The sequence below is a fragment of the Mixophyes fleayi genome, chromosome 6 (assembly GCF_038048845.1).
Source record: "Mixophyes fleayi isolate aMixFle1 chromosome 6, aMixFle1.hap1, whole genome shotgun sequence".
Classification (NCBI taxonomy): Eukaryota; Metazoa; Chordata; class Amphibia; order Anura; family Limnodynastidae; genus Mixophyes; species Mixophyes fleayi.
The window spans coordinates 50,689,309-50,811,204 of NC_134407.1; the positions used below are offsets into that span (position 1 = coordinate 50,689,309).

Below are 121,896 nucleotides of genomic sequence, written 5' to 3' on the forward strand. Positions count from 1 at the left end.
CTATTATTCAGTCTCCCAGCTGCTTCCAGTCTCTATACTTCCCTACTTGGCACAGAAGATAATTTCTTACTAATCTGAGCTTAAGTCCAGGGGAATGAGAATATCATTCTTTATGGGTAAGACGGCTATAGGGGAAGACTGCCCATGTACCATGTTCTAAGAATTTATCTGGTGTCCAATGGCAGCCGCCACAGAGGGTCTCTGTCCCTAAAAGTTAATTTTGTTCAGACATTATTCACTTCACATATGTGGGATCGAGTGTCCCCCTGCTTTCTTCAGACAACTAACCAAATCTGAATTTGTTCCTTTTCCTTATCTATCTGGGGAGGAGCGAAAGAACCACAGGGTGGACAACCATGCCACAGATGCATGAGCTGGAGACACCAGTGGCGTGTAAGGTGCATGACCCAGTGATTCTGCCTGAAACATTGGGAGTTATAACTTAGGTGTGAAGTAAAGGGCTGTGTTCCCCACTTCTTGTATCACCCCATGAAGATAGTAAGGTAGTTATTGCTATAGTAAAGTATTGCTTTCTGTAGTTATGACCAAGAACTGTCATGATCAGCAACCGCTGTGCGCCGTGAGTAAACACACTCCCCCCAACAAATCACTGTATTATTACTTACCAAAACTCCAAAACACTGAGTTTCCCTGTTGTAGTGTGATCCATCCTGTGAAGCCTTGTTATCACTTTATCAGGGGGATCCCACACTCGTTGTCCCCTGTAACACTTGTATACTGTGCAGTAAAGAGTAATAAATATGGAGTACTAGATTAGCGCTGGCCGGCCGGTGGTGCGGAGTCTAACGAACCCCCTGGTGTTCACCAAGAACCGCCGCAAGGCGGGATGGGCTTTGCTGCGAGGAACGCAGGTCGCGGTCCACTGGTCTGTCTCTAGAGGTAAGGATGTGGGAGATATAGCCGTGGTCAGCAAGCCGGGGTCTGATACACTGGAGCAGAGAAAAGACGTGGTCAGCAAGCCGTGGTCTGGTACAGTTGGAGCAGAGATAAGATGTGGTCAGTAAGCTGGGGTCTGGTACACTTGGAGCAAAGAGGTAATGAGGTCAAAACAAGCCGGGGTCTGGTACACTGGAGCAGAGTCTGGAGATCAAGCAAAAGTCTTCCTTGAGAAAGTCTGCTAAGACGAAACACGTTGGGACTCCGCCCCCATCCATCTATTAGCCAATAGCAACTTACCAGAAGTGACCTCAGGCGCGGAAGTCAGGACCGGAAGCGTGTCGCACGCCTCATGTGGACCGCTTATCCATCCTTACAGTAGCGGGATTGATCACCCGCTGCTGTTTGTATCATCTGGACACTCCATTCTGTACTCCGCAATCCATCAGCGGGACCGCTACGAGTGACTGACACCACTATCCAAGGTTCACATAAATCGCAAGTATCAATCCCACCAGTGTGTGGGATACTTATGGACCAAGTACAACTTCTCCATTAGGTATATTATCTATATTATACCTCCTGTTATCGTTATACTACTTTACCATCAGGACGTGACTATTCACGTCTATCCCAAATGTAGGATCCATTCGAGACATCATGCAATTGTGATTAAACTGTGGGCAATCCTTCTGTCAAATAGGAATACGTTTTAACATCCGAAGATCCACCCATTGGACTTTTAGACTGTATCTGAAATACGAATCTTGTATCCATTTGGTTGCACCACAAACAATAATCTTGGCATTGGACTCTTTTTAGCTCATTCAAGTATATGTATTCTTAATCTTTAGAATTATTTTATTGTCTCGTTTTCTCTGACCTTGGTCTACCCAGGGCAGCATAAGTACATGTATTCATATGTTTTAGAACTTATTCCATTGTCTTTTATCCTTTTTCAGCTTACAATGTATAGGGATTAATAAATAAGATATTTTACGCCATAGAGTATTGTTCAATTAGTAGAGGTTACCCACTACCATACATCTGGTACACCATACAATACATATTATTACAATCATTTAGTCAGTGAGCGCACAGGAAAACTTTTGCTTGTTAGTGTATTACTAGGGAGGGATCCCTGTTCCTGCTTGCAGCTCCTGCAACCACCAGGAGGTGAGCGCATAATCTTCACCCTTTTTTCCAAGAGTCTGGAGATCAGCAAGATTCACTGAGGAGCACAGGAACTGGAGGAAGTTGCTCTGACGCTGCCCAGGCATCAGAGCAGAGTTCTTATAGAGCATCTTTGAATTCCCCGCCTGCCGTGTCATGTGACCGCCTGGCCGGAACCCGGAAGCAGCAGAGACCGCGGCGCTGGAACGGGGACAGGTAAGTGTGTAACATCCTCCTGCTTCAGTGGGTACCAAACCCAAGCTGTCGCACTAGTGCTGGTTATAGATTAGAGGTTTTTTTGAATTATTAATTATGTATTAACACTGTATAGATAGTGCTGGTCTTGTCATCATTCACACATATATTTACACCAGCTCTTGGGACACTCTAAAATATGCCTCCTAAGATGCATATCCACTTGCATGCCCTTGCTATACTGAACTTGCTTGCGAAAGCCTCTGAACCACCACTCCAAGGTGCCCTAAGTGAGGTGTGACTGTGGGTGTATATTTTGGCGCATGTTCAGGGTATCAGAACACATGAGAACTTTATGCAAATGGACTTACTGTAACCACCTATAAACATACTTGCCAACTTTTTTGACCTGTTCTCTGGGAAATCCCAGAGGACAGGTCATGTGACAGGGGGTAGAGGGGTCGTGGTGATGATAAGTCACCATAGCGAGCTCTCTATTATAAAATGCCGAAATTCACAGCATTGATTAGCAGGGGCGGGTCTTAATGGCCTACTCTCCTGGGAGTCCAAGAAATTCCGGGAGTGTAGGCAATTATGCCTGTAAATCAGGCCCTCTTTATAAATAGTAAGTAGAAAGATAACACAGAACATATTTTGGGGGTTGATTTGATCAAAATTCTTTTATCCTTTTACAAGATGCTGTACATCCATGAGTGAGCAAAGCATATAATGATAGTGAGGAAATACTGTCTGTCATATTTGAAATTGCAAGTTGCAAAAGTGACAAATTAACAAATAAATTAATTAATATATGGTAATACCCAAACATGACTTAAGTCACAGGCTTTATCATTTTAACAGCTAGGCATTATTTTAAAAAATTACTTCTTACAAATCCATAAACTAAAAGCTAAGAAATACTCTGAGACATCTTGCACAGCAGAAAGTTATCTATGTACAAATCTAGGTCTTGTAATTATCTATTTTCAATTCTTAACAATTGCAGCCCATTGACAGACTTATGAGATGAATTCTACAGTACTTATTGTAAGCAGTGTAGAAAAGTTTTGCACAAACTTGTAAAGTATGGAACACCTTCCATTTTTCCCATTCGTTAAACCTCTCGTAGCACATTTAAATACAGTATCTCAAGCTCACATACAAATTCTTGTTTATGCAATTTTAGTCTGCACCTGGCACACAGTTGCAACAAGATCACTGTGTATCCAGAACACCCTGATCCACCCATCATCCATATCCACAGATATTGGATGTAATTATGACTCACAAATCCCTGCTCAATGGTTCAGAGCCAGAAGCTTTTTTGCTTTGCTGCACAAATGACCGACATAGTTTTGAAATTAGTTATAACTCCACTTTAAGATCAAATCCTTCTCCTTTGCTTATTTGTGGTGTAGAAAAAGACATCCTCAACTTAAATTATATGTACCCAAAGGTGTACCTGAGAAAGACTCAGGGATATGTAGTCTTTAAGTTTAACCCACAATAACAGTTTTCTGTATCAGTAAATACAATATATATCATCATCATTTACTTATATAGCACCACTAATTTTGCAGCGCTGTACAGAGAACGCACTCACATCATTCCCTGCTGCAATAGAGCTTCCAGTCTAAATTCCCTAACACACACACACAGAAAGACTAAGGTCAATTTAATAGCAGCCAATTAACCCAATAGTATATTTTTGGATTGTAGGAGGAAACCGGAGCGCTCAGAGGAAACCCACGCAAACACGGGGAGAACATACAAACTCCACAGAGAAAGGCCATGGTCGGGAATCAAACTCATGACCCCAGTGTTGTGAGGCAGAAGTGCTTAGCACTAAGCCACCGTGCTTAGTGGGCAGCACTACAGAAATTCAGAGTATACTCATTATACATTTAAACAAATACTTGGTTACTTGGTAAACATATAAGGACACAGGAGAAACTTTATAAACATTTACAGAGATTACATGATAAAAACTCTAGTAAAAATAACCACTGTCGGCGCTCCACAAACAACCAATGCAGCCGAATATCTTAGGAATTAGTGTACACAATTCTAATAAAGGATAAATACAATGAAAGTTTCTAAGAATTCTGGCGCTATATAGCGCCAGAGATTACGTGGCACTTTGTAGAGAAAAGGTTTTGAAACCCTGATCTGTAACATGAAGTTATAACCATATTGACATCAACACATTTTAAATTCTCTAACTGTTCATGCTAGTAGCTGTAGTTGGGGTTTACCAGTTCACAATATGACAAACATTTGTTTGTAAGCAGTGTCACTGATAATTTAAAGCATTGGTTGACAGGTTTCTTTAGCACAGATAAATCATGATATAGAATCTAGACAAGGGGTTGTAATATTAGCATGGTGAATTTGTTGCATTACAGGACAGGAGCTACAAGTAAAAGGTGAAACTATTGAAGTGAGGGATATGTTGCCTTTATCTAAGCAGGTGGGAGATTTACAAACATAAGCTACACTGATACAATTGTATAATCCTTTACATCCCTTTTAAAGGACAGAAAGAATGGCAATAGAAACTACATGCACCAATCAGCCACAACATTAAAACCACCTGCCTAATATTGTGTAGGTCCCCCTCATACTGCCAAATCAGCTCTGACCCATCGAGGCATAGACTCCACAAGACCTCTGAAGGTGTCCTGTGGTATCTGGCACAAATACATTAGCAGCAGATCCGCCCATTACCCTATCTCCAGGTTCACCCGTGGTAGGTACTACCCAATGCATACTGGGAACAGCCCACAAGACCTGCCGTTTTGGAGATGCCCTGACCCAATTGTCTAGCCAACACAATTTGGCCCTTGTCAAAGTTGCTCAGATCTTTACGCTTGCCTGTTATGCTTCCAACACATCAACTTCAAGAACTAACTTTTCACTTGCTGCCTAGTGTATCCCAGCCCTTGATGGGTGCCATTGTAACGAGATAATCAATCTTATTCCCTTCACTTGTCAGTGGTTTTAATGTTGTGGCTGATCGCTATATATGAAGTGCTCTTTTTTCTGTGCACCCATCCTCACACACTTCCTCCCAATAACTTCATGTACTGTAAAGTCTCTAACTACAAATATTAAGTAAAGTTTATTTTGACTTTGCTTAAGGAAAATGTAAGTTGTAATTTACAGGGAATAGAGGTAAATAATATTCCAAATCTTAGTAGGGATAGTAGTGAACAGTGTCGGACTGGGGCATGAAGGGCCCACCTGGGGACTGCAATGCTAGGGGCCCACCAGAGGGGGTGTGGCCAACCATCACAGAGGCGAGACCAGACACTAGAGGGGGAGTGGTCAGGGCACAGAGGACAGCTAGCACCATACTGTAGTATATAAAGAATGCAGTGTGTGTATAAAGAGTACACAGTCCTGACCTGCACCTTAGATTGGGCAGAACAGTCACCAAAAATCGGAATTATCCCACTAGACCAGGCTTGGCTAACCTGTGGCACTGTGAAACTACAAGCCTCAGCATGCTTTGCCAATATATAGCAGTTTATTGCTGGAAGGGTATGCTGGGACTTTTAGTATCACAAAACCTGGAGTGCCACAGGTTAGCCAAGCCTGCACTAGACTCAGAACATTTGACAGACTGTCCTACCTGTTCTTGTCACTTTTACCACCTGTGGCTGCTGGTTTCTTTAGTAGCGGCTTGTCTGGATCCTGTGATGTTGAGGGCCCTATTTGTAAAAAATAATGGGTACATTTACAAAATTTCAACCAGCCCTGGCATTAAATCAATAGGACTCACAATTAATACTTAGGCCTTCCTCCAGCCCCAACATAAAACTGATAGTATTCCCATTTAATAAACCTATTTCCCTCCCTCCAGACATCCCCTGCAATAAATTAATCACATTTACGTATAATAAATATACCTATTTCCAGGAACCGTCACTGCCATTAAATAATTCATATTCACATTTAATAAATAGACCTCATGCTCCTCAAACTCAGCCCCGCATTCAATTAATAGCGTCCAAACCACCCCATCTTAAATTAATAGTCCCCACTATAAAATTAAATTGCCCCATCTTTACCCTAGAAAGAAAATAGCACCCATTATTTAGCCACCACCTACCACACATACATTACATTGCCACAAGCCCGTTGTGCCATCACACACACATTACTGCGCCCCTTCATCACCATGCTGTGCCTCCTTATGATCATACTGTGCCTTCCATGATGCTTTTGCTCCCCCTTTCTCCTGGCCCCCCTTCATCACCCTGTGCCTTGCTGCTTTTGCTCCCCCCTTCTCCTGGCCCCCGTTCAAACTCTGCCATGCTGTCTGTGCTCCCCCTTCACTCTGTCATGCGCCCCCTTCACTTTGCCATGCTCCCCCTTCTCTCTGCCATGCTCCCCCTTCTCTCTGCCATGCACCCCATTCTCTGTGCCATGCGCCCCCTTCTCTGTGCCATGTGCCCTCTTCTCTGTGCCATGCTCCCCCTTCTCTGCCATGCTCCCCCTTCTGTGCCATGCTCCCCCTTCTCTGTGCCATGCGCCCCCTTCTCTGCCATGCTCCTCCTTCTGTGCCATGCATCCCCTTCTCTGTGCCATGCGCCCCCTTCTCTGTGCCATGCTCCTCCTTCTGTGCCATGCTCCCCCTTCTCTGTGCCATGCTCCCCCTTCTCTGTGCCATGCTCCCCCTTCTCTGCCATGCCCCTCCTTTTGTGCCATGCTCCCCCTTCTCTGTGTCATGCTCCCTCTTCTCTGTGTCATGCTCCCCCTTCTCTGTGCCATGCTCCCCTTCTCTGCCATGCTCCCCCTTCTCTGCCATGCTCCCCCCTTCACTCTGCCACTTACCTTTTCTATCTGCTTCTTCCTTTTCTTGTCTTCTGTCTTGCTGCCGCTCCTCACTGAACGTCGGGTGTGATGACGTCACGCCCGACATTCAGTGCGAACGTGAGTTGTTTGTTTTTTTTTTAAAGTTTCTCGCTCCCCCCACCAACGAAGAGGGGAGCGATTCAGGGTCGGGGCCTACCGGTGGATAGCCCGGTCCCCCGGTGGGCCAGTCCGACCCTGGTAGTGAAGCCAGGAAATTATCTATGGTTTGTGTTTTGTAGAACTGTCAAGAGTTAAGGAATAAGTAGGTTGGTGCCCATTGTCTCAAAAAGTTTTGGGTAATTTGACAAAATATATGATAAAATATATGATCTGACATTATTGTTGGTTTTTTTTTTCATTTGTCTTCAATAGATATCAAGCTAAATAGGATTCCTTGAGCTATCATTTGCTTACCATCTTTTTGGGTCATCAGTCTCTAGGCGGACCAGCATTACAAGAGGCAACTACATCATCTGCACACCATCTCCATGGTATATGTTTTCCTTATTAATATGTTATAACCATATATAATGCTATATTGATAGCGGTTATTTCAAAGGAATCTATTGTAAAATATTGTGCCTGTCTTTCTACACTATTGGTAGTATAGATCCACATTTTAATTAGCATAAGTTAATATTTTATACATGCCTTTCTTTATATGTATCTATAGCTCGCTTCTCATAGTACTACAAATAATTGCTAGTTGAATCAAACATCAATAAAAATGTACAGGGTATTTCATCATGTGGCACATAGCCGATGTAGAGAAAGAAAGGGGGAGAAAATAGGACTTTTACTACAACTGCATGTCGGAATTCCATATTTTTCACTGTGCCTTATTGTGGTAAAAATGGATGAAACATTAAAAGTGTGTTAATAATAGATGTCATAGTCTGTTAGTCATTCACACAAAAATAGCCAGACGTTGTGTTTTCACTAAAGATTACCATAAACATTAAGTTTGAATTGTTGGATATGCTGCTTACAATCTGACCATTTTCTTCCCATAGAATATCATGTGAAGTGGGACCTAAATATTTTTTGAGTTATAGTTGTCCCAGTACTTATTGTACTGGGGACCTCTGCTGGAGAACCAAAGTAGGGATCTGAAACATTCAAATGAACATTAAAGCTGTAATTTGAGTATATCAGATCTCGTCTTCTTTGGCTCTCCAGCAACAGGCCCAGTGTCTCTCCAGCAGACATACCCAGAAGAAGAGAGTATTAGTGACAGCTGCGAAAATGACAGATGTCCCCAAGGGAGCTACCCCCACCAATGTTTTCTGTCTGGGGCAAAGGTGTAGTGGCCATTCATCCCCCAAATTACAAAATGATTGTCTACAGCTATAGTGGGTGATGATACTAATGCAGTTGTTTGGGTTTGACCATTACTCTTTTATCCACCAGTTTGGCCGATTGGCACGTACCTTATGTGCCTAATTTTAAATCTGGCCCTAAGCAATTACAAATTATATGCCAAGTAATATTTGTTTTTTGTATTTAGGGTCAGGAAATTTCTCATCAAAATGAAGCTAGAGATGAGTGAGTTTTTCCTTAATTTATTTACCAATAACACATGTTCCCTGTGGGGCCAGAGCATGACATTTTCTCACTATTCTAAAACATTCCATTACTATATTAATGCTTAATATTTAGAAGTGAAGTATCTCTTTGTGTTAAAAATTCATATATGTACCAGATATTTTGACCATGCCTAATGAACACTGTTGTGTTTCACAGATTTTTGTTTACAAAACATATTAAGGTACTTTCTCATGGGCACTTGACCACCTGTGCTCTGTCGGTCTATGAGTATGGTGAAAGGAGCACCAGCTGATACCTATGTAAAATGTAAAGTACATACTCATTATTTTTAAGTAACTGCATAATGGATTATGGAACATTCATGACCTGCTGAAAGACCTGTGAGAATGTACCTTGACTTGTACATAATGATCAATGATACCCGTCATGATCTTTGTGTGTACTGTTTACCATGTTGTGGATAGAGCACTAGCACAACATACCTGCAGTGGAAATCTAGGACCTGTGTATATCTGCATATACTGTAGGTGCTACACTATATTCTTCCAGCTTCTGTCTTTCAATACTTTTCTTTTTCTTCAGTTCAGTATTTCAAAATCATTTAAACATATGTATTAAAGGATATTTATGTCTATGCTAAAAATTCTTCCTACATTTCTTATGCCTTCAAAGCATTTTCCTCAATGGAACCACTACCTTACAACTGTGCTTTTCAGTTTTCCGCTATGTGTTGGTCATTTACCCAATTCAGTCACAGAATACAAACTCCCATATGCACCAAAGTTTGCTGGAGTGGGTGGTTTCACTTGACAATGAGGGTAAGCAATCTAAATACTTATAATATTATCGTTCATTTGTAAGGTGCCACAGTACTCGCAGTGACGTAAAGTGGAAGAAACAGGGCATATATAAAACAGGGACATAAAAGGTAGCCAAAATAAAAGCAGACATGAAAACATGAAAACAAATGGTAGGAAGGGCTCACATTCTAACTGGAAGAGGACACAGCTGAAATAAGGGGAATGTGCCTCAGAGAGGTTTAGCATGGGTAGTATAGGTTGTAGTAGGGTAAGCTCTAAGAAAGTGATGTTTTCATAGGGTGTTTAAAGATTTGAAGGGTATGAGGGTATCTGATAAGGTGTAGTAGGGAATTTCATAAGTGTGTAGTAGCATACTAAGAGGCACTTTCAATTAGCTTGGCAGTCCACAATTACGCCGCCGCTGAGCTTTACTCAAAGTAACACGGTACCGCAATACCGCAAATTGTCCTTCGCAACCCTATGGGGTGCGAAGGAAATTCCTCCTCATTGCAGTACCGCATTATTATGCCCCTAGACGTCTTTTAGGTGGGTGTGAGAGGTGGTTACCAGAGAAGAGGTGAGGCGCAGATTAGAATTAGATCTAGAAGGGCGGGAGGGAGAGAGATATGAAGTTTGAGACCTTTGAAGTGGAGTTGTTGACGGCTTTGAAAGTAAAGTTAAGGAATTTGAATTGGCATTGCAGTGTGATGCAACAAATGTGGAGAGATGAGAGAGTAAGATCAGTCTTATTCTGGCAATATTGCTGAGATAGAGGTGACCAGACTGGGTGAGGGATTGGGGGGGAGGGGGGGTAAATGTATCAAAGAATTGCACTTTGATACATTTACCCCTGAATGTGAAAAATAAGAGAGGGCAGAGTCAATTGTGAATCCAAAGCAGCGAGCTTGAGAGATTGAAGAAATTGGGGCGTCGTTAACGGTAGGGGAGATTTGAAGAGAGGTGCTGACTCTTAGAAGAGTGAAGATGATAAGCTCTGTTTTCGACATGTTGAGCTGTAGTTAGCATTGGGACATTCATGTCAAGATAGCAGTAAGACAGTTTGTTACACAATAGGGGAGGAGAGGTAGATTTGAGTGTCTTTAGAGTAGAGGTAGTACTGGAGGCCGAATGAGTGAAGTAGTTACCCAAGAGAAGAAGTGTACAATAAGAAAAGCAGAAGGCTGTGGACACCATCAGATAATAGGAGTGGAGGAAAGAATGTGCCAGAAGATGAGTTAGAGACACTAATAGGAGCATTTCCAAAGGTAGGACGTGAACCAGGAAATATTACTTGGGAAATATTATAGCTAATGTCAGGTAGCTGTACCTTTTAAGTCATATGAATGAAGTAGGTAGTTGTATAGAAGATAATGTCTGTCATTGCTTGTTAAAAGTGGCAATATTTTTAAGCCCTCTCATGGTCCAGTTTAAGTGACCACTAATCCTAAAATAAAAGTTGCTTAATATAAAAGAGTTACTATGACTGTTGCTGTTGAAGGATGATGTAGGAAGCTTTTCTGAGCATGAAATAGATGATAAAATAGTGTGATAGATAAGTTACATGGTGTTATATACCTTTGGTAAGTCTATGACAATCTATACTGGCAGATTATGGTCAAAGGTCCACCAGAATATCTGCTTACCATGGTCATTATCTTGTCTATATTGGTCAGATATTGATTGGGAATAATGTTCTTACTGGCCAATTTTTGGATAATTTGACTGAAAATTGACTATCCAAATCACTACATGGAAGGGAAGCTTGGCATAGATATTTGTAACTGTTATAAGATACTTTTTGACTCAGATGCTGGTTGAACTTGTGGGAGAGCTTACACTATGTAGACAGTTTGGATGACTCATCAGGAATTTGATCTCCAGTTTGTCTTCTCTTACTCACTTAATACAGTCCATGCATGACCTTTTACCTCAACTAGCTCTCACAATAAAAATCTAGAGTCATCTACATATATCTATATCTATATTATATATATTGTAACAAAGGGAGGCATTTATCTGACAAGATGCAAAGAAAGCATACAAGCAGAATAAAACATTAGCGCAGTTATGCACCTAGATTGAGGTTAAACCAGGTAAAAACTTATGTGTAGTTTAAAGTTTGGTTAACTTACATGATTTGAAAGCTCCTTCCTCTCAGCAAACAGACAGGTTGTGTCTGCTAGTGCAAACAGAGCCAGTGATGGGCGTTTCCTCTTAAAGAGATGGTGGGTGGGTCACCTGCCCATCAAGCTAAGGCTTAATAACAATTTTATTGTGCTTTGATTGATTGTAAAGTTGTTGGTATTTTGGTGGGGTTTTAGAAGGGTACATTATTAAAATGAATTAAAGAGAACCGAAAATGTAATTATTTTGAGAGAGTGCTAATTTTGTAGCTATGTAGCTTTAAGTTACCTGGAAGGTGGACGTTTCATTTAAAGGCAGGCATTTAAGTAATTATCTTTTATAATGTAATGTTATTTATTAAATTTCAAAAGCATAATGCATAAGAGTGCACAGCAGGGCTTGGTTAAGGGTTCACGCCACCCTAGGCTAAAACGATCTTAGCACCCCCTCGCCTTCCACTCTAGGATTATACATGCAGTGACTGAACTACCATTGGTGCAGTAGGTGCAGTGCACCTTGGAGCCCATGGGTCCATGGAGGTAATGGGGCCCACTGCATGGGGAACTAGAGAGCTGTGGGCCCCGGTTCCCTCCTCCCCACTTCCCTGCACTGGGGCCCACAGTTTGCATATTCCACATCTGAATACACGGTAGGTAAGAACAAAGTCATCCTTCATTTAAAATCCGGCTTCCTTCACTCTAATCCACCAATGTTTATATTCCCGTGTTTTCAAAACTCAGCTCCAGTTGGCTTTTTAAAGGGGTCACAGCAATATTTTTGGTAAAAATATTACGTTTTGTTTAGTCTAGAGCACAAACTAGAGGAGAGAGTGAGTATAAGCAATTTTCGATTTTTAAAAGATGAACTCAAAATTTAAATCCTGAATATGCTCATCTCATATGTGTAAATTAACCTTTAGTCGGTCATCTTTGACATTTTTCATATAAGTTAAAACTCGTCTTCATTAAGTGAAGTGAAATGTAATCGATACTCTGAATATATTAATTTTAAATTATCTTGATCAATCCTTCTTAAGGTTATAGCAAAAAAAATTCCGCACCAGACATGTCTCTTCTGTAAAGACTTTCTACTGGTATTTTATCCCAAAACTATTGATGGGTTGCTCTCCCAGAACAATTGATAATATATTGCCCAAAAGAAACAAGGACGTTTTGATACTGGAGGCACTATAATTAATTACCAGTACTAAGTAAATTAATCTGTTTTTATTAAATATTTATAAGTAAATAAATGTTTATTCTTTTAATTGCTTAATATAGTATTGAATTGGTCCATGTGAAATATAAGATTAAAATTTATAAGTGATCAGAGATTTACAAACTTAATGGGAAATAGACTGAAACAAAAGGATGAGAAAAGAGAAATCTCCCTGTATGCCCTAGTTGTTCTCTCAATTTTATTTAAATACTTCTTGAAGACACAGGGGTAGGAAAATAAACTTCAATCAACTGAAAAGAAGATATACATAGCCTTAAATTATTAATTCAAAGGCAAATAAGGACTTGATGGAACAGGAGAATATTTGAGGGATATCTGAAACAATCAATGACTTCTCAAGATCTAAGGCCAAGCATATGAACAACAAACTGAAGAAGTAAAACCAGAATAGGAAAAATTCCTTTTAAAATGTTCAAAGGAATTAATAGAAATTCTGGTTAAAAATGACAACTTACTTCTGGATCAGTATAGTAAGAAAATTTACGTTGTATGTGTAAAACTGCAGGAATATGAAAGTCTAGTGGATTTGCAAGACAATTTTTTATATAAAAAAATAAAAATAGTTAAATGATTTTGAAAAAACAGTGATTGAATATTGGGGTAAAAAAAGACTAAATATCATGAAAAATCTTTAAATGGAATACTGGAACATGTAATAGAAAACCTGATAGTAGAGAAAATGCCTCCCTAAGCCACATTGAAAAATCAGAAGCTGATTCTTCAGAAAGTGATACAAATAGCTCAAGGAAGGAAAGTGGAAGAACACAGCGTAACAGGATTTTTTTTAGAGGATACTCTGAATATCAGGAGGAAAAAAAGACAAAAAAATAAAAATTTGGAGTCAGAAATAAACTTAAGAAGTAGAGATCAAAGGGAGAGAAAAGACTATCATAAATATCAGAAGCGATTTCACAAATGCAAGTAACTAGGGAGTCATCCCTGAAACTAATTAATCTCTCAGACAAAATTCTTACTTTTACTCATATTATAACCTGAGTATGTTGTTAACTTTATTCCCATCAAAAAGTTTTGACCGTTTCTCTTGGGTAAAAGGCCTATAATTATTTGCAAGGAAATTAGCTCTTGCCAAATACCATGCTCAAAAAGATACCCCGAAGTCTACTTTAAACACTACCTCTGAAACAGAATATGAAAATGATCCTGGCAATTTGTTTTCAAAAGAAGATTTAAAAGCACTAGAAATGATGGATGAACGACTTATTGAAGGACATCTAAATTTTTGTTTCCAAATTAAATTAACTGGCAACAAATTAAAACTTTTGTCACTATGGTATCAAAAGATCTAGACCAATTGAAAATGAACTCAGATAAAAGGATAAAAAAAGAATGGAAGTAAAACTAATACAAGAAGTATACGAATTGAACAATCATCATCATTTATTTATTTGTAAAGTGCCACTAATTCCACAGCGCTGTACAGAGCACTCACTCACATCAGTCCTTGACTGGTAGGAGCTTACAGTCTATATTCCCTAACACACATGCAGACTAGGATAAATGATAGCAGTCAGTTGACCTACTAGTTTATTTTTGGATTGTGGGAGGAAACCCACGGAAACACGGGGAGAACATACAAACTTCACACAGATAAGGCCACGGTCGGAAATGGAACTCATGACCGCAGTGTGGTGAGGCAGAAGTGCTAGCCACTAAGCCACTGTGCTGTCCATATGATGTGCAGAAGAGTACAAACATGAAGCCTTTAGGCTTAGAGATTAAAACTGTTATAAACGGTTAATCCTGAATCATATCAGCAACTTTAAATAACTACTTAAAAGAATAATTGCAAAACCTGAAAAAACCTTACTTCATGCACTCATCATCTCCCGCATCGACTATTGCAATTCCCTCCTTACTAATCTTCCCAAAATCAGACTTGAACCCCTACATTCTATTTTGTATGCAGCAGCTAGATTGATTTTCCTTGCAAACCATTCTTCCTCTGCTGAGCCACTCTGTCAGTCTCTACATTGGTTTCCTGTTTTTCAACGAATCCAATATAAAATTCTTCTACTAACATACAAGGCCATCAACAAAATTACACTGACATACATCTCCTTACTTGTCTCAAAATATCTCCCAACTCAGCACCTCCATTCTGCACAAGATCTGTGTCTCTCTTCCACTCTCATCACATCCTCCCATTCCCAGTTACAGGACTTTTTTCGGGCTGCACCCAGTTTGTGGAATTCCCTCCCGCGCACAATAAGATTTTCCTCTAGTCTTCAAACCTTTAAGCGTACTCTGAAAACCCACCTCATTAGACAAGCTTATGATATTCCTCAACCAGCATCTTAATCTCCCTAGGTTACCCTAATACCAACCTCTGCATACCTAACACAAGACAACAACCCTCTGACCAACATTGCTGATCACACAGCCCACTCAATACCTTTTACCTTTGCATTATAGCTGGACCAATATGCAATATGAAGTAGCACGTATCCTTGTGTTTCAAACTCCCATTGTCCCATAGATTGTAAACTTGCGAGCAGGGTCCTCCTACTTTTCTGTCTGTTTGTATTACCCAGTATTGTTTAATTAATGTTTGTTCCCAATTGTAAAGTGCTACAGAATTTGCTGGCGCTATATAAATGAATGTTGATGATGATGATTGGAGAAGCCTTTAAAATAGGAACCGTAGTACAGTGAGAATATCATTTCCTAAACGTTGATGACCAGAAAATACCAACTTTTTATATGCTGCATAAAATTGATAAAAATAGCAAAACACCATTGGGAAGACCATTTATATCAGATATAGAAGGCCAATTACAGCAGGCAAGTGTATTTATAGATACACATTTAAGAGAATATGTTACCAGTCTACCTTCCTTCTGTCAGGATTCACTAGGATGAGTGTGATTCTTCTGTTCTGCCTGGGATTGATGGTACTTCACCCAGAGGTGCGGAATCTAACAGAGTGGAAGGTTTTCACCAGAAGTTCCCGCAAGGGAATTTGGGCTTGGCAGCTTCCACCCTGCAGGTCGCGGCCCTCTAGGGGAGTTCCCAGTGAGCGGTGATAGAGAACCTAGTATAGAGAAGAATGTAGGCACTAGATAGCCACAAATGAGTAGGATTACTGAGTGATGCCTAGTGATTGCCCACAGAGAGATAGTAGGTGATTTGCAGCAGAACACTTGGAGAGATGATAGCGATGATCTGCAGTAGTTACCACTAACGAGTGGAGCAGGTAATAGGTGAGTTGCAGCAATACACTTGGAGAGATGGTAGCGATGATCTGCAGTAGTTACCACTAACGAGTGGAGCAGGTAATAGGTGAGTTGCAGCAATACACTTAGAGAGATGGTAGCGATGATTTTCAGTAGTTACTGCTAACGAGTGGAGCAGGTAATAGGTGAGTTGCAGCAATACACTTAGAGAGATGTGTGAAGATACCAGGTTTATCTGGCCCAATGCTACCCACTTCATGCTGGCGGGCCACCCACGGGTGCCTTCCTATGCCAGGGAAGTCTACCCAGTACCTTCTAGGATTCTTATAGTGACTCAGTCAAATGCAGTTAGAAAAATACAACAGTATATTTATTGTCATACAAACAACACTAGAATATTATGTACACACAGTAAATAAATGCCAGGCAGTTTTACCACATCATCTGTCCCTTACCCCACTAGCTTAAGAAGTTATAGTCACCTGGCTGTCCAATTATCTATCAGTAAGGCATTTCTATCAGTTTTTTTTATTATACATAATATACATATTTACACTGAGCTACAATGTCCCCTTAGCCATATGTAATTAGACAATGCAGTTGTAGTTTGGTGAGCTGGGGAACAAAAGCAAGGGCTATAAAAAGTACTTATCTATAATCCACATTATGTGAATAACGAGTAACAGAATGGTTAGTGTTATCACATTCGTTTTGTCACAAGATGGTAGCGATGATCTGCAGTAGTTACCACTAACGAGTAGAACAGGTTATAGATGATTGCAGCAGCACAGTGCATGAGCTGATTCCAGGCCAAGAGTCTGATGAGAAGAACCAGCACTGGGAGCTGGGAGGAGCCTTATAAATGAGAGGTAACCAATGGATGAGTGGGACAGGTGAGATAATTACCTTCGCATGTGCAGAGCTGATTGCTGACCTGACAGCCAGGGAAGAAGCAGGGAAAAGATACCTAGTTATCAAAACAAGTAGGTGGGGAGTCTCACACAGCTTGGCTGAACCATTAAACTGTTTATTAGCAGCCCATGTAAGGTTCATTAAAGTAGCTGCTCCATTCTTGACTTAAGTCCGTTATGCAGACGGTGATTTCATATCAGTGTGCACGCAATTAAATCCCAAGTATGACACTTGGAGGACTTAAGAATAGTGTGCAGGTTGCAGCTGAAGTCTGGTCAGGAGCTGGCTGGCAAATTTTGGCCCTGGAGGTGAGGTGCAGCTCAAACAGCCTATTAGCAACATTTTAAAAGAAAAAAAATGCAAGTAGCCCGGTGACCCAACCCAAGGTAGGCCACAATTTGGAAACTGCCTGGGGGGCAGATGCCCAGCCAACCCCTGGGTATGGAGCAAATTAAAAACTTAAGTGGCATCCAAGGTCATAGCTGAAATCTGGATTAAACAAGTATACATTGAATGAGCAGTAGTCAGAGTTCGAAACCTGAATTGAAAATACAGACAATAAATAAGCAATAATGGACCCACAAGCAGGATCTGGCATTTCTATAATGAAAACACACAGCCGGTCTTTTATTGTGAATAAGTGTGAATAAGCAATAGTCACAGTATAATGCCAAGGTCTGATACTCAGGAGACACAGCACAAGTTACACTTTCAGGATAGTCTGGTACTTCAAGCAAATAATTAGACTCATGGCTGATATCTAGTTCACAGGTAGGAATAAGCAGCGGTCAAAACGCAAATCAAGGCAATCAGCAGTCAAATTCACAGCCAATGTTTGATTCACATATAGCCAGTGTTTGAAGTGGAAATTTAGAAGTGGTGGTATGGAAAAGTGTGTTTTGAAAACACAAGAACAAAAATATTGGTGGGAAGGGGGTGAAGGAAGATGGATCTTAAATTAAGGACATTGGGCCTGATTCATTAAGGATCTTAAATGAAGAGGATCCTTATTTCAGTCTCCTGGACAAAACTATGTTACAATGGAAGGGGTGCAAATGAGTTTTCTGTTTTGGACATAAGTTAAATACTGACTGTTTTTTCATGTAACACACACATATCAACTTTGAATTTCAGTGTACAAATAAGCTATCAAGTATTTGTGTGTTACATGAAAAAACAGTCAGTATTTAACATATGTGCAAAACAGAACACTCATTTGCACCCCTTCCATTGTAACATGGTTTTGTCCAGGAGACTGAAATAAGAATCCTCTTCATTTAAGATCCTTAATGAATCAGGCCCATTGTTTTTACCTACCGCATATTAGCATGAAGTGGAAGGCGAGAAGTGAGGCAAGGAGCTAAGAGTTTATTAGCCTAGGGTAGCCTAAACCCTTAATAAGGTCCTGCATGGGATACAATAAACATTTGTTATTTTCACAGCCAATGTCTGGTACACAGTTGTAGAGAAACACTAGATACTGACTCAAAAATATGGCAAGTTGTGTTTGCAGTTTCCGGATACTTATAGACTCAAGTGAAAGTCCAGCACTCTTCATTAGGACACTCTCTGTTAACCTGTCCCAACCTGGAAACTAGTGCAGGAAGTATGATTTTTACCTCTTTGACAGCTCTCTATACAGACTAGTCTTAACAACAGAAGTAGTCCTATTTGTCATACACTCACATGGGCTATTACTGCCATGGTTTGTGACAGTTTTATAAAAGTAAAGCAGTATTTATATTTGTATAGTAGCAAAAGCCAAACTTTACTATTATTATAGGACAACTGTGGAAAATACATTTCGGAATGCTCTTGAATCATTGTGTGAATCAAAGTCTGATTTTAGCACTATACGCTATCCCATCTTCCTCAATAATCTGGGCATTAGGTGATCCAGAAGCTCAGACTATATTTAGATCATTAGTAAATACTGATAACATGACACTAACAGCCGACTGTTTATACAGAGGACAGGTTGGTATCAGAGACATTATTCTGAAAAACGTGTGCACATAAATAGAATTTCGTTCTTTCTAATTTTACTAACTAAATTAGAGAATACAAATTATGTTGTCATGATATCAATGGATGCAGATTTGAGAGTTTATATTTGGTAGTTTTATGTGGTTGAAGGCAAAAAAAGATTTACAGTAGTATACAAAATGCATGCCTTTGCCATGTCAAATAGTTTTTTTTTAATAAATCAAAATTAGGGAAGGGGCACTAAAAACAAGACATGTCCAGAGTAAAAAAAAAAAGAAAAAAATCCTAATATGCAATGATAACTGCTTGCTAAGAGCTGAATGACATTGTCCTCATTCTCACGCTAGCTATTGACTCCCGATTGATTGAGGACAAGATCAATCCAGCAATAAGTGCTCCCGGCAAGTTATTAGGGTTGTTTAGTTTATTCCCTCTGGACTATGTCATGGAAGAATATTACCGTTGGACTATACCATTGAAAAATATATTTATTTTCATTAATGTTGTAAAAAGTGCCAAAAAGAACCCCAGGGCTTTTTAATGAGGGGTTAATAGTCACTTGAAGGTTGGCAACACTGTTTTTTGTGTGTGTTTTTTGTGGTTAAAATGGAATGGCGATACCCCCATGGAGTCCTGAACAAGGTTGCTACCTAAGATATCTGCCCATGCAAGCAATTGGGAACAGTCGTCCTAGGCATCTGAGACCAAGCACCATAGAAACTGTTTGGAAGATTGGCTAGCATGCCCAGAACAGCTCCACCTCCACCAGGTGAATTTTAAACTAATATGTAATTATACTTGTATATAAAAGCAAAATACTCCATGTGAGCCCTCCTTTTAATAATATTAAGCATTCAAATGAATGAAAAACTTTTCATATTCATACTAAAACAAAAAAATTTAATCACCAAATAATTCTAAATCCCTTAAATACAAAAAATTTAAAATTTAATTCAACCTCCTAATTTCGTTGTCACATTGTGTTGTCTGTTTGACTGGAAGTTATACCCAGTGTATATAAATTCTCTACCCCTTGCATAAATTTTGAAGATCTCTTGGGTGAAGATCTGGGAGACTTCGTTGAAGTGGATTTGCTTGGAGAAGCGATCCACTACCACAAGGATGGTGGTGTTACCTTGGGAACTGGGGACATTGTTGATGAAATTAATTGAGACTTTGTTTCATGACCTCTGTGGTATAGGCGAGTGCATTAGGAGCCTGGAGGACAGCGATTGTTGCACCTTAGTGTATGTGCAAGAAGTGCAGGATTGGATGAATGAGATGACATACTTCTAAACAGTCAGTCACCAGAATTCTGGTAGGATCAAATTGATTGTTTTCTGATACCACAATGCCCTGCCAAACGTGAATTATCCCATATTGCAGGACCTCCAGCTGACATCTAGGAGGAAAGAACCTCATGCCTTCAGGCACCTTGGTGAGAGCAGCTGTTTTCACTTAGATCCTATCGAGCACTCCAAATAAATGCTTACTTCCAAAATCAAACCTGGATGTATAATGGCTTTGCCCTCCATGGTTGATTGTTTGGAAGATAAATACCTTGACATTACTGGATCCAGGCTAATATGCTATGATGAAGTCAACCCTGGTTAAAAATAGCGCCCACCATTCTGCCGAGAGCCCAACCTCTTTGCCCCCTGAAAATACTGAAATTTCTTGTGGTCGGTGAGATTAGAAAGAAGAAATCTGGACTCCTTTAGAAGGAGCCTCAACTCAGTGAGCATCATGGTGATGGTCATCATCTCCTGGTTTCCTACATCATAGTTGTCACAAATGAGTAAGAGATGAAGCTATCTGCTGGTATTATCGTAACTGTACAAGGAGGCGTGGAGTCTAATGTGCCCCTGGTGTTCACCAGGAATTCCAGCAAAGAGGTATGGTCTTGGCTGCAAGGAAAGCGCAGGGCGCAGTTCTCAAAGACATTCACCAGCGAGATAGAGGTGAACAACAAATAGACAGTCCGAGGTGAAAACCAGACAGGCAATGAGGTGCCAAATTGTGAGACAGAAGAATGGTCAGAGTAGCCAAATCAGGATCCAGAGCAAGAGGTCAATCAACAAGCCAAATCAGAACCAGGGAATCCAAGCAGAATGAGCAGGTATTGCTGTGGAATAGGAACGCTGGAGTAAGGTATGAGCCTAATACTCTGGCACCCTAATGGTGTCAGAGACAGGTTTAAATAAAGGCAGGTGGATCCTGATAGGTGCCCCGTGGCGGTCAGTGATGTCACTGACCTCCAACAGCTGTTTGGAGAAGCCCTTCCACTGCTATGCAACAGGAACACAGCTAGTGCACATGCGCACTAACAGAAGAGCTGGTCGAATAGGAACCGTTACAAAGCAATGGTACGTTTTTTTCAGAAAATACAGGCAGCTGTCCCTGGGCAGCAGAGGAAATGCAGGGGACGGCACCTGACAATAGTTGATCTTGGTGGAGGTGGACCTCTTTCAAATGAAGATGCAGTAGTGAAGGATGTCCTTGTCATCGGTCTGGAAAAGCATGGCATCTGATCCACTCTTGGATGCATCAAGTGTATAGGCCCAGATTGGGTGGGGATACCAGAAGATGGATGCTGACATGAAAAGTCTTATCATTGTGCAAAAGCCTTTTGTGCCTGGGAATTTGATGTGTCCTTAGGAGTTCCCTGTTTGGTCAAAGAGGTTATAGGATAGTAGTTGTTGCTAAACCTCATGAACCACTGGATTCCCATTTTCCATGTGGGCATTGGGCAATAGAGTACAGAGCAGAGCTTCTGTGGCTTCATTTCTGTGACCTGTGCTGTTATGATATGCCCCAGGAACCTCACTATGGACAGGCTGATGGAACACTTCTCCATCTTGGCAAATACTATATTATACAGAAGTCTCTGAGCCTTCGTGCTATTCGCGACAGCTCTCTAAAGTATTCGTCCCAGCTGTTGCTAAGCAGCCCAATGGAGCATTTTTATTGTTCCCCACTAGTTTAAAAGGCAGGAAGGGCTTAGCTTCCCTGCAGGTTATAGTGTCCTTGCCCTGCAATTGCATGAAGCCTGCTGTGTTGCTGTATCCTCTACCTATTGATTGTCTACCTGTTACCTGACCTTTCTTGTTCCTGAAATCTCCTTGTCTGCTGCCCGTCTCGATCCTTTGGCTTTGTTATTGGACCATTCTTGCTCGCTGCTCGTCCTGACACTCTGGCTTGACCCTTGATAGTCCTGTTTTTTGCATCCGATTTTGTTATCCTGTGTATACTGTCTGACGTACTCCCAGCCTCCATTTCCAATCACTACCTGGTTACTAAGATAAGCTTTTACTACTCTGAGTACAAGACCTTTGGCTTCTGAATACCTGTGAGCATATCACGCTTTACAGGAACGACGGCTTGGTGTAGGTAAAGAGCTCTATCTGCCTTGTTCTAAGAGCTTATCTAGTTTCCAGCGGGAGCCCTAACACTCTGCAATGCCTCTCACACATGGTTGTGATGTTCCTCAAGCATGCTGGAGAAAATGAGGATGTGTGTGTATGTTAGGGAATTTAGACTGTAAGCTCCAATGTGGGAGCGACTGATGTGATAGACTTCTCTGTACAGCGCTGCGGAATTAGTGGCGCTATATAAATAAATAGATGATGATGATGATGATTCCAGTAAGTCCCTATGGAGGAATTCATATATGCTTGGGAGACAGCTGGCATTCCAGAAGCCCAACAGCATGACCGGGACAAAGAAAAGGTTGATGCATTGGAGAATGTAGACTCTTGAGAGACAAAGCCTTATTCTATAAGCAAGCAAACATAACAGTGAAAAAGTTCCAAAATTTTGCTTATGCAAAGGGCATTATAAAGGTTGCATATAAGTGAGGTCTCTTAGTCATCATTACAATTTTAAGTGCACTGCCACTTGTTATTGCCACAGAAAGTCACATGTTGCAGTTGGCAGTGTTGGCAGTGCACTGCCACCTGTTGTCAGTAGCTGCTATTGTGGCTGATCCTCGCATTTGTGTTACATTTCCAAATGAGTTTAAACCTCTTTAAATTAATATTACCACAAAAATTTAATACCTTAGCATTTTTAGTAATTTCCATTCATGAAGGTTCTTTCTCAGTGTAAGTTAAATTTAACTCCTTCTCTACGCACACTAATATGTAACACTCAATATACGTATCGAATGTGAAATGTTATTTTATATATTCAACTAACATTAAACTAATACTATTATTTTTATTATATTTTACTAATATAGCTCTGATCATGTTACGCAGTGCTGTATAAAGAATATGAAACTATTCAATATGTAATATTAATTTCAATGCCCACTGGAATTTGAGAATGTTTCACACACTTCACATAAATAATAATTAGGCATTAGTAATTAAGCACTATTTATTAATGTTTTATTCGTACCTTTTATCCTTTTTCAGGGTATGACCTAATTGTGCTACAAATATAAATAGCTTTTGAATACTTAATCATGCATACCAGATTAAACTATTGCAAAGCGCAGGTTTCAATACTCATCATAGCCAATATTTTACAGTCACCTGGAGCCTTCTACCGGTCTGGGTTAGCGCTGACCTTTCTAAGTTGCGGAGTTTAATGAACCCCCCGGTCTTCACCAAGAACCAGTGCAAGGCAGGATGGGTTTTGCTGCTGGAGGCTCGCAGGTCGCGACCCCTAGTTGACCCCTTGATGTGGTAGAGGAGTGATGGACGGTATAGGCAACAGAACCGAAATAGAACCAGGAATGCTAGTCGGAATGTATGTTGGTCTGAAACACTAGAAGTAACGAGGTATATAGGAGGATCTGTAGCAGTAGTCAGTAAGGAAGAGACAGGTCTGGTACAAAGCAGAGGTCGCGGTACACAAGGAGATCCAAAGCCGTAGTAGAAAAGGATGTCAGGTCTGCTACACAGGAGAAGCGCAGCACAAAAGGGAAATTTAGAAAACTTAGTCAGAAGGATATGCCAGATCTGGTACACAGAGGACTAGCAGCACAAAGAATAACCAGAAGCATAGTCAGACTAAGCCAAGGTCATACACAGGGAGACAGAATGCATGCATCACAGGAGACACAGGGAGCCAGAAACTGAGGCTGTGAACCTGGTCCTCTGACACAGGCAGTGTGTCAGAGTGATACTGATATAGGAGAGGGGAATTCTAATTCCCCGCTCCAGTGTCACATGACCGCAGCCACCCGCTGTCCTACCCAGATGTAGACAGAGTGGGCAACTGAGATCGGTTGCTGGAGCATGGATCAGGTAAGTCACTTACACAATATCGCATAGTTGGCCTAATATTGCAGCATGTGTGGCCTACCACAATGCCCAAAAATAACCCAATGAAAATAAATTATATCATTTTGGTACATGTTGGTAAATGCGTTTGAAGATAACTGCTATCGACCTTTGAGCACAGTCCTCTTCAAACCTCATTAACAGGCCACAGAGCTCATGTTGAAAGTGAAAACGTCCAATTTGGTTGCAAATACGGTTGGTGAGACTCTGATTCTTGTGCTTGTGCTTGTGCTGCGTAGCAGGATAAGAATGTGTGTGGTCTGCTTAAGTGTCTGCACAGAGCATGTGTATTGTACATTATTGCACAGAGCAACATATTTGCAATTGCATGGAGCAATAAAGTTAAAATTATTGGAAAGTACAGATTTCTGTCACCTTCAATGGGGTGAAAGTTCCCTGTCAATTTGTATTGCTAAAAAGTCATTTGGCACCCAACAGTAATAAGAGCGCATTATAAGAACACCAGATCATTTAAATATCTTGTCCTGCAAAACAAAAATCTGATATATATGAAACTGGTGCATTTCACTTCTTTGTGTCTATCACGCAGAGGTGATAAATTCCTCCATATTTACTGTGCAAAATCTGGTCACTCTGAGTTTATCTCTGCAAATCCATGCACTTACTGAAAGGCACTTGTGGGCTCTTGCAATACACTCTGGTTGGAAAATGTCTCTTTTGGTAAGGAAGTTGTATGTAATGAAATATGAATACAGTACACTATACATTCTTACACACACTACTATATAGATGAAGACAGACCCCTCCTCTGATTCTTATGTATCACTTTTTCCCCTGCGTATGTCAACATGCATCATGGAGGTAAAATCTCAACAGCAATAAATGCCAGTCAAACATAATCTGTTGGTTACATGGGGACCTTACCATTTAAGTTGCACATCCTTTGATCCTTGGATATCTAATATCTTGTGAGGACATTGCAGTTACTTACTGACACTAATTAGTACACATGGAAGGCTACAGCTTTCAATATTATAATCAGTCATATCCCATATCATTGAGTTTTCATGCATGTCAGTGTGGATGTCACTGGGTTCTTAACAGTCTGCATACATTTTTTCTTTTACATGCACCTTTGTTACTTCTGACCAATGTTTCTTGGAATATTTTATAGTAATAGTCAAGAAATTGTCTGCTTCTTACATGTGCAATTACATATGTTGGTAACCATATTAAAGAGCAAGTAAAGCCACTATTTGACAGTAGTATATATCATACTTGCTGACTTTCTTAAGTCATTATCTGGGAGCTGCCTGGGGGTGGGGCTATGCATATCACACCATTTTGGCCCCATCCCCATGAAGTAATGAAACAGAAGCGTAATTTTACAGCGGGGCGGGGCCAAATGCCGTGATTCACTAAACAGCTATACTTAGTAAATGGAGCACTAGATATGGTTTGGCAAATTAATCCTGTCACCTAATATGGCTCTGCATATTTTACCTAGCACTAGGTAGTTAAAATTTGTATAGTTGGAAATAGATATGGCTCAGCATTGTGAACTTGGACCAGGCATTGCTCACTGTATCATATTATGCTCCAGATTTGGTTTATCTTTTACATAATTAGACCAGATATAGCTCAGGTTATTATTTCTGGCAACACTTATGACCATGTTTGGATTAGTTTAGCATACTAACCAAGAGATGGGGCTCAGCTTTGCACAGTAATTGATTGAGACTGTATTGTATGCTAGCTGCCATACTCAACTCATCTTTGTATACCGTTCACCAGATTGGTTTTACCTTTATATAAAGTTTGTAGCAGAGCACATGGGTCTTGTCACACGCCGGTCTCCCACGGCTGCCTCCCGGGAGCCGGCGCTCCTACCCGTCTCCTGATTCCCCGCTCTCCTCTCGCTGTCATGTCAGCGGCGGCTCTGCGCATGCGCAGAGTCTGTCTCACCTTTCTTACCTTTCCTGCTCTCCCATTGGCTATCTGTTATTGGCAGTCTTTTATAAGATTCCTCCTCTCACCTCTCTTTGCTGGTTCTTCTCGTCAAACTCCCGGCCTGGAAGCAGCTCCTGTGTCTCCCTCTGGATCGCTATCTCTCCAGTGTACTGCCTCAGATCATCGCTCACCTGATCCACTCCTTAGTGGTAACTGCCGCAAATCATCGCTCGCTAGCTCTCCAGTGTACTGCCGCAGATCATCACTCACCTGATCCACTCCTTAGTGGTAACTGCCACAGGTCATCGCTCACTATCTCTCCAGTGTACTGCCTCAGATCATCGCTCACCTGATCCACTCCTTAGTGGTAACTGCCGCAAATCATCGCTCGCTAGCTCTCCAGTGTACTGCCTCAGATCATCACTCACCTGATCCACTCCTTAGTGGTAACTGCCACAGGTCATCGCTCACTATCTCTCCAGTGTACTGCCACAGATCATCACTCACTATATCCACTCCTTAGTGGTAACTGCCACAGGTCATCGCTCACCTGATCCACTCCTTAGTGGTAACTGCCGCAGATCATCGCTCTCTATCTCTCCAGTGTACTGCCTCAGATCATCACTCACTATATCCACTCCTTAGTGGTAACTGCCACAGGTCATCGCTCGCTATCTCTCCAGTGTACTGCCACAGATCATCACTCACCTGATCCACTCCTTAGTGGTAACTGCCACAGGTCATCGCTCGCTATCTCTCCAGTGTACTGCCGCAGATCATCGCTCACCTGATCCACTCCTTAGTGGTAACTGCCACAGGTCATCGCTCACTATCTCTCCAGTGTACTGCCGCAGATCATCGCTCACTATATCCGCTCCTTAGTGGTAACTGCCACAGGTCATCGCTCGCTATCTCTCCAGTGTACTGCCACAGATCATCACTCACCTGATCCGCTCCTTAGTGGTAACTGCCACAGGTCATCGCTCGCTATCTCTCCAGTGTACTGCCACAGATCATCACTCACCTGATCCACTCCTTAGTGGTAACTGCCACAGGTCATCGCTCGCTATCTCTCCAGTGTACTGCCTCAGATCATCACTCACTATATCCACTCCTTAGTGGTAACTGCCACAGGTCATCGCTCGCTATCTCTCCAGTGTACTGCCTCAGATCATCGCTCACCTGATCCACTCCTTAGTGGTAACTGCCACAGGTCATCGCTCACTATCTCTCCAGTGTACTGCCGCAGATCATCACTCACCTGATCCACTCCTTAGTGGTAACTGCCACAGGTCATCACTCACCTGATCCACTCCTTAGTGGTAACTGCCACAGGTCATCGCTCACTATCTCTCCAGTGTACTGCCTCAGATCATCACTCACCTGATCCACTCCTTAGTGGTAACTGCCGCAAATCATCGCTCGCTATCTCTCCAGTGTACTGCCACAGATCATCACTCACTATATCCACTCCTTAGTGGTAACTGCCACAGGTCATCGCTCTCTATCTCTCCAGTGTACTGCCGCAGATCATCACTCACCTGATCCACTCCTTAGTGGTAACTGCCGCAAATCATCGCTCGCTATCTCTCCAGTGTACTGCCACAGATCATCACTCACCTGATCCACTCCTTAGTGGTAGCTGCCGCAAATCATCGCTCGCTATCTCTCCAGTGTACTGCCGCAGATCATCGCTCACCTGATCCACTCCTTAGTGGTAACTGCCACAGGTCATCGCTCGCTATCTCTCCAGTGTACTGCCTCAGATCATCACTCCCTATATCCACTCCTTAGTGGTAACTGCCACAGGTCATCGCTCACTATCTCTCCAGTGTACTGCCACAGATCATCGCTCACTATATCCGCTCCTTAGTGGTAACTGCCACAGGTCATCGCTCGCTATCTCTCCAGTGTACTGCCACAGATCATCACTCACCTGATCCACTCCTTAGTGGTAGCTGCCACAGGTCATCGCTCGCTATCTCTCCAGTGTACTGCCGCAGATCATCACTCACTATATCCACTGCTTAGTGGTAACTGCCACAGGTCATCGCTCACTATCTCTCCAGTGTACTGCCGCAGATCATCGCTCACTATATCCGCTCCTTAGTGGTAACTGCCACAGGTCATCGCTCGCTATCTCTCCAGTGTACTGCCACAGATCATCACTCACCTGATCCACTCCTTAGTGGTAACTGCCACAGGTCATCGCTCGCTATCTCTCCAGTGTACTGCCGCAGATCATCGCTCACCTGATCCACTCCTTAGTGGTAACTGCCACAGGTCATCGCTCACTATCTCTCCAGTGTACTGCCGCAGATCATCGCTCACCTGATCCACTCCTTAGTGGTAACTGCCGCAAATCATCGCTCGCTATCTCTCCAGTGTACTGCCGCAGATCATCACTCACTATATCCGCTCCTTAGTGGTAACTGCCGCAGATCATCGCTCTCTATCTCTCCAGTGTACTGCCGCAGATCATCACTCACCTGATCCACTCCTTAGTGGTAACTGCCACAGGTCATCGCTCGCTATCTCTCCAGTGTACTACCGCAGATCATCGCTCACTATATCCGCTCCTTAGTGGTAACTGCCACAGGTCATCGCTCGCTATCTCTCCAGTGTACTGCCGCAGATCATCACTCACCTGATCCACTCCTTAGTGGTAACTGCCACAGGTCATCGCTCACTATCTCTCCAGTGTACTGCCGCAGATCATCGCTCACTATATCCGCTCCTTAGTGGTAACTGCCACAGGTCATCGCTCGCTATCTCTCCAGTGTACTGCCTCAGATCATCGCTCACCTGATCCACTCCTTAGTGGTAACTGCCACAGGTCATCGCTCGCTATCTCTCCAGTGTACTGCCGCAGATCATCGCTCACTATATCCGCTCCTTAGTGGTAACTGCCACAGGTCATCGCTCGCTATCTCTCCAGTGTACTGCCACAGATCATCACTCACTATATCCACTCCTTAGTGGTAACTGCCACAGGTCATCGCTCGCTATCTCTCCAGTGTACTGCCGCAGATCATCGCTCACCTGATCCACTCCTTAGTGGTAACTGCCACAGGTCATCGCTCACTATCTCTCCAGTGTACTGCCGCAGATCATCGCTCACTATATCCGCTCCTTAGTGGTAACTGCCACAGGTCATCGCTCACTATCTCTCCAGTGTACTGCCGCAGATCATCGCTCACTATATCCGCTCCTTAGTGGTAACTGCCACAGGTCATCGCTCGCTATCTCTCCAGTGTACTGCCGCAGATCATCACTCACCTGATCCACTCCTTAGTGGTAACTGCCACAGGTCATCGCTCGCTATCTCTCCAGTGTACTGCCGCAGATCATCGCTCACCTGATCCACTCCTTAGTGGTAACTGCCACAGGTCATCGCTCACTATCTCTCCAGTGTACTGCCGCAGATCATCGCTCACTATATCCGCTCCTTAGTGGTAACTGCCACAGGTCATCGCTCGCTATCTCTCCAGTGTACTGCCACAGATCATCACTCACCTGATCCACTCCTTAGTGGTAACTGCCACAGGTCATCGCTCACTAGCTCTCCAGTGTACTGCCTCAGATCATCACTCACCTGATCCGCTCCTTAGTGGTAACTGCCACAGGTCATCGCTCGCTATCTCTCCAGTGTACTGCCGCAGATCATCGCTCACCTGATCCACTCCTTAGTGGTAACTGCCACAGGTCATCGCTCACTATCTCTCCAGTGTACTGCCGCAGATCATCGCTCACTATATCCGCTCCTTAGTGGTAACTGCCACAGGTCATCGCTCACTATCTCTCCAGTGTACTGCCGCAGATCATCACTCACTATATCCACTCCTTAGTGGTAACTGCCGCAAATCATCGCTCGCTAGCTCTCCAGTGTACTGCCGCAGATCATCGCTCACCTGATCCACTCCTTAGTGGTAACTGCCGCAAATCATCGCTCGCTATCTCTCCAGTGTACTGCCGCAGATCATCACTCACCTGATCCACTCCTTAGTGGTAACTGCCACAGGTCATCGCTCACTATCTCTCCAGTGTATTGCCTCAGATCATCACTCACCTGATCCACTCCTTAGTGGTAACTGCCACAGGTCATCGCTCACTAGCTCTCCAGTGTACTGCCACAGATCATCACTCACTATATCCGCTCCTTAGTGGTAACTGCCACAGGTCATCGCTCACTATCTCTCCAGTGTATTGCCTCAGATCATCACTCACCTGATCCACTCCTTAGTGGTAACTGCCACAGGTCATCGCTCACTATCTCTCCAGTGTACTGCCTCAGATCATCACTCACCTGATCCACTCCTTAGTGGTAACTGCCACAGGTCATCGCTCACTAGCTCTCCAGTGTACTGCCTCAGATCATCACTCACTATATCCGCTCCTTAGTGGTAACTATTGCAGATCATCGCTCTCTATCTCTCCAAGGGTACTGGCGCAGATCATCTCCATACACACTCCTTAGCGGTCATCAGGTGCCTACCTTCACTACCTGGTGCTCGGTTCTTTCACATCTCTCACTGGGAACTTCCCTAGAGGGCCGCGACCTGTAGGGTGGAAGCCGCAAAGCCCAAATTCCCTTGCGGGAATCCCTGACGAACACCTTCCACTCTGTTAGACTCTGCGCCTCTGGGAGAAGTACTGCCAATCCCAGCTGATAACCAGAAGGATCCCACTCATCCTAGTAGGCCTCCATCTATGCAACTGTATTCATACTGTTTCTGGATTTTTGCTAAACAGAGCTCAGTGTTTATATGCTCAATACCACTAAAATAATTGTTGGAAACTAAGTTAAAAATACTAGATTCAGAACTTTGGGGCCTTGAAAAAATTATTTTATTTTGTTTTGATCCAAGTGTCAAAATTAGATGGTAAGCCTAATTGGACATGGAAACTGCCTGAAATGTTGCACCTTGCTGCTGCAGTATTATCTCTGCCCTCAACATTTCACTTATTTTACTGCATAAAACAGTAGTTCTTTTGCTGGTGCTGCCACTTGGTGAACTTCTGGTAGCCAGATTGAAAGGGGCACATAATGCCACTCATTCATTATCTTCATTGTCACCGTTGGCACCCACACATTGAACTCTGTCCACTAACATGAGTGGGCAATGACCGGTAGCTTCTTGCCTGTGAAGCTGTTGTCTGCTGTTCTTCCATGTTTTTTAATGGTTTAGGGTATAATGCTTTGCTATGATTTCATGTATCTGCCCAAATATCACCACATTCATATTTATTTCATTCAAATTACGTTTAAAATAAAAACTTTTTACAAAAACAAATTAGTCAATCCCATTAAAATATTCTGAACCAGAGAAAACCCTGATCTGTGGAACCCATCTGGAGCTAGGAACCATGTTCAAATGCCTACTTTGCCCAACCTTAAAACTAGCTCTGTTTTCTTACTTTGATTAAAGCTTAATATGAGTTCATTAGTCCACCTGTTCTTGTCTCTTATGCCTCATGTATCTTCACAGAATGGAAGCCCATCAGATTTTCTACAGCTTCTCACCCCGTCACACATTAAAGTAACCGGAGTGCTTGTTCCTCCTTCACTATATCAGTTTCTTTATTTCAGACCTTGTTGACCTGAGAACACTAAACCTTCAACATAGACACTAATAAGTCACTTATTTGAGTGTGCGGTCTTCTTCCATGCTCTCACCTGAATGTCTACTTCCCTGTGCTCAGTCTTTCCCATCCCATACATTTAATCACCTGAGAGCCTGCTTTTTGAACTTTTGAGCCTATTAATGGGTGATATACATTTATATTTCACTGGATAGTTGCAAAGTATGGCTCGTTGTGCCACTGGATGTGCATTGTCAGAAGCAAAACTTGCTGGTATGCTTAGCTGGGGCTGTGATCAATAAAACTGTACTTTGCCAACCCCCTTTGAAACTTGAGTACATTCCAGCTCTATGGCAGACAGGGCCCTTCTGGCAGTCAGCAGGATTCTAGAGTACCATTACCTAGATTCATGCTGAACTTATCAGGCATTATTGTTTCTCACAGTTCTTGAAGAGTTGAAGTGCACTCTCATTCTTGTAGATAGTGGCTATTGTTTTATGTATTTCTTCTAGGTAGATATTTTTTACAAGATAGTGGAGAAGTATGCCTTGATGAGCCACTGTATGTGCACTGTCAGAAACAGAAGTAGCATTGAGCTTCTCCAACCCTCTTAGACACTTGAGTACATTTCAGCAGGCAGTGAACGTCTGGCAGATAGCAGGATTCTAGAATACCATTACCTGGATTTAGCTTCCTCATGGGGAAATCCTAAAAGGTGTGGGTGTCTCACTCATATATCTCTTGTGGGAAATTGCCTAAGCAGCTGCTTCATACACTCTCATTCCTTTGGATAGGAGCTATAATGTTCTGTATCTCTAGGTAGAAGAGAAGTATGGCACGTTGAGCCTCTGGGTACGCACTGTCAAACACTAATGCTGCCAGTGTTCTTGGCTAGATTATATCTTAGATTCTCTCCACATGCCTTAGTAATGATAGACTCTGATTCAGTTTCTGAACATGGGCGATGATCAAGACAAGGGGCTAGATTTACTAAGCTGCGGGTTTGAAAAAGAGGGGATGTTGCCTATAGCAACCAATCAGATTCTAGCTTTCATTTATTTAGTGCTTTCTACAAAATGACAGCTAGAATCTGATTGGTTGCTATAGGCAACATCCCCACTTTTTCAAACCCGCAGCTTAGTAAATCTAGCCCAAGGTGTTTTAATATTTCCTTAATCCAAACCTTTTCATTGCATTAGGATACAACCACTTCTCTATGAAGCATGACCAGTTCCAAAATGACATTCTCAGAAAGGTCATATCGGAAAGTGGTGATATGTGTGATGCAAAAATGCTATAAATGCAAAACACACCAAGCTATACAGTGACTATAAAAGGTAAACTGGACAGATCTTACCACTATCTCTGCATTAAAAGCCTATTAAAATTCCTACCTCATCACAAATATTAAACTGTTCCCAAAGCTGTTTACTGCACACATTCAAATCCACAACTAGCTAGAAGTGCACTCTGTGCAGCGTCTGTGCCTGAGCGGAGAGTCAGGTATGGGAACGAAATTAAGCTGAATAGCATATTTTTTGCACAGTTAAATGGACATCAGATTTCATAGTTGTCCCCTTGTGGAATCATAATGAAATACAATCTTGCTACTTTATTATATGGACTGATATACAGCAGCTATAAAAAAAGAGAAAAAGTAAAATAAATCTATTAAGCTTTTTCTTACAAATAAAAAACAAAATAATAGATTGTGTATATAATAGCTTTTGCTCAGATGCACTGAAATAAATCATGATACAATCAGTTGTTTTTTTTTATCAGAGGTCACATATTTCATTGAGTGGTGAGCCACCTATAGTATATTCCTTAACATAAAGACTGAACCTAGGAACAAATATGCGCATTATCAAAACTCTGTGATCAATATATGTGAGAAATACACAATATCCAGAGCTGGATCATGGCTTTGGGGCCCTACGGTCTAAAATTAAGAGCATAATGTCATCATTCAACAGAGAGCGCGAGTTACAAGTAGGTGGCAAATATTAAAGGGGCAGTGAGACCAATTACATCATAAAATTAATATTTATTTAACATATGCAAATATAATAGTGCAAAAGTACATTTTTTTAGATTATTTATTTATATACATATATTTTTACACAGTGCCATGAAAAAGTATTCCCTAATTTCCTCTGTTATTGCACTTTTGTAACATTGGATGATTTTGATCTTTAGGCTAAATGAAATAATAAATTAAGAGAACCCGATTGAGCAAATAACACTTTTTCTTATTATCATTATTATCGTTTATATTTAGCAGATCATATTACACAGGATTGTACAGAGAATATGTAGTCATTAACACCAGTCCCTGCCCCATTTTAGCTTACATGCTGAAAGACAGCTTTAGAGTTTTCCATCCAAATCCAGAGAATCTATTTTTGATGGTGTGGAGATTGAGCAGTGACTGGCAATGATTGAAGTACTTCTACAGGAGAATGCTTCCATCCCATATTACAGGGATTAGAAAACATTTATATAGTGGTGCAGGTCCAAGTTAACCAATGCACCGGATCCTAGCATAACTCAGATTCAAGAAGGTTTGTCAAAAAGCCTTGCCCTTAGTACATTTAAGGTGCAGGTGTCGGCACTCAGTGTATTTCTGGGTAAAAGATTAATATCATATGATCCAATCAAGAAGCTCATTCAAGCAGTTAGAAAAATGCTGTTGCATTCCCAAAGGCATTAAATGCCCTTGAAATCCCAAGTTGCCCTTTTTTGGCAACTTGGGATTTCAAACTTGTTTTAGAGGAGCTAACATTAGAACCATCTGAACCCCTACAGAAAGCATCACTCAAATGGCTCACACCCAAAGTTATATTTTTGATACCCATCACATCTGCTAAAAGAGTGGGAGAACTTCAGGCTCTGAAGTACAAAGAACCATTTCTGAACATACACTCAGATAAAGTGGTGCTGCATTATGGCCTAAAGTAGTTTCCAAGTTTCATGTTAACAAAGAAATTATTCTTCTGACTTTGTATCCAGAGACAGATAATAAGGAAGAAAACATTTTGCATTCGATCTGATCAGAGCAATATCTGTGTACCTCTAGAGAACAAAGGATGAGACAGATCATCCCTTTGTACTTCCTGAATGTCTACAGCAATTCCAAAAATACTCTTGCAAGATGGACTAGAAAGGTAGTTTCACAGGCTTACAAGAGGAAAGGACATGAGGTGCCTAAAATATTTGAGAGCACATTCCAAAAGAGCAATGGCGATCTCTTGGGCTCACAGGTCACTGGCATTTGCAGAGGATCTTTGCAAAGCAGAAAGATGGTTGTCACTTCATATACTCTACAGACACTACCTACTAGGTGTCATGACTTCTAAGGACACTCAGTTTGGATGAAAAATTCTTCAAGCAGTTGATCAATAAAATCTCTTTTAGGTGTATGAATTGATCAGTGTTTTTTTTATTTCTCCCCCATATTTAATTGCTTGAGTTCACACAATCGTGTGAGCTGCCATGGAGTCTGAAAAGGAAATAAATAACCTATTTTTACCTGATAATTTTATTTCCTTTCCATGGCTTCTCCAATATTTCCCTCCCATGTTTCTGTGGATATATATTTTAGAGACAGCTTAGGAAATCATTTGAAGACAAGGAAGGACACCTTTCCGGGGGTGTCAACCTTTGTCCTGTCTCTACTCAGCTGTCTAAGGATTAACCCATTCATGTTGGCTGCCATGGAGTCCCTCAAGGAAATGAACTTATCAGGTAAACATAATTTTTTTATTTCATTTTCATTTTTTTTCTTGTCTCTTTACTGCTCTTTACAACAGTAGTCTGCTGTTGTAAAGAGCAGTAACTCTACCCATATTACTACTTTAATTTGTTAATTAGGCTTTAGTTAGTATGCACTATATCTAGAGTACCGTATTTCTAAGTTCTTATTTCAAAGTGTAGCACTACAGCCAGGGCCGGATTAAGGAAATGGAGGTCCCCGGGCTAAGGGTACTGTGAGGCCCCTCACGGGCTAAGGGTACTGTGAGGCCCCTCACGGGCTAAGGCTACTGTGAGGCCCCTCACGGGCTAAGGGTTCTGTGAGACTCCTCACAGGCTAAGGGTACTGTTAGCCCGTGAGGGTCTTAAGGGTACCGTCAGGCCACCCCAGGCTAAGGGTACTGTGCCCCCCCCCCGGCTAAGGGTACTGTGAGGCTCCCCCGGCTAAAGATACTGTGAGCCCCCTCCCCATATATATAGTACAGCATAATATAATAGCTCTGCTCCGTTCCTTCTGTACAAACCCCCCCTCCGCCCGAGCACTTGCCTCTTATTCCTTGTGGTCAAGATCCGTCCTTTCTTCACTGCAGGCTGCAGCAGGCGTTCTTTGGTCATTCCCTGTAGTGCTTCCACTGTGCGCAGTAAGCTCATTACTGAGGAGATCTCATGAGGGTGAGACTATGAATCAGTCTCACTCTTGCGAGATCTCCTCAGTAAGGAGATTACTGCGCACCATGAAAGCACTACAGTGACAGCAGCAAGCTAACAGCATAACATTTGCTGTTAGCTGCCTGTCATTCTCAATGACCTGACATCCCTGACCCGATGAATGTCGGCGGTACACAGATATACAAAAAAAATCAAGTTAAAATAGTTTCAAGGGCCCCCCCACATGCCTGAGGCCCAGCCCAGAAAGCCCCCGGATTAATCCGGCCCTGTCTACAGCTAGACATGGCTGCATTTGCGGAAGATCAAAACTTTGCAAGGTAAAGAGGAGGAGATGATTGGAGTAAATTTACAGGGGTGATCCTCGCCTAGCACACCCATTCCGACTGCACAAAGTTGAATTTTGCACCAGCTGAAAGCTGGTGTAGATCATGTTAAGTCCTATACCTTTAATGGTATTTTGGGGGTGTTTGTATTGCCTCAGCTCCATAGTCATCCTAAACCCTCACTGTATCACTCACTGTATATTATTAAACATATATACTGCATCAAGAATGTAATGTTTAATATCAGTTGCATATGAAATAATCTGCATTTAGTGTGATATTGTCATTATACACTACAGTAGTTCTGTAGCAGGGGAGGGCTGGCAAATTTTAGCCCGGGGGGCAAGACTCGACAAAGCAGCATATTAAGAACATTTTAAAGGACATAAACTGCAGGTGGCCCAGTGACCAGCCCAAGATAGCCCACAATGGGACCGGCCCCAGGGGGCAGTTGCCCCCCTGCCCCCATTGGCAATGTATGTTTGTATCTGAAAGAATAAACACATTATTTTAGTAGATTTCCATTAATTAAACTATGAATGTATCTAAACCACTTTGAGTGGCCAAACTTTATATATTAATCCTACATCCTTTTTAAAGCAAATTTATATTTTTTGACCAACCAGCAATACAACACATAAGTCCTGTAAGTGTATAGAAATGTCATGAAAGGTGTGTTTGCACAAATACTGAATTATACTTTTTTTTTTTAAATCATCCTTTCATGTTAGCCACCATAGATAACAAGATAATAATGTATGGGTCTTATAAAACACCCTTGGGGCCCGCCACTTTGGAGTCATGAACAAGTTGCAGTTCTTTTAGTCGTAGCCGCTGCTGGTACATATAAATAGTGTTCATAATTCCATATGTCATATTGATAGGTTTCATGTAAGTCTAATGTGGAGGATTTAAAAGGACCGGATCCAGTCCATAATCTTGTTTTATGTCAGATAACAGTTCACCAGTGTCAATAGTTTCCAGGAAATATGAGTTGAAGAGAATTGTCTCTTCTGGCTCAACCTGGGGTGAGTCATCAATATTTTCTCTGGATAGGAAGTCCCAATATGTAGATCCTGAAAGATGTATGTACATTGTAGGCAGGGCCGCCGAGAGGGGGGGGCGGTACTAATTACCCGGGCCCGGGCATGTCAGGGGGCCCGACCCGGGCCCTAGCGCCGACGATTTTTTTTTTTAGATTCTCTTTTTTTAAAAAAAAAAAAAAAAAAAAATTTCTTTTCTTTTTCTTGTCTTTTTTTTTTTGCGGCGGGGGGGGGCTCGGTCGTTGGTGGGGGAGCAGGGTAGTTAAGAAACATACAAACCATACTTACGTGATCTGTGCTCCATTGCTCCAGACTGACTGACTGACTGACTGTCATCATGTCACGCCCAGCATTCAGTCAGTATGGAGCAATGGAGCACAGAGGAGCAGAGAAGACCAAGAAAGAAGAGAGAAGAAAAGGTAAGTGAAGTAAGGAAAACAGAGGGGGGGGGAGCAGAGGGGTTAAAAAACGAGGGGGGGCACAGAGGGGTTAAAAAATGAGGGGGGCACAGAGGGGTTAAAAAATGAGGGGGCACAGAGGGGTTAAAAAATGAGGGACAAGCAGCATGGCACAGGGGGTTAAAGAAAAGATGGACAAGCAGCATGGCACTGGGGGTTAAAGAAAAGAGGGACAAGCAGCATGGCACAGGGGGTTAAAGAAAAGAAGGACAAGCAGTATGGCACAGGGGGTTAAAGAAAAGAGGGACAAGCAGCATGGCACGAGGGTTAAAGAAAAGAGGGACAAGCAGCATGGCACAGGGGGATGAAGAAAAGAGGGACAAAGACAGCATGGCACAGTGGGATGATGAAAGGAGGGGGCAAAGGCAGCATGGCACAGGGGGATGAAGAAAGGGGCAAAGGCAGCATGGAGGGCACAGTGTGATCATAAGGGGGCATAGCGTGGTGATGATAAAGGGGCACAGTAATGTGTGTGTGATGGCACAGGGAGCTTTTGGCAATGTAGTGTGTGTGAGGTAGATGGTGGCTAATTAATGGCTGCTATTTTGTTTGCGGGGTAATGGGAATACTATTTTAATGTTGGGGCTGGAGGAAGGCCTAATTATTAATCATGGATGCTATTGATTTAACGGTGGGGCTGGCTGTAATTTTCTAAATGTAGCCATTTTTTTTTCCAAATAGGTCCTCCAACATTCCAGGATCCAGACAAGCCGCAACTAAAGAAACCAGCAGCCACATGTGGTAAAAGTGAGAAGAACAGGTAGGACAGAGCAGCATAGTGTGTGAAATGTTGTGATTCTAGTAGGGACAATGCCAATGTTTGGTGAGCCCAGTGGGCGCAGGCCAAGACTGAACTCTTTCTGTACACACTGCATTCTTCCTATACTACACAAGGGTGCTAGATGTCCTGAAAGTCAGTAGTGCTTGGACAAATGTAACGCTCCGGGGAATTCAGGACCTAGTGATTTTGTTGTGCTAGCTACGCCCCAATGGCGCATTGCCACGCCCCCAAATGTATGACCATAGGCCTGAATTTTTTTTTGCTTACTCAACTATAAGGGGGGGCCCCATCAATTTGTTGTACCGGGGCCCTGAATTCCTTTTGGCAGCCCTGATTGTAGGATTCAATCAAACCTTAAACTGGACCATGAGAAATAAACAGAGGCTCTACCCCTTCTCAATCTGAGGTGAATGTTGCAAAATCAGCACCTATGTAGCTGAGAGTTGGACAACCAAAATATTGTTTGTAGCAAAATTGACCTCACAGACCATAAACAATAATATAATAATGGATCAGAATGAAGACAGCTGGAGAAATTAAATAACATTGAAACAAAGCAAAGAGGCATATATTACACATGTCCTTGTATAAACTAAATATTCAAAAATGCATTGAAAATAATACTTATGACCAAAAATATATAGGGGGGTATTCAATTGTTGCTTTTAAAGTGCTAAAACAAAAAAAAAACGAGTGCTCAAAAAATATTACAGTTTATACGGTAATATGCGCGTAAATACCGTTAATACGGTAGTTTACTCGCTGAATTTCAAGGGAGCTGCGAGATGAAATTCAGCGAGTAATTACCGTATTAACGCTAATATTTTTAGAGCGCTCGTTTGAGAGCGTTAACGGCAACAATTGAATACCCCCCATAGAATCCTAAAAATAAAAAAATCCTCAGATCAGGATTTTTTTTCCCAAATCCAAGAAAAAAACAGATGGGAGATGTGTGCTGCTAACGGGTACCCCTTCCATGCTGTGCATAGCAGCTGCAGATGTGCACTGCACTGAAGGGATGTTTTTAGGGCAAGAGCTAGGGGCACACAATCAAAAACATGGCTTACCCCAATGTGACATGGCCACACCCCAGGTAGCATAACCACGTCCCCTTCTACTGTGCACACCCAATTACAAAAACCTAACATTTGAGCGACTGTGTGGTTAGGAGCTCAAATGTAGTCTCACTTTAATCATGTGTATGTCTACCTGTTTGTGCATTATCATTTTAATGTAGGTGGAATTGTGCATATATAGACGCACATCATTGTATATATTGTGTTTGACATAAATGACCCCCAGTAACATGTATTATATCTAAATGAGTAAATTGTACTTTTCAAATGAAATTAGGAAGTGTAGAATAAATTAAGATCTGCAGTCTTATATAAAGTGATAATAATTTTTCCAGTTCATTTAGAAATTATATATGCACCTGGGGAGTATTCACTTGGATTTACCATGCAAATTACACAGAACACCCATCTTCTTGCAGAATTACACTCCTATGTATAGCTTACAACAATGAGAAGACAATTAAGAGAAAACCATTTTAATTAGATGTGTCCAGTATCTATATGATTTTGCAGAAATAACAGTCCTCTTTCCCAATACACATTTATTTATTCTTGGTAATTAATAAAGCTTCATATATGAAGCGTTGAAACGTAACCATCATGAACATTGAGTCCTGTTCTCTGTTTTCTACACATAAGATCACTTATCTAATTATGTACAGTCCCTTAAGCAGCTACATAATTTCTTACAGAAACAAGTACCAATGTTATTATCACATAGTCTGACTTTTAAGGCCTATTATTTCCACAGAGGAAATAGAATAGACACATCTAATGGAGACCGGAATCCCCCCAAATTGTAACTTCTTTTAATGCTATCTTTATAGACAAAGTTGACTCACAGCGCTGGGGCCTTGGGTTAGATTCCAATCAATCACTATCATGAATTATCTTGTCTACCCATGTTCCCCAGTTCAAAAACATACTTGTAGGTTAACTGAAAATTTGGACAGTATGCGCGCCTGTTTTGTTTGCATTGGTTTAGAAAATTAAATTGTAAGTTCCACTTGGGCAGGAACCTATGTTAGTGAATAAACATTCTCTTGTGCTTTATAAGTAATAAAGGATAACAATAATATAGTGCACAACCATGGCTGCACTTTAAATTACAGATTCAAATATTCACCACTGTATGACTGATCTATAGGGCATAATGGAGGTAATGAATTTGTTTACTTGTGGAGGAAATTATTTAGGAAATGAAGTAGACAGACAGTGTATTTCCCAACTAAAACAAGCTATTGCAGGAATGATGAGCACTTGCCTGAAGTTTTTCTGTCCAATGAGGTGAATTGCTTTGTAGGCACATGGTGTGGAGTGCTCAAAATAACACAGGACCTGCCACTGACAAATGCTGCTTCTTCAGTGGTGACAGGTTGACTCAGCTTCATACAATCATTTTCCTGAAATTTCAGGATAACACATCCAGGATTGTCCTCTTGGATAAGCGCCTCTCGTTTTAATCAGGATTATTTCATTTCAACTTCTTTTCCCCTTGGACAATATCCATTAAGTGGAGAGAGTCAGGACTGGACACTCACACAGATTTCTAGGTAATTATTGAAAAGAAAATACTTGTGAACCTTAACTGCAGCTTCTTGGGGAGGTTTTTGAGGAAAAATGTAATAAAACTGTATACAAGATGCTTCTGCAATGCTTGTCATGATCACTTAACTGAAATGCAAGTAGTACTGTAAGTTTACTAAGAAACACTCTTTATAAATACACTGTAATATGTTGGAGCTTTTCCCTGGCAGACTGTGCTGTGAATTAACCCTATCATCAGTGCTCCATTTGCTGCTGGTTAGTAACGCTATTTAATGTCATTATCAATTAAAATAGACCCTGGCGTCTTTTTTTATTTTAATAAAGACTTACTTTATACTGGGCTGTGTAAAATGACCCTGCTGATTATATTTAGCCCAATGTGATTTGCACTGTAGATTAGAGTACACAACAGCTGCAGTGGTCGTATAGGAAAGGGCAGAGCTCCTGGGGACTCAGTCCCCTTCCATCTCCGGCAGACCCATGATTAACAGCAGCAGATGTTTAGGCTAGGTAATGCAACCCTCATTAAAATAGCAGCACTCCTATCATCGCACAAGAGTGTGCAAGAAAGTGGTTCAAACGCACCTCCACATCATGCATAATGGGCCATTTTCATCCTGTGTGTAAAATATGTGTATATTTGTCAACACAGCTATCTATGTGTAAATGAGGTAGACATTATTAATCAAGTCCTTTAAAAGCTAGCCGCTGTGGTTCCAATCTGACCTGACTTGTAATATGAGCATTTATGAAGTACCCCCTCCCCAGAAATGTAATTTATTGACCCTTTTTTTTATAGCACCATGAATATCTTGGGCAGAAGTGCATGGAAATAATTATTTGAGAACAGCATAAAGGAAGCAAGTATAGGGCGCAAGTGGGTTATGGGTATAGAGCGTTCACACTTGTACAATTTATGCATTATTTAATATTGGCATTGCCTGCATTTGCCAAGAGAAAGTTACCGTTGATAAAATTACAGATGCATCCAGGGGCGCACGCAGGATTCCCCCCCCCCCAATAAAAAAAAAAAAAAGCGAGAGCTCAGTTTCGGCAGCACTGTACTATCCAGCAGCCGCGGCGCTGTCAAAGAAGCGTCCGCGGCGCTGCTGTATACAATACAGATTTAAGGAAACATATTGCATCAAGTGTGTTTCCCAAAGCATAGTATTGAAATGCCCTGCAATACAATTTTCTACTTTAGGAAAACAATCTTACTACACATCAGATGATTAAAAAAATTACTAATTATGCACCCAGCTTAATTAATCAATTGGCAACATGTGTGGTCAGAGATGAGGACACTGTCACTCAATTGCAGCAAAAACACATACGCAGCTGAATAACTAAGGGATTGTCAGTTACCTCCACTCAGAGAACAGATGCTAAACTGTGCAATAGCAAAAAATAATTTAAAAAATGTGCTAGTCAGGCTGCTCAGTGCAGTGTTTTGCCTCTATGAGTAGGGAGTCTGCAAAACAGCAGTGCCCCTCCTTCCAGAGGCTACCAACCTTGCATTGAAAATCACTATGACTCTTCCTGATCCCCTGGATGAGAGTCTATGATAACTATAAAGATTAGGACCACTGCAATTTTGTTACGTCCTTGTTCACAGTATAGTTATTTTGTTTTTGTAATCAAACAGACAGGATTTTAAAATAAAGTTCAATTGAATAAAACACTCCTAAATCCCTTTTTCATATTTCATAAAATAAATACATTTTCTTATTGCTTGATCCATTGTAGTCCAGGTGGGGGGAAAAATAAGTAAAATCCCTGAAAATCTCCATTAAATTATTTTATATTTAATGAAATGCTGAATGTTTTGGGGTAGTCTATTATTTAATCAAACTTTTTTAAAATCTGGCTTTTTTTGACTGTTTTGTTTTAATGGTTAGGTGTCACAGGGACCCCTCTCTATTATACTGCATGACAGACTACTGTTTATGGCCCTCTGCCTCTAGGAGTAACAGTCAGGGGCTGGCTGGGCTGGGCAGCATCTGCCCCCCTGGGATGTTCCTAGTGGGCTACTTTGGGCTGGGTCACTGGGCCACCTGCATTTTTCTTTCCATTAAAATGTTCCTAATAAGCTGCCAAATCAAGTCTTGCCCTCTGGGCTAAAATTCGCCAGCCCTCCCATGGTAACGGTCCTGCAGTGTCTTGGTTTTCATCTTAGCAGGGGGACCACATTGTAGTTGCCTACCTGTTAGAGTAAAAAAACAGGTTCAGAAACCCTGAAGACGCTTGATGATTGGGAGGGTTAGAACACAATGTCACATCTGTACTGTGGTCTGATTGGAGGGAACTGACAATCACTTGGAATTCCCCACTATTGGTCTGTGTTTGTTTTTCAGCAAGTGACTGATAGTTACCTCAGCTCAGACCACAGATGCTGCCATTTCTTTGTAATTATTTATTATCAGCAGCATCTGTCATTCAGATTAAATTATAGATCTCACTGCAACCTAATTTATTTATTCAACAGTACACCATGAGGTTAACCATGGTATTTCACGTAAAACTAATCAATGGTTTCATGGTTAACGTTAACATTCATGGAGAAAACATACTACATGGGCTACGGAATGGCAGCAGATTTACCCTGCATTAAAAGACAATTTGACAAATGCTTTATCTGTGCCTGTTGTGTGAGCAATGTGTGCAATGTTTTTAATGAAAACTAAATGGTCTAATACTGTAAGTTCACTCGACTTCAAGGTCAGTGGCAGAACTGGCTGAATGATATCCTATAGAATTTATAGAACTTTCAGTTTTTACACTGATAAACACTTAATAGCAGTGACATTTCTTTACTTAAGAATTGCTATATTTAAAAACAGTACCTCTTTTTAATTTGAATATTACTAGAAACTTAATGTGCTTTTGCCTTTGATAAAATATTGCGTAAAGATATATGGAACGTAGTTATGGTGAGGCAAATTAATGTTGATTAGTAGTCATAGGTCATTGCATATCATGTAAAGTACTGTCTAGGATGAGACATGTGTCTCATAACTATATCCTCACAGGATGAATTGTACTGAAAAAAAATGCATATGTCATACTTCCATCAACCTGTTTGAGGCTGTTGGAAACAGGGTCCCACATGTTCATTTCTTTTGGACAAGACTGCCTTTTAGATCATATATATAAGCAAACAAACTTCATTATATATATATATATATATATATATATATATAAGACATATATATGTGACTATATATATATATATATATATATATATATATATATATATATATATATTACATAGTTATTTAGTATTGAAAAAGTAACTTATTAGACCTCATAGCGTCAATGCGACAAGTATTGAAAACATCATTTTTTGGTTGTAAGCAATTTTTCGACTGCTGGAAGGATACCTCGCCACAACATGACATAACAACAACGTGACACAGCAAAAAATCTTATTTGCTAAATTAAATTTTTGGGTCTGTTTTCCAAATAATTTGCTAATATATAAAAACTGCTACACATTACAAATCGGACCAGCGCAACGCCAGGTGACCCTGCTAGTAATTTTATAAAACAAACCAATTCCCAGAAGGCCTAATATGATTTCTCTTCCTTTATATTAGTGTATGCATGTACTACATGGGTGAATCATCATCAACATCATGTTACTGGTGCAGGAATTACTTGTTTTTCTGTTAAATAAATTTCTTGTGTATGATTTAATATGTAGCCAAGATACAGCTCATATATCATCATCAGCTATTTATATAGCGTCACTAATTCTACAGCGCTGTACATCACTACCTGCCATTAGAGCTTACAGTCTAAATTACCTAACATACAAACAGACCGAGAGAGACTAAGGTCAATTTGATAGTAGCCAATTAACCTACTAGTATGTTTTTTTGGAGTGTGGGAGGAAACCGGAGCACCCAGAGGAAACACACGCAAACACGGGGAGAACGTATAAACTCCACACAAACAAGGCCATGCTCGGGAATCGAACTTATGACCCCAGTGTGAGGCAGATGTGCTAACCACTAAGCCATCGTGTTGCCCAATATACAGCAACACTGTAGTTTGTTCCCAGTTGCATATTGTTCATAAAAAGTATCATATAAAATTCTTACAGTGAAAAAGACTTCAAATCTCACTGCCTGTAAAGAGGAGAAAGTTCTTCTTCTACACAGTGCATGTAATTTTTACATATAATAGAATCTCTGATGAAAATGTATAAGGGCACAGAACTCAGTGATCTTCAATATCCGTAAAATTTACAGTATCTCTAAAATGATTGATGTCAGTGGACATAGTTCATTTCTATATAGAATATTCATATAATCGTCGTCTTCTGACATCAAAATATATTGATTATACTCAAAAGATGTCACATGATTTATCCAGGAGCAAATTTGTACCCTTTAACTGTATTTATTATTCTGTACGTTACCCCTAAAAAGAGGGCCACAGAACGCAACAAGACGAACAATCATTATTTGAGCAAAATATAAGCCAAAAGTATGTAGAATCTATGAGCCGATTACATGCGTTTAGAAGTCAGAACTGTTATAATTTCTTCAATGTTCATTCACCCTAAGACCATACCAACTTTGAGACAAGGTAAGTGCATATTCAGAGAGGCAACAGATACAGCATTATGTCACCGATTTATAGGCTTTTAGTTCATACCTCTTATAAGTAAGTGATTCCAATGGTGATGAACAAAGACAGTTTGAGTTTTACTTGTTCTATATTAGATTTACTTTAGAAATGTAGGCCCCACGTGCATGGCAGTTTTTGTTGTAGCTTATTTAATTGAAAACTATCAATATACCAATTTTAAATATGTTGTATAAAATCAAATATAATTGAACTTTGATTCATTCCACTGGAAACATCATGTATATTTTTCACTATATTTGTTTTTCGTTCAGATGCCTCTCTTCTCTAGTGCTTACTTGTCAACTCTCCTGGAATGTCCGGGAGACTCACAAATTCCGGGTAAGCCTCTCGGGAGAGCCGTCAATTCTCCAGCATCTGCCCACTTCCTGCTCAAGTTGTTGAGCCTTCATGATGTGAGTGTCTGGGAATCGCATAATTTTGGCCTGCTCCCCCATGGTAAAATGACACGTTTACGTCTTTATGCCACGGGGGTGGGGCCAAAATGACGCGTTTCTCCAAACACCCCCCCTCGAGACTCCTGGTTGCCAACCTGGAAACTATACTCTAGTGACTAAACTACTTAATTGAAAATAGCAAATATATTGACACCTTCATGTCATAAAACAGACAAATACTGAGGGTAAGAACATCAAAGCAAATACATATAATAAATCACATATTTTCTTATAATGAAAGATGTCACAGTCGTAGTTAATTTTGCACAACATATGAAAACAACATTTTGGTAACATGCTTCGTTTAAAGCTGCACTATCATCTACTGAAAAAATCCTGATGTGTTCTTTCCCTTAGCTGGAGTGCTATGTGCTGCTTCATACAGGCAGTCATTCTTTTCAGGGCTCTGTCGTTCTCCACACAGCTATGAGAGCTGAGGTGGGTGTGAAGTGGAGAACCAAACACAAGCTGCCATCAAGAGATTGTGAATTGCGATTGGTCTCCTGCTCACACACACACACACACAACCCCCTCTGCCGCATTTTTCAGGTGGCGTATTTTTCCTGGTACTTCAGCTAGGATGATGAGCACGTTGGTAAATTTTACAGTAGGTGGCAGTGGAGTGTTAAATGCAAAACTACACAAATTATGTCTGTGCTTTCTTAGGCTAAGAAATTGTTGTGGTGATGTCACAGGACTGGCCTTAAACAATACAAAATAGTTCAGAGTTTGTGAGTGTTGTGTGACCGAATCCGAATGCCTGTTACCAAATTGCCAAATGTGGATCCTATTGCTGACTCTAGACTCTTAAACTGTCATAGATCCAGTGATGGCGGACATGTGGTGGAATACCTTGGCAACCACAGTAGTTATGCCACTGAGGTGGTAGCCACACTGAGTAACGATAGGTTTCCATCTCGCATCATTCACCCAATCTTAAGAACACTGGAGGATATACTTGGGAGCAATTGACAGGGTGTATCCTTACAGAGATTATTTAATCATTCATATCATTTCCTGACCCAGTGGCACTTACAAACTATATTCACTACCACATGGACACAAACACAAGGGTTAGTGTCTACCAGTAAGTCTTTGGAGTGTGGGAGGAAGCCCACACGAGAACGGGGAGAACATGCAAATACTACACATAATAATAATCTGTAGTAAAGCAACAAAATAACGCTACAGCATCTGGCCACAGGTTTCTCTAAAATATGGTAGTATTCTCTAACTAAAGTTCCAAACATAAATATGTTTTTCCACAATAGTTCAGGTGAGGTCTTGGTGATATGTTCTGTTCTCTTAATTGGCCTGCTGCAAGCTACTTATCACAATCAGCTGATTAGTGATAATTTAGCTATTTGTTGTTTTACATCACACTGAAAGGTTGCAAGCCATTTACACAGATACGTTTGTCTACTGAAACTTTTCTATAACTTTTCAGATCTCTGTTTTTGTGAAGTACATATAACCAAACAATGATTATCTAGAATAAAGCATAGAAGGAACATGAAAAATTTTACTTCTGCAACTTGGGGCTTAGTGCGGTATTTGTCAAGACATAGTTCTGGTGGAAGAGCTGACTGCAAGAACTTACTGGTATCTATGGCCCAGTCAGTATGGCCAAGTTAGTAGGTAAAGGGGGCAAAACTTTTTTTTGGTATATAAGTGAAATAAGAAAAACAAAAGGAGGAATAATAAGACTAAAGACAGAGATTGAGAGTCTTGTTGAGGGAGACAAGGTAATAGCAGATCATCTTAATAAATGTTGCTCAGTGTTCACTACAGAAAGAGCGGGGAAGGGACCACAGTTAAGTTGCAAGTATACTCATAAAAATGAGGTAGATACAAGTACATTTACAGAGGAGAAGGTCCTAACAGAGCTCTCAAAACTGAAAGTGGATAAATCAATGGGGCCAGATGGGATACATCCAAGGCTACTAAAAGAACTTAAAAGGGGTGTTGGTAACACCATTAGCAGAATTATTCCATCAGTCACTAGCTACAGGAGCAATTCCAGAGGACTGGAAGAGAGAGAATGTAGTCCCACTACACAAAACTGGAAGCAAGGAAGGGGCATGGAAATACTGACCAGTGAGCCTTACATCAGTAGTAGGGAAATTTATGAAAACACTCTTAAAAGAAAGAGTTATAGAATATCTCAAATCCAGTAACTTACAGGATCACAAACAGCATGGATTTACTGGGAGGAGATCATGTCAAACAAATCTTTTGGACTTTTTTGACAGGGTGACTAAAGTAATAAATCACGGAGGGGCTGTAGATATAGCTTATCTAGATTTTAGTAAGGCTTTTGACACTGTTCCACATAGCAGACTGTTAAATAAACTTGAAAGCTTGGGATTTGATTCAAAGATGGTGGAAAGAATAAGATCTTGGTTGCTGGATAGAAAACAGAGAGTTTTAGTAAATGGAGTACATTCACAGGAGGGAAAGGTTACCAGTGGAGTACCCCAAGAATCTGTACTTGGACCAGTGCTTTTTAATACAGTTAAGTCCATAAATATTGGGACATCTACACAATTCTCATATTTTGGGCTCTATACACCACCACAATGGATTTGAAATAAAACAAACAAGATGTGATTTAACTGCAGACTTTCAGCTTTAATTTGAGGGTATTTACATCCAAATCAGGTGAACAGTGTAGGAATTACAACGGTTTCTATATGTGCCTCCCACTTTTTAAGGGACCAAAAGTAATGGGACAAACTAAACAATCCTACATCAAACTTTCACTTTTCAATACTTTGTTGCAAATCCTTTGCAGTCAATTACAGCCTGAAATCTGGAACGCATAGACATCACCAGATGCTGGGTTTCATCCCTGGTGATGCTCTGCCAGGCCTCTACTGCAAATGTCTTCAGTTCCTGCTTGTTCTTGGGGCATTTTTCCTTCAGTTTTGTCCTTATCAAATGAAATGCATACAATCGGATTCAGGTCAGGTGATTGACTTGGCCATTGCATAACATTCCACTTGTTAGCCTTAAAAAACTCTTTGGTTGCTTTTGCAGTATGCTTCGGGTCATTGTCCATCTGCACTGTGAAGCGCCGTCCAATGAGTTCTGAAGCATTTGACTGAATATGAGCAGATAATATTGCCCGAAACACTACAGAATTCATCCTGCTGCTTTTGTCAGCAGTCACATCATCAATAAATACAATGGAACCAGTTCCATTGGCAGCCATACATGCCCACGCCATGACACTACCAACACCATGCTTCACTGATGAGGTGGTATGTTTTGGATCATGAGCAGTTCCTTTCCTTCTCCATACTCTTCTCTTCCCATCACTCTAGTACAAGTTGATCTTTGTCTCATCTGTCCATAGGATGTTGTTCCAGAACTGTAATGGCTTTTTTAGATGTTTGCCAAACTCTAATCTGGTCTTCCTGTTTTTTTGGCTCACAAATGGTTTACATCTTTTGGTGAACCCTTTATATTCACTCTGGTGAAGTCTTCTCTTGATTGTTGACTTTGACAAATATACATCTACCTCCTGGAGAGTGTTCTTGATTTGGCCAACTGTTGTGAAGGAGTTTTTCTTCACCAGGAAAAAATTCTTCTGTCATCCACCACAGTTGTTTTCCGTGGTCTTCCCCGGTCTTTTGGTGTTGCTGAGCTCTCCGGTGCGTTCTTTCTTTTTAAGAATGTTCCAAATAGTTGATTTGGCCACACCTAATGTTTTTGCTATCTCTCTGATGGGTTTGTTTTGATTTTTCAGACTAATGATGGCTTGCTTCACTGATAGTGACAGCTCTTTGGATCTCATATTGAGAGTCGACAGCAACATATTCCAAATGCAAATGTCACACCTAGAATCAACTCCAGACCTTTTACCTGCTTAATTGATAATGAAATAACGAGGGAATAGCCAACACATGTCCATGAAATAGCTTTTGAGTCGACTGTCCCATTACTTTTGGTCCCTTAAAAAGTGGGAGGCACATATAGAAACCGTTGTAATTCCTACACTGTTCACCTGATTTGGATGTAAATACATTCAAATTAAAGCTGAAAGTCTGCAGTTAAAGCACATCTTGTTTGTTTCATTTTAAATCCATTGTGGTGGTGTATAGAGCCCAAAATGTGAGAATTGTGTCGATGTCCCAATATTTATGGACTTGACTGTATTTTTATTGGAGACATTGCAAATGGTATTGAAGGGTATGCCTTTTTTGCAGATGACACAAAGATATGCAACAGGGTAGACACACCGGGAGGGGTAAAACAAATGATTGATGATCTAGGTAGACTAGAGGAATGGTCAAGAGAGTGGCAACTACAGTTTAATGCCCAAAAATCCAAAATCATGCACTTGGGTCTCAAAAACCCAAAGGTTAAATATTGTATTAATGGCATTATAATAGAAAATACTGAGGAGAAAAGGGATCTAGGAGTCACTATTTCAGGTGACTTACAGCAAGGTAAGCAATGCAACAAAGCAATGAGGAAGGCAAGTCAGATGCTTGGTTGCATAGGGAGAGGAATCAGTAGCAGAAAGAAAGAAGTAATAATGCTATGTATAGGTCATTGGTACGGTCTCAACTAGAATACTGTGTTCAGTTCTGGAGGCCATATCTCCAGAAGGATATAAATACATTATAAACTGTACAAAAAAGGGCAACTAAAATGGTGCATGGCCTGCAGCACAAAACTTACCCGGAAAGACTGAAATAACTTAATATGTATAGTTTGGAGCAGAGAAGGGAAAGGGGGACATGATAGAAACTTATATCAAGGGTTTGAACAAGGTACATATGGGAAACATTCTTCAAAGGAAGAGAAGTACTAGAACAGGAGGACATGCACTGAAACTGCAGGGAAGTAGGTTCAGAGGTAATTTGAGGAAAAACTACTTCACAGAAAGGGTAGTGGATAAGTGGAATAGCCTCCCATCAGATGTGGTAGAGGCTAATACAGTAGAGCAGTTTAAACATGCTTCAGATAGACATAAGAATATCCTTATATAAGAATAAGGGATCAAATAAGGTTTAAGGTTACCATAGGTTAATAAAACAATGGGCAGACTAGATGGGTCAATTGGTTCCTATCTGCCGTCAAATTCTATGTTTCTATGTTTTTATCTATATCATGTATATTTAGATTTCCAGAATGGGCCACAACTAACACCATCAGCATTGTACCCTGGTACTTCTGTTCATGCTTCTTGCCAAATTGGTTATTAACAGTCTGACCAGGTAGGGGGGCCCAGTACCATCTTCTGGGGTACATGGTGTTTACAGCAGCAGAGATATTTCACACAAGTCCAAAGGTGTTGAGCAACTGCCTTCAGCCAGTTTTATTCAATAAGAAAACAAAATAAACTCCAAAATAAACACCTTGCCGTCCAGGTCTAGCTAAACACTGATCACTCCTGACTTATAAATTGAAAGAAAAGCAAAAATAAGTTTTATCACAGTAACTTAAAGACAGATATCAGGCACTCTCTGAAATAGACTTTGCAGCCCCTGTCCACAGGCAGTGAGAGAGACTGACTGAGCTTAGCAGCAGCCGTTTACTAGCACCACTCAGGCTCAACTCCTGATTACCAGCAGGATCACTGGTAACTTGGAAGAGTCAGTTCATGGGCCTAATGGATGGAGCCTGCCCTCTCTCTCCATCCATAAACCCCAGGTCCCTTTTCTGGCTTTTTAACAGACCTATAGCCCTTCAGCAGCTCACAGACAATGACATTTTCCTGGGGTTTTAAAACAAGTAGGTTAGAAACCTAGGTGAAATATACTTGCCATCATACACTAACCCAATGACTTTGTCAAATCAATCTAAGGGGGCAATTCAATTGGCCGTGTTACTACCGAAAGTAACGCAATCTGCGTACTATTGCCGTTCTTACGATAATAGTGTGCATAATTAATGTTAATACAGTAATCTTTAACGCTGCTTTTTGCTTGTGGCTAAGGGAGCCGTGAGCAGAAATCCAGGCTAAATTTACCGTATTAACGGTAATACGTTTAACGCTGCATTATTCCGGGCAAGGGTTCCAGAGCAGTCTCTGCAGCAGTGTTGAACTCCATTGAAGAGGTAAGTTGATGCCATCCTGAGATGGAGCAAGTTTTCATTCGCTAGCTTTTTGACGCTTGTTAAAATAGGACAGATTGCATTCCCCATAGAGGTCTATGGGGACTGCGGTAACCAGCAGAAAATAAGTTAAGGCAGGAGAAACCTCTGATTTCTCCTGCTTCAGAGAAAACAGCTTCATAGATAGACCCCATAGCAAGAAAAATAAGAGTCAGAACTATCTGATTCATAGTATATCTATTTTCTTCTTGGCTAAAGTACAGATGTTATGTTATTGTGTTCACTTATCGTAGTCTTTATTCTAACTCAATTGAAAATAAACAATTGTAAAAAAAAGTGCATGTGTACATACTAAACAAAATAAACCCTACATTAGCAAGCAGACATATGCTTTTAGAAAGGCTGCTGGGGAGAAAAGCTACATGGATTACTACTAAAAATAAATTTATTTGAACAATAAAACAATAAAATGTAGACTTATGTCCACAACTATAATATAGAATGTTAAGCATAGACATAGGTGACAGTTTGTGATGCTAGTATGAGGTGACGCATTTTTCTGGTTTGCAAAGAGTGTTGGAGCAGGAAAACTGATGGAAACCTCATTCTTCATGCTCATACCCACTCCAGATCTCTTGCACACTCGATAATACTTTTGTCCTGAAATAATTTTAAACATTGTTCAAGAGTTATGGAGTGTCTACAGGTGTTAATGATGCAGTGGTGAGGAAATACGAATTTTAGGTTTACACTAAATCCAGGTTTACACTATTAGTACAGTCATTCAGAGGAAGGGGAGGAATTAGTGCAGTGTATTCTGGACCACATCCTTACCCTCCTTCCTATGCGGGCTTGGCTGGGCAGGTAAGTGTGGGGAAGTGGAGGGAGAACTGAGTAGGTCTGTGGGGAGATATGAGGAGGTCTCTGGGGAGATGTGCAGAAGTCCGTAAGGAGATCTGAATAGCATGTGAGGAGGTCTGAGTGGCATTTGGGGGGTTTCAGAATACTACTGGGGACATTTTTTGACAAGTGGTGGTCTGAGAGTATGTGGCAACATGCAGCCCTTGACGTATATCGGGTTGCCCTTCACTGGTGTAGACCACCTCAAGTGCTGTATTAATACAACTGCTCTGCTAAAATCCTGAACTGCATACGTTCTGGGGCAAGAGCTAAAGGAGCGAGAGAGAAGGTGAAAATAGAGTAAAAGTTATAGGAGGAAGAGAGGCTGAGAAGACCGGGACAGCTCTGATATAAACAATAGCATGCTATATTGTGGATATTATTTACCACAAGCATTTTATAATTTTGTTTTAAATTGTATTTCTTTGTTGTAAATGCTTGTTAAATCATGAATATTGGAAAGATACCTTTTAGTATAGTATTGGAATAAATGTTTTGTATTTTAAAAAAGCAATTATCAGAAATATTTGACCAAACATTACTGTAACATGTATTACAGATGTTGGTTAAAGGAACAGGGGTCAAAAAGTGCTAAAACAGCTGTCCCAAATGCAATACATTGGCCCTATTTTTACCATGTATGGTGAAAGCTGACTAGGATGGAATATAATGATGTCAATGGATCTGTGTGTCAGGGAGTGAACGGTGTACCATTGGGCAGAACCTTGCTGCTTTCCAGAAGGCGAGCCAGGTTCTAAATGCTCTATGTATCTCTACAAGCAAAGGTTCCAAACAGTCACTTATATTTTTTTACAATACTAGGCTACGTGATACTACCATACGTTTAAATAAAATGTACAAATGACTAATAGTTTCCCTTTAATAGACAGCGACATGATGCCTGGAAGCTGCTGTCATTTCAAATATGTTGCTGTTCCTACCATTATCAGTGCCAGGACTGCAAATGTCATTGAGTGACAGTAACAAAAGAGAGATGGCACCTGTTATATGTGAACTAATTAAAGATTTTGTGTTGGAAGGAAAGACGTTGGATAGCTTGGGCTTGGTGACAGAGACTGTGCTCTGAGTATAACATTGTGTTAGCACATTGAAATGTAAACATTTGCTTTCCCTCTTCTTCCCCATCTGTTCAATACTAATGTAAAAGACCCCTTTAGTTTAGACATGGAAAAACTTGGTGAAGTAGAAGGCAGTTGTCGATCTAATCCTACAAAGTAAATTTAGTGAGAGGTAGATAGAGAAAGTAAATGCTTATTATTATTTATATAGCACCAGCATATTCCACAACATTGTATAGTAATGGTTGGCATACAAGTTTATTATGGTCACATATACTGTGAAAATGTAAGTGAAATGTTCAAATGGGAACAATATTACTGGATGGGGAGCCACAAAATTAGCTATAGAATATTCCATTCAAAATTGATTCTAATGTTTTCGGGCTGAAAAGAAGAGCCACATTTATTGCATTTAATTCATAACTCCATGAATAAGGATTACATGGATAATCTGTGCTATCTTGTGAAAGGTGACTACTTCACAATACAGAGAGCCAGAGGCAGTTTGGGAACTTAAAATGGCAATGCAAAATATTCTGAAATTGGTCTCATCCCCAGCATTAAGTCAATAGCACCCACTTTTAGTAAATAGACCTCCTTCCCTCCAGCCAGCACTAATATTAAATTAATAATAGTCTCAGTTAATAAATAGTACTCCTTCCCAGGATCCCATTCATCTAATCCATCAGTCTGTCCACATTTATGCATTAAAAATGGTATAATTTAACTATTTGTCAAATCTCCCTACAATTCCTATTTTTGCAGCAGTGTACCAACTGCTGAAAATGACGTTAGGAGTTAGGGTTAACCCTAACACCCCTAACACCTAACATAATACTTACAGGAAATATATAACAGGCGGGTCCGTCCAGCGCCGCTTTAAGGGAAGTCAGTGTTTCCAATCACGTCATTTTCAGCAGTGTACAAGACAGGCAATCGGGATATCAAGTAATCTGCATTCTGAGCAGTAGTTTTCTTGGAAGGTCGGTGTACTAGGTAATCGCACTCCTCATGCCGTTCTGTCCTCTGTCGGGGTAGTCAGTATCGTGAAACTGACTACCATTGAAGCCTTGGGCTATTGAAAAAACACTCTCATATTATAAAGCTAAATGTTATAAAATGTTCTGTTAAGTGATAATAAATTAACACCACTGTCTTTCTGAGCTAGTTTATGCTTGTATACAATGGTTTAGGATTCTCTTTGCTTCTTTCCTGTTTACATATAGATTTATCCTTATCATTTATGTTCTGTGCAGGAACCAAAGCTAACTTAAGGACTGCAATATAGGCCTCTACTGGTTTGTTTGTACAAGTGATCTATTTGTCCACCAAGCACATTTCAAAGTGAACACCCACTTCCCAGACTTTTACCATGATTAAAACCTCTTCAAAGGTTAATAAATAGGACCCTTAGGCTCCTATTTATTAATGACCGCATTTTTAACAGGAAACCCTTTTAATCCTTATTGTAAAAATAAGGATTTAAAAATCGTGTGTCTTTTTTTAAAAAATCTTCAACAGGAACAGCAGTTACAAAAAACTGCTGTTCCTGTGAAGACCACGCTCCTATTATTTTCTATGGTCACTATCGCAAAGTGACCGCCTTTGTGATAGTGATCAGAGGGGAGTGCAGTAAGATGCGGTGAGGAATCCGAAGATCCCTCTACCGTTATACCCTCCCCATACAGCAGACCTGAGCTGTATGTGCCTGAGCTGGCGTACATTTTTGTGTGTGTAAATGCATTTTCATTACTTGTTAAATTGCGGTAAATCGCAGTCCCCATTCACATCTATGGGAACTGCTCTGTATTTCGAAAAAAAATGCAAAGCAGGAGAAATCTATGATATCTTCTGTGATGCACTGTCGATACGTTTACACGATATTTTGTGGCTAATGAAGATTAATAAATAGGACCCTAGGGGGCATATTCAATTGTCTGCGTTACTCGGAAATGTAACGCGGCTTGTGCACTATTATTGTTATTACGGTAATAGTGTGCGTAATTACCGTTATTACGATACCTTTAACACCGGGAGCTGCGAGCTGAAATCCGGCTTAGAATTACCATAATAACGGTAATAGTTCTAACGTTGTGTTACTTTTGCAAGTAACACGGACAATTGAATATGCCCCTAGGTGTGCAAAGAGGCAGAAAAGTCTCCAGCGGTGCCTCCTATCACTTTAGTACCATCGATTTCAATAAAATAAATGTTACTGTTTTCTCCTAATCTACTGCTTGGATTAGAGACATGCATGTCCTAAATTAACCATGAGAGTGGGGGACATCAGGTCTATATCTATTACATGAGACAATTTTGTGTGTGAAGATTTTATATGACATTCATTGACACCGAATGTACCTTGAAATTCATTTCCGCACTGCTTCCAAAACAAGCCAGATTGATGTGCTTCTGCTTACTTTGTAGTGAAAGCCCTCACTCCACCCTACTGCGCCACCAAATGCTGGCCCCTTGCTCTACATAGCCATGCGGCTTGGTGGAAATCTAGGCACACCTGCGCAAATTTAGGTGTGCAGCTAGGGCATGACTTGAATATGTCAGGCGCCATCCCTGCGTCTTCACTACTACACCGGGACGGGCGCCTGCTTCCGGTCCCTCATTCGCGTCTGGTTGCCGAGCAACCAGAAACACTTCCTCCAGGGGCTTGCCGAAGTGTTTGGAAATGCGCGCCCCATTGCTAAGCAACGGGACGCTACTCTAGGTCCTGGCGGTGGCTTTCCACATCACCGCAACCGGTAATTAGTCCCCTTCCTTCCTCTATATATTCTAGGCTCTGGCACCAGATAGGTGCCAGAGTATTGGGTCCCCCCTGCTTTTGCACTTCCTGTGTTTCTGCATTCTGATTGTCTCCAGTGTTTTGACCCGGCTATTGCTCCTGACCTGCTTGTGTTTGCTCCTCTTGGCTTATTCTGATTCCAGTGTTTGACCCAGATTGTTGACTATGTTTACGGATTCTCCTTTGGTACTTTCTTCGCCCTGTGTGGTTTGACCCAGATTGCCTGACACCTCTTCCATCTACGCTTCGCTGATTACTCACTATGAGGACCGCGACCTGCGTGCCTCCCGCAGCTAAGTCCAAACTCCCTTGCGGGGGTCCCTAGCGAAGACCTGGGGTACGTTAGACTCCGCAGCTCTCTGCTGAGTAGCGGTAAAATCAGCAAGCGACCCCTCCAGTTTCCTAGTACGTAACAGAATATTTGGCCTTGATGACGTGATTTGCAAAATCTCAGCTGCCACCCACAGTGCTTTGATGCAATTGTGTCATTGTGCAACGTGATGTGGGGCTGTGAAAATGCAAATCACATCATCACGTCTCCTGCACTTGCCCTTTCGACCTTCCCTCCGGTTATCCCAGATGGGAGAGCGAATCAGTAGGCAAATATAATTTGGGGGTTTAGTGGTATTCTGAATTAATCATTAATGTGACGTGACATAAGGTCTTTTATATGTATAATTTTTTGTGTGTTAGAATGTTTTTATTATTTTATTACATAGTCCCAAAAATTGCCACTAAGCAAATCAGGACAGTATGATAACATTGACGGAAAGGGGGCATAGTATGGACACGTTGGGGCCTGCCTAGCGGTTTTGAAACCATAAACCATCCCTAACCGAACTACCCTAGAATTACCCCTGCATTGCCATGTGGGACACACCTCACAACAGTCCTGACTTTTGAGGATGGTGGGACAGTCCCACCAAACAAGGACTGTCCTGCCTAAATTAGCACAGTTGAGGGAGGTATGTTGTTTGAAATGCAAGTAGAAATACTCTTTTCACAAAAATTGTACTGAAAGGTGCAAAATGTGTTCCATTAAAACTATATATATAGTATACGTTGGGTTTCCAGTATCTCTGAACAGCCAAAGAATTCCTTTACCAGAGAGGAATAATGCTATGCACCTACCCATGAATTTGTAAACGCCTTCCAAAATGTATCTTGTCCACCATCAAAAACTCATTTAAATAATACCATTTAATGAGGTTAAAATCAATTTCTCCCCTTCAATGCAAAACTAAGCACACTTGTGCTTAAATTGTATTTTACAAGGAAGCTCCCTAATCCATACAACCCCTCCTGTTGGATGTTGCAATCTTGTGGACCACCATACAAGCAGCTATCTTGGCCTGCTAATCTTTGTGTTTACACGCAAAATCGAGTGCATTCGCGCAAGGCTCAACATGTGATGCACAAAGGCCATTGCACTGTGGCATTGTCATATTCATAAATTATGCATAGTAAACCTTGACTGTTTAAGCAAAAACTGGACAAGCATGAACTTCACTAGGAACTAGAACAAACTTCCTGAATGTCCAGAAGACTCCCGAAATAAAGGGTAATCTCCCAGACTCCAAAGAGACTATAGCAGTCTTCTTGACAGCAGTCCACCATTAGAAGTGCTGACATGATTTGCGCCATCATTCTCCATCCATTGCGGCAGGATGGTAGAATTCACAAGATGACTCCGTGCTTGGCAGTGTCTGTTGATACAAATCGTCCTGCCTGTCCTTAACTTACAGTGCTCCCCTCCGCATCTCATAGAGGAAAGCTTTGAAAAGTCAGCAAGTATTAACTAGTGCCATAAGTGAGACATGGGGCATAATGTTGATGCCATTAGTTCCGTTTGAATTGATAGACTTTATCATACTTGCCAACTCTCCCGGAATGTCCGGGAGACTACCGCATTTTGAGAGAGTCTCCCGGACTCCCGGGGGAGTGTGGCAATCTCCCGAATTCTGCCCACTTCACTAGGAAGTGCCCCACTTCCTAGTGAAGTGGACAGAATTAGATCCCAAACGCCGCGATTCCCGGTGAATTGCTGTGTTTGGCCCCGCCCCCCCCGCTGTCAAATGATGCGTCATGACGTCACAGGGGGCGGGGCCAAAATGACGCGACTTTGGCCGTCCCGCCCCCCTCACGCCCCCCTCCACTGCCTGTCTCCCAAAGGGAGCTGAAGAAAGTAGGCAAGTATGGACTTTATCATTATTGGTTTAGCTCACAAAATGGCTGCCTCCACTGTGTGTATGTGTGTATAATCTCTCAAGTCTATTTTTATTCAAGTTTACCATTTTGTAAATAATTCCATTTCTATTTTGTTATGAATTTATGGAAAGAAAGTGAATGTGTTGTCTATACAGTAATTTATAGATTGTAATAAAATCTCCTGCCTTGGAGAAGAAAGAAAACATTTGCATGCTGATCGTAGCTGTACACAAGCTGCCAAAACAAAATATGTCATCTAAAGTTCATACTTACAGCTGAACCCTATATATATTGCAGATGTCTTCATATAGAGAAAGTGAAAGAGAATTTGCACAGTTGGTTGGGTATCATCTTTAAGTTGCAGCTGAGCCTCTGGGAAGGAATTCCATTTTTTTCATGGCCCTGTGTTGAAAGTGCAGCACTGTGTGGACATGTGGTTTTTATAATTAAATGCAATAGACCCATAAGGTCTTTTTTGCAAATATAGCTGCCTACTAAGCCTAAACCTTTAGTTACATACACTGCCTAGCAGGTACATTAATCTAAAAAGACAAAAGAGTCCTCTGATATTCATTGAGCAGTCATAGTATAGGAAATACCACCACCGCCATGTCATATACCTGACAAAGTGGGTTTAAATTGCTCAGCACAAACAGGTTTTTTTAAAAAATGATTATTATTTTATTTTTTTCATTGAGCGAAAGCGCAAGTCATACATTGTGTTACAACATTACAGCAGTATAAGAAAGCGGTAAGAAAATACAAGCTGTTCAGAGACTGCATAGTCAGTTTAAATTGTCAGGTTATTTACTGAAAAAGAGTGAACAGAAGAGGAGAGAAGGGGGTAGGAGGAGGGGAAAGGCAAGGAAGGGAGGTAGGGAATAAATGGGGATAAAGGCTGGAGAGCAAGACCAACAAACCCAATGAAGAACCTAATGATGAAAATATACAGTATCAATAGGGCATACAAGAATGTTATGATCTGCAATGCAGGAAAGACCACATTAATTCAGGTCAGACGCACATCGCGCAAAATACCTTCCCCGATTTGATGGGTCTGGCCCGCCATTCTGATTGGGACAGATTTGTCCTGATTGGTGGGAAAGTTGGGAGGTATTCTGTTCACGACTGCTCTGCATGGCAGAGCTGCGGTGAATGGGTGCCAGAAATGGTGTTTGGAGGGGAGTACAGGTTAGCCTAGCACTTCAAAAGTGCTAGGCATGCCCCGGAGGGTGACTACGCCCTATTGTGCCATGGTCACGTCCCCATTGTGCCATGGTCACACCCCCCTTCTTCAGCACCCCCCTGCTGCCAGAGAGACTAATGTTGGGTGGTATGTATTAGGAGGTATTCTGGGATGCCATAGTTTATGATTCTCGTTATGTGCTCCATCTTGTATATATATCAGACACAGTCTGTCACTGCCATAATCTTTGGTTATTATATTTGTCTACAATCTGAATATGGTCTTAATTTTATTTCTGTAAAGAAACATTATTGCAGTTTAAGTCAATAGACTAAGGGCTAGATTTACTAAGCTGCGGGTTTGAAAAAGTGGGGATGTTGTCTATAGCAACCAATCAGATTCTAGCTATCATTTATTTAGTGCTTTCTACAAAATGACAGCTAGAATCTGATTGGTTGCTATAGGCAACTTCCCCACTTTTTCAAACCCGCAGCTTAGTAAATCTAGCCCTAAGAGTACAGTTACTGAATTTACAGCCATTATCCATTTATGTCCAAAGCTTTATAACGTTAATGAAAATCTCTTGAATATGACTGTTTTTGAATTGCGATTTAAAACTAGGTTTCCTATTAAAACAGTATGTCGTGTCCTAGGTTGTAATGCATATAAACTTTTTATATTGCAAAATATTTTACTACTTAATCAAATTTCTTAGATCTAGTTTTGTGGAAAGAAATACTGATACTTTGTTAGTGTTCTACAGAGGTTATATTTAACTTTTTAAATGTGTTTTCATGAAAGTGCAGTTGTTTTTTTGCACTTTTTTTCTTAGAGTTTCTCATCCCCTATTCATATGTGTAAAGCTTGTTTTGAAGTGGGTGTGGATAGAACATCTTGTAGCCAATCAGATTATTAAAAGGTTCACAGTAGCACAGAGTATTTTTTTATGAAGTGTCTAGTGGTCTGCAAATATAGAAAATTAGAGACAATGGTTCCTCTAGCAGTAATCCTGGTGGCTGTTTTATATCATAACAGTTGCTGAAACCAAAAGACTTTTATGGAACTGTAACATGATATACCATTAAACTTTGAAGTTTACTTGACTATTTCAGCTCAAACTGGTAATAGGTTACATCAACTTATCTCTGTACAGCTACTTTACAATTTTGAATTGCTGGATAGTATATTTGATTAAGACAGCAGACAGTTGTTTATTGCCAAAGCAATTTAGGAAGTTGTATTGTCATAGATTTCTTATAATGGTGGCACCACTAATGCTGTAACATTTGAATGTTTTACATTATTTTTTCTCAATAAAGTTTAGACATATACACGTCTCATCTCCTATGACAATGTGAACTTAGTGGGAATTTAATGAGTATATTTTATCTTATTTACATTCAGTTTTTATTTTGAATAGTAATTTTCATTATGAATTTTCAAAATGTATTAACCCTATTACTTATTGTTGTCCTCCTAGGTAGATATATTTATCTCTCGGTGCAAACATACAGAGAACACACATTTAACAAACAACTAAGTGCGCCAGGGTTTATCTGTTCTTGAGCTGTACACGTGATTGTGTGAGGGCAGAGCTGCATGTAACAGGCGCAGTTTCATGATGTAAGGGGGGAATGGAGGCGAGCATGAAGCCACAGACTGCGAGTTAGATAATGGAAGGAGCATGGTCTCACAACATGTGATGTGAGGTGACTGTCAAATTGATGTTGGAACATTGTGGTGTCAGCTGGATCTTTATATTTGACGTAGGCCGAGTACAGTAAGGCCATATTCACACACATAAGGCTGAGGCACACTAGCATGGAGATGCATATACATCTGTCAGGAGCCTATCTTTTGCATCTGATAGAGAGTAAGTGCAAACACATGCTGTTGATGGGAGCCAGCACTAGTTAGCAGCTTCTGATTGGCTGATTGCGAATTCACCTCTGAAGCTGATAGGTGCTTTCTGCATTGATTGTGCATATATTATATGATTTTCTGAGTGTATTTTAACCATATGTGTTTTTGCTACTTTCAGTTGTACACAAGAAGGAGTATTATATTGGCTGTATTATATCAAGCCTATTAGCGAATGTGCTTTTCGCACATTTATAAAAGATTTTATTACAAGGTATATGAGAGGAAATCGGCAAAACCAATAGTAACCATTTATATGGCGCCTAGCTCATCATCTACTCTATTCCTTCCTAAATTAGCATTTTAGTGTGAGTGGTGTCCGGGGTTCCTGTGTCACTCATTTGTTCACACCACATTCGCTAAGACTTGACAGCACTACCCTGGAGGTACATCAATAGAAAGGTGAATAATATAAAGGTGAATAAGATGCAAGATTAAGCTTGTCAAAATATTAAAGTGATGCTGTGAAAGAAATGTAAATGTGTCCTGTAAGGATCGGTCTAAAGAGTTTTCTTGGTAATATCTGCTCATTGAATAGGTAGCATGCCGCTCCACCTGTTTCACTGAGAACAGTAAAAGCAATCATTAGAGTATGTTACTGAGCATGACGTTATACTGGTGATTTACCCCTTTTTACTGTATCTCAGCCCCATCTTTGCCATTAAGTGGTACAATATTGTATAATCTCTGGAACTGTGTAATTGTATCAATTATCCATTGAATGGCATTATATTTTTTATTTAGAGACATTTGCTTTAAAGATTCAAATTATTTTTTTTCTATTTATTATGTGTTAGAATGACATGGTAACCTGATTGATATGTTGCATACTTTTAAGTATTCATTACTGGAGAATGAGCCACCATTATATTCACATGGTTGGTCCTTGTTCTTTTTATCAACAGCATGCAAGACGATAATATAGAAGGTTCTACATCTATTTCTCAGCTTCTCAGAGAGAGCTACTTAGCTGAAACTATAACACATCACGAGAACAGCGAACAAAGCACTGCTATCTCCTCCTCCCACTCATATCATCACAGTCTCTGCTCTGCCAAAGTTGATGAGTTAGGAGGAACAGATGACTTTTCTGATCTTTCTGCCTTTCTGAGCCAGGAGGAATTAGACCAAAGTGTACACTTGGCACAGCAATCAATTGACCAGGATGGAAAGCAGAAAGAGGTGAAGGCTGTTGTTAAATGTCCACCAAGAGACGTGAGAAAACAAGTCAAAGCTGCTGTAAAATCACCATTAAGCACATTGAGCCAGCCACCAAACACTGACCAAGAGGAACAGTCGAACTTTCATCAAGAACATGTCATAAAGGGTACACGGAACTCTTCAGAAGACACAAAGGATACGAAAAGGCAACAGAGAATCAATCCGTATGGAAATGAGTCCGAGTCTAAGAAAGAGTTTCTAAATAAAGCAGCAGATTTCATTGAAGAGCTTTCTTCACTATTTAAAGCCAACAGTTCCAAGCGAATCAGGCCTAAGACATTAAAAAATCGAAGGAGCAAACGTGACTTAAAAAGTGCAACTCTTGAAGAAGACATCTCTAATTACACCAGTCAGTCAGAAAATCGAGAGAGGCCTCCCTGTCCTCCAGCAGAGACAGAAATAGATCATACTGTCTCTGAAAAACCTGAGAGTTTGGAAGCAGTAGGACCAGAAATTAATAAGGAGGCTCTGCAAGTTGAATCTGACCCAGCTTCCGCTTTCTATTTAGAAGAGACTATTGAGCAGCCTCCAAATTTTATCCAGAAATTAAAAAGTAGGGAAGTTACTGAAGGAAGTAGAGTACAACTGGACTGCATTGTGGTTGGATTCCCAGCACCTGAAGTAAGGTATATACTTTGTTGCTTTTATATAATACCTCATTACCATTACCTATATGACACTAAACAACCATCTTTAGTTCAGTTAATACAGGACTCTTCTACAGGTATTAGGTATGCATAACAATGTTATTTTAAAATATATTTTATCAATTCAAGGACTCTAGATGCCCATATTCAGTATACTGCCGTTCAACATTCATTTATTTAGACACAATAGAGGCCTTTTAGGAAGTGCACTCAATGTGCACTGCAAACGCCTTGGTTTTGCACCATTGCTTCTGGGCGGTCTACCCACACACATGTCTCGGGAGATGGCTCCACAACCTAGAAGTGAGCATAGGTGAGCAAAGAGGCACAAAAATGTCCAGAGACGCATTGTGAAAAATTGTAAATGTCATATCAAAATTCAGCCTCTTACAACTTTAATACGTACCACTACTTTCACTTTCTCTCCTAAGATGCTGCTCGGTTTAGCCTCATTTATGGATTAAATTAATCATGGGAGTTGGACATATGGACTTATTTTATTACATGTGGTATTTACTATTTTTGTGTTTGTGAACCTTTTTGTTTCATTGCTCAGAGTATACCAGGAAGTGTGTGAAATATGTAAGCACAAAGCAGGTCCCATTAAAAGGAGCACAAAACGTGAAGCTCTTAACTGATAGAAAAAAACTCAAGTCCTTTTGCAGGGTGAAAATGGCTGTGCACCTGTCCACTCAGCTAGGAACTCCCCTAATAACTGCTCCTCTCCATCCTTTACCTGATTTTAATCTTGCTCCACAGAAGAAATTCTTGTTTCTGCATTGCTCGACCAAACAAGTCTGCCACCTGTCCATGCATTTGGAAACCCCCCTTTAAAAACACTCTACACATAGTTTTTGTGGTTGTTGAGAAAACTGAAAAGGGAGCAGTAAAGATGTCACTTCCAAGTATAACTCACTTGTCATTTATATATATATGTATATGAGTCGTTATATCAGCACTTTTGTGAGCTTCAAGCTTTTTTTTGTTACATGAGTTGAAGTGTGCCTACAAATGGATATGGGAGGGGCTTCAGCTATATTCAGTGGAGTGGGAAGGTATTACTTTATGGTGTAACAGGGCTGCAGTGGAAAGTCAGCCGAACACTAGACAGCATATTTTACCTTCAATAATATGAATTTTTGGGTTTAGTGGCATTTTTGTGTGTTGGAATTTTGTATTACTTTTTTTGAAGTGCGACTAGTAATACTCTTTCCTGCAGAAGTGCGTCCCATTATAAATATAGGGATGGGGCCTAACCTCCAACACCTCAGAGATGGTGGAGGATTCAAGGCCTTTTGTTTGTAGAAAACAGTGGCGCGCCCTCCTGCAGAGCAGGGAACATTGTTGTAAATGTAACTTCTTTGCCCCGTTATCTATAATCTCGGCTATAGCTCCATCCATATCCTCTGTACTGCCTCGATCCGGGAGTTCTCACTTCTGCACCACCCTCAAATACCTCTACATTGACCCGCAGATGCATGCGCTTCCCCGGCAAAACTAGGTGCTGCTGCACAAAATTAAGCATGTGACATCACAAAACAGCATAAGCACTGCCATTTTCTACTTTTGCAATTTGTAAATAGCTCTATGGGGCAGATTCAATTTCCCGCGCTGTTCTTTAGAGCAACGCAGGCCATGCACTATTACCGTTTCTACAGTAATAGCTGGGCATTATTACCGTTACTATGTTAATTTCTCAGCTAATTTTTTGCTCGCAGCACTGTGAGCCGCGAGCAAAAGTCTGTATTGAAATTACTGCAGTAACGGTAATAATGCACGGCCCGATTTGTTGCAAAAAACAACGCAGGGAATTGATTCTGCCCCTATGAAACTGTTTTAAGAGACATTATGGAGCAGATTTAATTCCACATTAGACAAATAACATTGTTATGTTTTTACAGAGAAATTGTTGTCTGGCGAAAATGTCATGTGACTGTAAAGGTGTGCCTATCTAGAATATTTGGGGGACCCTTAAAAATATTGCTATGCTATGCACGAACTTCTAGTTAGGGCCCTGCTGTAGGTTGCCTCTTTTTGTCTGAAACGGCTGTTTGTAAAGACTAATATCACTCAACTACGTAGTAGTATAAACACTCTGACAAGCATCTTGAGAGCTGTCAAGTTATAGAAATTTTAACATATATATCTGTGAATTAGAATGACTCTTTTATATAAATCAATTTAGGGTTTAATAGTTCTTCTAAAGCTGTTGAGCTGTTGAAAATACAAAAATAGCTAAGGATGAACTCAATATTGTAAAATTTTCTTACAGTGCTCCAGTTACCATAGAACATGTAATAACATAAAATATAATACTTATATCAAGTCTCAACAGCAGGAATAAGCATGAGAATTTCATGGGTGGGATTCCACCTGGGGCTGGCTGGTAAACTTTAGCACAAGGGGGTACGAGGCTGGGCTCAGCAGCCTATTAGCCTTATTAGTTTTAAGGTAAAAAAATGCAGGTAGCCCAATGACCCAGCACAATGTAGCCCACCATTGGACCGGTCCAAGAGACAGATGCCCCATGACCCCCCATCCCAGCAGCCCCTGGATTCCAATTATCAAAAAGGGCAACTTGCGTATCATACATATATAATACAATCACAAATGTATAAATACCAAAAATGCACACTGAGCTTACAATCTGAAGTCATCTTGACATCGCGTGTATCAAGTGTATAATAAATAAGCATAAGATTTGCTCAACATCACCATCTGTAGGTCTCAAGTGATACCGGAAAAAGGGGTACAGAGAAACCACAAGTATAGTATGCAAAAACAGTGCTTGCCACTCACTCTGTATAACACTATACAAGCACATAACTAGCGATAACAAAAACACTCCGGATATTTAATAACTCTGAAATAAGTATGTAATGATTGATACATAAAACCACAACAGAGTTCTTATCTATAGCACCTGTCGGCTAGTGAAACCTCAGTGTCAACATTTCACATGTACTATAAGCTGGACTTGGAAAGGTTTATTGCGAAACTTCATACCAATCAAACATGTTTTCTTTTATTAGATTAGGAATAAGATAAACATCGTGATCATGTTTTACTGTGTATCATTTCAGTCGCTCAGGGTGCAGTGCTGTAGTTTATAAGCTAAATCTACTTTTTTCCAGCTTAGAGACTGCTCAGTGCCGAATGAGATCTTTGAAACTAAACATGCAGAATTAGTACGAGCAACATTTAGGACCAATGCTTTGGTTTTGCACTGGTGTGGTTTTGATGATCTGCCCAGCACACATCAAGATACATTCCTACTCTCCTCTCTCAGGAGACACATCCGCAAATTAGAAGTGCTCTTAGGTGTGCAGAGAGGTGAAAAATGGTGTATTGTAAAAGTTATCTCAACAGTCCAACCTCCTACCACTTTACAGCCTCCCCTTTCACTCAATAAAACTGTCTCATTTTCCTCCCAAAACACTGCAAGTGTTCATCATGTTTATGTATTAAATTGAGTGAGAGAATGAGGGGCCATCATCAACAGCCTTTATTGTATGTGGCACCTTTATATGTTTGAAAGTTTGTGACTGAGGTCTCGCACATTGCTGGCTTGGTGAATGATCACATTATGACTTGAATGATTCCCTGTACCCTTTACTACTTAAATGTTTGCTGTTTCAGGTCTTTTTTGATCTCCCTTACTTGAAGCATTCATTACACCACAGTAATCCGCTGTTTCCACTAGTGCAGGAGTGGACAGTTTTTTATAGTTCTGCATGTACTGAAGTACTATGTTATAATTCTTAGCAAGCCAGTAGTTAATTGAGCATTATGGATTATGTCACCTAGCAGCAACTGAAGTGCTGAAGGAAAGATTGTAGGGTAAAAATGTTGGTGTAAAATTGACCATGCCCCTGATCCGTACAGTCATATCTATATTTACAGAGCTGTGTGTTTTAGGGTATTCCATGATATAATATTCAAATTATTTCATCTGCAATCACACAAATGGTTATATAAAGCATTTGCACGGAGGCACTTCCAAACTGGTGAGTGGGTGTGTAGCCATGTTTGTGATTGGTGGACAGATAGACTAATTTGAATAAAACTAAATGCTCTGTGCTTCCACATCTTCTGTACTTAGTAAACGGTCCTTATTACTCCTTCTGACATTGATCTGCTTTTATGTAATATGGAAAAAACAATGATTACTATTGAAAACTATATAGCATTGCATGAAAAAGAAATTCTCCATATTGTGACTTGTGTATGGCATCAGAAGTGCACATTTTAAAAGGGGCTCCCACAAGATGTGTTGCATTCTGTCAGATGCCAATGAATCTTTTGGCTCCAGCCTACTATGTCAAATGACCAGGTCTGCTGATAAGAAAAATGAGCCCATCCAAGAAACACTTGAATATTAGATAACATTGCCAGCAAACAGTATAACAGAGAACACATGCTACACACATTATATTTTTACTCCCAATATAGAAAATATCACTGTAACTAAAAGGTATGTTTATCCAATATAAAAATGCTTCTTGTAATATTTACAAAAATATACTTTCCTTACTACAGAATTCCACCGAAAATGTTTATTCCTGTACTTAACCCAACCCTCACCAACTAGTAAAAGTATGGGGATCCTGTACCCCAACCCTAGCAGCACCGGATAATCTTGCTCCTTCTGGCACCTGCTGTCCCATGATGCACCACAGCTCACAGCCTAATGTAAACAGATCACAGTTGATGACAGTGTAGACAGGGCTCTTTGGCAGTCTACATGAGTTTACTAGTTGGGGAAAGGGGGGGTTATTCCAAAAATAAAAATTGTGGATGAAGTTTTTCTGAAATATTTTACATTGTTCGTGGTCAGTGACTAAACTGAAACATCAGTTTATAGTGACGAAGGAAGAGTGGTAGGTAATAGAGCAAGAAGCACACAACAGGAAAAAAAATAATTTAAGCAGCAAGTCAAGACAGTATTTGGCATTATTATATCTTCAAAGGCTGTGTATTACTAATATTAATAATAATCTCAAAATAGCTGAAGTATTTATGCTTAAAACTGCAGTTCCCTCTAAAAATAATGTGTTTCTTCAATATAAATGCCGGTACTTGTTAATCAGGCTGAGAGGCCGAGAGGTTATTGGTAGCATGGATGCACAACCTTATTTCCAAATTCTTAAGAGTCTGACGCTGTGAGGAGAGCACCAGCGAAGAGTCTGGCGCTGTGAGGAGAGCACCAGCAAAAGAGTCTGACGCTGTGAGGAGAGCACCAGCGAAGAGTCTGACGCTGTGAGGAGAGCACCAGCGAAGAGTCTCTCACATGTACCTTATTTCCACCAGGGTAAAGTACTCAGCCTGTGTTATATTACTGGAAAGGGGAGCTCTATACAGGCTGTCTAGAAGGGGGATGGTGCTTTGGCTTCGCTGCAGATCCTGGAGATCTATAGCGGAATCAGGGATACATGCCCTGCGATCTGGCAGGTAATGACAGCACCAAGGCCATTCTCATTGTATAATTCCACCATGTAACTTCACACAGTCAGAGTTAATATAAGAGAGGGACACATGGTATGACCAGATGATGGTACATTTTAATGAAAGCTCTTCAGAATTTGGAGAACAGGTAGAAAAGTGTCAATTTTCTTAAATAATAGCTAGTACAGGCTACAAAATTATTTGGAAGTGGAGCACGTATACAGGTTGCCACAAAATGTTACAGAGGTTCAAGTGGATGTGGTTCCCGTATAAGTAAGTTAATTAAGTACTTAAATTACTCAGGTTACCTGTACGAAAATATACCATTTTGTTCATTTTTTTTATATGAGTTGTGAGTCAAACTACTATAAACAATCAAAATTTGATGTGACAACCACAGCACATTATACATGAAATATTGAGAAGATTGGCTCTGGAATACCCCTCTTCTCAGAAAAAAAGCAATCATGTGAGCATTAAGGAGGACTGTTACTGACTGGCTGTCACTGAGAGATCAGTTTACATTCTGTTGAGAAAATGCAGAATCTTTATCTATTATCAAATCCATTACTGTAAAATTAATTTACAAACAACCTGCACATATTGGCTTCTCTAACCTCACCCGTGAAATAAGTCTGTGCCTACTTTTGCTGGTCCAGCTGGAAATGCGCATAGGGGAAAGCACATCAGGGGGTAAATGTATTAACCTCCGGTTTCTTCAACCCCCAAGAGTTCGGCGTCTTCGGCGCTTAAATTTAAAGCGGCGCTGCCTTGTAAAGGGAAACTTCCCTTTACAAGGCAGCGCCGCTTTAAATTTAAGCGCCGAAGACGCCGAACTCGCGGGGGTTGAAGAAACCGGAGGTTAATACATTTACCCCCAGGACTGTATTTATTACGTGTCACCTTCGTGCATTTGAAATTTTTTTACATTTATTACATTGGTAGAAACACCCCTGGAATTGAGCTTTTTCGCACATATTGACCCAGGAAATGCAAAAACCATTACATTGAAAGTATAGGCCTGGTTTCCATCAGTGTGGATGTGTAAAACAAGTCCTTTCAGAAAAGGAAAACTACTGTGCTGCCATCCACAAACTAGGAAATGCCCCAATAAATACAAGGCCTCTAACCCTTGAATCTCATTTCAGTATCCCATCTAGCAAATGGGAATCTTGTATTTTCATGTGGGCGTAAAATGAGCATCACAGGTACTTAGTTATGAATGCCACAATTTCAGCTTCTTCAAATACAAGTTGCTACATTCATGTTTCATATAATTGATGTCACAAAATAATTTGTAGTTTTGTAGTGGGCCACAGTTTTGCACTTTCATCCTGCCACATGATATTAGTGTCTACTGGTTAGCATCTGATGATCTGCGAGCAGTGGAGGAAAGTGAAATCCGTCAGAGGACTAGAAATGATGGCTGGCTACTAGTTGGAATACCCCACCCATTCAAGGGAGCTGGCTTCTTCTCAAATCACACAGTGTACCTTTCAATGTATTGTGGAAGCTAAATTGTAGAGGTAGAAATTGCAACCTTTCTTCCCCCAGTGAGCTGCATTAGGCGAGGTGTTTAGTATTGAACCCACTTTGGTATTATTCATGCTTTATTTTTTTAGTTTTACAATCTTCCACAGTAGTATCTTAAAACATAATTATTTAATGGAAACCAAACTTGGGTATGGAGACAATCCCATATAAACACGTTAATGACATAGGCATAAACCTTAAATAAAATTGGTAAATGTTTAATGTTTCCCTCATCCTGGGGTCTTCAATATCCTGATTGATGATCCCACCAACCCCGCTGCCTTGAAACTTCTCTCCCTCTTGTCCACATTTGGCCTTTCGATGTATCTTTTCCCACCTCTTTTCTGTCTCCAATTTCAACAGCTCCCCATCCCTCCCTCTGACCACCATCTCTTCCCTTTATCATTTCCCCACCACCCTCACCTCTCCTCTCTCCTAAGGCCACTATCATTAAGCACAACCTTGATGCCCTGGACCTGCCATCTTCTCTTCCTCTCTGGACTCTTTTCTGTCACCACCCTCTCTTGCACTGACCTGGCTGTCTCCCTTTACAAACACAGCCTAAGCTCTGCCAGTGACACCGCTGCACCAACTGTCACTCTCAGCTTACTATAATCCCAATTTAACCATAGCATTCCAAACTGACCCCCCTGTCTACAAAACTGCTCTTACACTGTTGAGAATCGCATGGAGGAAATTGTGTTTTCTCACTAACTTCCTCTGCTTCAAATTCATTCTCTCACCTTACAGTTCTGCACATTCACTTTCTCCACCTACAACTCCCTCCTCTGCCCCCCCCCCCCCACCTCTGCATCTCTCCTCCTCCCTCTGCACTTGAACTTGATACTCACTTTATCTCCACAATTGATTCCATCAACAGCAACAACTTCCACCAAGCTCCTCTTGTCTTCCTCCCCCCTGCCTCGAGGGATGAAGCTGTGCCCTTCTCTCCTCCCACCATCTGCCCCATCATCTCTATCCCCTCTCACATCCTTCAGTCCCTCTCTCCTGATGACTGCTCTCACATCATCCACCTCATGAACCAGATTATCTCCTCCAGTACCTTCCCCTGTTCCTTTAAACACCACCTGAACACCCCATTCTAAAGAAACCCTCCCTTGATTCAGCCTCTCTCTCTAACTACTGCCCTCTCTTCCTCCTCCCTTTCAACTTCAAGCTTCATGAGAGGGTTGTCTACAACTACCTCAACAAATTCCTCTGCTCCCACTCCCTCCTTGGCCGGCTGCAATCTGGCTTTCGGTCCCTCCATTCCACCAAAAATGCTCTCACCAAGATCACTAATGATTTCCTTACTGCTGAATAAAATGTTGATTTCTCCCTACTTATCCTCCTTGACCACCCTCTCCTCTTGCAAACCTTCTGCTCCCTCAGCCTCCATGACACTGCACTCTGAAGGTTCACCTCCCATCTTACCGACCACTCCTTCTCTGCCTACCCCAGCCTCCTCTCCTCCTTCCTGTAAGTGTCCCCTGAGGGTCTGTTTCAGCCCCTTGCTCTCTACACTTCTTCCCTCTGTGATCTTAATCAGCTCTTTTCTTTGGCTTACAATACCACCTATATGCCGACAACACTTCCTTTCCCTCCTGTTGTCTTTCAGCCATCTCCTCTTGGATATCACAGCACTTTCTTAAACTGAACATGTCAAAAACAGAAATCATTGTCCTCCCCCCATTCCAAGTTCCTCTCACCTTGTCCTTCTCCCTTTCTATTGACAATATCATCCTCTCTCCTATCTTGCAAGTCCAATGTCTGTCTGCACTTCTCCCATTCCTTAACCCACCACATTCAGATCCTCTCTCAATCCTGCTGCTTCCACCTTCGTAAGCTCTCCAGAATCAGTCTCTTTCTTACCTTGGAAGCAACTAAATCTCATCCACTCTCTCGTTATCTCTTGCTTTGATTACTGTAACCTTCTCCTTTCTGGCGTATCTTACAGCAATCTATCTACACTTTAATCCATTCTCAATGCTGCTACCCATCTTATTTTCTTTCTTACCGTTCTACTTCCACTCTGCAAGTCACTACACTGGCTCTCTGTCCCCTCAGAATCTAGATCAAACTCCTCACTCTCACCTACAAAGCTCTCAACCACTCCTCTCCACCCTACATATCCAACCTCATTTCAACAAACACTTCCTCCTGCCCACTCCACTCTGCCAATGACCGCAGCATCACCTCCCAACTGATTACTTCTTCTCACTACCGTCTTCAGATTTTCTCCAGTGATGCTCCTGACCTTTGGGACGCATTCCCACACTCAATTATACTATCCACCAATCTCCAAGACAAAAAAACTTCACCTCTTCCATTGAAGCTTACCAACCCGCCTCCTAACTCTTTTCACCTCCACAGCCCAAGCTTCTGTCCTTCTCAGGTTCTCCCTCTTTGTGTCCGCCCCTCCCCTCAAGAATGTAAGCTCTCACGAGCAGGAGCCCTCTACTAGTGTTTTTTTTTATGTTGTTATGTAATTTTGTGGGTTGCATTTATTAATTATGTCAATTTTGATATTTGCAGATATGTAATTTTTATATTGTTCAAACAATCTATACCATGTTCCAGACCCCTTCTGGCACCTTATAAATATAAGATGACAATAATAATAATAATTATTATTATTATATGCTTCCTTTCTGTAAACCCCATAATGAGCCATCATTTTTTGTCCAATGGATTGGTAGAGCATGAGTACAGTATTTCGATATGTTATTTGAAGACTTCATGCTTTTCATAGTTCAATTAGTATCTAATTGCAGTAGAGTTTGATTTATTAGTGTTCTGTCTCTTGATGATGCAGCAGTCTGTCAGACAGTGGATACTTAAGCACACTTTTCACTGTAATTACTTTTACGTATAGACACTTGCTTAACTGCTATTTGGAAACCTGTAGTGCATCTACATTAGAGAGAGCAACCTGTGACTCTTCAGCTGTTGTTGAACTACAAGTTTCAACATACCATGCTAGCCACAAGTGCAGCAGAGCATCGGGTTACCTACCTCTGGGCTACATGTAGAAATCACCCAAGGAAACATCTATATATGAATAGTGTGAGGTGAAGTTATGCCAATACTCAATTTAAAGGAAAACTGTTTTAAAAAAAAAAGTAAAATAAAAAAAAATCAATTTTGAGAATCCCTATACCCAAATGTTTAGCTGAACATAATTAAGTGTGTTCTTCCCTTGACGAAGAATGACACGCAAACCAAAAAAGTTCACAATGAACAGAGGGTTTAAACATTTTAAAATTGTATTATATAAAATCTGAAACTGTGAACTTAACTGATACAATTAATGGAACAACTTTATACTTACCAAGGTCCACTATTGGATAACACATACATGTGTATCCACGTGTATGTCTTTAATGAGAAAATGTTCCTCTTTTGCTATTCTTTCATTTTTATGACACCAACTTATTCCTCAGAGCTATACAGTCAACATTATGCTGGAATATCACTACCTGTCCCAGTGGAGTTTACAGTATAATTTCCCTACCACAGGCATGCAAACATACAATAAGGTCAGTCACGTCATACCTTACAACATTTGAGATCCCGGAATCAGGACAGAGCAGATGTGAACAGAAGATATCTCCCAACTTTCCTACCTGCGTGACATACATGTCCACAGGCGGGACAGAGCCCTAAGATAGAGACAATTGGGAGGTATGGTTTAATCGGAAGCTACTTACCCTACCAGTATGTTTTTTGCCCAGAACAAACCAGAACACCTGGAGGATACCCAAGCAACAACTGAGGCAATGTGCAGGCTTCAGCATGACTACACTCTTGTCAGGACTGAGCCCAAGGTCCCAGCACTGGTAGACAGCAGTGTTCCCAATGTGCCACCATGTATATAGATCTGGATGGATAAACTGCTCAATAGCTCCCACGTTTGGTTTTCCTCCGAGAATTATAATGTCATCCTCTTTAAATATTGTTTTGTATTTGTGTGCATTGTGATGTTTGTAAACTAGCTGTGTATACTATGTGAAGGTCTGCAGTGGTGTGTGCTTGTGTACGTTGAAAAAAGTGTATCATTTTTTAAACTTTGTGTCCCTCTTTGGTCAATGTTGTAAATGTTGGGAGACATGCAGGATTGGTGTAATGTGAGCAAAAAAAATGCATTCAGAAGTGGTATCAATATCTGGCCATACCTTGGCAGATTTGGTTGGCCAGTTTCATAATTATTGTCCAAATTGACTACCAATTTACTGTTGATTGACCAAATTATTCCAGCTCAAAATCTGATGCATTATGTGTCCAAATTGAGATGAAGATAAATTAGGAGTAGCCGAATGGTTCCATATACGTGCTGTGGCCTTGTACAGAAAAAAAGAGAGAAGAAGTGTAACTGGGGCACTCCAGCAGAAGAAGTTAAAAATAAATTTTATTGGTATGCATTAAAAGGTAGAATTAAGGGGGGAATTTTTAAAAAGAAACACATAAACACACAGTGATACAAAATATAAAATGCAAACTATGTTGCAAGGGCTCCGGGATTAAACCGATACACTCGTGAAGGCAGCAATAAGCTACAATAAGCCTTAACTGCCAAAAAGGGGCTATAATAAGCCATATGAAATAATTAAGTGTAACTCCTAAATAATAGTATAATTTATATCAATGCCAATGTAATTAGTCGTGAAGCTCCGGAGTAATACCACTTAAATTGCTACAAAATAATCACTAATTATAAGTGAAGAGATTGTATCTGAATAGTTCACATCCATTTGGGGCAAAAGAAGTATGGCAAGAGCAAAAACTTCCACAAGATTATAATAACTAATCCGGTGGATGGCAAGTCGCAAGTATTGGCATAAAGCATAAAGGTATAAATGCAGTTCCTGCTGATCGCGGGGTTTTGTGAATGGTCTCTGCCTATGTTAACTGGGGAGCGATTAGGAGGATATGAATGAAATTGAAGGAGAGCAATATCGGAGCCCTGAAACGCCAAGGTGCGTTTCGCTCGGCTGCTTTCTCAAGGCTGAAAGCGGGGAAGCAAATGACAGCTCTTATATAGTACCTTAAGGTGGGTGTGTCAAGTCTCACGGATAATAGAGCCAATCAGAGAGCCAGTATTGTAATAAGCTTTGATCGGCATATCCTAGGACCAGTCATTCATTTCATGTTGTGTAAATCCTATAAATGAATATACGGGACATACTGATGAATGAAAACGGATTTTAGTTGAAAAAGTGCTAATGAAGGGTCCTTGCTTGTGAAAGATCCGTTATTACCGACTGTCTCAAATAAAAGAGGTTATATAAAATGACAGTTAAGCTGTGCTGCTTTTTTAGTGTAAAACCCCTTCGGCCATTATAGTTATCACTCAATTGAGTGAATTTCACTGAAATAAAGAAAAATATATAAACTAATATGCAGTGAATAAGTAAAAAAGCATTAATATGATTTGGAAAAAATGAGTATGTACCGCGAAACGTATTATTTCCAACCAGTAAATGCATCAGAGATCCAAGTAAATTTTGATTAGATAATTAGGATTTCTATTCGTGTTTATTAATCTTTACATGCTCATCACAATAATAGATTGTATCTAAAAGAGTATATGTATGCAAGATGATCACCTGAAGAAAATTGAAAATTGAATTAATACAACAGGTACCTGATATGTATTGATATTATTAAATTTTGTAATTAATTTGCTCAACGTTATAATGTGAGAATATGTATCAGAACACCCATAATTTATTGTTTAAGATATTGGGATCAAGAATGGAGTGATTCCCAAAGGAGAATGAATTAATATGTTTATAATAAAATTATTAATTTATGGTTATAAACTGGAAAGTTACAAATGAGTAATCATATAATGGTGATGTAAAATTAGGAAATTAATTAATCATGCATCTACCAGTTCCATTTCACCTTTTCCCCATACCTTGAACTATATAGAGAGCATAAAAATGTACCTTATATCATAATTGAGAAGTGATACATATATCTATTATCAGAACGTAGTATAATGAGAAAATAAATTAAACTGTAAATCAGAAGAATCATACATAGGGCTCTCTATATAGTATAGTATAGTATGCCATAAAAGAAAAAATACATTTCTGAATGGCCCTTTCATGTTTTGTTGTAATCACTTCTTTCAATACTCCCAATTTGATCTAAAGGGTTAAGAAGGGACAGATAATGCAAAGAGAGAACAGAGAAGTTTACCAGCATATCACTAGTCTCAATTCACACAAAGCCTTCACTTATGTGAATACATGTAAACAATTTTCATAGTAAGGGTAATTTTTAAAAGTGTAGTCCACGTGGCAGATATCATTTTGTTATGCCAAGGGCATTTTTTAGGGGGGTGGGGGCAATTGCACTAATTTTTATAGGAAAGTGCATTGATTTGCGTGCCAAGAAGTCAGCGTCTGCAGGGATGCAACATTTCCATCCTTTGTTGAGAGGATTAGGGTGTTCCGTGCTGAGTGCAGTCTAGGTGCATTGATACTCCTAGTTATTCCCTCATATGCACAATGATTTCGTTTTCAGGGACATCATTATTTCAGTGAGATTCAAGGGGTAGAGAAGGCCCATTGAAAGGGTCGTTTCCTGCTTGGTGTCGGATCATAGAGCATTATTATCCCTGTAAAAGGGCTTAATTTTTACATGTTTTTGGAGGTGGTGAAAAACAAGCCTCCAATATACTGTACTATAATGGGATGCCTTTTGCACCTCTAACTTAATAAGGGAAGCTTATTAAAAAAAATTACACAAACAAATTAAATGTGTAATAAGGACATATCGCATCATCCTCACCACTAAGACATACATGAGGCTAAATCAAGCAGTATTGTGGGAGATTAAGTTTTAATTGCCATGTTGTTGATCATTCCACTCTCTGCATTTCCAGCCAAACCTACAAAGGGTTGCGCAGAGTACTTTAAGGGGCTGTCCATAAGAAAACTGTGTTGTGGGTGTGCTCTTTATTATGCAGCAGTTAGGACAATGTGCACAAATAGTGCTGTATTGCACACTTGCATAGCTTGCAATCAATTTACCTTTTAGGTTTGATAAATATAGTGGAGGCTTGTAGGAATCATAATAAGTAGTTTACACAGATTCTGTACAATCCTTACTTCATAATTCCCTATAAGCATATCGACTTTTTATGTGGCTGTCAATGTTTATATCAACATTCCAGAGTGCGTTAAATGATAAATTACTTACAATGTCTGTTTCTTAGCTGTATCTCATAAATTATTCTCATTTCCAATATTTGCGCCATGAGCGCTACGTATTGTATTATATTATAGTGACACTTTAGCTGTTTATTTCTAAATGTCTCTTTTAGGTCTGTTTATTTATTGACCGATCATCTTATAATGTCCATTAGTCTATATGTACATCATTTAAATTTGTGAAAACTATGTGGTACTGTATACCTTTGTTTTATTTATTTGGTAGCATTAAGTTATTATTTTTTTTTCTACATTAAATATTTTGTGTATTTTATGTGTTTTACATTTTAACTTTGCTAGTGTGCGCAGTTACATATTTTATTATTATGCATTTTAGGACCTATTTCCCAATTTACTTGTTTTTTTAATATTTGGATTTCCCATAGTCAATTTGCACCACTTCAACATTGCCAAGAGAAAGGTATATTTGCCTTTACTCTGCATTAGAATATTTCTAGTCCAATATGTTTTTCCCTAAATCAGTTACAGGTTGTCTGATTGAATGTAGGGCCTCGTAAAAAAAATACTTTCCTGGGCACCAAAGATTTCCTTCCAATGAAACGTTTACATTGAAATATTTTGTTATCTTATTTTACTTCTCTTAAAATCTGTAAAATGTTGCGCTAAACTTCTGCTCAGGGTAGACTGTGAAAATACAGAATGGAGACATATAGTTCATGCACTGGTGTAATAACATATTTTCAATTGCGTCTGTAAAAATACACACAATTTCTAAGGTTTGTAAATGACCTTAAGGGCAAGTAAAGAAATCCTCTTTGTTAAGATTTTAATACACAATTGTGGTTTTGTGGAAGCAGGTCAAGGCCATGGATATTGGAAAAGGTTTGTTTCTACTTGGAATGTTTTACCTACATTTAATGTGACGCAGAATCATGGGATTTGACACATTTTTATGTATTACCATATGGTGATATCCACTTTAGTTTTACTGCCTTGTGGATTATTCATATCTGCATTCAGCCTAACCAGGAAATACGGCATTGCTTGTTTCCCTGTTACAGGTGGTACTGTGAAGGAAAGGAACTTGAAAACTCTCCATACATCCAAATACAGAAAACCGCAGATCTCAACACTTTGGTAATTACTGAAGCTTTTGAGGAAGATACAGGACGTTACTCTTGTTTTGCCTCCAATATTTATGGAACAGATTCAACATCTGCAGAGATTTATGTAGAAGGTAATGTACAGCAAGAACATTATATGTGCTAATGTAACGTAACATGACGTATTCCACACATGCTGGCAGTCCATTATTCCATACACATTTCTTAGAACAGGTTAAATATAGACAATGAGTGAACACACCACATATGATTCAAATGAACAGAATAGTTTACTGGGAGCGTAACTCAGCTTGGGACGCAACACTTAAGATCTCAGGTTTCACTTTCCACAGAATAATATAACAATGATTTTGTACATTTTATGTGAATACTGCACCTCATTGTTTTTGCGATCTCTTCTGAATGTGCTAGACATAAGAAAAATAGTCAGTAGATGGGCAGAACACAATCTGAAGATAATGACGAAAGCTCATCACACAGGCACTCTAGGTCATTTGATTGAATGCAGGTTTGAGACAAAGGTCACTGGATGTCTATAGCGCTTTTCTAGGTCCTGTTCAGGTGACTGTTAGTCCATGTTTGAACGTGATAGCAGAACAGGATGGTATAGCACTGGGCTCTGCACTTTGAACAGGTGCATTGTGCTTGAACAAGTTAATACATATCAAGGCCTTCTTCCTTCTTATACACCACTGTTAAATGAACATTACCTTTGTTACACTGGATTGTTTCAGTGAGACTTATATCTAACTACTCATGAAATGGAAAAAAAATGAAGACTGTGTGATCCTTTTCTGGCATAAAAATCATATGTTCACTAGCTGACACCTGTGGTCAATTATGTTCAGGGAACAGCATCTTTTGCAAACGGCTTGCTCTGTTCACTGTCATTCACTGCATGTGAATGCTAGGGAGTCAATGGATTGTACTCCATTGACTACTTTCAACTGTAGGTGCAAGTGCTGGTTACACACTGCTTGTCAAATGTGATCACTTTACTTAAAGCCAGTGTGTAAACACTCTTAATCTCAGTAAGACACCAAAAGACATCAGAAAACTTAATAACAATTATTTGCAAATCAATTTAGTTGCAAATCAATTAGGAGTTCTGAATTAAATAAAAAGTAGCATTTTAAGCTCCTATGATTTGCTCATATGTAAGAAGATATTTGTGCATTTCAGTACTACTCAGTAGCTTTCAGCTGCAGATGTGTAAGGAGCAAGCACATAAAATTAAGGGCCTGATTCATCACCTATCTGCCAATTTTGAGCGTATTGTACGCAAAATCTCTGTGCATGCCAAGAACCGGACCACATACGCCTGTAAACATAGCAATCTTTGCTCCGTCTTCATGTGCACAATAATCAAATGCCTTAAATGTTATTCAATTGTGAACTTTTTACTTCATATAAAGCAGAGGCATGCAACGTTTATTTTGAGAGTGCTGAAAGTTGTTGCAGTGTCTTGCCAAAAGCAAATGCAAAAATAGACCAGTCTAAAACACTCTCAAAGTATATATCTGTAACCACATTTGTAACCAAAGAGCAGGCCTGTTTTTTATTCAGTAGAAAGTGCATTTGTCTTGGGCCAATCAATGGCCGACCATTAAACTTTCTATTAATAGAGCCTGGATAGGAGACACAAAATAGGTCTACCTCAACACCCTAGTAACCCCTTATTTTAAAGAGGTAAATGTCCTCCTTAAAGTTGTTTGATAAAGGTAGTCATAAATTGTTCCAGATCAAATAAAAAACAAAAAACTTAAAGTACAATCCCCTAGAAAAGTTAAGTACCCTTTAAGGTTGCATCATTTTTCATAGTTTTCCTCGTACAAATCATTATCTTTTTCAAAATCTCTCTAGAGGGCAGACAAGTGTGGCTGCCAGCCACAGACCGAGTCTCTCAGCATATCATGTGAAACCAGTAGGGGTGAAGAAGGGGGAGGATTTTACAGTGCAGGCAGATCTCAGAGGAATACCTCTCTGCTCTCTACATAGTGTGCCATTTAATTGTGGAAGCCATGGTAGTGACATGACACTGAAAAATCTGTAGAATTATAAATCATTAATTACCTATGAATAAACAAACCGAGGAAAAATGTCAATTAGCATGCTTCTCTTTATAGACTATGACAGTGATTTTTATATAATTCTTATATAATCCTAAAATTAATCAAATCCTAAATCTAAAAAAACTCTAAGGGGTTGAGTTATCAAACCTTCTAAAATGTGGAGGATTTGTCCATACCACATAATACATTCTAGAAAATGACAGCTAGAATCTGATAGGTGGATATGGGCAAAACCTTAATTTTTTCTTTTTTTTTTTTTTAAAAAGATATTTTATTGCGTTTTACAATACAGACAATAAGGGAAACAGGCAATACAGGTAAGAGAAAGCTGCTGTGAAGTTTCCACGTAATATAAGCAGCATATTGTTGTCGATATGAAAAAACAAAAGTAAATTTAAGGAGAGTAGGAGGGAGGGGAAAGAGAGAGGGAAGAATAGGAGTAAGAGGGACAGGGGAAATCACTAGCCAAAGTGAAGAAAAGAAAAGTATGGAGAAGATGGTGAACCATGACAAGGTTTAGGATTGATAGTTGGGGCTCAAGGGCCTTAAAATGCAAGAGGAGAGGAGGCTCCGTGATGCTCAGTCCAAGGACTCCAGACCTTATCGAATTGGACAGGAGTGTGGCGGAGAATGCTAGTCATATACTCCATATGGTAAACTTGCCAAATGCGGTTGATAACAGATGGCAGAGAGGGAGGACTCGGATTTTTCCAAAATAGAGCAATTTGGCATCTAGCTGCACTAAGTATATGTGTGATAAGTTTCTGAGTTGATTTTGATATCTTGGGAATATAACGTGGGAGCAAGGAATACGACAGAGATGGGGGAAGAGAGATCTGAGTGACATTGGAAATTAAACGATGGACCGACTTCCAGAAAAGAAGTAGTTTTGGACAGTGCCACCATATGTGAGACAGGGTGCCCTCCTGACCGCATTGACACCAGCATAGCGATGAGGAGCCTGGGTATATCATATGAAGATGGTGAGGGACCAGATACCAACGGTAAAAGATCTTGCGACTGTTTTTGCTTATCTTACAGCAAATAGAGGTCTTAGAGAGATTCAGATGAATCTTAACCCATTCCCCGGGAGGGAGCGACTCCCCCATGTCCTCCTCCCACTTGAGCTCATGAGAATCCTTAGGGGGGCAATTATATTTTACCATAAGGCGGTAGAATGTGGAGATCAGGCCCTGAGAAAAGGAGCAAAGATCACAAAAAGACACCAAGGGAGAAACCTTATGTTTTTCTTATTAGAAGGTTTGATAAATCTACCCCTAAGTATTAATCTTTCTCCCAAGTTACGTTTAAGACCTATCTTAAGCATAAGTCCTAACCATGAAACTAGCTCAAGCTATAAAACTATTCCAAGTCCTAAAATATCTCTGATTTCGCCTTCTCAAGTTCTATAAATATAAGAAACCCTTACATCATAATTTATAAAAGAGATTTTGTCTTGATAAAGTTGTATGTTGACTGTTATATTTTTGTAAATGTGTATGGGAGCTACTAATGCGATATTTTCCAACGGCCCACTAATCTATTAAAATGACCCGCTCCCTTGTGTGCAAATAATGGAAAAAAAACTCACTTGAAGGTGAAATTACATCAATCACCTGCAATCACAAGTCTTAAGAATTTATGTTGTGCCTATGCTGTAATTAGCGAATGTTCTTATGCACAGCTGAGTCCATCAAAAGCATTTCTGCACATTTGTTATTGTGATAAAATCTGTTAGTTGACCTCATTTGCTATCATATGACCCAGACAGTATGAGCTATTTATATAATAAAAAAAACTGCTAATTCCTCTTATGCATGAGTTATAGATAAAACGGGTGATCATAGTAAACAACATTGTTAATTAGGGATGTAGGATAAGTTTCCTTGCCTACAAGTGGGAACTGTACATTATTATCATTCTTTCATTATAAAGCACCAACATATTGCACAGACAATGTATATGGAAGAGAACATCATCATCATCATCATTTATTTATATAGCGCCAACATATTCCGTAGCGCTTTACAATTGGGGACAAACATAGTAAACTAATAAACAAACTGGGTAAAACAGACAAAGAGGTGAGAAGGCCCTGCTCACAAGCTTACAATCTATGGGAAATGATATAAAGAAATGATATACAGTAAATAGAACAGAATGTAAATGTCCAAATGAACTAAGAGGTGTGGGGAGCACAGAACGTATGGGATTAACAGTTGTAGCTGCAGGTGGGGAAAGTGTGACTACTGTAAGCACAGTGATTATGGAGAAGAAATCTCATTTTATTAGAATATGACTGTTGGGCTATTAGGCATTTACACAAAAAATATCAAAATATGATTCATTAGTAGTCCATTAAGTATACATTAATTTTGCAGAAGAGGTTTATGGGGATCCACCATACTAAAGCTGGGTACACACTACACGGTTTTCGTCCAATAATCGGCTGAATCAGCCGACATACGACCGCTCGTTCAAAAGTCGGGTCAGTGTGTGCAGTGATACGATGGTCGAAAGTCTGCCCGAATGGACGATTGTCGCTTCATTTGGTTGGTCGTACCGTTTAATATTTTCATTCCAATCTCGTTTCCGCTGTGTAGTGTGTATAAACTTCCGACCGATCCACGACAATCCTCCTATATTTCCTCGACCTGGGGGGCGTGTGTATGTTAATTTTTTTATGTCTGTCCCAGTCCCACGTGGTGCGGAATCCGCACATCACTGACTTGTGTTTTGTATCAATGTATATTGCACCTGTCTGGCTGCAGACCATTACACTTGTGTAAAGCACGTGTGTTATTCATATTTACTCTTTATACACTTATACCTTTATAACCTATTAAAGTTATATTAACCTTGATTAACTTATAATTGTGAAGAACCCAGAATAAACCACACAGTGTTCAAGCAACATTTTTATTGCAGGAAAAAGGTACAAAAATTTTAACACACACAGCTGTCTGAAAGATCCGCATGAGAAGTGAGCGTGCCCATACCAATCAAAGAGCTGAGTACTGCAGAGTATTATTTTTAGTATTTAGTATTTTTAAAGGTGCTACTGGTTTGTGGCAGAACAGGTCTTGATGTGGCTTGGGTTTCTATTCCCTTTGATTTCTTTATCTACTTTACAAGGAAATAAAAAAATGTTTACCATTTAACTTCTGTATCTGTAATTTATATTTAACAACATAAATACTCTCATTTTCTCACCTTTCACACTGCTCGAGTTTATATTTTGGTCCCTGTGGCGAAATCGCAACAATAGCGGGCTTAACCTCCGAGCATTCTGGAAAACAGGCACAATTTTGGTTATTATAACGGTACAGGTATTTGCCCAAAGCATTTAGCTTTATGTGACACTAGAATGAAATAAAGTCCTTCTAGCAGGTACACTACATGTGCTACTGACCTTTTTTAATGTCGTTGTCGTCCTGGTCCAGTACTTTGACCATCATCTCCACCTCTCTTGGGCTCATTGGATTTGCTCTTTGCTCTTCTTGAGTATCTACATCCCCCACCTTAACTTTTCCAACATTTTTTGGCCCTTCCAGCACCATCTCTGACTCAGTCTCCGTCTCCATAGCTGCAACCCCCACTGACACCTTCTCCTCACCCGCAACCCCCACTGCCACTTGCTCACTCGCCATCTTCTGACGCTCCTCGGCACCAAACAGGTTCCTCTGTCATTTTATACACTCAGACATGGGCGTTTGGTCCTGCTGTGGACCAATCAGCGATGATGCACGCCGAGAATGGAGCATTCCATTACATACGAAGGGATTTTATTATTAGGGAATATTCATTGCATTGCACTTTAGCAGTTAAATGTTTTTCGAAATTAAATGTATATTACTAAACTTCTATTTTATAGAAATGAATGAAGAGACAGTGTAGTCTTCTCTTTTTATGCAGCTTTGGGTGTTAACTTTAGCGAAAGCTCTGCCCCTTTATACTAATGCCTTTGGTATCTCGTTACATTCCCGCAAATGTCGCTGCAGTGTGTACGAAATTAAAATCATTGTTCACAACAACATGGCTGTAAAAAGTCGCTAAAGGGACGTCCGCTCCTCCCTTTATTGTCCTAGACAAGGCTAGTGTGTATGCAGTCCATGGACTGAGCGATCGGACCATCGATCGCATGTAAAATCGCTCGGCATAAAAAGTTGGTCGAAATTTCTGTAGTGTGTACCCAGCTTAAGCTTTGAGGTCCCACTCTTTGTCCCCAGGCTTACAGGACAATAACCCTGCAATGTTTATATGTTATGCAGCTACAAGTGATAATGTGTTTTACACTTACACTTTTTCTCTTCTGCTCAGGAGCGTCATCATCTGAGTCTGAAGGTGACACGAGCAAGACTGACATGGATCAGTACGTATGTGTTGTTCAAAATTATTTTGCAAAATATATTGTTTTTTTACAGATGGTCTGCAAATGTTATAAAGAGTTTAGAGGGGTCTATTTATTAAGCTCCGATGAGTCAAATATCTGGAGAAAATGTCTGTTTTTCGCCTGAGAATGGCTATTGTCCAGTTCATCCAACCTATCCTCAGCTGTTTAGCGCTGTACCCATAGACCTCTGTATATATGGCGAAGGCTATGAATTCATAAAGGGTTCAGGATGGTGACACTTTACGTTCTGAATGAAGACTAGTCCTGCTGGAGAGACGTCTCCTCGCAGGCTGCATGTTCCTCGCTTCCTTAGACCAGAGTTGACTTTACTGCATATATGCGGTATATACAACTATGTCAGGTCTAAGGAGCCTTGCGGAGAGGGATTTTCACCAATGATCGCATGGCAGGTAAGTATTGTTAAATAGGGGCGGTACTTGTTTTGTAACAATGTTTACTTTTTATTTTGAATCGTAGCATTTGCAGTCCTATATCGGTCAACACCTGTCTGTGTTACACTCATTAAAACAAATAATTCATCAACGTGTTGTTAAACCATATGCCACTTATATGCATGCCTATAACATTAATGCCATGGATTAATACAAAAACCCTTTATGAATAAATTTGCAGCTCCAGGAAAGGCTTCTTTATAAATCATGGTACTGAAAATTATATGTAAATTTAAGTGTTTTTTTTTTAGCTTCAAAATAACAAATCCAATTCATTCAATGAACTTTCATAATAGCTTAAAACCATTTGCAATGAGCCATGTTACATCAATAATATAGGTTTATAGCCACTGGTATATTGAATATTCAGTTGTCAGGACTGTATTTATGTTAAAGAAGCTACAGATGTAAAGCTTGTTTTTCTTATATATATATATTCTGCAGTAAATCAGGTACAACCCCTTTGCGTGCACATACTCATATAGATATAAACTTCACTGAATTGAGTATAGAGAGATTCTGGTGTGTTATCACAGTTGTGTACAGTGTACACTATGGGCCTCATTTAAAAAAATAAAGTGTGTAAATTTGCACCCACTCACTTGCAAACCGTGTTCATGTGTAAGGGGGTGCAAATTTATTTATTTTGCATGCTGGAAAAATATTGCCAACTTTTGCATATAACACCCAAATTTTAGGCAGCAGCACATCTGCGTCTCCGTGCAGATCTGCCTCCATCGCTTTCCTACAACAAACCCTTACTATACTTAGTCTGCATTTGACCACCTCCTCTGTTCTGCCAATCCAAGTGTAAGGAGGCATAAGTACCGAATTTTCATGCGGCTGTAGATGTACGCCTTCTTTTGTGGACATGCGCAATACAATTTTGCATATTTTACCCTAAGCAAACAGGTGTACACCTTACTCCCCATGAGCCCCATAATGCAAAACAGTTTTACTGAAAACAGTATATTTTTATAAGCTTTTAACATATTGAAAATACACAGACAGTAGCCCCAATAAAATAAGTAACCAATTAAATCTAAAAATCTGCTGAGAATAACATTAACATGTTAGTTGTGCACAAATGTCCAGTATTGTTATAAACTCCCGTAGGGCCTTATTTAGAGAGTCATGGCCAAAAGTTTTGAGAATGACACAAGTATTGGTTATCACAAGGTTTGCTGCTTCAGTGTTTTTAGACCTTTTTGTCAGATGTTGCTATGGCATACTGAAGTAAAATTACAAACATTTCATAAGTGTCAAAGGCTTTTATTGACAATTACATTAAGTTGATGCAGAGAGTCAATATTTGCAGTGTTGACCCTTCTTTTTGAAGACCTCTGCAATTCGCCCTGGCATGCTGTCAATCAACTTCTGGGCCACATACTGACTGATGGCCGCCCATTCATGCCTCATCAATAATTGGGGGTATATTTACTAAACTGCGGGTTTGAAAAAGTGGAGATGTTGCCTATAGTAACCAATCAGATTCTAGTTATCATTTATTTAGTACATTCTACAAAATGACAGCTAGAATATGATTGGTTGCTATGGGCAACACCTCCACTTTTTCAAACCCGCAGTTTAGTAAATATACTCCTTGGAGTTTGCCAGAATTTGTGGTTTTTTGTTTGTCCACCCGCCTCTTGCGGTTTGACCACAACTTCTCGGTGGGATTAAGGTCTGGGGCGTTTCCTGGCCATGGATCCAATTTTCGTTATTTTGATCCCCAAGCCACTTAGTTATCACGTTTGCCTTAAGGCGGGTTTGAAAAAGTGGAGATGTTGCCTATAGTAACCAATCAGATTCTAGTTATCATTTATTTAGTACATTCTACAAAATGACAGCTAGAATATGATTGGTTGCTATGGGCAACACCTCCACTTTTTCAAACCCGCAGTTTAGTAAATATACTCCTTGGAGTTTGCCAGAATTTGTGGTTTTTTGTTTGTCCACCCGCCTCTTGCGGTTTGACCACAACTTCTCGGTGGGATTAAGGTCTGGGGCGTTTCCTGGCCATGGATCCAATTTTCGTTATTTTGATCCCCAAGCCACTTAGTTATCACGTTTGCCTTAAGGCAAGGCGCTCCATCATGCTGGAAAAGACATTGTTTTTCACCAAACTGTTCTTGGATGGTTGGGAGCAGTTGCTCTTGGAGGATTTTTTGGTACAATTCTTTATTCATGGCTGTGTTCTTAGACAAAAATTGCGAGTGAGCCTACTCCCTTGGCTGAGAAGCAACCCTGCACATGAATGGTCTCAGGATGCTTTACTGTTGGCATGACACAGGACTGATGGTAGCGCTGTTTTTCCTGGGGAGAAGTGGCTTCTTTTCTGGCCTTCTTGACACCAGGCCATCCTCCAAAAGTCTTCGCCTTACTGTGTGTGCAGATGCACTCACACCTGCCTGCTGCCATTCCTGATTATGCTCTCAACTGGTGGTGCCCCGATCCCGTAACTGAATCAACTTAAGGAGACGGTCCTGGCGCTTGCTGGACATTCTTGGGCGCCCTGAAGCCTTCTTCACAACTACTGAACCTCTCTCCTTGAAGTTATAGATGATCCGATAAATGGTTGATTTAGGTGCAATCTTTCTAGCAGCAATATCCTTGCCTGTGATGCCCTTTTTGTGCATAGCAATGATGACTGCACGTGTTTCCTTGCAGATAACCATGGTTAACAGAGAAAGAACAATGATTTCAAGCAACACCCTCCTTTTTACGATTCCAGTCTGTTACTCTAACTCAGTCAGCATGACAGAGTGATATCCAGCCTTGTCCTTGTCAACACTCTCACCTGTGTTAACGAGTGAACCACTGACCTGATGTCAGCTGGTCCTTTTGTGGCAGGGCTGAAATGCAGTGGAAATGTTGTTTTTGGGATAAAGTCCATTGTAATGGCAAAGAGGGACTTTGAAATGAATTGCAATTCATCTGATTACTCTTCATGACATTCTGGAGTATATGCAAATTGCCATCATAAAAGCTGAGGCAGCAGACTTTGTGAAAAATAATATTTGTGTAATTCTCAAAACTTTTGGCCATGACTGTATATTTTTTTTAAAAAAAAGATACGCTCCCTAAAAAGCATATATGGGAACGTGTCCAAGTCTGATTCGGTTGTATGTTCAGGGGGTATGTTACTCTTACACTTACATGTCCTTACTGTGCTCAGCTTACGCTTCAACCTCCAGGGGACACATGTCAGAAATTTGCACAAATCTAGATACAGACGCATTTTGGCAAACTTGCGCTATACAGAATTTGCATATATTTACGCCACATTAATTGACGTACGTCCAACTCTCAATGAGACCATTAGTGTTTTTATCTTTTTGTATATTTTCTTCTCATTTTGTTTTTAACAGTCATTTCATTCCAATTGCGGACAGAACAAGGCTAGGGCATAGCTAGGAGGAAAACAATTATCAATTATATATCACTTATCATTTTTCTTTACAGATTTATGTTAAAATAGGGCACGAATTGGGGAGTGGGGGCACATTGATACTCTTGCTTAAATTTAAATAAAGTCTATACATGTAGTAGGTTAGTATTGTTTATCAGTTTTTATGCTCAGAGATTTATTTACGAAATTAATGTTTATTATTTGTCACATAATCCTGTACACAGCTGTTTATTTAGGGGACACTCCAATAACTTGAAATACAAACTGGTCATTGACTTTGTTGTATTGTTGTGAAGGTCACCGACTGAAAGTCTGCCAACAGTTACTCCAGAAGTGTCTAAACCTGCAATCCATCAAGAAATAAATGTTCCAATCACTGTTGTAGAGCACGTCCAGCCAACAGTAACGCTGCAGGTGAGAAAGCTGCCTTTTATATACAGTATTTCATGATAAAATATATTTTACAGCCCAACCATTCGTGTGAATTGCATGGCGTAACTTCTTATTGTGACAGTCCCCAGATTTATTTATTTCTGGTGTCTTTATGGGAGCTTTGGTCACTTTCTAGGATTTAAAACTTAGAGGCAAAAAGAACTTTGCATGTGTCTTTGATAATATGTTTGTGGAGTCATATGTCTACAGTCAATTGGCGGATTGGTAAGTAAAGGAGACTTTACTTCTCAACCATCATATGTTATATACCATATATTTCACTATAAATAACATTATCATATGAATCTCAAATCTAGGTGTGTGTTCTCTGTACTGACCCTGCTATGGATTCTTCTGTGGATATTTTTTTTAAATGAATTTGCAAGTGGTTGTGGCCTGTTATTGAGTTCCTACAAGTACATGGATCTGGCAAATGCTCAGTAACTGATTGCGTAATTTATTTTATGTCTACCTAGAACATTGACTGCTGTTATTGCAATAGAGCTAAAGGTTTATCTTGGTGACATTAAATATGATTCTGCTAACTGATCCATAAATCTTTCACAGAGTCCTTCCACATACCTACAAGGACTGGATGGAAGACCACTAATGGCTGCTCCTGTTTTCACTAAGGTGAAATATTACTATCTGCTGTAATGTAAGACACATTGGGGCTGATTTAAGTCCAAACGCAACTTGCACATAAATTGATATTTAAATAGAGCACCGAACTTAAGCGTAGTTCTGGCCATATTCAAATCAAAGCCTATCAAGGGAGGAATTCAGTTAGCAGCGATGTTCCTCAGAACATCGTTACTGCCTATTTTTATCATTACTGCGGTAAAAATATCCGCTAATATTTCCTTGCATCTCTATGAGGCGATAGTAAAAATGAACTGATATTTCTGTAAAAATATCCACTGTATCTCCGGAATGGTCGCGAGACACTGTGCGGCTGATTGATCCCCCTCTCCCCATCAAAACGCATACAATTTTATTATCAACATTTTAAATAAGAACTAAAACTAAACTGTAATCATTTATAGATTTTTTTCAAATATATATATTTTTTATATTACTTACATAAATTAAGAACATTCAAATGCATATATTTTATAGTATATGTTAGTAGCATACAGTTCTGTGATCCCTGCATTGCACGCATATTTTACTTGTTAAATCAAAGACTATGCCATTTCAATCATCACTGTCAGTCGGCATTTACACCTGACTTGTAGCGGGTGCAAGTGATATGACCGAAAACAAGTGTTCTTCCAACAAACACAGAATCTTAATCTACTGTATCTGCGTTCAACCACCCTCACTGTACATGGTCTATGTTAGTCCGCTCTTTCTCTCCCCCACTTCTGCTCTCAAGTCACAGATTTAGTTATAAGTGTCATTTGTCTCCATACATGAATTGCATGCAATTGCGTTCACTGGTGTAATGTCCATTTCTAGTCACGGGCAGAGCGATTTCACGCAAGATACACTATGCAAACGGACATACATTTGGACATGAATCAGGCCCATTGAGTATATCAACATAGGACTAGATTTAATAAAGTGTTTAAAAATGCCATTTCTAAAAATTGTAATTAATATACATTTTTATGGTCTAGATACACTCAACTAGAGAGTGTATCTAGCTAATGATTACAAATAGAATAAGGTTTATATTGTCGAAACAGACCCTTTGGGGCAGATTCAATTGGGTGCAATGTTCCTGAGAGCATCAAGGCCACGCTTTACTACCGTTTATACGGTAAAAAGAAACTAAAGAAGTGGACTAATAGTTTAACCATATACATCTTGCATTGTTAAAAATGATTTTGCACCTTGTACATTCAGAAGGTGATCTTCTATTTCATATCCTTTGTCTGTCTCTTCTGCTTTATTTACAGACACTGCAGGACCTAACGTCCTCCGAGGGTCAGTTGGTTGTATTTGAAAGCAGAGTGAAGGGATCTCCTTCTCCAAAGGTTGAATGGTACAGAGAAGGAACATTGATTGAAGATTCCCCAGATTTTAGGATTTTACAGAAAAGTATGTTATTTTAATTATTTTATTAACATTTAATATGTCTAGTTGTTTCCATTGGTATTTAATGTGCACTGGTGCATTACATGTAATATTTATAGTAAATGTTCTGTTTAATTGAATTATACCTACTGTGCATTTGATTTTTCATTGCTCTGGGTGAGGGGGTGCGGTACAAACTTTTTTGTTTTGTACATTTCTATACTCTTTGGGGATCTCAGTAATTTTTCTACACATAATATAGCTCCTAGCACATATTCTCCCTTTCTCTATCGTTATACAAATAACATACACTTTAAATGTGTTCTCTGTGATTATTATTTCATGAAATCACATCCACCATGTTATAAAGATAATGAGTAGAATATCAGTCTGTGGAGTTTCCAGAAGTAGCAGGCAGTGATATGTGTAGTGACTACCAGATAGCAGCTCATACAGGGGCCAAAGAAACTCACAACTTGTATCATCCCCCCAAAAATATTCAAGTCACGTGTACTAGAGCCATATTTCCTCATTGTACACATTTGTTATTAAACAATTTTATTATGATAATTAAATTTAGAAATTCTGAGCATTAATAGGTTAATTTGATTCTTATTTCTGTTTCCCTCAAGAGCCTCGATCTATGGCTGAACCAGGTGAGTGAAACTTGAATGTATGTGTTTATGTGTATCCATCCTTTTGTGCAAAGGATATAAAGTGTTTGCAGCAAGGACTTGTGAGATGCATGTCATCATCATATACTGTTATATTAATAGTATGGTTACATTTCATAAGTTAAACATCATTGTAGCGTTCATTTGTAATTATGGCCTGAGCATCTAGAGAGCAGGACATGAAAGATTACAACTTGCCATTTTCTTAAGTAATGTTTTATTAATGTTTTTGAAAAGACATGTAATATTGGTGTGAAATATCTGAGATATATCTGGTTGCCTTTTCTTCCGCAGAAGAGATATGCACTTTAGTTATTGCAGAAGTCTTCTCTGAAGATTCTGGCATGTTTACATGTACAGCAAGCAACAAGTACGGCACTACTTCAAGCACTGCCTTTTTAACTGTAAAAGGTGAGACACTCTGAGCACATAATTGCCATACTCTGTTCAGATTAACTGAGAACTAAGCTATCAAAAGTACAGTGTTATGATATGTTGTATTATATACATGTTTCTCTACTGTCAGACAATTTTATCTGTACTATAAATGCTGAAAATAGCCATACCAGGGGAACCATGTTATTGCCAGACATCCATTACAAGCTACAAGAAGTTGTTTTGAAAGTTATGTTTTTACAAACATAACTTGTGCTCATTTCAATTTTGTTTTCTCAATGTGGAGTTCTTCTTTAATGTTAGTTACCTTTAAAAGGAAATCTAATGTAAAAGAATATTAGGCGAAATTTAAGAGTTTTTCAGCGAACCTTAAATGAAGCTGATTAGTAGTTATACATGGTGTTCTGCAGAATGGCAAGGCAGTATTACACAGGATAATAGCTTTGTAGTTATCTAAGGTTTGATTAATTCGTTTTACATACAAAAGTAACTTTCTGAAAACATCATTGGGTGCTCCCTTCATTTGGAGGAGATATATTTAAAAATACTGGAAAAAGTGTTAAAAACAGTCACTTAATTCTTTCCCATATAACTACATAAACATTTAATATAGTAACCATATGGTATATTTCTATCAATAAGAGAAATAACAGAATCAATGAAGAAGTATGTTTCTGAGGTTGCATTAGTTGAATAAAAATAAACCAGAAAGTAATCATGGTTATAATGGATAACATGGTAATAAGGTGTATGACAAGTAGTTGTTAATTAGACACCGCATCTCCTCTTCACAGCTTTGATTTCTATATTTGCCTCAGGTGACAGATTAAAAGGACCAATGTGATGAATATTTTAAATGGAATATATGAAGGGTTTCTTCACCTTCCTGGCAAAAAGCCAATCACTGTATTTTGACAATGATCAGGCTGCGGTAGCATGGAAAGCATGGGACATGCTGAGTCATATTGAAGGTGGCACGTGATTGGATACCTGTGTCTTTGGTCCAGTCAAGTGCCACTTTATTTCCAGATATAATACTCCCTCTACTTTCAAACCTGCTGTGACCTAATTACTGTCAAACACAGCAAACCTGTATGTCTTTTAAACAAGTTCTGGCTATGATATATCTTTCAGAACTGCAGACTGTGTCTGTGTTATTCAGTAGGGCATCGCAAAGGATGAAAATTATTATTTAAACATAATCTTGTTATCAGTTGAGGGATATCATTTTAAACAGAGTGGTTAATAAGTAGTTTTTACCTTTAACATGGATTTATAACTAGAAAGTGACAGTTTTAGGAATGATTATTTCTAATCATTAGTTGCATTTAAATAAAAATATAATCATTTCTAGACAATAGTAAATTTAAAAAATATTCACAAGTGAACTAACTCCCAGATTTAATCTACATCCCTGGTGGAAAAGGGTAAGAAAAGCAACTGAATCCTTTTAAATTAAAGGCATTCATTTAAGAAACAGTTGGGCTTGATTCATCATTTTAAAATGTTTCCAATTTATTTTGTCATTGAAATGCATATGTTATCTTTCTAAAAATAGGTTCCAATGAAAATACTAATAAATCTCCAATAACCATTAGCACAATCAACATAGATGCTTTCAAACGTGAACCTTTGCCAGCAACTCCACCACCGGTTTCAGAAGAGCCACCTCCGAAGCCCAAGTTAGAGGGAGTTCTGGTAAACCACAATGAACCAAGACCAAGTTCTAAAATTGGTCTGAGGGTTCATTTCGACCTGCCTGAAGATGACAAAGGAAGTGAGACATCGTCTGAAGAGAATGTCCTTGTGGGAAACAATTTTGGATCGAACATCCAGAATATGTTAAATGGTCAATCATATGCTGCTTTAGCTGCATCTATGAAAGAGCCTCCACCAGTATTTGCCAAGCCTAAACTGTGAGTGGTTTTATCATTTATCTCTTCATTTTATTACATTACATTGACCTCAAATAAGCAATCCATAGATATATATATATATTTACTACCATGACACTAGACAATAAATTCAATAGTTTGACATTTTTAAGTTGGAGTTCTGTATCTCTTCCACTCCAACCACCAGCACCAAATCACCTCCAAACCAGTGACACATTTGTAGTTTGGAATTTGCGCTAGTTCACTCACCAGCAAGACAGAGAGGCCTGTCAAGGATGAATGGTTATAGGGTGATAATAAGGAAGTGGGATTGAATGACTGAGGAAATTGTGGTAGTGATCTTTGATGGGAGGTGGTGATTCTTGGAGAGGAGAAGTTCAGGGAAAAGAGGTAGATTGGGATGAGCACATCATCAGCACATAGGTGAAACTAAAGGCTTCACCAAGTGTCTAAGGATACAGTGATAAAAGTAGAAAAGGACCCCAACATATAGTGAGAGTGGATGGAAGATGTGCCAGATGTAAAGACATTTAAGGAGGGATTTGATAGGTAGGGAGTGAGCCAGAAAAAAAACTGTGGCACAGAGGCCAACAGAGTGAAGGGTGTACAAGAGAAGAGTGTGGCACATGGATTCAGTTGGGTGAGAATGGATAAGCAACCCTTAGACTTGCAACAAGTAGATCATTGATCACTTCTGTCAGGGCAGTCTCAGTGGAATGTTGAGGGCGCAAACCCAATTGCAGAGAGTTGAGAAGGATCCAGATAATTTAGATTTTGCTGTGGGCATGTGGATTTGGCTGCAAGGGTGTAGATTGTGAAGTATGGTTGATAAAAAGAAGGTTATGGTTGGAGAGTGGGAAGGCTGAGTTGGAGAAAGGAGAGATGGAGTAAAAGCTGGAGAAGGTGAGGTCAAGGTAGTGACCATCACAGTGAGTGGGAGATGAAGTCCACTATTTGAGACCAAAGGAGTATGTAAGCGAAAGACATTTTGTGGCAGCAGACACAGTGGGGTTGTCAATGGGGATACTGAAATCTCTTTAGTATGAGAATATGTAGATCAAAACATAGGCAATATTACTTCAGGCCATAATCTAATCATGCATTACACTGTTTCTGTCCGTAGAGACCCAGGGAAACTACAACAGCTCCATAATCAGGTTATGAGCGAGCAGCTATTTCAGCCTACATCTCCAAATTCTACGTCAAAAGAAGTACAAAATTCATCTACTGCTGCCCAACCTTACATGTTTTCCCGGCCTCTACAAGTCCTTACAAATTTGGATCCAGTGAACACATACCCAGTATCTACAGCTAACACTGTTCCTCAAACAAGACCATGGACAGTAGGCACGCAAAGTGCTTCCAATACTTACCCTGACGTTACGTTACCTTCAGCCTCTATTGGACAAACTCCATATAGTACTACAGTATCGGTATTACCTTCAATACCTTCTACTCTGTCTGGTAGAAACCAGTTCCAAGCACAGACTGTGTATTCAACTCCTATCTCTCCTCCACGGATTCAGAACCCTGTTGCATTTCTTAGTTCTGTTCTTCCTTCACTGCCTTCTACCCCTATACCAACAAATTCAATGGGTCTACCAATGAGTGCTTCATTGTAAGTAATTATACATATATCTCACTTATTGTGTCTATTGATCTGACTCATTTCTATCAAGGAAAATTTGTCATTGATCTTATGGGAAACTTTATAGTGGTGCATGCTGTGAAATCATAGCAGTTTCTAGAGTTTTGCAGTTGTTTTAATTTATTGAAATTTAACTTGTGCTAAAATGTGACATTAATCTGAATCTAAGCATCATTGTTTTAAAAAAAAGTATCACAATAAATATAGCAATAATATCTCAGCTATTAGCAAAAGGAATTGTGTGTTTCTCTGTGAGATTGTGTGAAATTGTTTCCTATTGTGTTTGTATGCGCAGGCTTGCAATGACATGTATGTGCATTAAGTGTATTTGTTCCAATATACTGTATGTGCACAGGCAGTTTTCATAGCCATCATTTTACAACGTCATCGCTAAAAGCGCATTGTGAACTATATTGCCAGGTCTCATTGTCAGCCACAACTGAAACCCCCATTGCCAGATGTACTGCACAAGTTCTGTTAGACATATCTCATTGTCAGACACATTGCACATATCTCAATACCAAGCACAAAACTGAAATCCAATTGCAATACACATTGCACAGATCCCATTGGTCTGTACACTTTGGTGGCACCTATGTGATGACTTACCACAGAGAGTTGCCAAGCCAGCTGAGGGGCTGAAGGACAGGGAGAGCAGACAGTGACAATCGGGAACTTGAGGGAGAACAGAGAGTGCAGTAGGGAGAACAGAGAGTGCAGTAGGGAGAACATAGAGTGCAGTTGGGGGATCAGAGAGTGCAATAGAGAGAACAGAGAGTGCAGTCAAGGTAACAGAGAGTGCAGTCGAGGGAACAGAGAGTGCAGTGGGGAAAACAGAGAGTGGAGTGGTGGGAACACAAAGTGCAGTGGGGAGAACAGAGTGCAGTGGGGAGAACAGAGTGTGCAGTAGGGAGAACAGAGTGTGCATTAGGGACAACAGAGAGTACAGTCAGGAGAACAGAGAGTGCAGTCAGGTAAACAGAGAGTGCAGTCGGTTGAATAGAGAGTGCAGTGTGGAGAACAGACAGTGCAGTCGGTTGAACAGAGAGTGCAGTCGGTTGAACAGAGAGTGCAATCGGTCGAACAGAGAGTACAGTAGGGAGAACAGACAGTGCAGTAGGAAGAACACAGAGTGCAGTGGGAAGAACACAGAGTGCAGTGGGGAGAACAGAGTGTGCAGTGGGGAGAACAGAGTGTGCAGTATGGTGAACAGAGTGTGCAGTATGGAGGACAGAGAGTACAGTCAGGAGAACAGAGAGTGCAGTCGGTTGAACAGAGTGTGCAGTCGGTTGAACAGAGAGTGCAGTGGGGAGAACAGTGAGTGCAGTCGGTTGAACAGTGAGCGCAGTGGGGAGAACAGAGAGTGCAGTGGGGAGAACAGAGTGCAGTGGGGAGAACAGAGAGTGCAGTGAGAATAATAGAGAGTGCCGTAGGGAGAACAGAGAGTGCAGTGGGGAGAACAGAGAGTGCAGTGGTTTGAACAGAAAATGCAGTAGGGGTAATAGAGAGTGCAGTGGGGAGAATAGAGAATGCAGTAGGAATACAGTCTGTGAGAAGTATGGTAAAAGGAAAGGAATAGTTACAAAATAGTTACAAAAATAAAACATCACTTCCCCCTCCCCCCAACCTAAATTAATTAATAAACAATACTGAAATATCCTGGACTAGTTACCTCTAACGCTGGGTGACAACGAACATGTATTGTCCCAGGAAAAGCAGCAACCAGTACCAGGCTATGTCAGACTGGGCTGGTCGCACTATAATATAACCCACCTCAGCCGTTATCATCAACCCCCAGCGGCCAATACATGACGGCTACCCAACCATTTTTTCACCCCTACCCTGCCATTTCACCAGCACATGTCACTTAACTTCCTCTCTAGCAGCAATTTTCAGGCCCTGCTCCTCTCTCGTCCTCTCCAAGCTCCAGCCCTGCAGAAATCTTCTTTGGGGACAGGTAGCCTGGCAGCAAATCCAATTGCTGTTAGCTGTTTGTCAGTGCGGGTGCATTCGGTTCTTCGACCAGTCTTGTGAGATAATGCTTGTCTTGCACGACCAGACTAACAACCTTGGCCGCACTGACATGCAGCTAACAGCAATCAGATTTGCTGCCTGTCTGCTATAGTAACTGTCGGGACTCGCTTTAAACCAGGGCTGGCCCCGATGATTCCAGCTAGCCTGGGGCATATCAGGAGTAATGTCTAGTCTGCACTCTTGTCAGATACCTCCGCAAATTAGAAGTACGCCTAGGTGTGCATGGAGGTGCACTCTGCAAAAGTGTAAATGTCAAATCAAAAGTCCAACCTCCTACTACTTTAAAATCACCACTTTAATTAAATTACACATTTCACTTTTTCTCCTACTGCTTGGTTTAGCCTCATTTATAGCTTATATGAATCACGAGAGTGAGGAACAATGGGACTGTCTTTTTTACATCTGGATGGTTTGTGTGTTTGAAACTTTGTTTACTTCGTGGAATGGCTGTGACTATTCCTCATAGCAAGTCATGCCCCTAAAATTGCATCCTCCACACCATTTCTCTCATTTCATTAATTACTCTTCATGAACGAGTCTCGCTATTGCATGGTATTGCAAGATTAAGCCCACTGGTTTAGTAAGGAAAGCCCTAACTCCGCCTAACTCCTCTGATATAAATGGCTGCTCCTCTGCTGACCTTGATGGAAAGCTAGGTGCATTCGTGCAAATCGGGGTGAATTACACCTTTAAAGTGATTTTTCAGCTGTGACACGGTCATTGGGTGCTTTATAAATAAGACCTAATGTATGCACTTCAGTTTGCAGGCCCTGACGTCTAAGCCTTTGTATATAAATATGTATACAGTTGATTACCTGCTGTTGATTATGTCTAATAATTAAGCCAGTTCCACTAGAGGGAATACATGTAATGCTTCACCCTTCATTAAATGCATAATCCCCTCTCTAGACAAAGTTCTGATCCACAGACACTTCACTGTTCTTATACGTAATAACAGAACATTTGGGTACATTTATAGTACATTTTGAAAATTAAACCACCTCATATTTATTTCTAGGTCTTTTCAAGGAACACCAAAGAAAACATCAAAGTTGGTGAGGTTTAGTCAACAAGATCTGATACAAGAGAATAAGGATCAAGTTGTTCGCGAGTTAGAAAGGAAGCTCTCATTTAGAGATGAATCGCCCTCACAAATCCAATGGCAGCAGGTATGCAATGAAATTTAACTGTATTGTCATTAAGCTTTATATATGTTTGAGGGGCAACTCAATGCACAATTAAAGAAGCATAAATATACATTATGGGCCTGATTTATAGTTAAATGTAACATACACTTATGCTTCTACAGCTGCATTGTGAGTTACACATATATGAAGATACAAGCAACTTTAAATCTGGTGTATAGATGCATCCAGAGGAAAGATGCACTTGTCTGTATCATTAGCTCAGAAACCTGCACCAGATATCCATATTATCTGAGCTTGAAGCTCAGATATGATGCAGTGTGTTAAAAAAAAAAGTGAATCATATTGATTGAGTTTTCCCTGTTTGCAGGAATATAAGATATCTAGCTTTGAGCAGAGACTGATGAATGAGATAGAGTTCCGCTTGGAGCGCACCCCGGTGGACGAGTCAGATGATGAAGTGCAGCATGACGAGATTCCTACAGGAAAGTGCATTGCACCAATATTTGACAGGAGACTAAAACATTTCCGTGTTGTAGAAGGAACATCAGTTACATTCACGTGTAAAGTTGTGGGAATACCCATACCTAAGGTATGTTAACCTGTCTGCATTGTGTGAAGTATAGCGCTCCTGTCACCCGCAGAGGCAGATATTTTGTAGGCTGAACACACAGGCAGCCTACTAATTTACTGGAAATAGGCCATATCACTGAGGCACATTGTAATCAACATTGGTGACAATACGGCCTACCTGACATCACTGAGGCACTTCATATTAAATTAACATTTAGCTTCTTATGATATTGTGTCAGCAGACAGAATGTTTGCCTCCACTGTATATAGGCAACATGGGCCTGTTAAGGATGGTCATATGAACTGTATATGCTACTGTTAATTAGAGCAATGTTCCTACGCATCCTAATGTACATTTCCATAAAACCAATAAAACAATTTAAAAAAACAAAACCTTTCTTTATTTTTAATTAAATAAAAATAGGCAATTACTTATAATCACAGCAGAGCCTAGCAGTGGAAATGCGGCTTGAGCTTCCACTTCCACTTTCACTAAAAAAAAAGAAAAGAAAAAATATATAATTATTTTAATATACCTGAACCTGTTGCTATCGCCATCCTGAGTTGGTGATAGTAAGGGGTTTGGAGCGATTGGAGGACAACGACGGTACTTGTACCTCTGCCGTTCTTGTTAAACAGGCTTACCCCCCACCCCCCCATTCTTTGTATGGAACCCTGATACCGGGCGATAGTCTTCACCAACCTGGGAGCTTTGGCAAAGAGGGAAAAGTCCTAAATCCAGCAAAAAGTTTTTATTCCTTTCTTAAATTGGCCTCTTAATCCTTATGTAATAGATCATATTAGGTTTAGATATTAACCAGTGAAGCTTTGAGTCTAGAATACATAACTATACACTACAAACTGCTACCGACTGGGTGATGAACAACTGGTGACTGATTACAGCTGTGCTATGTTAAATGTTTTAGGTGTATTGGTTTAAAGATGGTAAACAGATTTCAAAGAAAAATGAACATTGCAAAATGAAGAGAGAAGCAGACGGTACATGTGCATTAAATATAGAAGCCGCCACTAATGATGACGATGGAAACTATACAATTATGGCTGCAAATCCTCAGGTAACAATTCAATACTTTCTCTGAGCAGTTCCATGTGTTCCCCTTCTCTCGAGTTAAATATTGTACAGTATGCCCAAAGACTAATGGCTTTAAACATACTTTCAAAGTGCTAAATTATTAATATGTTTATGTTAATGTCCATCTGAACTATTTAAAAAATTGTGTGTTTTATAAGATATAGAGATGTGTCTATAAACAACATGTATTGTCCTAAATATCAAAACTGTTTCAAAATACAAAAAATGTATAGTTTTAGTATCAAAAGAACATGCAGCAAACTGTCAAAATGTATTTATATACCAACATTAATCGAACTATGGATTTTTTCTTAAATGTTACTGTAAAATTAGAGAATATTCTCAGCATACTGAATTATCTGATAAGACCTTGTGTACAAAATAGTCATTTTAATTACATTTTAACTCCATTTTTCATATATTTTAAAAATACTATCTAAGAGCCATCTATCCAAACATGGCTATTTTATACTGAGTAGTATATGTTCAAATCCTGCTAAACTGGGGTTGCCATAATGGTATGCTTTAAAGTGAGTTGTATTACTATACTAACAACAAAAATGTATGACTACAAAAAGTTCTGATCTGTTCATATATTTAAAAAAGCTTGAAACAGGTAATGGAGTAAAATAAAGTTTAGCGTAGTGCGCATATCTGCATATAGGACAGTTTATGTATTGATCAGTTACTACTTGGGGTGGGGTCACACAAATCCGGCAGCATTCAGGAAGCAACTTTTGCATGATTATCTAAGTACATAGAGATGTTTGCCATCAAAAGACAAATGGTTCAGTTCAACATTCTCTACGCTTATCAATAGTTTTTTTGGGATGTTTGATGAAACATCATTGCAAAATAAGTGAGTATTTCTATTTGCTTATTTGCACTTTTCTGTGAAGATATTCAAAGGGAAAAATGATGTCTTAATGCATTAAAAATAGTTCCCATGGCAAATATTCAGATATGTTATAAAATATGGCCAAAAGGTGGTGCTGTTGTTACTTACAGTGGCTGGATCAGGTTTTTTGTGTACATAGATAACCTTATTTTAGTTTAGAAGTTGTATTAGGCTTATTCCCTTCCTTGAGTGGGATAAATATGACATATCACTGTAGTAGGGAACAATAAAATGAAAAATTATTTAATTTTTCAAAAAAAATAATATCAAACTGGTGATGATTTTATACAGTATACATGAGATCTATGCAGCACTGTAAATAGAATTTTTCAAACATGAAGGCTTGATTCATTAAGGAAAGTAAAGCAAAAAAGGAGTAACTTTGCACTTTGGCAAAACTATGTTGCATTGGAGGGGGAGTAAATTAAAACGTGATGTCGGGATAGGGCATGTCCTAGATCAACTTTATATTTCAGTGTCAAAATAAAGCTGTCAAGTATTTGTGTGCTACAAATACAAAAACAGCCAGTATTTATCTTATGTGCAAAATAATAAACTAATTTGCACCCCTTGCATTGTTACATGGATTGTCCAGGAGAAAATTTACTCCTTTTTTTGCCTTGCTCTCCTTAATGAATCAGGCCCGTAATGAGTAAGGGCACATCACAAAAATGCCTATATTGTGCAGCCCATATAAACTAGCATCTGGAGGACATGGGTGCTTCTCCAAGTCTTTAGCCTGTCATATACTGTGAAATGGGGCTAGATTTACTAAGCAGCAGGTTTGAAAAAGTGGGGATGTTGCCTATAGCAACCAATCAGATTCTAGCTTTCATTTATTTAGTTCCTTCTACAAAATGATAGCTAGAATCTGATTGGTTGCTATAGGCAACATCCCCACTTTTTCAAACCCGCAGCTTAGTAAATCTAGCCCATGGTCTTTAACAGTATGTTGTCTAATACAGGTGGACCAGAGCCTAGCAGTTTAAGGATTGACAAATGGACAAAAATAAAACCGTATACACTTTTCTTTTTAAACTTGTTCTGACTTTTTACTATTGGTCGGCTCTGAACTGAACCATGGCAAAATAAATGGCAAAGGACAAAGTATGATGTAAATGTTAATAGTTAAATAAGTTATAAATAGCTTTGCAAGGAGATGAAGTAGTAATAATAAAAAAATAAACATAAATTACCTTGCAGGAGCCATTGGCTGGGTCTACCAGGGTCCCCAGTGGCTGTAACATCACACACCACTTTATGCTTACTGCTGCAGCCATCTTGGACCCTGGTAGATACAGTGAATGGTGCATGTAAGGTAAGTATGCTTTAGTGTTTTATTTTAGTTTTAGTTTTGGGTGGAGTTAACCATGTGTGTGTGATTTATGTACAGTTTACAATTTTCTATCACTGGTCTATCTTACAGGGAAAAATCAGCTGCTCTGGACACCTACTTTTGCAAACAGCTCCGCTGCGTCCCCGATCTATTCCAACTGTCCTCTCTCATAGGTACTCTCATTGTTTGGTGTCCCTGACAATAATCATGTTTATTATTCTAATGGGTTAATCCAATGGGATAATGTATTGTGCAATATAAGGATATTAGAGGTCCATGAAGAGATCTGTAATTATATAAGAGCACAAGACTACAGGTCACATATATTTATGTAGGTCAGGGTGCACAAAGGTGTAGTCTTATAATACTTGAGTAGTGGGTTTATTTACAAAGAATCTGAAACATTTTAGTATTCTATTTGCCATTGTATTCAATTATATTAAGATATGCTCCTTATAGTTTAATTATGTATTCATTTATTTTTAATGAGAAAAGCCGTCAGCCTGATCCACAGCTGTGTCTGCTAAATGGATTGAGTGACAAGTAGTTGCAAGGGGGAGGAACACGGGAGGAACTGATTCTGGGTCTATTGGGTCCAATGTAATGTCTGGCTCAGGCACATTTGGTGAAGGAAAGGTAGAATGAAGGAGAGAAGTTATATGTATTGTTGAAACTCAGTGTGTGAACAAATGTGAGACCTTTGTTGTGTTACTCTCTGGCATGGATGAACTATGTCCTAACATGGTCACGTTTATAACTAGTGATGTCAGAGCGCTAAGATAAGGAATGCAATCTTTCACACTGTTTCATTATAATATATTTAATACACTTGCACTATATATACACAGTGATCTAAAATATGAACTTATTTGGTTATTTAATTTTTATATCAGAAAGCACTTTTCCCTTGTTTTCCTCGTATCAAACATGGTGGCCCAGTGGAGGATGTACTAATATAAGCCAGTCTCCTGTCTATCACTCATCCAGTGAGGGCGTTACTTACTAAGTGCGGAGTTGCTGCATTGTTGCGCCTAGTTTTGCAGAGCAGTGGAAAAGACGAAATGTCATTTTGCAGAGCGAGACTATGGAAATGAGATAAAAGAGTGGAGAGGATTGATTTTTAGGGGAACATTCCTTCTTGTGCACAGTCATTTCCACTCCTTAGAAGGTCTTGATTTTTGCACCAGCTCTGAACTTGAGGAGATTGGGTCTCATCCTATACTTTTAGACACATTGTGTACCTTTAGGTTGCGCTTAGCAAAGATACGCATTTCTAGACCCACTTTACCCAATGTAAACAGCTTCAAACACAGAAAAGTGCAATATGTAATAAAGGCAGTCTTGATGTCCCCTCACTCTCGTTATTAAAGTATGTGACTATACTTGGCAGTAAGCAGGAGAAAAACTAAAAAGTTTCATTAAATGAAAGAGTGGTTCTAAAGTGGCTGGAGATTGGAATTACGACGTGACGCAGAGGGCGCCTCCTCACATTTTCCTGCATCTCCGTGCACTTTCTTATGTGCTGGGCAGACCTTCTCGGTGCGTGAGTGCAACATCAAGGTATATTGTGCTCATCATAAATGAGGCCAGAGTGTTCACCTCACTTTACTATCTTATTGTGTAGTAATCCCTGGCCAATCATTGGAAGGCCTGATAATGATAACTTTCTTAGTCCTAACTCTTCTCTTGATACAGCATGAAACTAGTGCACGTATAAAACATATTTCCATAATGATAAATTCATCTATCTGTATTTGTCAGAGTGAGGCCACGTCTGCCGGAGATAGAGAGTGAATCGGTACAGGAAAGATTCTTCCGGCCGTACTTTCTTCAGGCTCCTGGAGATATGGTGGCACATGAAGGGCGCTTGTGCAGACTCGACTGTAAGGTATGATAAACAAAAACAGATGAAATAATATTGTATAGTACAAGTCTTTATTTTACTAGGTCAACAGAATTCTAGAAAATCACTAATCAGGTCAGAGGATCATTTTATAGTAACGGAAAGTTATTGCTCGCAAATGGAATACTCTAAAGAGGATCTTCATCCAGTTATTTCATACATCTACTGCAATCCATAAACAGGATTATTGGGAATATTTGTTTATAACTGGTGTGACAGATGCACTGGGCAAGTGGTGAATGGCAGAGGTATATGTCCCAAGCTTTTTGTTTTGTATGCTCTAAAACCCCACAGTAATTGTCTTGTATAGGAAGGAGCTTCCTAAAGAGTGTATTCAGCTTCAGGATAAACTGGTAAAGATCCCTGGGGTTATGTATGGAGAGAGAAGGTTGGGCTCCATACATAAGGCCCAGGTCTGGGTCTGATCTCCCAGTCTCACAACAGAGTAATCAGGAGTTGCAGCTGCGAGGTGCTGACAAAAGCTGCTAGGCAGTTTCCTCTGTGTCTCGGACCTGGGGAGGAGGACCAATAAGTCCTGTATATTTCGTGTGTGTGGGACACAAGGTCCTCCACTTGAGAGAGGGTGTTCCTGTGTTTAGTTAGTTCCTCACAGGCAAGGCCTTTTATTTATGTTTTGAATGTGTTGAATAAAACTATCTGTGGCTGGTCGAACCAAAAATAATGGCTGGTGGGATATACTTGGCTGACTTGTCTGAAATGCAGTCGTCTACCACAGAAGACCGTAACCCCATTCTGATTAGCTCACACTGGTTTATTGCATTCTGTATCGAAAAGAAAACATATGGTGCCGCTTATAGATTGTCATAATTATACTATGACCTGTAAGTAAGTCATGTGGACAAAATTATACTCTCATCTCTTGTCTTCAGGGTGGATTATAAGGCTACCTGAAGGTCTGGAGGAGAGTATTAAAGATTGGAGATTGTAATGGTTAAAGAAACCTCAATTTAGGCTACAGCTGTATAACGGTGGACTGCCAAGGCTTTCCATCTCTCCTTGAGAAACTTTATTGATTCTAATGTTTGACATGTGTTTTATAGAATGCAGTCTGTGAAAATGACAGTATGTATGTCACAAAATAAATGATGGAGGGGATTCTTTGTTCTTATAGCAGAAAATAAGTTGATGGTGTGACACTTTATTTCTGTTACAGTAATTAGGGCACAATGTTGGGTCAAGCAAGTTAAACAATATATATGTAATATTTTGGTGTAGATTTACTAGTGGGCTAGTTCTCAGCGTTTTTTGCCAGTTTTAAAACCGTTGGGTTTACTGAGGAACAAAACGCCAGTTAAAAAGCTGAAAACCACAGTTTAACAAACCACCACTTTACAAATCGCCATCCTGATTTCTAACATGATCAAAAATACAAACAGCCAGATTTACTAAGTTGCTGTTTGACAAACTGCCAGCAAAACAGCCAAAACAAATGAGGTACTTGTGAGAGGTGAGATTACTCAAACTGCATGATGGAGGCATCATTGACATATAAGTTATGGGGATAATAATTGATTAGTGATTAAGGAGCAAAATTAATATATAATTAATTTATGGGGGCACAATTTATTTTTCATTATATTAAGGGGGCAATATTATTGTATTATGTTATGTGGAAATATGAATATATAATGATATTAACTGGGCAATAAAATTTGATTGCTAATGGGGGCTATAATTATTTATGATATACGGATGTGGCACTACATAGTGCCCCCATACTATAATACAATTTGATTCCATAAGTTAATTATAAATTAATTTCGTCCCTTAATCTATAACTAATGATTGCCACCATAATTCATAAGTCAATGGTGCCTCCTCTTATGTTATGAATGACAAGGTAGCTCACACTACATGCAGTTTGAGCGATCAAGCTAATCAGAAGCAGGTATTAAAAAAAAAATCTCTTTTCTCTGGCGGTTATTATGGTGATTTTGACCAAACCTGCAACAGGTTAGCTGTTTTGAATCCACCACACATCACCAGTAATTTAATTTACCAGTCTCAAACCGACCTATAGTAAATGTGGCGGTTTGGAGCACTGAACCACCAGTGATGTGTGGCAATTTAAAATCGTCGCCAAAAATGATACTTATTAATTATACCCCATAGTGTGAAGTATTACGAAGGAGCACAAGATATATGTTGGCCAGTCAAGTTAAATTTCATTTCTGTATGTCACATATTCTATAATGTCTTGTTCTAACAGGTGAGCGGTCTGCCAACACCAGACATCATGTGGCTTCTCAATGGAAAACCTGTTAACCCAGATCTCACCCACAAAATGCTGGTCAGGGAGAATGGAATTCACTCGCTTCTTATCGATCCCCTCTCTCAAGCAGACGCTGGGACCTACACTTGCATTGCTATGAATAAGACGGGACAAAATTCATTCAGCCTAGAGCTCAGTGTTATGGGTAAGTATAAATATGATGGTGTAGATGATTAGCTTTATACTTTGATAATGAAGATGAGAGATGCAATGAATGACTAACTCAGAATTTACCTTGATCCCCTTAGAACAACGGGGCGTATCAGTACGTCTTACAGTGAGGTACCTTTGCGCACCGCGCAGTGCAGTTACATCTTATTGATTTGAAAATGAACATGATGTAACTGTACTGCTCAATGCATTAAAGCACTACACATTAGGACATAGATTTATGTCCTTATGCAACAAGGGGTTAAAGATGAATTCTGACAGTCCTGTGTTATGGCTGGGAACCATAGCAAATGGATCTACAGTCATTAAATCATTCCTACACAGTGTTTGGTACAGAATGCTGTGCATGGAAAGCGATATGGCCCACTTCCCCTTCTACATCTCCTGGATACTTTGTTGACATCATCACGGTGGTTTCCACAAATGGAGAGATGTTGGGTATAGTATGGTAAAGTAATGTTTTTTATGGAAAAACATGCTGATGCTATTAAAAGTAAATTAAATAATAGTCTCCACATACAAAAATAAATAAAATGTGCAATAAAGTGTAAAGTAAAAATAAACACACACCATTTATATATACACAGTGGTCAAAGTGGGCTGATATACAGTGGAATGCCATATTGCTACTCCTCCTACTGTTTTGATTGTAAAGCTATCAAATTTAATTCACTTACATTTTCTTTCCATACCGCCATTTCTGAAGTTCCACCATAACACTCAGTAAGTGTATTCTGTAATAAAGTACACATTTTAGGCATCCCTATAAATAGTCACAGAATACATTTAACACTATGCAGTATTTGTAGGGTTACACTAACTACGTGAAAATCATGGCTAGGTTAACTTTTTCCTATATTTTCTTCTCAATTCCATCTCAAAATTCAACATATATACCTGCTTCACAGCTAGTGCTGACCACTACTGAGCTTCCTCTGCAGGGTTGAGTCGTCAGCTAAGGCTTAGCTCCCCCTAGAGGAAAACAGGCTAGTGCCATATTCGTGAACCTTTGTTTCTAACACTGACATCTCTTCAGAGGCAAATGGGGAGATAGTTCACAAGTCTGTGGGGAAGGACACTTATAGTGTAGTGGATGTCTTTAGTATACACAGTGTGGATGGCTAAGTCCTGGAGGTTCAGAAGGCTTTAGGCTTGATGGCATCTAAACTTACAGATTTTTCTAACTTCCATCTTTTTTACAAGACTGAAGAAACAGATGTACTGTGTTCCAATGTCTCCTCAATCTGACACAAAGTTCCAATTGCTGGGTAAATTTCTTTTATTTTTTTTCCCCCTTGCCAACGGAAGAGTCTATTAATGGCGGACTTCTCCCAAGGTGGATCATCCTATTGCCATCTCTAGAACCACCACTATATCCGGGAGCAGCCTCGCGTCAGGTCAGTACATGTACAGAGTGTAATTTTCTCTGCACATGCAGCAGCAGGCATCTTGTTCAGTCTCACAAAGTCCCTGGGTGGGGTATTCATGGATCTTCAGATAGTGCCGGCACCATTGGCCATTGGTCACCATGAGTTTAGGCCTAGAGTTTATGTTACTATTGGCTAAACACTTTTAGGACATTATAACTCAGGCATCTATGGATGCGGTTTCTGTCACTCCCTGGTTTTCTGCACTCATAATAGCGGCCAGGCGTTAATTGGGGTTACATTCCTGGGCAGCGGATTCAGATTCTAAATGAACTCTGATGTTATAACCATTTCAAATATCACTCTTTGGTTAAGAAATGGAGCAGATCTTTACTGTTGCTACAGGGGACTAGAGCTCTCTTCATGCCTGTCAGCAATGCTACACAGTGACAGCCTTGGTTTTGGTAGTCATCCGAATCCTAAATCTGGTGAGCCATGACTGGATTCTCAATCTTACCCGGTCTTACTTGATCCCAGCCCTGGGGTGTGCTGAATACATTTTGACACAATGTGTCCTATGATTGTTCCTAACGGAAGCTTAAGTACTTTCCGGTCTGAACTGAGCTGTCTTTACTGGTCAGACAGGAAGTGTCTCTTCTCCGGTGCAGGACGTTGCTTTGAACTAGAGTATCTGTGTTCGAGGGGGTACATTTAGCACATTTTCATTCCGAATTGCTTCAGCGAGAGTTTTTCAGGATATGGTCCATTTCCACCCTTCAGCTGGACAGACAGATCCTTAATTTGTCCACAGCCTCACGTTAGTCGCTTGTGTGAGGGTTGATCAGTGCCAATCTTACTTGCAGTGACATGGCTATGAGGAGGCGGTGCGTCTGATGTCCTGGGCTCTATGCCTGCTTTAAGTGACATCGGCCACATTCATCCCAGGGCTGGAGTACTAGAGACAGATAGAAGGCATTTTTGTAAAAATTTCAGGGAGTGTAATGCCTTCACATAGTGGTGGGGGATTAGCTGATTCAGCGATGTAGTATGCTATTAATATATATTGTGGCTTCGTGTCTGTACTCTTCTTTCCTCAAAGCTGTGCAAAGTTCACAGACCCAATGGCGATATACAAGGATGCATGGCGATCCATTTAAAGGTTTCGCTGGGTCTACCTGTCCCCGCCGGTGGCTGCAGGTAGTACTCTGACATCCAAGGGATGACCAATTCTTCTGGTACAGGGCCCTTTGTGGTGGCACTCTGTTTATTGTCTGCTTGGGCTGCGGACTACTGAAACCGAAATCCTTTGGGCAAGGGGTTTCTTCCTACCAGCTTTTGCAGACAGTGGTTTAGGTGTTGTTAGCCATTCCTTTCCTACATGCTACCATATATGTAATGCTTGTATTCCGTGGTGTGAAGGTCACAGTTTTCACACTTTGTGATTTTGTCTCTGGGCTTGTTCACCTTTGTGTGCCAAAAGGGATCTCTCAGTTTCCCCTTGAACCTGAAGAATGTTCTACCGACATTTTGTCTTAGAAGGTGCAAAGAACATCATAAAACGGAGACTGTTTGTGGTCTGGGCATTTGGATGCTTTGTGGATCGACAGCTTTGGTTTGTCAGACCAAATACCTTTTTTTATAGGAATGGTGTGTACAAGCATGGGTGGCGGGCTTATAAGCCCTCTATTGTTGTTGGGTAGCATTCTCTCTTTGTTTGGTTATCTTTGAGGGGCTAGACCGATGGATTGAATTCTCTTTTACCCTGGGCAAGTTGGTGCTTCCTTGCTTCTTCAGCCAAACTGTTGTACTGGGCTATTATGTGGTTGTCTGTCCAGATTTTGCCGGTTGCACCGTTTTGTATCCCAGGATGCTAGCTTTAGGTGCCTGGTCTTACGAATGGTTGTTTCATACATAGTAGAAGCTGTTTGCGGCGGTCCAGCTATTTATTTATTTTTTTTCTACAATCAAGCAAGAAGAATCATAGATGTTACAAATATGGGACCCTCCTGGCTGAAGCAAAAAAGACTTGAATCAATAAGGGTGCCCTCCTGGCTGAAGACTGCAATCAACAAGGGGGGCTTTGTGCCCAAGAAGAACAGAAGACATTTCAAGCAGGGACTTTGGATCTACAAATACTTTTTGGACATTTCAAGCCGGACTTTGGAAATTACAAATTTATTTTGGACTTTATCAAGCCGGACTTTGGATACAAAATTATTGGGGACTTGGTGTACAGCCATTTTTGGATTAAAATCTGCTGATGACAGATGAAAACATCAGTGGTAAGTATAGGGTATTTATTATTTTTAAGTAACATATATGGTATCATTGAGGGTGTTTACTGTCTTTAGTATGGGTTTTTTTTTAATTAAAAGTTAGTGGTTTTAACAAGGGTGTAGTGGTTTATTTAACATTTTGCTTTGTGGAACTACAGGTCCCAGCCAGCCCTGGGTGTAAGGGCATGTTGGCACTTGTGGTTCACCAAGTGCCAACATGGCCTGGCTGCCATGAGTATGCTGGTGCTTGTAGTTATACAAGCCCAGCGCTGAACAGCCTGGGGTTGGTTGTCATTATGGCAGGGAGACCCCTGCCGCGTGTCCCCCTGCTATAGTGCCACCAACTCTGGCTGGTTTGCCTAGTGCTGGTTCCGTGAAAATCGGGGGGGGCCCGCGCAAAATTTTTCCCCGATTTCCACAGAACCAGCAATAGTCTGGCAGCACTAAGGTTAATACTGAATAGAGGGAGGACCCCATGCTTTTTTTTTATTTTAACTTTGATCTATTTTTAACACTTTTTACAGCTGATGGAGCTCCAGCTCTATTGCAGAACAATGTAACAGTGATGTGATAGCAAGCAGCGTGTTGTATCTGGCATGTTTGAAAGCAAACTCTCCTGAGTTTGCTTAATCGCAGCTTCATACATTTGAGACTTGTATAGCTAGAGTCACAAACAGTCGGGAGTTTGATCTCTATCGATTTTGGTAATAGTGATTTTGACAGAAGCACAACTCTGGGGATTTTACATGAAATCTCAGCTTCATACATCTGCGAGTTTCAACTCTCCTGAGAAAATCGCTGGATTTGCAAAATCGGACCTTCATACATTTACCCCCATAACTGTAAACTCTATGGAGATCCTGATCGTGAGTGTATACACACTGCATTATTGGAACAACCTTGTTCCATTGCTGAACAAGATTTTCAGTTCAGTTTGAAAATCTCGATCAATGATTTCATATGCTTTGGAACAATACTTGTTCATCGTTCCAGGGTACACACTAATGTGATATCGGGACATTCAGTCGTTTATTGCCTAATTGGCCCGATAATCTGCTGGAAACTCTCTAGTGTGTGCCTAGCCTTAGTATGAATACTTCATTAACTTAGCTCGAATCCGACCTGTGGTAGAGGATCCAGTTAATGCAATTAGTAAAAAGAGAATTTTAGAGCACTGGAGTTGCATGAAATGTAAATGAACAGCTGCTGTACAACTGTGTTACATCAATAATGAGGAAGTAACCTGGAAGTAACTATGAGTAGGGCATCCAGCAGTTTCTTACACTAAACAAGTGTTATCAAGGCAAGATTAAACAGATATCAATGGAGGTTGGTCGAAAATATGTTTAAATAATAACCATACACATAGTCAATTCAAGGCCACTGTATACTTTGCAGTCAAAATTCTGAAAAATGTTATTTCTTTTGTCGCATATATGTGATAGTAATAAATACAGACTGATAAAGGACATGGATCTCCCAATACGTGACTACTTTTTTCTGTGCATCTGGATTGAAGTATGAATTGGTCCTTTTTAGATTGTAATGATGTTATCACATCTGTCCAGCATGTATTGTAAAGTCATAGGAGAAATTACAGAAAGGTGCTTTTCACAGTCCATTATAGTTAACCACACATAGATACAAATTATAGGAAATATACTACTACATCTTTTGAAGATAAGCCATATACTAACTAGCATTGACATATTAGGGTCCTGTTTACTTTGCATACCCGTCCTGGTACCAGTGAAGTTCTCTATCTCAAGTATAAAAGTGTAGGAGACAAGCAACTTGCGGGCTAAAGATATTGTATTTTAAGTTAAAAACATCTGTTAGACTCTACAGAGCTACGTTATCATAACAAACTAAAAATTTGGCAAATTAATCATAAATGTGGCATAATTGTCAATAAGTAGTTACTCCTTAGACCAAAATGAGCATGTTTTAGTTGCATATCCCTGAAGTGCAATTTTATTTTGCCTAGTGTGATGTAACTTGTGTGTGTTTTTATGAAATGCTGTAATTCTTATATTGCACCTATTACAGCATTTGAGTTGCTCGGAAGAGAACATAATGATTTTTACAGGAGCTGTTGGTTTGTGGGATGTCTTATTGTTTATTTCAATTAAGTTCCATTGATGAAAAATGTAAAACGAATTTAGCCCTACCTCTATAGTGACGTTTTAGGAGACGACCCATATATGTAGTCCAGCAAAACTGATTTACAATATTTGGAAACTCTATATAGTTCTAACCAAACTCTAAATTTAGTTCACAGAGATGCAACAAGCATTCAGAAATAGATTACACAAATATGGTATGTTAGACTACCAACTATTCCAGCTGATGTTAACATGTCTTTTTCTAACTTTTTCAGCAAAGGAAGTGAAGAAACAGCCCATATTTTTGGAGAAGCTGCAGAACTGTGGGGTGCCAGAGGGTCACCCAGTCAGGTTGGAGAGTCGAGTTGTCGGGATGCCTCCCCCAGTCTTCTACTGGAAAAAAGACAATGAAACCATTCCAGCCCACAAGCAGAGGATAAGGTGCTGTACTAACTGTGTTGCTAGTCATGAGTTGCTGCGCTAACCATGCTGTGCTGCTGATTATGAAGGGCTGTGCTAACTATGCTATTTAGCTTGAGATGCTGGGCTGTGGATCATATGTTGTGCCAATTGTGTTGCTGATCATGAGGTGCTGTACTGTTGGGTGGCAGAAGGACAGTTATTTAGGCCAGGTCACATCCCTTTGAACCTGTACCCAGCCCTCCCTCTCACAGCTCTCTTTCTGATATTATTTTCACTAAAAATGTAAATTTAATTTAATTTTGCCCCATCATGAGCAGGGCGTGGGATATAGGGGCAACAAGGGGAGGAGAGGGCGCACCTGGGTGTGGAACAACCTTGTATATTAACTGCCCTGCTGATCATGGGGTGCTGTACTAACTATGATGTTGGTCATAGGTAGGGCTCCCCTATGTAAGTTTCCCATGGCAGCTGACTTTTTTCAACCCCAAACTTTTAGTTCAAAATGCTTTTTTTTAGACTTCTTATGTTTCTAAATTAACAGGATAAGTGAGGATAAGTTATTATAACTGTTTTACTTCATTTGAGTACCAAAAAGCAGTATGGGGTGAATTTTATAGCCCAAGCAAACTTCCAGTCACATGTTGGTTGATCTGTGTGTCACTGTGCTCTTCCTCATGCAGTGACTACATAGATCGGTGGTCAGCAGATTACTTTTATTGTTTTGCTATTTATATAGCACCACCATATTATGCAGAAAATATTTAATCATTGACATCAGTTCCTGCCCCATAGAGCTTACAGTCTAAATTTCCTATCGCAAACACACAATAGGTCCTTTTTACGGAGCAGCCAATTAACCTACTAGTATGTTTTTGGAGGGAGAAAACCATAGCACTGGAGGAGACCCACACAAACACGTAGAGAACATATAAAACTCCACACAGATAGGGCCCTTGTCCAAATTGAACTCATGATCACAGTGCTTCGAAGCATAAATGCTTTTCACTATGGCACTGTTCACTTCCACCTGCAGTATTTGGCTGATGGCTGGTTGTAGTGTCGAGGGAGGTAATTGTGCCCGGTAACAACCTGGCTATTAATAAATATTTGTTTATTTATTTGTTTATTTCTTAAATAGAATGAGGAGCTCCAGTGGGACTTGGGGCTTGGTTTGGAAGACCTGTGCATACAGTTTATTTATTTTTATAGCTACGGTTTCCATTTGTTTGTAGTCCAGTCAAGAATGGCAAATACATAATTAGAGAACATTTATTAAAAACAGGTGCACAGGTAATTGTACTTTAAGTAACAGCATTAAATTACCTCTTTTTGCACACTTTGTAAACATCCCACTTTTGTGTTTTATCATTTTAGTACCTTTTTACTGAGAGTTTGTGACAGAAATATTGTTGTTTTTGTTAACCTTTTGCAGCATGCATCAGGATACCACTGGATACGTGTGTCTCCTCATCCAGCCGGCCAGGAAAGAGGATGCCGGTTGGTATACATTATCAGCAAAGAACGAAGCAGGAATCGTCTCCTGCACAGCTAGACTTGATATATATGGTAGGTTTTGATAAAGACCTCACAGATGAAACCCACAACTTGGAAAATGAAAAACATGTTTATATATATATATATATATATATATATATATATATATATATATATATATTTATTAAACATGGGGAAATATGGGAAATTATTAAAGCATATATGACATGCAGGTTGATAATGGCCCATTCCACTCTTGCGCACTTCCAACCAAGGTATAATGGATCACTACAAATATAATGAACAGAAGAGGCATTTTACTGTGAATGAACATGACTTTGTATTTCCACTCACATATTACATGTTTCCAGCCACCACGCGCCCTTTGTCAGGGTTAAGTGGAAAAGCATAAAGTGAAAATAAATGTATAGGCAAAATGTTAAGACTCTAACTAATTCAAATGTTGATCAGTTAATTAATTACAGCTCAACACTGTTGTAATACATGGTTATTTGAACCACCTTCCTGTCAGTTTGAACAAGTCTGGCTATTGTCCTCTGGCCTCTCTTCTTTAGAAGGTGTTTTTGCCCTCAGAACTGCCATTCACTGGATGTTTCTTGTTTTGTGCACCATTCTCCATAAACTTTAGAATCTGTTGTGTGCAGAAATCCCAAGAGATTAACAGCGTCTGAGATCCTCAAACCACCCCATTTGGCACCAACAATCATTCCACAGGCAAAGTTGCCAAGATCACATTTCTTCCCCATTCTGGGGTTTGGTCTGAACAACAACTGAAACTTTTGACCATGTCTGCATGTGTTTATGCATTAAGTTGCTGCCACATGATTGGCTGATTAGATATTTGCATTACCGAGCACCTAGTAAACTGGCCGCTTAGTGTATATAGGGTATCTAGGAGGCACTCACAGAACTTTATAAGAGTAGCTCTGGGTTTATTAGTTAATAGAAAACATAATCAATGCATTAGATCACTTTTTATCAAGACAAGTAAGCCATAAACATTATCTCTTCTAAATTGCCTCTGTGTATTTGACCCTGCCACCCACCATCTCCACTGCTCCTGGACACCCGGATTCAAGCATGACTTCACAGGGGGCATGGCTGCAACTCCAGGGTTATAGCAACCATACACTCAGAACTCCCTAAAAACAGGTCAAGGAAGGCCACAGCACCCGGTTGCATGGCAAACAATACACTCTATATCTGAACTTGCAGTAAACATTCCCCATTACATGAAGTAAAGGCATTACAAGTATATCACGCTAGACTCAAAGCAGAATATGAACATAAGCCACTAGACTTAGACCCCAGGCAGGAGAGGGCTTCCAGGCACCAGGAACCCCCCAGGCGAGCCTATGTCTCTAAATAGATGTCCAAATGAAGAATGGCCATTACTGTAAATTCACATTTATTCAGTATGTTGACAATTAATTGTATATCATGTTCATACACTAATACTTTCATATCTTTTTATAGCTCAATGGCACCAGCAAATTCCTCAGCCAATTAAAAAGATTCGACCTGCTCCTTCTCGCTACTCAACATTCTCTGTTCCAAGCCTGGATATTCTCACCCCTTTCCCTTCTGCAGAAATGCCATTGAGCTTTATGTCTCAATCCCGCGATGTGGTGGAGAGCGAGGAGCTGTGAATGGAACTGGCTACAGTAACACTAAAACTGTGAAGAAAATGACACCGGAAAGTTTACAAACCATTTTTTTTCCTTTTTCTGTTCTTTTTTTTTTTCTATATAACCTATCATTTTAGTTTTTTTCGTCTCTGCATAATATGTGGAAAGTAAAATATTTAAACTTTTTAATGGTATGCGGTCCCTCTAGGCACCACTCTCCATCCAGATAGTGAAGGGGTTAAGACACATCTGTCATTTATATAAGTTGGGCGCCCTGGTAATATACACAGATTTGTGTAGCTGTGTCACTGACCGTGTGATCTGTTTGATCATGATAATGCTGTGTATTTACCCTCTTTAATTATTTATATTCTTAGGCAGTATAAAAGATCAATAGATGTTCTATTAATATTAAAATGTGTATGTATCATTTGTATTTACCAGGTTCATTGTTATGTAGTGAGACTGACACTGTAGATGCTTTAAGTTAACTGCCATCTCCCAGTATTTAAAATCTTGGTAGCTTGCCTATATATTAAGAGGAAATATAGATATATTATGGAATAAAGTGGCAACAAACTGCATATTTTTAGATTCATTTTGTGATCATTTAGTTTCTTTTTTAACATACTTTTCATTTTTTTTATTTTACCTTGTTTCTGTCTTTGCAGCTGTTTAATTGAGGATATGTTATGTGATATAACGTGATGTTTAAGGAAGAACTTACTGGGGTGTGATGGCCTATTGTGTATGTTTTCTTCTTCTGTGTGTAACTGACTTTGTAGTGGGCAGGGCTTGAACCATCCTGTGATATAGTAGAATATTCAGAAGGCTGCATCAGAACTAGGACTAATTTGGCTACTGAATATTAAGAGCCTTTGACAAGAATCATTACGATTTGACCAATTGAATCAGAATCCTTATCTTACTGTGATTTCAGTGCGTAGGCAAAGCACACCTATGGCCTCCATGAGCAGAAATTACAGAAAATATATTATCTATTAGGCTTTTTGAGAATGATTGTTTTATACACAATTAAGGTTTGGATTTGCGTACATTTTTGAGAGAGTCTTTATTTAAAGGATTTGGAATGTGGACATATTGTAAAATATGGATTTGGTGTTACACTGATGTGCACAGCAGTGACAGTAGCAGTTATAAGAAAACTGCCTGTAAGAAATATAGTCTGATCCAATCAGAGGAGGATAAAAAGCATACATTTAATACATTAAAGTGTAAAATAATGTATGTTGTACACAAAAATCCATAAACATAATACAGGATAAGTGGTGATGCAATGTGAACAACAAAAAGAAAGTAATGAGTTATAGTTTTAGATGGTAAGGTAAGATGAGCAAGCAGTGTAGTCAAACAGCAGGAGAAGCCAGTTAGAAGATGTGTTATTTGATTGTATAGGAATCGTTATTAGTAGCAGGAAGAAGGATGTTATCTTGCTACTGTATAGATCACATAAGACCGCACCTTGAGTACTCTGTACAATGCTGGAGGACCTCATTTCCAAAAAGACATTAATAAAATAGGATCAAACCAGAGCCACTAAAATGGTAAATGGGTTACATAACAAACAGTATCAAGATAAACTTAAAAGTAATGAACATGTACAGACTAGAGAGATGGGACAGAGATGATATGATAGAAATATTAAAATCTATTAAAGGTACTAATAGAGTTCAAGAAGGAAGTGCTTTTAAAAAATCTGAGGATTTCTAGAACAAGATGAATCATAAAGGTGACATAAGGAAGAACTTAGTTACAGAAAGAGTGATAGCTCCATAGACTATACTCCTAACAGTTCAGGCCTCGGTACAGCACAGTAAAATAATTCAAGAATGCATGAGCAAACATACTGACATTATTAAAACTTCAATAGAAAATAAAACACTCCCTAACACAAACAGGGGCGGATCTAGAGTTCTGTTTTACAGGGGGCGATTTAGGGGGGCAATTTCGTCCCCGCCCCCCTTTTTGACAGCTAAGCATGCCTGCGGCTGCACACTGTGTGCAGGTCCGTTCGGGCAGGTCCCTGGATCCGCCATTGAACACAAATAAGGGCAGACTCGATGGACCTGGAGATTGTTTTTTGCTTTCAAATTCTGTATTTCAATGTAACTTAAAAGTGCAATCTTTAACATAATTCACTTTGATTAAACAATCTTTGTTAATTTTTCCTTTGAGTTGTTATTCAAGCTGCTATAAACAGTTGGTGGTTTCTCACTATCCTGTGATTACCATGTCAGCCACAGTCACATGACATATGATGTCGTGAGCAGATGCTACCCACCCCCCACCTATCACATGATCACTGAGGAGGGCTGTGACTGACAGGTTCTCACTCAGAGACCAGGGAAGAAGCAGAAACCAATGCCTCACAGATTGATTTTGGAAATGGACAATGGAGTTACAAGAGAACTTCCGTGAAAAATGGCTTTCAGCTTCCTGTTACAAAGGTACAAAAATCTATGTGGGATTGCAACTTTAAGAGAACCAACTGCAACATCAGTACCTGTTGAGATCTGCCGGGTCACTTGTATATTGTATGGAAAGATTTGTTATTAAACCACTATTTACATAGCAGTGGCAACAGAGCCATCTTTATCCTGAAAGAAGATAAAAAGGACATCAACCTCACATACTATTTCTTTATTTTTATAGCCACAGCATATAACAGAGCTTTACAATCAGAGAATGCTTATTCATTTACATCAGTCCCTGTTTCAGTGGAGCTTACAGTCTAATTCCTTATCGCAGGCACACAAATGCACTAACATACCAGGGCTAGGTAAGGCAGAAATCACTTAATCTGCAGGTATGTGTTTGGAAAACCCACAGGAATACAGGTAGAAGATACAAATCCCTGCTTCCCATATAGTCATTATCTATAGATATTGCTTCGGTATATCATAGCGTCCACTTGCTATATATAGTACATGTCACTATGGTTTGTATATTAAGAAAGCTGTTCTAGTTGGTGTAAGTATTGGTAAACACAAATTAGTGGATAGGATATATTTATTTGCCACTTATTTGCATATAAACATTCAATGTTTCAGTATAATTCACCTATTGTATTTTTCTTCTGTATTCATGAAGTGATTTGAGGAGGATTACATTTTGCTCCATTCAGTGCCTAGAATCCCTCTTTTTCGAATACCTGGTTTGGTCCTAAAAACAAACTTTAAATGAACTGGCTTAGCAGCAAAAGATAGTGGATAAACTGCAGAATGTTATTGTAGTCTGAGCACAAATCTCCCACAGTAGAGGTAAACCCCTTTTATTCTATCTAGCTGCTGTTGAACTCTAGGTTCCAGCACCTTGTTAGCAAGCCTAGTGGTACTTGTAATTCTACAACAGCTGGAGACAATGGTTGACCTAATCCTAGCACAGCTGAGGAACTGAGTCACTCTTGTCACAAGTGTCGGGACTGTCTGAATTATACAGCTAGGAAGAATCTGTCATGGGAATTAATTACACCGATATGGAGCTGTGCTTCTGTTTCTAGATACCTAAGTGGAACTGCAGTAGCAGCAAATTGTGTAGACATGTCCACAAGTTTGCCAAATATTCCTCAAGTACTTAAAACACAGACCACACACTATTTTGAAACAAATCATCTGGTGAAATATCTGCGATAAAATTACCTGTGTGTCTCTCAGCAAAACACCTCATACAAATTCACATGCTGGGGGGTGAGATAGCACCTTGTATGGTTTTAGTTATATGTGCATTAGCAAAGGCTTACTGTCTTTTACTTTTTTTAATTAAATTTTTTATTGATTTTTACAAGGTACAAAGGTGAAAAACAATAACTTTACTGTCTTTCTTGTACCTTGCAGTAACCTGATGGTCATGCACAATTTTCTTGCATGACTAATGTTATTTTTCAAACAGAGATGTGCTTAATTCAACGCTACGTTAATTTTAAATTGGGAACCTGGTTGTAATATCAATGGCC

The 121,896-nt window shown here is 39.9% G+C and overlaps 1 protein-coding gene across 1 annotated transcript; it reads left to right on the top strand.

Moving 5' to 3' along the window:
* Positions 1-41,182: 41,182 nt before the first annotated feature.
* Positions 41,183-120,110, top strand: MYPN (myopalladin). Its single transcript, XM_075216446.1, has 20 exons — positions 41,183-41,369; positions 63,519-64,460; positions 79,705-79,880; positions 86,160-86,211; positions 90,393-90,510; positions 91,096-91,161; positions 92,433-92,574; positions 93,183-93,206; positions 93,519-93,635; positions 95,179-95,536; positions 96,639-97,133; positions 100,216-100,366; positions 100,713-100,934; positions 101,842-101,991; positions 104,333-104,415; positions 106,004-106,130; positions 108,376-108,583; positions 114,633-114,798; positions 116,213-116,346; positions 117,772-120,110. The coding sequence occupies exons 2-20, from the start codon at positions 63,520-63,522 to the stop codon at positions 117,942-117,944; spliced, it is 3,903 nt and encodes a 1,300-aa protein (XP_075072547.1). The 5' UTR covers positions 41,183-41,369; position 63,519; the 3' UTR covers positions 117,945-120,110.
* The last annotated feature ends 1,786 nt before the right edge of the window (positions 120,111-121,896 follow it).

Bases quoted from the DNA above. Each gene is read 5' to 3' on its own strand.
- MYPN (XM_075216446.1), top strand. From the start codon at position 63,520: ATGCAAGACGATAATATAGAAGGTTCTACATCTATTTCTCAGCTTCTC. The intron at 79,881-86,159 runs GTAATGTACAGC...TCTTCTGCTCAG, and splicing joins TGCAGAGATTTATGTAGAAG to GAGCGTCATCATCTGAGTCT. The intron at 93,207-93,518 runs GTGAGTGAAACT...TTTCTTCCGCAG, and splicing joins TCGATCTATGGCTGAACCAG to AAGAGATATGCACTTTAGTT.